Raw genomic sequence first — 144,179 nt, forward strand, 5'->3', positions numbered from 1 at the left:
TATGACACAGTGCCCTATGCACCATTGGGGGCGGATAAGGGTTTAATAATATATATAATATATATAAATAAACAATTTATATGAACTAAATTAATATTATACCATCATACTCAAGTTATAATATAATATTGATAATATGCAAAAGTGAAAAATTAAAAACAATTAATACAAAAAAATATTACCAACATAAAACATACCTTCATACTGTAAATTGTTATAGTATCTATTGTGTATAATGTATATAATCTAATTAAATAAATATTTTTTCATAGTATATAATAAAGTTCTTGTGTAATATTTTGAGTATATTATTGTATGATTTTTTTTTATTTGTAATTGAAAAAATAATGATATCTAATCAATATCATAAATACTGTTTTTTTTTGGTTTGTAAGTAAGAAGTAAACCTTAAAATATCATTAACGAGTAGCAAACAACAAGATTTTATCTTTACTGAAATTTCCATATTGTTGGTTGAATAATTTCAACCTTCTCAGTCGATATTGTAAGAGTACGTACATGACAAGATAGCTTTAATATTGGAAAATTGCGCTAGATGTCGCAAGTCTCCACATTTTCTCTAGATCAACGGTAGAGATTTCACAACAATGGCAAACTGAACATAAGATTGATAGCGTGATTCTTCTATGAAAGGGTTGTAATATAATACCTTCCACCATTTTCCTGAACAATATATTCCTGTCTCAGGTTTAAACAAGGGTTTTCTAGTTCAACCGGTTGTAACTTTTTTATTACAAATGCAGATATATACTTATGTTCTAATAAAAATAATTCGAGAAATGTCATAAATATTCATAAATATTCATAAATATTCAATAAAGTGTCCAATAAATATCCGTTAAAAAACCGGGCTTGAACACACATATCGCTCACTCCTTTCAAGAACGTCATAAATCAAAAATCGTTAATTTTCAGTTGTGCATTCGGAATGCCCAGACAATGTACTATGTCCCAGCAAAAGAGGCATATTTTTTACTTAATATTTACCCGCTACAGGGCAGAAAATGTTGTTTTTGCATTTTGAAGAAAAGGTATTGTTTAATTATTTTTTTAAGTATACTTAATATTTTTCAAATGGAGAAAAACCTTCAGGTTTTACCTAAAAAGACCTGTTGCACAGTAAAAATTTCAATAAGTGGTTTGATATTTGTTTTGAATACATTGTATTATATTTTTTAACTTAAAATCAAGTTTTTTTGATTTATGACGTTCTTGAAAGGAGTGAGCGATATGACCTCCCCGGTGGGATGAATTCTGTATTTGCGTATATCCCCTTAACGCCATAATCACAGGATTATTTTAAAGTAATCTTGGTCTTTATTTTGGAGTTCATTTTGAAGGTATCCCTAGAATAGATTACTAATGTCTTACTAGGCAAAAAATCTTAAGTAAGCAATAAAGCACTGGTTAATTCTTCAAATTGGATAATTAAGGTTCTTTTGCACACTTCTAGCGAGAAGGATATTTTTTTGGTAAATAATTTGCTAAAATAAATTGCTTTAATCTTTTAAGCTAAGACATACAAAATAAGATTAGTTGAAAAAAACTCAGTTCTCAGAAAATATGCCCATCAATACTTAATTTTAATTAATGTTGAGCATTAACGAATTAACAAATATTAAGTACTTTGTCCGCCTCCATAGTGTAAAAGTTAGAGCGTTTGGCTATCATCCTGGAGGTCCCGGGTTTGATTCCCCGGGAGGTTAAGTGAATAAAAGTGTTTTTACTCTAATATTTATTTATTATTAGCGTAGATTGGCATCTAAGCGCCTATATCTGATAGCGCGGGACTAAATCATCTTGCCTTCAAGCAATTGATAATCGATGTAACACTTTCTCAATACGATGCAGTGCCCTGTGCACCATTTGGCACCAAGTGTTATAAAGATGAAAAAGAGCTGTGGTATAAAGAAATGTACTATCCAAACGTTACTTTTGATATATGAGTTATTTTAAGTAAAATATATGTTATTTTTATTACATGTTTCATTCCATCAGTCTCGATTTTTTTCTTTATTTTTCTTTAGTTTATAAAATTAAATACAGGCGTTTCCATTACAGTTGACCCGAATGTACTACTAACACAAACTTGTATTTGGATAGTAAAATTTAGGTCGTATGTGTCCCTTGATGGAGGTCAAATTGGAGATCCTTAATCATTTTGCCTTTGTCATTACATATAAAAACACCAATTTTAGTTTATTTTAGTTTTTTAACACACACACACACACACATATATATATATATATATATATATATATATATATATATATATATATATATATATATATATATATATATGTATATATATTATATATATATATATATATATATATATATATATATATATATATATATATATATATATATATATATATATATATATATAAATACTTGGAATTCAACATTTCGATGTGACTGTTTTTATATAATTTTTCTCCAATGCGTTTACCGATGTATTCGTATACTGACTATGTACGTCCTGAAATATAGTATCTGATAATTTATTAAAACTGTTAAGGAACAAGTTTCGTGCTTATATTAATATAATATTTACAAGCTTTTAGCTCAGTATTTATAAAGTCATAATTTTTAATTGAGTGTTTTAAGTCCAAAACGGTATATTTGTTTACTGTTGTCGGGTTAAGTATCTAATAAAAATAAAACGTCACAGCAGAGACATTACACGTTTCTAGACATGTCTAAATAATTCGTACGTTTGGTAAGTAAAAAACGTCGCTTTGTGTAATGAGTGCATGAACTCAAGTAAATAAAAAACGTATTTTTTTGTTATTCCACTGGGATCGCTTGATCAGAAATAATCAAACGATTAATTTTAATATTATTATTTTAATAAATGATTGTGTCATCAGAATTTCTCAATTTTGATGACTTGTTTTCATTAATTGATTCGGCTGTCACTTTATGGTAATATCTATCCATTTAAATTTAACTTTTCTTTGGTAAATATCACAAAAAAATCTTAAAATCTATTGTGACACGTGTTTCGATGCATTCCGCACCATTTTGTGTATAAATACGCTGTCTGAAAATGATAAGGAATGCATCGAAACACGTGTTACAATTGTGTTAATTAAGGTCTTGTATTCGTTAAATAGGAACTTAATTTTCTTTAAACCCAGGTAATATTTCACGTATTTTTTTGTAAACACCGTTCTTGTTTTAAAAAAAGTTTTTTTTCTATGCATTGCCGGAAACTAAACGAATTTTATTATTGCGAGTATGGCCTTAAATGTGGATCAAAATAACACTGCTTATATACGGATCAGTGCTCAAAGCACCATTGGATGCAGATAAGGGCTTCTAAAAGAAGAAGAAGAAGATTAACTAACTTAAGTTAACAATAAAAAATATTAATTTTAATATTTGACAACCCCTGGCGTTGACGTTTAAAGTATTCTTAGAAAATAAATGTGCACAATCAATATTGAATTTTGCTGTAGGTTTTTCATTGAACTTAAAGGACAATCACCTTGAGGACTGAGTGCGTTGGCCAGCTCTTAAGGACGATATTGGGATGCACCACCCACACACTCACCATACGATATTACTAGCGAAATTATCTCATCCGACGTACTATTTTCGTCTTAAGTCTTCCTAGAAATATCTAATCCCAAATGACTAATCTTCACTGATTCAGATTACCCAATAAATTATTACTGAAGTAATAATTAAATTTTGTCGTGGGATTTTGTGAATTTGCATTCCACCCACATTGCGAAATTTGCTTCAGTTTTCCCATTCTATCTGTCTCCCTGATACATTTTATTGCTTCTTTCACTGCTTTTGTGAATATAAAAGCAAAATATATAAATTCATTTTGCCTCATACATTAAATTGTTATCTTTTTTGTATGGGTAGATTTATTAGAAACTCAATCAAGGATATTACGTGCCAAAGCCAAATAGGGAGTACACAGCATAGTCCTAGTATCAACACTAATATAAGGAAGTGAAGTATGTTGGCAAAATAAGGATGAAAGTAGACTGAAATCCGATCAATCAGGCAAACGATGTATGATAGATGTTCGAATGATGAAATTAAAAAGAAAATAATCCAAGGATGAGATAAACATTATAAAAAAATAAGTGAGGAATGTTGAGAAGGTTTGTGTAAAAAGTGTCAGGTAAAATATGTCACTGTATATTTTAAGAAATGGTCGTATTTACCTACTAAAAAAATTGTCAAGAAAAGACGATTCAGGAAGCTAGAACACAACAGAAAATTTGGAGACAGTATGAGGACTCCATATAGAATAAAAATATTGATATATATTACAAAAAAGTGACTGGCGAATCAATTATTGAATGAACTTCCTTTATTCGAAAAATCTAGGTGTTCTTTTGACTAATAATTTATATATTTTAGTAACATCGAAAACCAAATTGGATGAAAAAAATATAGGCTTCATAAATTGCCTATTTTTAAGGATAAATATCATGACATGTGAAATAAAGAAGAAATTCATCATTATTAAAATGTAATAAAAACATTCAGATCCGTATATTACTGCTAAGGTCAAGTACATACTATTCAGACGCACGGTAATTCCACCTACACCAATTTATATCCGATAAAAGCTTTCGTTCGTTTACCTTTATGTTATATTTATTGATTCATTTATTATCGAGAGCTTACAATTAGCTGATTTCTATGATATAAATGTTGAAGTTACGCAGAAGACTGAGTACGATTAGATAAGATGCAATGTGCTGTGACGTAATTCGAATAAAAATAATCCCTCCCACAAGTGTAATACCATCCGCCCCCAGATTCAACTCCTTTAGTTCAGAACTTGAAATAATATTGGAATAAAAGTGATTGAATATTACACAACCACTAAAAAATGTTTTTTTTTTGTAATAGTGGGTTTTCATGGATTTCATTTATTATATTGATGATTAAAAAATGATAAAATAACACGTTAATAATCAATGGTATTTTCTGGCGTTTCTCATGTGTGTAATTGATATCCAGGATTTGGACCTCACATACTAATGTAAGAGTTTCTGCTTAGTAAAAAGCTTCTTTACATCTCACCAATAGATGTCTCTAGTGAAGTTCTAGTGATTCAAGAACAAGGTTCTAAAATAGTTAATATATATAGAACTTCCAAGAATTTGAGTAGTGTGGTTGTCAATAATGGGTAGAATTGGTGAATGTTACACGTGTGTAAAGTGATCTCTTAAACCAGCTTATGACGGTCGTCAGCCCCGTAAATGCCCAGACTTCCATATTCTTCTTCATCTTTGATGAGATGTCAAAAAAGAATACGTTAATAATCAACAATTTTTTTTATAATAACTTAAAGAAACGCAGGTGCCTTCTTATAATAAGAGTATGATTGGTTTGGTATAAACTTTTTGGAATAAAATCACCATTTAAATAAAAATATAAAACACTTGTCTAATACCACTTATTGAGTTTATCAATGTAATCATGACTAGTTTTGAGAACTACTACAGATGTAATCCTCAACAAGTGAACATACAACTTAGTTTGCATTTTTAGATGTTGATTAGAACATCATAAATTAAAGATTTATATTTTAAACTGGAAAGTGGTATTAAACAAGTGTTTTATGTATACCTTTTGGTAGTATAAAAATAACTTAAAAAGCTTAAATTTATAAGATGATATCAACACTTTTATATGGGTTATTCATAAAACATTATTACTTATTATTACATACTATTGGAAAGTAATCAATGATATTATGAAAATATATGAAAAGAAATAAGGTTATAAAATCTAAATTTATATATGTACATATCGCTCACTCCTTTCAAGATCGTCATAAATAAAAAATCGTCAATTTTCAGTTGTGCATGTTTTCGGAATGCCCAGAAAATGTACTACATCCTAGCAAAAGAGGCATATTTTAATCTTAATATTTACCCGCTACAGGGCAGAAAGCGTTGTTTTTGCATTTTGAAGAAAAGGTATTGTTTAATTATTTTTTTAAATATACTAAATATTTTTCAAATATAGAAAAAACCTTCAGGTTATTCCTAAAAAGATCTGATGCACAGTAAAAAGTTCAGTAAGTGGCTTGATATTTATTTTTAATACATTGTAAAATAATTTTAAACTTTAAAAACGTTCTCCTGAAAAATCAAGTTTTTAAATTTATGACGTTCTTGAAAGCAGTGAGCGATATGTCTTAGTAAAAAAGTATGTGTAATTATAATATCTGTTATATTTCAAATATTTATTTATCTAAAATAAGTAAATAATGAGTGGTAATGATAACGTAATGAAACATCTTTTTAATGGTTAAAATTGTTGTTGTTTAATGGTTAAAAAATAAACCTCACTGCATCCATTGAGATTTTATTCAATAATATCATTGTATATTAAAATTATTCTATTACAATATGCATTAATATTTAATTTTAAATATCACAAATACACTCAGAATAGTAAAGGTTGTCTTGTGACCTTTAAAACTGCTAGTGTGCATATCGAATGTGTCTATTGTATGAACATGTTTATCAATGTGTATAAGAAGGATCTAAAGAAAAAATGTTTCGTGTTGAACAAGACCACTGTCATTTTGATATTTACAAGATGTGAGATGATGTAGAGATTTTTCAAAACAAAGCAGCGTCAATCAATTTGTTTATTATGTACATGGTTAAAACCTCCAAAACTTTATCATCATATTGATGTAATCCATAAAGAGTAATGTTACCCTGTTATTGTCAGTTATTTCTGTCACTTTAAGCAATTTGTTCAGACAATATCGATTTACAAAGAAAACATCATTTATAATAATAATAAAACCATTATCCGCACCCCAATGGTGCATAGGGCACTGCGTCATATAAACGCAGTATTATCTTGATCGTTTACACATGAAGGAAAGGTGATCAGCCCTCCGCTTCAGGTACCAGTCCAGGGTAATATTGAATAAATATGACAGTGAAAAAAAAATCACATATATTTATTTTACCCCCCTTGGGAATCGAACCCGGGACCTCCGGAACGGTTTTTACCAAATTTATACCAATGATATGTACTTTTGTAGTATAAATAAACGTTTAATTGACGTAAAAACTGTTTCATGTTTTCAAATGTTTTCTTGTCTTATAAAACTTCTAAAGTCATCGGAAAAAGCTATTTATTCCAGTTATTGCCGATTTCAGAAACATTGAAGTGTTGATTGACATACTTAAATTGAAATATTTTGATTTAAAAAGAGATGTGATACTATGATAAACAAGCATATGATAAAGTAACCCGATTTCAGCATTGGAATTTTTTTTAAAGTGTATTAATTCGAATAGCAGAAATATTAAGAAAATACAATTTTTTGTAGAATACGTAAAAATCTTGTAAATCTTTACGGTTAAAAAATGAAAATTTTAAATCATCAATTAGTGCCTTATATTTAAAAAATAAACTCATCTGAGATCAGCAGTGCCAATAACCGGGAGGTGTCGAAAATACCCCCGTTCACCATATATCAGTATAAAATATTTTTTTAAATATAAAATAAATCATATTTACAATATTTATACTTTTTTTAAATATGAAAATAAAACAAATGTATAATACGTTTGAATTTATTAATGTTAACCCGACTAGTAAAAATACAAACTCGTTTGCATTTGCAACCGTAGTTCTCGAAACTAGTCGTGTTTACATTAATAAACTCAAAAATGGTCTTATATTGACGTGTTTCATCTTTTCATTATATATTTAAATCATTATGTTATTCCACAGAAATAATTTCAAATAAATATAAAATATACTCATATAACTAATTAGATATTAAAAGTAACCAATGCTGTATTATATTATTATGTAATATCACATTACAAGGTGGTATAAAATGCGAAAATTAAATTAAAATATTCAGAGTAAAAAAATATAATTGAGAACATTCGCTTTCATACGAGTTTCCAGTGATGGGCAATGCTCCCAAAATCAACTTTTTCAAGCCTGTGAGCTAATATTAGAAGGATACACTGTACGTAGGAATTACAAAAAGTTCGTAGAAGTCATGTTTATAATAAAATTAGTAAAATAGAGAGTTGTATTTATTTTACAAGTGCGACTCTTCATTAATATTTTTTCCAAAATCGTATTTGATTTGTTCTCAACGAAGGAATGAATAGACCATTGCTTGCTTCATACAATTTGTTGTAATAATAACAATCAAACCAGTAAAATGATTCGGAGATTATGCAAGCAATAATCGGTTGAAGGTAATGAAAAGAAAGACAATTATTTTTTCATTTTTAATTAACGTTTTACTTAGAAAATACCACTATTTCTTTTACTAAGTAAAACGTTAATTAAAAGTGACTGCCGAATCAATCAATGAAATTATTTTTTCCACTGGCTTAACTTTGAACCCATATAGGACAAGAGATTTAGTTTAAAAGTAACTGGGCTATATGCATTGCCTCCATTAAGACATTGAAAATACGTTAAAAAGAGTATATTAAAAGGAAAACAACCAAACACTGATGTAGGGAATGTGAGATGTTGAAACCCTATGCAAAACCTAAAAGAGGAATTATGTCCCTTGTTATAATAACATAAATTCAGTCGTGGTTGTTCTATAATAAGAGTTGCCATCAATAAAGGCAAATAGCATTTAATTAGTGATTAAGATCTCAAGAGAAAAATTGAATTTACCTAGGAATACTCTATACTTTAATTTAAAAATTTGTTTGAATAAAATATGATGGATTGTTTTTGTAAAATTGAAATATCGATTGGAGAATCCTGGAGATTACATTATAATATTTTTAATTGGACGAACAATACACAAAACTTGAGTTTCAACAAAATAGGTGAATTTTTCATATTATTTTTTGACATCTCATCAAAGATGAAGAAGAATGTTGAAGTCTGAGCATTTACGGGACTGACGACCGTCATAGGTGAATGTTTGAATAAAATTTGTTTGAATAAAATATGATGGATTGTTTTTGTGAAATTGAAATATCGATTGGAGAATCCTGGAGATTACATTATAATATTTTTAATTGGACGAACAATACACAAAACTTGAGTTTCAACAAAATAGGTGAATTTTTCATATTGTTTTTTGACATCTCATCAAAGATGAAGAAGAATGTTGAAGTCTGAGCATTTACGGGGCTGACGACCGTCATAGGTGAATGTTACACGTCTGTAAAGTGATCACTTAAACCAGCCTGTGACTTCCTGTGTAAATGCCTAGACTTCCATATTCTTCTTCATCTTTAATGAGATGTCAAAAAATAATAAGAAAAATCCTCCTATAATTCGAGATAATCCAGATTTGAGAACAAATGTTTGGACACACTCAGAATGTTGTAAAAAAATAGGTGAAGTGTATAAAATGCCTTTAGTACGATATTCAAATGAGCTGCTTAGTTATTAATTATTTTGCACTAAAAAATAAAATGAAAACAAATGAGGTAAATATATTTATGACTAATAGGTTACGTTATATTTCTTTCCAGCTTAGGTTCTTGATGTCAAATTGTCAAATATATTAGTAGCTAAAAATACTGATTTACGTGATTATCTTCAAATGATCATATCCAAAAACCGAATACATAACAACCCTTAAAAAAGGTTATTTAATTGTTTAAAAAATATTTATAGGCTATATCTCCATACTGTCATGTTTGTAGATTTATACACGTCAGTTATTTGAACTTTGACATCAGTTATAGCAAATAAAAACCTATCAGCGGAAGCTAAACTGGTAGTGCACAACGGAGTCCTGGTTCAAACTCTAATGTATGGACGTAAAACATGGAGTTGGCAAAAGAAGGATGAAAGCAGACTGAATGCAGTCGAAATGCGATCTCTCAGAAGAATGGGCGACAATAGTGAAATAAGGAGGGAATACAAAGCTGAGATAAGCATTATCGATAAAATTAAGAAAGGTGTGTTGAGATGGTTTGGACATGAAGAACGAATGAGTGAGGAAAGAACGGTAAAACAAATTTATGAGGTGAATGTTATTGGAAAAAGGAGCAGAGGAAGACCGAGAAAAACATGACACGATCAGGTATGCCAAATGCTTGAAAGTGGTCAGGTTAGGAGTCGTTATAATCGGCGGGTATGTATGAGGAGATGCATGAACGTGGAAGAGGCGAAGAGTGTTTGCAAAGACAGAGTGGTGTGGCGTTCTATTCTCTCTGCCTACCCCTGCGGGGAAGCGGCTTGATGGTAGGTTTAGCTTAGTTTTTTAGTTCTTTGAACTTTTCGGAAACCCTGCGCACTGTGGCTAATTATATTCCAATACTTGGAGTGGATACTTGGCCAATGGACTTATTTGGGAGGAAAGTGGGAAGACAGTCCCACGCGAGTCATGACGCCGGCTGCCAACGTATCGGGCATGCCAAGGTTTTACCGGGAAAAAAATGTAGCAATTCCAACTGGTAAACAATATTCAACTGGTTCAAGATTAGATATTGTTCATTTGCATTTGAATTCCAGAGAAATAATAATTTGCCGATGTTTGCATACTATACTTAGCTTTATGATTTGTTGACTTGTATAACTTGTATCAACTGATTATTACGCAAGATGATTTGAGATGCTCGGGCAAAAAATGACGATGCAATAAAATGTCTGATTAAAAAAAATTAAATGTAACTTTTATTACATTAAATATTTGAGAACCAAGTACCTACTTAAAAAACCTTCCTACAAATAAAAAATTATATACATTAAAATACTAAAAAATAAATTTAATACTGTAAATTATATACTTACATGTTAATCCAAGAAAAAAACACAAAAAAATAATTACAATAAAAATAAATCATATTACCAACACACATAAACAATAAATAATATGTGTAAGGTTATCCTTTCCAAGCACAAGGGCTAATAGATTTATATTATCCACTGACACTTCGTGATGGAATTGCATTTTTAATATATTATTAGATTAAAACCAATATTTTTAGCTTTTAGCATAAGGGCTAAGTCTCTTTATTGGAGAGAACTGCGTTATTAATTTTAAGATTGTAAAAGAACAAATGTCTAAAAAATTAATTAAATTTATAAAAAAAGCTTTTGTAACCATTTCAAATAATAAGGTAATATTCTTCTTCTTCTTCTGTAGCCTTTTGTCCTCCACTGTTGGATATAGGCCTCTTTCGTATACATCCGTTTTCTGCTTTGCAGCTAATTTTTATCCAGTATGTCGTTCATGTCGTCGGTCCATCTTTTTGAGGTCTTCCGACGCTTCTCTTATTTTCCCAAGGTCTTTCATCTTTTAGGGGTAAAAATTTTATGGGCAGGTGGTATAATTGACCCATATTTTTTAAAAGACTATGCTGGCCAGAATATTACGGTCAATGGAGAACGCTACAGAACCATGATTACTGACTTATTCGTACCTCTGTTGAATAGCATTGATATGACAGAGCTATGGTTTCAACAATATGACGCAACATGCTACACGGCGAGTGCCACTATAAATTTGTTGCGGGAAATTTGAATTTGTATACCTCTAAAAAACATCCATTATATGTAACACTTCATCCCGAGAAGTAAATTAATTAAGGCTTAAATGTAAACATTTTTCACTTCATTACGTCAAATTTTTCTAGAAAAATATATTCATACCATGTTATTTTTATATATGTAACTATTATCAAATTACTATACGTTATTTAATAAAGACGTGTCGGTGTTTACGCCTCGTAGATGCGATTAATTGGGACCGTAAGACGTGTGATTAGTATAATAAACCAAGGTTGCGTGAATATTACTGTAATCTTGTTGGAAGATTGTATGTAGATTTTCAACAATAGCAATACACTCCGTTAATGCACGTACTACACAAACAAATCACATAATACACATACGTAGTTTAATTTAAAGCATCCACACATGGAAAGCATAACACGCTAAGTAGTAACTGTAATATTCACCCATCACTAAACCAATAAACGTTTAATGTATAATTTAACATTTTGCTTTATTTTATTCTTTTTGTTATATCATAAATGTTTATTGGAAAAATCATCGGGTATGAGGATGTGCGTGTATATGGAAGAGACGAAGATTGTTTATAAAGACAGATTGGTGAGGTGTTCTATTTTCTCTGCCTACCCATGAGGGTAAGTGGCGTGATAGTTAGCTTTTTGTAATGCATATAATTTATTGTTTAATAAATATTTACATTTAATTTTAACATTTGATATTAATTAAAAAATATATCGAAAAAATCGTCGGGTATGTATGAGGAGTTGCATGAATATAGAAGAGATGAAGATTGTTTATAAAGAGTGATTGATGTGGCGTTCTATTCTCTTTACCAACCCCTACGGGGAATCGGCGTTATAATTAGTTATTTTTTTGTAATACAAATAATTGATTTTAAAAAAATCCTTATCCGCACCCGATGGTGCATAGGGCACTGCATCATATAAACGAGGGCTTATTACCTTTTCATCATGTGTTATCTTGATGATTAACACATGATGGAAAGGTGATAAGCCCTCCGCTTCAGGTACCAGTCCAGGGAATGTTGTAATAAATATAAAAGTAAGAAAATCACTTATATTTATTTGACCCCCCCTGGGAATCGAACCCGGGACCTCCAATATGGAAGCCGATCGTTCTGACCATTACATCACGAAGGCGGACATACATATAAATACCAATGCAAAACTAAAAACACGTGAAAAACGTTATTTTACTTGGGTTACTAAGGTTAGTGACCTGTATTAAGCAGTCGATTTTACCTCAGTCCTTATAAGGATGGATCACATGCTTACTCGCATATTTTTAACTAATTAATTATTTAATTTAAATGTCCACTAAGATTATAATGACCGCTCCGGAGTGTCAAGGTCGTTAATAAAATATTTGAAGCAGTCACAGATCTCTTGGATAAGTGGTCCCGGGTTCAATTCCCGTTAGTAGTAAGTAAGTCCTAAATGAAAAAACGACGTTTCACATTACCTCAATTATCGGTCGTCGCATCTACAAGATGATCGATCATTAGATGAGTCAGGTGTATAATAAAGATGACATCACAAGAAGGGAGTGGACGAGTCATCAAACGTAGCCGTAACGTTAAAAAAGCATAACTTATTGAATAATTGCTATGTTCGTCTAGTGATTTGAGTAACCAAAAATGTAAATAAAAAATAGGGTATTGAAAAATGAGAAATCTTCTGTAATACTTTTTTGTAAAGCATTAAAATGGGCAATATATTGAAAGTGTCCAAATCTTTGTTCACAAATCCTGAGTTTGTTTACACTTAGGAGTTTTTTTTATATTAACATCTCAACGTAGATCAAAATCGCTTGAATATATTTATTTCCAATTATATATCTTTCAATGATTAAAGAAAACACTTGTTTTTTACCACTTGAGTTTTATTATAGACTACATGTTTCAGAAGTTAAACTTCCATCATTCAGGTCTGTATAATAACTAAAATATAAAATATAAAATTGTTCTATAAATAAGGAGAGGGGAAAGTAAAGGGAAAGGGTTAGTCAAGGGGCGGAGTTTGAAAACAAAAGAAAAATGGAAAGCAACGGTGAAGAATTTTGAAACAATATATTAATGAATAAATTATTATTAGAATTTAGGTTTTTTTGGATTTCTAAATTTTCAAGATAATTCATAATTTGGCCTTTATATGGAACAAGGTGTAATCAAGTGGTAAAAAACAAGTATTTTCTTTAATCATTGTAACATGTCTTACCACAAAGTAAATGCCGAAACAATAAATAAAATATTTCTTTCATGTTAATCTTAAATGTCTACCCAATGTTGTCAACATATATAACTTTTTAGCTGTATAACTTTTTCCAAGAATTAAAAAAAGCCTCAAAATTGCAAACTCGAATTAACTTTTGATTATAAGGATCATTTGTACTGATTAGCTGTTGAACTAAGCTGGAAGCCCCAATATACGATAAATTGCAACTTAATTGTGATATATAACGTAATTGAAATTTTTAGTCAAAACCCGTTTTTGTATCAAATAAAATGAGTTTTTTCTAAAAACAGTTTTTGAAAGGTAAGAAGTTAATTATAATTATCAATATATTCTAGAAAAAAAAATATTCGAAGACGAGCCGTTGACAATACGGTGTATACATTGCTGTATGGAACGCAAATTTATCGGAGAGACGAAGAGGAAAGAAGAAAGTTGAGGCGAATATTGTATCGGATCTTTTGGACAAGTTTTTGACGTGAAACTTCTTAGGATAAGTCTCCTTTCGCTTTAAGACGTTTTTTACTTTGAGCAAGAAAAAGCTCATTATTCAAGAAGAAGTTAAAACTAGACCGAATTTTAGGAATGGTATAATTTTGGAATTTGTCGTTTATCGGTTTACAAATAATACGTGAATGTCTGTATTTGAATATGAGGCGGCAAAGTGTGGATAACCCCTTTGAACTCTGGATGTGTAATATGTTTAGGTAGGTAAACCTCTGACACTTGATCGATGAAATATGATAACGATCCCGGAAAAAAAAACGTAATTGGAATCATTAAAAGAGCGTTTCGTGTTAGGCACGGATTTATCTTAGGGCATGACCGTTATTATAAGGACTCGGAGCAGTGGCGGCGGCGACTTTAATTCGAAAGAACAAAAGTAAATTTGGCGTTTCTGTAATTTGGCGATGGATAAGCAGTAATATTTTCTAATTTAAAAAAAAAATAGAAAAATACCTTTGCATAATTTGAATTGTATAATAATAACAATAATAATATTAATAATTACTCTTTATTCCAGCTTGACTAAGTGGTGGGTGCAATACTTAGTCAGCCATATATGTTTTACCACATTTTTTTATACAATGAAATTAAATAAATAAGAAAGTGAGAAAAAAATACAAATAAAAAAATTAAAATAATAATTATAAATTTAAAAATAAAGTATAAATAAAGTGGTTCAAAAATTGTTAATTATACAAATAAAGGTGGATCGCTTTATCACTATTTATAATAAAATAGCAGATTTATGTTTATTTTCGTTAGTTTTATACAATTGTATGAACTTTTGATAAAAATGAGCATTTCACTATTTTTTGTTGCTTACGTCACATTTCTACTTTATGTTTTATTTGGTATAAAAATAATAAAACGTCGTAATATAAAGTATTCATGTCATATTTTATGTCTAAATCCTATGTATTTTTTTTTCAGTTTATTTTCTTTGATATATTATTGAATTTTGAAATTGTCTAACAATTGTATGAAATATTGTATGAGTTATTGAATTATGTGTTGTCATCTATAATATTATCATGTTTGTATATTGTCATATGTTTTTGTATTTAAATGCAATGTATACATAAAGAAAATAAAAAATACAATTGATTTAAAACAATTAATCTCACAACTTTAAATAAAAAAGAAATGAATGATATCAGACACATTTAAACTGATGCCACTAAACGTAACCAATATATGATCATATTTTTTTTAATGGATAGTTCATCAACTAATGTAAAACTAACTAACTAACCATCTCCTCACACATACCCGACGATTATTACAACTCCGGAATGTTAAATCATGTAATAAATAAAAACTTATTTCGTATAAGTTTAAAGCCTTAATCCCAATATTTAATTATTTCACATAAATTAATATTTTCATGTTGAAAAGCGATAGTTTATTTGCCCGCCACTGGATGAGTATAGTTCCGTAGCTGAAGAATGGTGCGTTTTCTGGATTTATGGGAATATGTAACAGGGGCGTGGCAGAAAGCATTAAAAATCCTCAATGAAATAACTAGGCGGGAAGAAAAAGAGTCTTACCTACCTCGTTATTTAGTCTACGTGGTGCTGCTCCCTACTGGAGTCCTTAAAACAATTATTTAGGAGGGCAGTCCACGTACAAACGCATTTTAGGGATAGGGATAGTTGCGTGATTTCTTAAATGTATACATATCTACATGCACTAGTGCCTTGTCGCATTTTTAAAAAGGAATGTTACAGTTATGATACTCACTGACGTAAAGATGATTTTGGATTTTGAGATTGTGATTTTTAAATCTTTATCTACAATTTTATACTTTAAATTACATAATTCTTCGTAGACTTTAAATGGGTTTGGGATTTTATGCATTGAGATTTTGTAGAAAAAAAAGATGCATTAAAACAATTCTTACAAACCAAAGATATTTCTTCGTAAGTTCAGACAAAATAGCTAGTGGTGCACACAACTCAGGATTTATATAAAAAAATGACCTAAACTCAATTCACTTCAATTCTTCTGGTTTACTTTGATATATCATTTAAATTTTCGAGCTGCTGCCAATATGTTTCTGTGGTTGATTCTGTTAAATTGATTTGACCTAATATAACCATGAAACAACTACGGGTTGTAAAAGTTGTGAAAAGCTCCAAGTCAAAAGCTAGTATTATTTATTGATCTAGAAAGTTATAGACAACTACGTCACGATGATTTATAACATTTTAGATACTACAACTACATATGCAAGTACAAATTCTACTTATTAAATTTATTTTGTAAAAGCTGTTTTGCCTTATGATGGGATTATCAAATTATGTCGACAAAACCTAACGTAATATTTGAATATAATCTGGCAATAAAGCTACAAAGCATGTGTAGTTACCACCAAACATAAATACATTCAGAAGAATCATAAACTGTGTTCTGATTTAAATTCATAATATGCAATAGATTACAAAATTTTACTATGTGAACTGCTGTTTTATGCTGTTATAATCAATGAAAATATAGAGATAATAATTTAGCCCTGATTTTAAAAGTAATACTCACCCCTTAACACCACATATATCATCCACTCCCAGGGAATCCTGTAACATGTTCCAACATAAATTGAGGCGATCAGTCTTCTCGTTAAATGTAACAACTTAAAATCATTTTCAAGAATGTTTTTCTACAAAACGATCTAAGGACTTTAAGTAATATCTTTTTTGACATAATAGCTCGTAAATGTATGAGTTAAAACGTACATATTACATTTTATACAATGTATTATGCAATTCTGTATGACCGTTTAATGAAAAGTACAAAAGAAGAGATTAATCGGATCTTTAACCACGGTATTCATCCTGTACTCATCCTTGTAAAATCTTCATTTTCTCGAGTAAATCACCGGCGCTCTAGACCCATTGCCAAAAAGCCGAAAGCGAGTTTTACCCCATTCGTTTTGTTTAGCGACATTTAAGTTAAATAATAAAACATTTGAATATGGTTAGATATTTACGTACTTTATATGTAGGTTCCTCAATAATTATATAATAACTGTTTATTTGCCAAAAATCAAGATTAAAAGATGGATATACTCGTATAGTATTATATAATCATACATTCTTTACTCTTTGCCTCTTTGCCTACCTTTTTCGATTTTTGATCAAAATTATTTGGAAAAATGATACGATACAAGTGACTTTTAATATGGCTTGGAGTTTTACGGATACGTTTGCTGGAACCCCTAGTTTTTCCATAAGTTGAAATAAATCTTTAAATTCGTCGAAAAAATCCAATTTTACAAATGACTTAAAAAATTAGACTGTAAGAAAATTATGATTATTAAACGATAATATTGTACAGCCAGTTTGTATTTTCACCTGTTGATGAGAACATCTGTAGTTCAAGAAACTAACACAAATAGTCGTGTTTACATTAATAAACTCAAATGTGGCACTATACATTTTAATTATCATGTTAATGTACAAAGTTATTGCCAAATCAATAAATATAAAATTTATTTTGTGTAATAAAAGCATTAATAAATTTATGATAAAGTATTATGGTAATAAAACACTGTCTTTATCATTCATTCTTTGTGCAATACCACTTTTATAATCAAGTAACGAGAAATAATTATTTAACGTTACCTTTCCGACCGACCGACGTAACGTGTGGGATGGGGTGGTTGATTCACCCTGTGTACATATTATTCGCATAGTGAATAAAACTAAAAGTTAACTTATTTATGTAAACAATACATGAATTGTAACATAAACAGTATCTCATTTCATATAAGAGCTTGATTAAACAAATGACCTCCGTATATCATAAATTATGTTTAATACACCCTTCACGTATTTCAAGGATGATGAATCTTCCCAATTAATAAAATAATGAAATTAATTTTAAGTGCTAAGTAGAAGCCGGGATAAGTGCAGCCATAAATTTATAGGTGATTGCGGGTATGGGTTTGCTTAGTGAACCATTAGTTGTTGGTTCTCGTCCAACTGGTCATGTCTGGTTAACTTTGTACTTTAGTACCTTAATTTGGGGTCCTTCAAGGATCAAGAAATTGGCTTCGTTCCGGTATTTAAAGGGTATCCAGTAACTGAGTAATGAATCCTGGTAATTATTTATATTTATAGATGAAAGAAATCAAGAGTTTTGTTTCAGAAAAATGTTATATCTCACTTATTTTAAAAGAGTGTTTAAAATGTTATAAATGTGAAATAATAATAATAATAATAAAAGCCTTATCCGCACCCCAATGGTGCATAGGGCACTGCGTCATATAAACGCAGTGTTATCTTGATCGTTTACACGTGAAGGAAAGGTGATCAGCCCTCCGCTTCAGGTACCAGTCCAGGGTAATATTGAATAAATATGACAGTGAAAAAATCAGTTATATTTATTTTACCCCCCTTGGGAATCGAACCCGGGACCTCCAGAACGGTAGCCGAGCGTGCTGACCATTACACTACGGAGGCGGACATGTGAATGTGAAATACAATGTGAAATATGGATTGTTAAATTGCCTAAATTAAAGCTATTGATCCATTATTGAATGAAAATATGAAATTCATGTTTTCAGGCGTCTCTCAGTATGTAAAATTATTCAGGAAGGGTCTTGCATACATTTAAAAATAAACGGGTTTTTGCTACATACATGAACTTACTCAAATCACTCATATGTCATATACAGCCGGGAGCTAACACATGAAGCGACGCGTGAATTATATGAGATATTTGAGACCTTAAAATTTTTGAGTAGTGTAAATAAATCTTGCATAAATCTAGATAAAGGGTCACTGCTAAATAAAAGCTTTCTCAAACTAGCCATAGATGGCTCCAGTGAACTCACAAATAAAGCGTCACGAGATTTACATATTTTTTTATGTAGGAGTTCAAAAAAATTGAGTAGTGTGGTTGTCAATCATGGGTATGCCAAAATCTAAAATAACTAAAACAGAATGAAAATAACAAAGTAGCATATTTAATGAGTTATCTTAATAATTATCAGAACAGTATTTCTCACGACATTAATTTTCCTAGTATATCATGTTTCCAATTAGGTATTTGAAGTGGGAATTATGTGGTAAAACAGTGAATCTGTGTCAAACCACACGTCGGTGAACGAGCGAATATCAAAAAAAAAATTTTTCATTTTTATTTTATTTATTCGATGTATAATTGTTTTTAAATAATGTAATTAATTTTATAGAGATTTCTACTTTACAATCTTAAAATTAATAACTCTGTTCCATCCAATAAAGAGACTAAGCTCTTGTGCTTGGAGAGGGACACACTTATCTTTATTGTTTATTTGTGAGTGATATATTTTATTTTTTTTTAAATTTTATTTTGTGTGTGTTTTTTTTGTTGCGATTAACATGTATACATATAAATCATTCAATTAATTTTTTAAGCATTTTAATGTCTTCAATTTTTTTTATATCTGTAGGAAGGTTATTAAAGTATTTGGCTTTTGAAGTATTTAATTTTCTGTTGGAATTATTTGGTAGTATATTTTGCTATTGTAAAGTCATTTTGGTATCTCGAAGATGAAGTTTTATTTTAAAAAAAACATACTTAATCTAAATTAAGTATTTTTTTATTAAATTATATTTATAGTAACAAACGTATTAATTTAATACGTTTGTTACTTAAAAGATGAAGTGATCACAACCACAAAACAAGAATCGCACCTAATTTTACATATCTAAGTCAAAAGTGGTCTTACACAGGTGTTTTATGGACACCTTAAGGTAATATAAAAATAATATAATTGCGGACTCTTAGCTTCTCGGTTCAAACCCACTCTACCACAATTTGATACCTATTTCTAATAATGAGCCTCTTAGGATCACAGAAATAGTATGAAATTGAAATATTACTTTTTGACATCTCATCAAAGATGAAGAAGAATATGGAAGTCTGGGCATTTACGGGGCTGACAACCGTCATAGGCTGGTTTAAGTGATCACTTTACACACGTGTAACATTCACCAATTCTACCCATTATTGACAACCACACTACTCAAATTCTTGGAAATTCTATATATATGAACCAATTTAGAAACCTTGTTCTTGAATCACTAGAACTTCACTAGAGACATCTATTGGTGAGATGTAAAGAAGCTTTTTTACTAAGCAGAAACTCTTATATTAGTATGTGAGATCCGAATCCTGGATTATATTCACACACATGAGAAACGCCAGAAAATACCATTTTCATTTTTATTATTAAGCTTTTAATTTGACCAGATAATTTATTTAGATGTCAAAAAATAATATGAAAATAACTCCTGTAATTGAAGATAATCCAGATTTTGTGAACAAGTATTTGGACACACTCAAAATGTTGTAAATGAAATTGAAATATTTTTGAAAATAATAAGAACACTAATATTTCTCTTTTTTCGACATATTTTTTTTATATGTATGTTACTTAGAAGATGAACTTATCACAACCACAAAACAAGAATCTCACCTAATGTTACTTGTGCTTAGCGCATCAATTATTGGATATGTGGGTAAATTTGTAAGCGCACGCAAAAAGATAAGAATATGAGATTTATTAAGACTTGTTAGTACCTAGTAAGTTTCTGCAGTGTAAACATGAGATCATATCATAAAAGTCTAAAGATATATTCAAACGTAGGTACAAATGTTTTTTTTTTAACTTATACATTTTTAATGACTAATCAAAATATTATGAAAGGAGAAAAACAAACAAAAAATGTTATTAATTACTATTATATTTTAAAATATTTCACCTTTGAAGTGTAATGGTCAGCACGCTTGGCTTCCGTACTGGAAGTCCCGGCCTCGATTCCCGGGGGGGTCAAATAAATATGATTAAAGAGTTTTTTCACTCCAATACTTATTCAATATTACCCTGGACCTGGTACCTAAAACGAAGGTCTGATCACCTTACCTTCATGCGTTAACGATCAAGATAACACTTCGTTTATATTAGGCAGTGCCCTATGCACCATCGGATGGAGTAAATCCAGATTTGTGAACAAGTATTTGGACACACTTAAAATGTTGTTTATTAACTTATTTCAGGTATGATTTTTTTTAGATGAATATTTAATTTATTATTTACCTTGCTCATTATGTACAAGGTTTATGGATAATTTAGCTTATGGATTTTTGTTTCTTCTAGCTAATTCAATATGTTTTTATTTGAATCTGTGTTATGAACAGGAGGGATAATCTAGTGTGGGCCGATCGGAAACTTCTCAGCATTTGCTCATTGCTGTGAGCAAACCACGTAAAACTCTTCAGCAGAAGGCGGACTGTTGACTGTCATCAACAGACCTTCCGTTCCACTAGATGAGGGTTCGGGATTATGTGTACTAGTTTGCTTGGAAGGATTGGATTAGGTCAATTTACTTCTTCCGATATAAACTTACTGATAAATATATTTAAAGGACGCATCACACATGAGATGTTTGAGGTCAAGCCCTGCACATGATTGCGCATAGCGCGCATGCATCCCCCGCGGCCAGCGTCGGTAGTGACAAAGTGCATCAGCAACTGTTTACCTTGATATTCCTCCACCGTGTACAGTGTAGAGTGCAATCATGCCACGAATCTGCAGTCACGAGCTGAACACTGCCACTGGTTGTGCAAGCGACAACTCAATGTCATGGAGGTTACTCTTCTGTGCATGTATGGAGATTCATTCATTCATAATCATCTTCTATCATCACATCAAAATATCTAGTCATATCGCCCCCTCCTTTCAACAACGTCATATATCAAAAATCGTCAATTTTCAGTTGTGTATATTTTCGTAATGCCCAGAAAATGTATTATATCTCAGCAAAAGCTGCATATTTTTAACTTAATATTTACCCTCTACATGGCAGAAAATATTGTTTTTGCATTTTGAATGAAAGGTATTGTTTTATTATTTTTTTAAAGTTACTAAATATTTTTCAAATGGAGAAAAAACCTTAAGGTTTTACTAAAAAAAGATCTCTTGCACAGTTAAAAGTTCAATAAGTGGTTTGATATTTATTTTTAATACATTTTATTATATTTTTAAACTTTAAAAACGATCTCCTGAAAAATCAAGTTTTTTTGATATATGACGTCCTTGAAAGGAGTAAGCGATATATATGTACGTATGGCACAATAATAAAGAGCATTATTTTAAAAGAATGAATGATTGGGAAAGTTATTTGGGATAAAAATCGCAAACAATGTCATATAATTCGCAGACTTTTAAAACGACTAGAATTTAGGTTTTGGTTGATCTGGTCGAGCCAAGTTGTTTTTGGCTGTCGTTCTTCTATTCACCCGTTCACATTTGCCAAATATACTTTTTTAGACATCCACAAACAGTACTAACAAAATTACAAATAGTTAGGAATAAAAAAATCAGCATCCTCTCTTTAGAAATTAAAAATATCAAGGAAACAAATACTCTAAAAAAGAAACTCAATGAACACTTTAAACATATACAGACTTTACAATAAAAAAAACTAAGCAAGATAACTCCCTCGCACCGCATAAAAATTATGTTCCCTAGTACTATTTTTTATTTTCTTGAATTTTTTCGCAGATACTTTGTGGCACATTTTATAAACTTTATAAAATAAAACATCTTTGTTTTAACCACTTTTTATAAGTACATTTTTTCAAACTGGTTTCGACAAGAACCTCGTCATCATCAGGGTTTGTGTACTAATTCTAAAACATTGAAATACTCGTAGTTAGGTTATAGTTAATAACCCTTGCCTTACGATGCCAAAAACTTCCACGCACTCCGTACACCATATGAAATTATGATTTAAAAAATGTGATTTAAAAAATGGGAAAAAACTCCCTAATGTTATCGAGCATTGTGCATTATATTTTTTTAAATGTGTAAAACATGTCACCAAAAAAAAAAGAAAAAATCCCTCTTCAAGCACAAGTCTCTTTTTGGAGAGCCTCAACGCAACTAAAAATATAAGATTGTATTAAGTAGAAAAATATAGGAAATGTAAAAAAATGTAACTTTATCAAATAATAAATAAATTTAAAAACTCACGATTTAAATGTGTGACAAAACCTTCTGATAATTAGTGTTAATCTACTGAACTAAACTATGGTTTACAAATTGAGCACGAACTCGATTAGTTTGACAGAAATGATCACCTAAATGTGAGCAATCAACCGGTGTAAGTTGGTCAAGAGCTGAGGACATACACGATAAACGTGTCATATCATTCAGTCATTTATGCTGTTGGCTGTTATCAAGTCAGTTCATATGAGCGATGTAAAATCAAGAAAACACGACTGACCCCAAGCATCATCGTGCATCGTAATTCACTTTAATGTCACTCTGTTGATGGGTTCTCGTAGTTTGAAATGTTGTTTGATGAATAGATTCAAAATATACCTGCAGGGCTATAACTTTCATAGATAACGTTTAGATTTCGCTTTTGTTTTTCCAATAACCGAAGATCAACTTTCAACTTTTGCCTCTAGTTTATCGAATCAGAGCTTTGGAGATATGGTGCTTATTAAGCTCATTTACATCTCAGTTTTAAAACCTTAATACACTCAATAATATGCATTGGATATAAGCATCGATTTCAAAAGGATTAACGTTAAAAAACACACACATAATGATAATAATCATAATAAATAATAAAAATATATTAAAATAAAACTAATTTTATATAATAAGCTATTGAGAAAACAAGATGAACAAGAATGCTAGTACTTTAAGTTTAATGCTGTATGATTCAAAACGGCCTTTAATTTTACCAATAAAAGCTTTATTTGCAAGTAAATATTGTACTTACTGATGTCTCTACTCTCTTATCAAAGAACTCGTGATTTTGAAAATAAATAAATGAGTATTAAAACAAATAAAATAAAAATTAAACACTGAAAAAATAAACAAGTGAGTGACTAAGAAAGTATATTTGGTAAATGTGAACGGGGGAACAGAACGAAGACGGCTAAAAAAGACTTGGCACGACCAGATCAATTAGAACCTAAAATCTGACGGTGTCAAAAGTCTACGTAATCGGAGAGCATTGTGTGTCAAGACCGAAAAATGTGGCATTCTATCATTCTGCCTACTCCTGCAGAGAAACGACGTGATGGTAGTAGTAATAAACAATAATTTAATTTTGTTCGTTACTGTGTGAAAAACAAAAACAAGTATCAGGCAATCATAATACTTGCCATCGAGTCATACAAAAGAAGAATTCCATACATATTTACTGGACGAAAGATGTAAGAAAAAAATACACGGATTCCTTTCGGTCATCATTTCCTGGTAAAGAGAACAACTTTATTAGCTTATAGTAAAAAACGAAAATTAAGGTATTTAAAAAAAATATTTCCATAATTTATTTACTGACACTTTTATCGTCGAGATTCTACGACTATTATCCGCAATGCATTTTATTACGTTAGCTATACAGACATTTATATACACAGACTTCCCTTAGCATTCTTCATGCGGACATCGCCAATATGTCACGACAGTGAGCCAGAATATTCCCTATTCCTTCTACCAGGATGAAATAAGGATTAGTAAAATATATCTCCGTCGGAGTATCATGATACCTATTATAAATACCGCATCCTTCTGTGAATATCGGCACGACTTTATCTTATTGTACATCATTTGCCGACATCATTATACAATCATTTCAATTCATTAATTTTTCTTTTTTTACAACATTTTGAGTGTGTCCAAATACTTGTTCACAAAATCTGGATTATCTCCAATTACAGGAGTTATTTTCATATTATTTTTTGACATCTCATCAAAGATGAAGAAGAATATGGAAGTCTGGGCATTTACGGGGCTTACGACCGTCATAGGCTGGTTTAAGTCATCACTTTACACACGTGTAACATTCACCAATTCTACCCATTATTGACAACCACACTACTCAAATTCTTGGAAGTTCTATATATATGAACCAATTTAGAATTAGAAACCTTGTTCATGAATCACTAGAACTTCACTAGAGACATCTATTGGTGAGATGTAAAGAAGCTTTTTATTAAGCAGAAACTCTTATATTAGTATGTGAGATCTGAATCCTGGATTATAATTTTTCTTTTCTTTTTTCTGTTGATTAATTAGCCGTTATATTTTCTTCTACTTTCTTGAGAAAATCAGAAATGATTGTTTACGAAATACTAGTTGTTTTTGTGTATTTTTCTACTACGATTTATTAAATAAAGTATTGGTGTAACATTTGAAAAACTATTAACTTTATGGTATGATTATTTCAACGGGTGATGTCTATAAAAAGTTATTTTTTGAAAACAATAAAACAAAATCGTAAAAACTATATTATGTCTCAGACATGAACATAAATCATAGAGAAGAATATATTTTATTTATTGCTTAAAAAAAACCATAAACAAAGTATTCCAGATTTCCCATTTGTGGAGATATAAAAAACTTGCAAATCCACGCGAACAATGGAACTCAAAATGATCACCATTCTGTTGTTCTCCAACATGCTATCTATCATTCATTTTGTGCAGAGACGAACATAGATCTGGGCAAAAATAATATGTATGTTATAATTTTGTAATTACACTTGATATTCCTGATTATCCTCAATGATAATTATATTTTTAGTTATTTTACTCCCGGAAAGAAGAAGGATGAAAGCAGACTGAATGCAGTCGAAATGCGATCCCTCAGACGAATGTGTGGCAAAACGATGTTTGATAGATGTTCGAATGATGAAATAAGGAAAGTATGTAAGGCTGAGATAAGCATTATCGATAAAATTAAGAAAGGTGTGTTGAGATGGTTTGGACATGTGGAGCGTATGAGTGAAGAAAGAACGGTTAAACAAATTTATGAGGCGAATGTAGTTGGAAAAAGAAGCAGAGGACGACCGAGGAAAACTTGGCACAATCAGGTATGTCAAATACTTGAAAGCGGCCGGGTCAGGAGTCGTTATAATCGTCGGGTGTGTATGAGGAGATGCATGAATGTAGAAGAGGCAAAGAATGTTTGCAAAGACAGAGTGGTGTGGCGTTCGATTCTCTCTGCCTACCCCTGCGGGGAAGCGGCGTGATGGTTAGTTAGTTAGTTAGTTTTTATTCCCGGAATTCGAAGTGTATTTTTGAAAATCGCTTTTGGTCCTATGGTGAGCCTATGAGTTAGATAATATAGGTTGAAGATCACTCTCCCACGACTTGATTCCTACTTTTAACAATGGACCGCTTATATCTACGGAACCGATTTTTTAAAAAATAAAATAAAGCACAAATATTTACCTTATAAAAGAGATGTCTTTATATTGCTATTCAGTCAAAAAACCAAACGTGATAAAATATTTTTAATAAAAATACCGGATTACAATTTTTCGTCGTTCGTCGACCCTCATCAGGGCTAGAATGCCATACGAAAGTTAACGTTCTAATTTTGTTATGTATGGTATTTAATTTAAACCTTAATTCTATCCGGTAAAAAACAAATATTCATTAACAAATCTGTAATATTCCGTCATTAGAAATAAAAAGGTAGAAACAATGTTAAAATTATCTACAATAAATTCTTAAATCGGTAAATTCTGCATGGAATCTCTATCCAGACTTAAGAGTAATTAAATTACTTTTTTAATATAAAATGAAGCAATTTATTATTTTTATTTTCAAAAATAAGATGCTAATTTAAATTAAGTCATTTTTGTCACATTAAATTTGATATTTTTTTAACAATTGAAATGATTGGGTGTTCCGGTCTAGTTTTTAATATTTATTAATTGATTCGGCAGTCACTTTGTGGTAAAATCTATCCATTTTTAATTAATGTTCTACTTAGTAAATATCACTATTTCTTAAAATCTACTGTGACACGTGTTTCGATGCATTCCGCATCATTTTTATTTAAAAATGTTAATGAATACGGTGTTTGAAAATGATGCGGAATGCATCGAAACACGTGTCACAGTAGATTTTAAGAAATAGTGGTATCTACTAAGTAAAACATTAATTAAAAATTTTAATATTTAGTTAAATTAAAGTTTTTAAAAGTTCCGTGGTTCTAGATATTGCATATAAGTTACAAAAGTTAGGTTTTCTTTAATCGACGAAGAGTTTATTTAAGAAACAAAAAAACGAACTAATAAGATTTTTTCCATTAATTTTAGTATTTTTGGAGTAAAACCTCAATGCGGCCCATTGTTTGTTGTGTATGCATGGAGCTGTCTGGGTTTCTTTCCGATCGTATCTTTCCCGGGTTCGAGTCTCGGCTCTCCATCAATTACCCGTACCTCCAGTAATGTTCAGTAATTTCCACATCTCTGCACTAAGCTTCTTGTGCGCCTTTTCCGCAACATCCTCCCCGGCGGCCTACAACGCCGGCCACGATGACCAAACTCGTAGCCATTTTGTCGAAATCGTCGGAAATTGCCAAACGAGATCCTAGATCCAGATTAAAATGTAATTTGTTGTATCATTGCAATTATTTCGAATGCTTTAGATACCTTTGGCTGATAATTCTCCAGTCGGTGAATCGATAGAATTTCGAAAAGTTAGACCAAGGGACCTTTGCTGGTCTAGTTATTCGTATTCAAGGCAAACGCCAATATTGTATATGAAGAAAAATAATCAGGAAATTTTGATCGATTTGCGAATTTACTCTTTTCAAGATGATCAAATAACATAATTAAAGAAGTGGATGAAAAAAACTAATACCTTTTTCACCAAATAAATATAAATATGTATATGTAGTCAGATAATACCTTGGCAATATAAAATTGCTCTAATAAGAAATAAATTAATATGAATTCTGTAAAACCATAAATCGTGAATCGATTTACCATACATAATAACAATAGATTACGCTTTTTAATTTGTATTATTATTATAATATTAATTGACTCGGGTACGGTTGTTTTTAAACTCCATAATGTTAAATAAATTAGGAAGGAATAAAAAAACGAACATATATATTAGTTAAAATAGTATTGATTTAGTAAAAATTCACTTTCACTTAATAAATGATATACTCGTAGGTATATTTACCGTCTTAATAAACCTTTTTTAAAGTAAAAGCTGTAACGTATTCATTTTAAGTGTGTAATATTTTTTTGTTTGTCGTGATATTAAAATTTAATAACCAGATCAACATATTATTTTCATCCTTCCAGATATGTGTATTTTCCTATTATCTCATCTTATCAAATGCTTAGTGAGTCTTAGTACTGCTTCCTCGACAGTCTATTTATTCAATACGCAATAAAATATGAACGTATTCAGTAGGTATTCTAAAAAAGAATATCCATAAATGGCAATAATTTATTACAGAGAATGATAAATTATTATTCATTCACTGCAAAGGTTAAACGTCATATCATTATTTTTTCTAGAAAAGGCATTGTTTTATTATTCACCACGAACAAACGTATGATTTGTATTTGTAAAATTTCTAAATGTTGGCAATGATAAAAAGGATGCTATTTTTTACAAATTTTATCGATATTTTGAATATGTTCAAATCTTTGTCTGCAAATAATGGATTTATACCATAATTTGTGTAAAAGGATTTTATAAAAAAATAATATTCATGCAATACCAAAAATGAAAATATCATAAATTAATATATTTAAAAAAAAAATAAAGGCTTTTGTAAACAGGCGAAGATGTTTTGAGATGGAAACATGTAAATTTAGGCATTCACAGGGCGATTGTATGGTTTAACGTAATGTTTTATACGGTATATTATAATTACCCATGATTGAATAAGCTTAATTACCATTTATTTAAGCTCCTTACATCTTCATATAAAGGACCATCTGCATGTGAGATCCTGTCGTCATCGGTTGCGAAATAAAAGATCTGAATCCTTAATCAAAAATGTATGTGAGTTTTTTACGAATTATTTTAATCAACACTTGAAATACGTTTCGTATCTGTAATAATGTACAATACTTTAAAATAATTTAAAATAATTTCGCTATTAAAAAATATACGTACCAGTGCTTTCCTCATCTTTGTGATTACCACTTAAAAACTCTACTTTAAGACTACCGGTTTCTGAATAACCATTCCTTCTTCGGGTCGACCCAGTATTTATTAACAAAATTTTAGCCTTTTTTTAAATATAAAAACGACTGCTAAAAATTAGTACAAAAGGGTTTGACTGATATGTTTTCTTGTCACAAACCTTTGAAATAATACCTTTATTCTATATTAGCTCGAAATCATTCCGATCAGGTCATTTAACAGTTAATTAATAGTTCGGTAAATTGGAAGACGAATGTACATACATAATTTAACACACTAATACAATATTTTTCCGTTGGATGCAAATATACAGACAAACTTCCGCAATGTTTTTTTCCGATATTTATGGAAGATGTACAAGTATATTAGAACACATACATATTTTACAGAGATAATGAAATCTTTTAATAATATGTAATTAAATTAAATAAACAAAACCAAAAAAAGTGCTCAAATCGAACGGTAGATAAATACGAAATATATATTTATGTAACGAAATAAACGCTTCTAATATACATATAAACCAATAATTACTTTCATATTATTATTATTTTTTTATTTTTTATTTTTATTTTTTTAAAGTAATTCCTGTAATTGGAGATAATCCAGATTTTATGAACAAGTATTTGGACACACTCAAAATGTTGTCATTAATTACTTATTGGTTAGTTTGTGATCTAAAAAAAATAATGATCAATATTACTTATATTATGGCAATTAACTTAGTACATTTGAAAAAAAAACAAGGAAATAGTAAAAATCTAAGTATGTATGTAGATAACATGCAAGCACATATTTAAAAAAAAAAAACAGAATACTCAGTGAATCCATTTATAATAAAAACGCAATTATTTTAATAAAACAATATTGATAAAACGATTATTGATGAAACCTTGCTCGAATAGGTAGGAATATAGTCTGTGGTAGGAACAGATGAGCACGTACTATGTACCTACATCAGATCAAATTAATGAAATGAAAAAAAATGTAGCATAACATGTTTTTACAAACAGACGTGTTATGTAAGATGGGAGTATTTAACGCTTGATCAGAGGATTAACTGGGAGAAAAAAAAACGTAATGAAGATGGATGAACAAAAAAAGGTTTAACGTGTTAAGTTTATCTTAATATCTGTTAATATCAGAACTTTTTTCAGTCTGCTAGACAAAGGTTAAAGTAAAATACGTAAATTTCTAATGATGTTTCTTTTTCATATTATTTTTTGACATCTCATCAAACATGAAGAAGAATATGGAAGTCTGGGCATTTACGGGGCTGACGACCGTCATCGGCTGGTTTAAGTGATCACTTTACACACGTGTAACATTCACCAATTCTACCCATTATTAACAACATTAGAAGTTTATAATATTTTTGACGTCTATCAAAGTTAATTAAGTTTTTTTTTCTTAGATATATCACTACGTTACCTTTATTACTTTCTCTTTTTTCACGGATTTTTGCATCGAAAACATGTTTTACAAAAACAAAATAAACGACAGCCCAGAGGCTAGAGTAATATTAAATGAATATAAGAGTGAAAAATCAATACTATTTGTTTAACCATCCATATTTGTTTCTTTTTTACTTAAAACTGAAGTTACGATTGAATGAAGGGTGGATTTTTTTAAAATAAACGAGAAAAAATAATGTGACAATTGAATAAAATCTTTCCTTTTGATGATTGTTGGATTATTGTATTAACTGGTTAGCGTAGTGATTTGCGTGTTAGGCTACCGTGCTAAAGGTTCAGGGTCCGATTCGCTGGATGGTTAAACAAATAGTATTGATTTTTCATTCTTATATTCATTTAATATTACTCCCCCCTCTGGGCTGTCGTTTATTTTGTTTTTGTAAAACATGTTTTCGATGCAAAAATCCGTGAAAAAAGATAAAGAAATAAAGGTAACGTAGTGATTTATCTAAGAAGAAAAAAAAACTTAATTAACTTTGATAGACGTCAAAAATATTATAAACTTCTAATGTTTTATGTATTGTCGTAGATTTTTGGGGTTTTGGAAATACAGAATAATAATAAAAAACAACTTTTTCAACGACATTTAAAAAAATATCAATATTACCTATATTATGGCAATTAACTTAGTGTATTTGAAAAAAAAACTAGGAAATAGTAAAAATCTAAATATGTAGATAACATGCAAGCACATATTAGAAAAATAAACAGAATACTTAATTACGTAATTTTTTGTAAGGTCTTATTAGAAAATAACTAGATGTATTTTACCCTATTAAACAATTTATAAATATTTCTTATATACATATGAAGTTAACTAAGATTCTTAATAGAGATGCAAACATGATACCAAATTACCTGATTTATGACGGGTCATTATATGTTTTTTTCACTTTATCAGAGTAAATCACAAATAACACGCTAAGCTCGGTTCGTGACGGTTTGTGATATGTAAAATGTGACGCCATACGTCCTCGGGAGATGAAGATCATTAAAAAAAGTAAGCTTTGATCATTAAATATAAGCTTATCGATATTAACACGCAGTCGTTAATCTTTGGCTTAATCACTCTAAAATCCGAACTCCGAAATATTGCGTTCTCACGTAAACCTTGAAGGTGATCACAATGTCATATTAAACTCCAAAAAAATGTTAGCTCGATAAAAAATGATATCGGAAGATAGTTTGAAGGCTTTGCAAGGAATACAAAAATGTTTTACATCATCGTGAAATTGTTACCATCTTTGTGATAAATATTTAAGTCTTATTATAGTGCTTACTACGACTGACCCTTATTGGCATTAAATGGTGCATAAGACACTGCATCAAATAAATTAACTTTTTTAGCTATTTGTAATTTTTTTGTTATCATGGTTTGTGATCGTATGAGTGAATATGATTTTTGTAGGTAATTTAAAAATATACCTTGAAATTGAAATACGAAAATCCAATTCAATAATAAAATTTTATAAAATCCTATTTTAAACCCTAACCATAACAATTACGTAATAATTATTATTACACTTCTTAAACTCGTTCATTTTGGATTCATTTTGTTGGAAAAATTATGAGAAAATTATGGTTTTAAATCCCTGTCTTTGTATGTTTAACATATAATTCCGTCTAGATTTCTACTAGTCTCATGATGTCAGAAACGACAAAACTCAGTTACTGGTCAAATAAAATTCAAGTGAAAAATACTAAAAAGTTATTATTTTATTTGTATTATTAATTATTATTTTTATGTGGCCACCACAGACTACATATCGTGGGTGTACGGGCAAAAAACGATGACTCCAAAATATTAAATTTTGACTTAATGATGCATATTATAAAGTTTTCAACGTTTTATAAACTACACTAAGTAGTTTGAAATGTCATATACGAGTATATGTGGTGTTAAAAGTTAATTCAACTTCAAGTTTAATATCGGGTATTTTTTCAGACTAAAAGCTTTTAATATCAGGGATTATTCAAACAGGGATTTTAGATTATTTATTGTAACTGCAGACAGTTGGTAGAATTCCATTTTGAATTGTTGGGTAATATATCCAAAATTTAACAAGGTTTATTTGGTTGAATTCTACATTTATTTATATACCATATATGTTAATACGTGACGCGTTTCGTCTTCTTAGGACATTATTAAACACTGACTAAAAATATTTACAAAATGTCCTTATATACTAACAATAATTGCTATTATTAGGTCTAGGAGTTTAGAGTTCACGTTTTTTGCCAGTATACCCACAATATGTATCTAGGTGTCTTGTAGGTATCAGGAATAGCAGTCTAGATACAAGCCGTATCATTAAACCAAGCGAAATAAATTAGACATGCGTTCGTATTTATTTTTATTATTCTTTCATAGTGGGCGACTGAGATGGCATAACAATGAATATTTCTGGCTGACCTTAGGATTAACCTCTTAACAGCGGAGAGGCGTTACATGAACCATAAACCGACGAAAACCGAACCTGCAATTTGCCGATAGGATTTAACCTAATGACATCACACGCGAATCCAATTTACTACCGATCTATAAAAGTAATTAATTCAAGGCGGGAGTTTTTTTATTGATCGTGATTCAAAGAATTCCGAATCATATTTACGATTAAGTACGTGCAGAAAAATACAGCCATACTCTAATGTTGAGTTATACGCCTATCAAAAAATGTCTTCATAAGGGTATTTTGAATTAATATTGCTTTTATAGGGGTGATGTTTCAACAAATTAATATGGGTATATGCAGGGCTTTTTTCCATGAAAAGCGGTGAAACTGCGTTCCGGCATCTTTTTCACCGATATATATCTAAATGTTTGTAAACATATTTATATATATTTAATATATATATATATATATATATATATATATATATATATATATATATATATATATATATATATATATATATATATATATATATATACATATATATTTATATATATATATATATATATATATATATATATATAAATACATATATATATATATATATATATATATATATATATATATATATATATATATATATATATATATATATATATATATATATATATATATATATATATTTATAGTTTTACATTTCTAAATCAATAAAATGAAACAATTTTTGTATTACAATTTGTGCTTATATAATTCGTCCAAATAATAAAATATGCTATGGTAATGAATATTTATATATTTTTTTAGTAAAAAGTTTGACATGAGCTTGACGTGAGTTCTGGGACCTTTTTTTAAAAAGTATATGTATATAATTTCCACTTTTTGGATAAAACGTCTAAACAAAAAAATAATATTTGCTATATCAATGATAATTTTAATTTCTTTTAAACATCATTACCATATAAAAAGAACAAAGTAACTCAAATATATCTTTGATTTCTAACAATTTATGTTTTGATACTAGTAATCATGGTCTTAATAGTGTAGTGGTTAGAGCGTTAGGCTACCGTGCTGGAGGTCACGGGTTTGATTTCCAGGAGGGTCAAAATATATTATTGACTTTTTACTTTTTCACTTATTAAATATTACCTTCGACTGGTACCTAAAACATGAGGCTAATCATCGTGTATTTAACAATCAGGATAACACTGCTTCTATAAGATGCTTCGCCCTATGCACCATTGTTTTGAAGACAAAAGCTAGGAGGAGAAGAAGAACATAAATGATAAGTATAATTTTTTAAAGAAATTAAAAAAATTGATTAATAATATATTATTTAAAAAATAAAAGACAAAACTTTAAATTATATTAAAAATATATAATGTCAGTTTGTTAAAAAAATAAATTACTAAATGACATTAAATGGAAACTTGTTTGATATGAAGAAAAAAATAGCCCTGCATTTTTTAAACTATGTTATATAAATCAAATCAACCATTATTTTTTAACCACCGTATATATATTTTGTTTACAATATTCTACTTCAATTAAATTCAAAAGGATGTGATAGACCTTTTTATAGTCCTATATTTTGAACAAATTCTCACGTCCTTGTCGATAGTGGATTCTAAACTGATTGATGTTCAAAAATATTATCGCAACATCAATCGTTAATGTATTTCGTCTGAATATGGTGCTAGCACTTTGGCGCAATTATAAATGTTTGTACATACATATATAGATATACATACATATTTGCACATTTACCATAAAATCACCAAGATCAATTAGCTAAGCATCCACTTTATTAATTTTCAGAGCCGACTCAAAATTTCAGGATATGCGAGCTTTCAAAATTTTCAGGTTTGTTCATAGTACTATCGGATTTGTAATAAAAAACATATTTGATAGCAATATTCATGTAATTTACTATATCGGACTCTGAATTATTCACTCTTCGGAAATTTTGAAAAAAATGGAAATTTTAGCATACCAGCGTTTACTCGATCAATGTAAATCTTTCAGTTCTTTCATGCAATTATCCATGTAAAGGTAAACAGCAACGACGACATTACTCATACCTGTTTAACACCAAAGAGCTGCTGAACCAGGATGAAAATAAACCACTTACTAAGGCTGCGATGCCTTGGATGAAAATATATTTTTTTTCAAAATTACATACAAATATCCACATATGTCATTGCTATACAAGCTACATCAAATTAACTGACAGACGGACTTCGACGTTCATTGACGTCGATACTCCTTTGAGGAAAATTCGCACCGACGCGACGTTCATTTACGTCCATAGTCCCGGAAACGTTAAACCAGCCAAATTCTAGGCCGTAACCGCTAGGATGCTCAGACTTCCATCTTCTTTCATAAAAAAGGGAAGAACGATATATTTATTACATCAAGCGAGGAAATTTAAATGGATATATTTGTTTTCTAAAACTACCAAATTATCTCCTAATTTTCAAATATAACACCTTTTCTCAAAATAAATTTAAATGAATGAGATTTTTTTATGTCTAGTCACGATTAACACGCTGTTGACATGTTTTTTTTCTTTAATAAGGAGGGTCCTGCTAATACGTGTAGCTTATTACCGAGTAGGTACTGCAAAAATACTTTACTGTTAATTTTATTTTTCGGATCTAAATTTTGTTACACTCATTGCATCAATTTTCTACCAATATATTATATTTTGCATTCAAACTTCCTGTGTAAATATTCAGGATAGACAAAATACAAAGGTATACACATTCACGAATGACAAAAAACAATATTTGGATACACTCAAAATGCGGTAAACAAATTAACCGGTAAAATTATAAGTTAAAATAATAAAAAGTGAAAATGATGTTTTCCTGCGTATTTCATGCATGTGATAAAAATCCAGGATTCGGAACTCACATACTAATAAAAGAGTTTCTGCTCAATAAAAAGCTTCTTTTCATCTCACCAAAAGATGTCTTTAGTGAAGTTCTAGTGATTCAAGAACAATGATTTAAAATTGGTTCATATATATATAGAACTCCCAAGAATTTCAGTAGTGTGGTTGTCAATAATGGGTAGAATTGGTGACTGTTACACATGTGTAAAATGATCACTTAGATCCGCCTATGACGGTCGCCAGCCCCGTAAATGCCCAGACTTCCATATTGTTCTTCATCTTTGATGAGATGTCAAAAAATAATTTGTTTTTTGAACAAGTATTTGGACACTTAAAATGATGTAAATAAAAATATTCGCAATCATAATAATAGTGATTTTTATTAGTATGGTTAATTAATTTACAACATTTTGAGTGTGTCCAAATACTTGTTCACAAATCTGGATTATTTTCAATTATAGGAGTATATTTCATATTATTTTTTGACATTTCACCAGCCCCGTAAATGCCCAGACTTCCATATTGTTCTTCATCTTTGATGAGATGTCAAAAAAATAATATGGAAAATACAAAGGATTTGCATTTTTGTGATTTAAAACAAAGTAATTTCATACGTTTGTAATAATGAGAGAGATCTATGAATAAGCAAGTAGACCGGTCAACACATCACCGACGACCTCGTTTGAGTTAATGTGATGAAACTGGTGAAAATTTTAAGTCTTTACGCTATTAATACACGTAATACTGGCCGAACATTATCTTTTGTTTGAAAACACTTCGCAATCTGCATACAAACTTACAAGTATAATTGAGACTATACAAAAGAATTACGTACTGTATTTTTAATTTTAAATAAATCGGCAAAATGAAGGAAAGAGTAAATGATCAAAAGTTAATTCTGTGATATTTGTAAAATATTTATTTATGTATTGTGTATGTTATGTTAAAATACATAAAATTATTTAAAAAAAAAAAACCTATGTAAAAAGAATTCCACCGACAAGACATAAGGTTGCTTACAATAATTAAAGAAAACACTTTGTTTTTTACCACTTGAGATTATACAGACTATTACTTTGTTATTATTACTTTGTTATTATACAGACCTGAATGATGGAAGTTTAACTTCTGAAACATGTAGTCTATAATAAAACTCAAGTGGTAAAAAACAAAGTGTTTTCTTTAATTATTGTAACATGTCTTACCACAAAGTTAATGCCGAAACAATAAATAAAATAAGGTGGCTTGGTGGGTCACTGCAAAAAAAACATGTTTATTATATTACAATGATTAAAAAAAACACTTCGTTTTTTACCATTTGAGTTTTATTATAGACTACATGTTTCAGAAGTTAAACTTCCATCATTCAGGTCTGTATAATAACAAATAAATAAAAAATAAAATATGTTTATTATATTTGTGTATTTTTTTAATAATTGAAAATACTTTTACGATAAATATGGAAAAATATAAAATAATATTTCAGAAATGAAGAACATATATAAACATATACATTTTAGCAAAAAGAATATGTAAATACAATATTAAAATTAAAATGAAAACATTAATTTGTTAATTAATAATAATAATAACAAGTTATTTTTTGACATCCCATCAAAGATGAAGAAGAATATGAAAGTCTGGGCATATACGGGGCTGACGACCGTCATAGGCTGGTTTAAGTGATCACTTTACACACGTGTAACATAAACAATTTTACCCATTATTGACAACCAGACTACTCAAATTCTTGGAAGTTCTATATATATGAATTTTTTTTTAAACATTGTTCTTGAATCAATAGAACTTCACTAGAGACATCTAAAGGTGAGATGAAAAGTATATGGACACACTCAAAATGTTGTAAATAAGAAGTTGTTAACAAACCTCTCTCACCCTTCTAGATTTCCGAATTGAGGTTATTTTCGTATTGATGGGATAAACATTAGATTAAAACGTTGATCTAAACATTGATATGTTTTTTACTCCTTGTGTTACGTCATGAATTTCATATTTTCAGATACTTCAGCAGCTCCGAAAATATATTAACATATATGTGCCTATACTACATCCTACTTAGTGATATAACGTAACTTCTAAAATACTATTTACAAATTTACTAAATAAAATCACTAAATAAAAGTGCATTAAAAGTCGGTGCATTTCAGAAGTCGATGACACTCACAGGAAACATTCAAAGATCAAGATAACGCGACTGTTACTTGCACATTACGCAAATAATGGATTGAACGTCATTTCCAAGTTGCATTTTTGCACATTGACAAAATGAATAATTAGAATGTCTCCCGGTCGTGAGTTGAATATCCCTCGGGTTGTCGGTAGTAAGTAATCAGTAGTCGAATGTCCATTAACGATTATCGAAAAATAAATCATGTATCTTGACTTTTTAGTTGATAATCGTATGAAGGCGGCTCGACCGCATATCCTTTACAAATGTCACCCATCAAAAAGAGAAAGATTGTGATATGGGATTTATAAAGATACAAGGTTTATCAATACATAGGGCCTCAGAATTTTTGTATTTCAAAGACCTTTCACATACACATCGATCACCCAATTCAAAAGAACCTTATCTGATTTTTTTTGGTTGTTTAAATCAAGATTAATGAAATTTTCTGCTAATAAAAATCTTACTAATTTTGACCACACATATCGCCCTAGAATTACCACATAAAATAGATCTTTTTGATGGGAACAAAAATAAAGCTTCAAAAATTAGAGTAATGTGGTTGTCAATCAAAAGAAGAATGGTGAATTTTACAATGAATAAAGAGATCAAATAAACTAGTCTATGATAAGTTGCAAGCCCTGTAAATACCCAGACGTCCATATTCTTCTTCATCTTTGTTGAAATGTCATACATAATTATTTAAAATATTTAATATGCTGGCTTACTGCAAGAAGATATTGATTCTAAGCAATAAATCACAAATACATATATCGCCCACTCCTTTCAAGAACGTCATAAATCAAAATACTTGATTTTTCAGGAGATCGTTTTTAAAGTTTAAAAAAATAATAAAACATATTAAAAATAAATACCAAGTCACTTAGTAATTTTTTTACTTTGCAACAGATCGTTTTAGGTAAAACCTGAAGGTTTTTTCTCAATTTGAAAAATATTTAGTACATTCAAAAAAAAATTTAAACATTACCTTTTGATTTATGACGTTCTTGCTCAAAATTTCAGTAATTGCGCTTGAAGTATGTCAAAATATGTCATTATTATCACTAAAACAAATAGAATTTGGAAGTCTGAAATTGAAGTATCAAAACTTGCAAATAGTAGACTGTTTTACTGGCAATAATGACACATTCCTAAATAAACTGCACATTTTTCTTATAGTGGACGAATTTTTCTTTGGAAAAGTGTCATAAAACAAATTAGTTCAAATCCGCTTTGTAAAAGGAAGAAAGTTTTATTGACAATAGTGTCATAAGTTAAAATAGTACTGTCGATGTTACGCTTTTACTGTGCAAGAACGTCATAAATCAATATAAACCAGACAGGACGCTATTTGTTTTCTTTGCAATACTGACACAAAACAAAATAATACATTCTTGATACAAAACTATTAATTAAAAATGGTCTTACCTTTTGCGCAACACTGTTTTATGCCGAAATAATACACTATTGCACTAATCGACAAGAGCGTTCCTGCTCGATGGGTCAGTCACAACTAACTTATGACGGTCTTGAAAAGAACAATGAATAATTTCTTCAAAATGCAAAAACACACTTTCTGCCCTGTAGCGAGTAAATATTAAGTTAAAAATATGCCGCTTTTGCTGGGATATAGTACATTTTCTAGGCATTCCGAAAATATGCATAACTCAAAATTGACGAATTTTGATTTATGACGTTCTTGAAAGGAGTGATCGATATGTATATTCATATATGTATATTCTACACAAGAAGTTTGATAAATAAAAAAATGAAAAATATCCGTATTATAGTGGAATACTTTGATAAAATATTGTGTTCTGAAATTAATAAATTGGGCAGAAATTAAAGTGTTAAACAAAAAATGTTAATTAAAATTTGGTACCTATTCAAGACTTCTTAGAGTATATTTATTTCGTCTTCATCATTCATGTAATATTATCATACAAAAACTGGACACCATTTTAAAAATGAACACACCCAATTATCCAATTACATGTATTCTTTATTACTAAAGAACTGTAGTATAAAGAGTTTTGATCCTCGAGTAATTATTTTAAATAAATTCTTATGACTTTTTTTTTTATTAATATCCACGTTATTTGTGGTACCGTGTATTTGAATGAGGTAAGCATTATTTATATTTTTGATATTACAATACTTATTTTTGGGTGTTGGTATTATTACATAAGTGCAGTTGCATTAAAATGACGTATTAAATAATGGCTTATTTTACATGTGGGTGACAGGATCTTTTTTTTGATCTCCCACGTCTGGTTTTGAATTAAAGTAAGTCACGAATATATATATTGGACAAAAAGTTTTCTCTAATTTTAAATTTATTAAAAATTTTAAATTTTTTTTTGGTGAGGTTGGATATTTTAAAACCTCGATTAATGAACATTAAAAAAAAATATCGCTGAATTTCCTAATAATTACATTTGCTAATAGGTTGGCACTGACAATAGCAGTGAAAAATAATGTAAAAAGTTACTGTTTAAATAAGCGATATCAGAAAGAATGGATGAATCTCATTAAAATAAAATTTAAAACAATTTTTAATACCATATAAGCAGTTTTTTATTATTCTTTCAAATAAGCCATATCCCACCATGCGTTTCTGTGGCTCAGTCTATTGAAATATAAATAATAAAACACAACCTTTACAAACCGTCTTCATACTTTAAATACAATAAGTAGTTATATTTAATGATTAAAAATAATGTAAGGAATGGATACATATTTTCACAAAATAAACGCCGAATTCAGTAACTCAAATATTATTTGAAATAAACAATTAAAAATTTTAAAATAAAAAAAACTTTTTGTTGTTCGATCTTCTTCAATCTTAGGTCCATTGCCATTTTGATGAAGAAACATCTCTTGTCCTAGTGCTGTGCATCATTCGGCGTGAAATCTTGGCGCAATAGCTTAGCACAGGAGTAAGATTTTCATTTAAAATAAACACATAAATTACCAAGTTTTGTTTTCAGGCGGCTGGATGGCGGTTCGTGAGTCATTGTTATCTTGGCCAACTTTGTGGATGTGGCCGTATACAGAAGGAAGATTTATGGGTCGCTCCACTCCGGGGTTGGCGGTGGCAATAGCACCATAGAGAAGTGATGCATATTATTGCACATAACCGACTAATAGCTATATATGATCTTAAAAAGTGTTTAGTTTTCGATAATTATATCGCTCAATTTTCGTAGAGTTATATGTATGTTGTGAATTATTTTTATAATTGTTTCTTTTGCAATTGAAGCAAGAGGTAGATTTAATTGTAGATTCAATCCCATTTTGGTTTATTCGTATTGTAAAATATGAAATATGTATGTATCAAATATCTCATTTTTTTTTATTATTATTTGATAACTCTTAATAAGGAGAAAGCGAGACAATTAGACTACTTCGCTTTCCTTTAATATGATTTCCGGCTTCTCGCTTATCAGATGTTTGCATTCAGTCGGCGCTTGTTAACGCGTTGGAACGGACGTGGTACATATGACTCAGCTGGCGTCGAGTTGGTACCTGCCGCGAGCTGCGTACTACGATTTCCATACAAATTTAAACTAAGGTATTTTGGTATCCCCCTTCAGACCACATGTAATTTGATGATCAGCACGAGAAATGTTAAAATGGAGACATTTATTAAAACTTAAACCCAACTAATTGAGCGTATATTCTATGTCTTGATAATTAAAGTGTCCCGCAGGGATCTTCCCCATGTACATTTCCAACGGATGTATTCTTTGGTGCAACGGTTTATTTTGCTAAGGTCGCTGACGCAACAGACAAGAGTCCCCTGCAAATTATAGTTTATGGGACTGTTGTCATGATGTGACAGTCGGAATACTCCTGGCACATGCGCACAGAGCTATAATGAGGAAGAAGAAGCAGGAGTGAAATAGCCAGCAGCACGCAACTGATGCGCCGGTGATAAGAACCCATTGAACGGATGCAATGTCACGTACCAAGTCTCTATTACGCTGGAATACATTAAGGCAGGGATAACGAAAACATGGCAAGCGTGCGAGAAATGGCATGCAAGAGATATCAGCACAGCTGAGGTATGTTTGATTCCAATAAAATAAACATAGGTACGTATGTTTTATAACTATCATACATAAAATCAGGAATGAACAAAACTACTTTTTTTTTAAAAGTTAGATTTTCTACATTAATATTCACTGCTTTCAGTTTATTAAGCAAAATGTAATATGCAAATATTTAAATATATTTCTTTGTACTTACGAAGGTTTCTCTTTATAACCTTTTCTCACATAATAAATAAATAAAATATGTAAAAACATAAGTATACATATTACGGCAAATACAATATCATTCATGTTCTATTCTCAAAAACAACTTAACATCAAAATTTATTGATATTTACAACCTCAACAACATTAAAAGCGTTTTTTTAATGTAAAATATTGTTTATGTTACTGATTATTTTTTTAAATAATTTCGGATCAATTATTTTTTTTAATTTTTGTTAGAAAATAAAAAAAATATTAAAAAAAATACGAAAAAAATAGTAAATAAGAATACTGTCCTTAAATAAATATTGAAAAAATTATTCCCCACTAAACCATTTTTTTATTTGATTTATTTGAGTTTTTTTTTCAATGTTTGTAAGTTCAATTAGAAACGTGAAACCTTATTTAAAAAAATATTCGTGAGGTCACGTCAACATTAACAACAAATAGTAAGACGTAATATTATATATTTACATATTGAAATAGGTACTCAGTAACTTTTAAAATATGGTAAGCCCTAAAATTGGATTGTTACAAAAAATAGTATTTTTGTAAATTAATATACTAAACAACCATATTAATTTTCCAATCCCTGCACCTTATCTCTGCATACAAAGCAGTATTTAAATTATTAGTATGAGTCGTTAGGTTTTTTATAATAAAAGAAAAGAAACATGATTTATCTATTCATTTTACCTTTATAATTTACCAAGAATTCATTGTAAAATAATGAAAGAATGGATTTCCGTTAAGACAATTTATATGGTGTTAAGAATATCAAATGAATATGTGATGTTTTTTTGACATTTTAATGCAACGTAGTAAATTTATTTCCTTATTTAAACGTAAGAAAAAGAGGGATAAGAATAATTTTGGATATTTTATTTGTTTTTAAACACTGTCAGAATTTACAACTTTGAAATTTTGAATGTGTCCAAATACTTGTTTTAAGTTTTTTTTTTCATTCTTTTTGACATCTCAACTTAGATGAAGAATAATATGGAAGTCTGAGCATTTACAGGGCATACGTAAATACTATGAACACCCAGACATCCATAATCTTCTTCATCTATGTTGAGGTGTGAAAAACAATGTAAAAAATTGCTCCTAAATGGAGGAAGTCCATAGATTTGGACACAGTCAAAATGTTGTAAATAAATTAAATGGTCAAATTATAGGATAGAATAAAAATTTAAAATGTCGTTTTCAAGCGTTTCTCAAGTATGTGAATATAATCCAAGATTCGGACCTCACATGTAAATGAAAGAGTCTCTGCTTAGTAAAATCTTTCCTCATCCCACCATAGATGTCTCTAGTAAACTCTCGCATACTGTGTTTTAAGTTTGATCAGTATATTTACAAGAATTTGAGTAGAGTGAATGTCAATCTTGTTCAGAATCGGGGAATGTTACACGAATGTAAAATGATCACTTAAACCAGCCTATGACAATCGTAAGCCCTGTAAATGCCCAGATTTACATATTCTTTCTCATCTATGTTGAGAAGAATGAATTGAATCCCTCAATGGCTCATAAGCCTAAATATTATATATATATGTACATATTTTAAAGTGTAAGTCTAACATGTATGTCCGCCTCCGTAGTGTAATGGTCAGCACTCTCGGCTGCCGTTCTGGAGGTCCCGGGTTCGATTCCCAAGGGGGGTTAAATAAATATAAGTGATTTTTTCACTGTAATATTTATTCAATATTACCCTGGACTGGTACCTGAAGCGGAGGGCTGATCACCTTTCCTTCATATGTAAACGATCAAGATAACACTGCGTTGATATGACGCAGTGCCCTATGCACCATTGGGTGCGGATAAGGGTTTTATTTATTTATTAAGTCTAACATGAAATGACATTTTACATACACAAATGTAAGCAGCTGTTGTAAGATTGCATCTGATGTACAAAATAGACATTGTGATTGCGTGCGTTGATTTTCACAGCCTTCTTGATTAATTCGTTGCATAATAATAGTAATATAATATGCACACTGCACACGTTTCATTACATACATACGCGTAAGCACATTTCTTACCAGTAACAGATATATTGATAATAATTTCGTTCTAACGAGTTTTCTCTCAAACTTGACTGCAAATAATCGTTAGGTCACTCACTACAAACGAATAAAGGAATGACAGACAGAACTTCGTTTACATTGTAGTACATAAAAAGTTTTTTTTTTTCAAATGTCTGATCCCACGAGATTGATGCGCCATCGCTCGGCATTTTGATGAACCATCAAAATTATGTTCGCTTGGAAACAATTGGGAGTAATTATTAATTAAGCACAAATTTCAGACGGTAAATAAAATTTACCCATGACGGATTTCGTTAATGGTAAATCATTTTTGGCCTCATTATTTACAATACAATCCGCTGTCGAGTGCTCTTATTGCAAACAGTGATATCATTATTAATACTGGACTGTTTGAAGGCTATCTTTTTTTATTATTAAATAAAACTACACGTGATCTAGAATATTTTTTGACATATCATCAAAGATGAAGAAGAATATGGAAGTCTGGGCATTTACGGGGCTTACGACCGTCATAGGCATAGTCATATCTTTTTGAGGTGTTCCGACGCCTCTTTTATTCTCGCAAGGTCCATCTTAAAATATTAGTGGTCCATCCTGTGGGGTTATAAATAGCATATAATACTCGTTTGTATATATTCTTCACCCGAAGTAATACAGCATTACCTTGACTTGGTTCCATTATTTTTTGACATCTCATCAAAGATGAAGAAGAATATGGAAGTCTGGGCATTTACGGGGCTGACGACCGTCATAGGCTGGTTTAAGTGATCACTTTACACACGTGTAACATTCACCAATTCTACCCATTATTGACAACCACACTACTCAAATTCTTGGAAGTTCTATATATATGAACCAATTTAGAAACCTTGTTCATGAATCACTAGAACTTCACTAGAGACATCTATTGGTGAGATGTAAAGAAGCTTTTTATTAAGCAGAAACTCTTATATTAGTATGTGAGATCCGAATCCTGGATTATAATCACACACATGAGAAACGCCAGAAAATACCATTTTCATTTTTATTATTAAGCATATAATTTGACCAGATAATTTATTTACAACATTTTGAGTGTGTCCAAATACTTGTTCACAAAATCTGGATTATCTCCAATTACAGGAGTTATTTTCATATTATTTTAATAATATGAAAATAACTCCTGTAATTGGAGATAATCCAGATTTTGTGAACAAGTATTTGGACACACTCAAAATGTTGTAATCTAGAATATAACGTAGGTATACGAAATCCTTCAAAATCCAAATGAAGATGTGGTTTTCTTGACAACGCCAGCGGCATTCATACCGAATTTAACTGCTATTATTTTTTTAATGCGTTCAAATCATTGAACACAAATTCTGGATACAAATACACCTTGCGAAAACAGATTATCAAGTGTCATTAATAATTTTATAAATATGAAAAGTGATCACTTAAACCAGATAATGTCAGATCCTAAGCTCTATACATGGACATGCATCCATAATAACATAATATAATTTATGGATCCGGAAAATTATTTTGTAAGTACAAACATGATTTAAATATAAAAATAAAACGCTTGTTTAAGACAACTTTAGAGTTTATAAATGTATACACGACTAGTTTCGAGAACTACAGATGTTCTCATCAGCGGGTGAAAATACAAACTGGATAACTTGTATAATGGGCCTGTTGATGAGAAAATCTCGCTCACTCCTTTCAAGAACGTCATAAATCAAAAAACTTGATTTTTCAGGAGAGCGTTTTTAAAGTTTAAAAATATAGCACAATGTATTAAAAATAAATGTCAAGCCACATATTGAACTTTTTACTGTGCAACACATCTTTTTAGGTAAAACCTGAGGATTTTTTCTCCATTTGAAAAATATTTAATATATTTAAAAAAATAATGAAACAATACCTTTTCTTCAAAATGCAAAAACAACACTTTCTGCCCTGTAGCGGGTAAATATTAAGTTAAAAATATGCTTCTTTTGCTGGGATATAGTACATTTTCTGGGCATTCTGAAAACATCCACAACTGAAAATTGTCGATTTTTGTCGTCAGGCACCATTGAATTGTTTGCCTGAAAAATCGTTTTTGTATTGAAAAAATTGTTTTTCTTCGAAATAAATAAATGGTTTTGAAAAGAAGAAAGTTGTGAAAAGCAAGAAGTCGAAAAATCATAAAAATATTTTTTAATATTATTGTATTCTTTAAACAAAAAATCAAATTTTAATACATGTATATAGAAAAAAAAATGTGCGGAGACGACACGTCTGGATTCTCGCGCAGCCGGTTGCCATCTGTAATGCCTAAAATAATTTTACTGAGGTAATATTCAACCATATTTGGTAACGCGAAAGTTTAACGATATTCAAACCCGGAGGTCCGAGATAATACTTGCTGCTTTTTATCACTACTTGATTCCTATTCAAGGGGGACTTATTATACGTGCAAAACTCGGATTTTACGTCGTGGGTGGTTCTAAAGCTGGAAACTTGAGTCCAAATGGCATAAGTCACTGCAAAGTACCCTGGAGCAACGTCAAGAATGAGCATCATGTTTGAAAGGTGGCTTCAACCTGGAATATAACATAATAGAAGCCCACCTACGGAACTAACATGGAGAGACATTGGGATAAAAAATTAGTTGATTCCTCCCAGTTCTAAGAATTATTATTAAAAATGGCCATAGCGTTGTTATGTTTTTCATAAATTGAGGACACGCCTCTATATCCTGAGAGTGGTATACCCGAATTGCAACGAAAGTAACTTTAAGTAGAAAATAACTATAAAGCAAAATTATTAGAAATTTTATAAACCTTAAAGGGAAATTCTATTCCTAGTCCTCTCCTTTCCTTCTTTTCCTATCACTGTTATTTCCTTTTCTCTTTATCCCATCCTTATCTCATATCTCTTCTTATATATAGACTTTTCCTATGCATAAATGTGAAAAACTGTAATTGGCATTCATGATTTTTTTTGTATCTGATTTATCATATTGTATATTGAAACTGTTGTTTTTCCTTCTAATAAAAAAAAGGAGAACAAAAAAGAATTATTAGATCTTGTTTCATAAATAGAACCAAGTCTACAACATTTTGAGTGTGTCCAAATACTTGTTGACAAAATCTGGATTATCTCCAATTACAGGAGTTATTTTCATATTATTTTTTGTCAAAAAATAATATGAAAATAACTCCTGTCAAAAACTCATGTCAAAAAATAATAACTCCTGTAATTGGAGATAATCCAGATTTTGTGAACAAGTATTTGGACACACTCAAAATGTTGTAAATAAATTATCTGGTCAAATTATAAGCTTAATAATAAAAATGAAAATGGTATTTTCTGGCGTTTCTCATGTGTGTGATTTTAATCTAGGATTCGAATCTCACATACTAATATAAGAGTTTCTGCTTAGTAAAAAACTTCTTTACATCTCACCAATAGATGTCTCTAGTGAAGTTCTAGTGATTCAAGAACAAGGTCTCTAAATTGGTTCATATATATAGAACTTCCAAGAATTTGAGTAGTGTGGTTGTCAATAATGGGTAGAATTGGTGAATGTTACACGTGTGTAAAGTGATCACTTAAACCAGCCTATGACGGTCGTCAGCCCCGTAAATGCCCAGACTTCCATATTCTTCTTCATCTTTGATGAGATGTCAAAAAATAATGGAACCAAGTCAAGGTAATGCTGTATTACTTCGGGTGAAGAATATATACAAACGAGTATTATATGCTATTTATAACCCCACAGGATGGACCACTAATATTTTAAGATGGACCTTGCGAGAATAAAAGAGGCGTCGGAACACCTCAAAAAGATCCGACGTTATAGCAGATGTGGAGGGTAAAAATTGGCTGCAAGCAGCAACCTACCGAAAAAATGAAAGGATACGGATGAAGCGTATATCGAGCAGTAGAGGACAAAGGGCTAAAGAAGAAGAATAAAAATATTTATAACACTAAATAATAAAATTAAAATGAAAATCATTTTTTTTGCGAGTTTGATACCCAAGTATGAAATGGTGTGTTATCTTCATTATTTATTAGTAACAAATTGTGTAATGCAACTGATTTAGAGGTGTGTCCTAATACTTGTTCACAAATCTGGGTTTTCTCCAAATGGAAGTTATTTTTTGACATCTCATCAAAGATTAAGAAGAACATGGAAATCTAAGTATTTACAGGATTTAGACCTGTCATATGCTAAGTGATCACTTTACTTATATTCACCATTCTACTCATAATTTACAACCACACCACTCAATTTTGATTTTGGAACTTCTACATACATATATCGTTAATCTCATGATGCTGTACATATGAGTTTACAAGAGCGATCTATGTTAGATTGAAAAAAGCTTTAATTTAGCAGATACCTTTTTTAGATGTATGAAAGATTTGAATCTCAACTCAACTATTTTTAAATACTGGGAAAAGGATGAAAACATGATTTTCAATTTTATGCAGCTTATAATATCACAATTTGATTTAGATCCCATTCCGATTAATTAAATAAATAAATGTTTTGTGTTTTGTTTTATTTCATAATACATTTTAAAAAATACAAACCGTAGAATCTTAAAGAACGTTATTTTATTATTATTTTTCAGTAAATCTTTTACAATCTGCGCTTTTAATGTTCCACCCACATTCTTCAGAGTAATAAATTATATTTTCTCTGAATGTTCGTTTCCTTGTTTTATATTCCTATTTAATATTCAGCAAGAGGATCTTCCTAGTAAATATGCCCACCGCAGTCCTGCTGTTCCCAAATAGGACGTGAATGAATTTCAACATATAATTGAGTGGTTATGCTCTCACTCAATTGACCTTCTGTGAAATTGCGAACCTTTAAGAGGAGACAATTCGGTTTCTACATTATTATTTTTTCGTGTCTCTCTAATTATTGGAGATTGGTCCATATTCTTTTTTTTAATCCCTCCCTAGGATAATGGAGAATGCGAGCTAAGGAATACATCTAAACTGTTTATTTTCTGTTTGCGTTTATTAATGCAAAAATCACTAGTTTCGAAAACTATTTGAACATCTGTAGTTCTCGAAACAAGTCATGTTTGCATTTATAAACTCAAAAAGTGGTGAATATTTTCTCTCATAAATACGTGTTTATTTGCTAGATCTACACTAAATATTTTTATGTTTCTGTGGTTAACTATAATTGGCTTTTTTAATGTAAATATTTTAATGTGTTGTTTTACAAATGTTGCTGTTGTTAACCCAAATAAAAAATAAAATAAAACAAATAAAATTTAGCATATTTGACTTTTATAGTACAATATTAAACATGAGTTTATTAAGACACTAAACAGCTTACGAAGTTTTCCTTATTTGTATATAAGGTTTGAAGACTCTCCTCTTAACGTGTCATCCTAAGGCTTAACTAACTCGTGCTAACATCTCTTTACAATTCAGTATGGAAGATTGTCCCTGAATCCAATACTTTGTAGTTTGCCTTTGGAAATAGTGAGTAATTTTTCACAATACTGACTTATACGTAAATACCAGTCAACGGAGTAAAGGACATCCAAGGCTACCTAATTCTTATAATGTATAGATTTAACCCCCCACGTATACTCCGAAAGTGTAGCACTACAGTTTTTAAGAAATCGAAAGTGATAATATTATATTTGACCTTCATTTATAAGATAATGTATACTTTGATTAAAGAATAAATTTAACTGACTATTTTTATCACACTTTTTATAGTGGAAATGGCAAATTACTGCGGTATAATCTATAGAGATTATCTAAATAATTATAAATAATCTAAACGAAATATATATAATATTTAATTGTAAAGATCTCGCAATTCTATGAGAAACGAATTGATTTATTTAATTATAATTTAATGTTAAATGCGGATCGTGTGAAACGAAAGAGTGAAAAATAACAGCAAAACACATTTATGAGGCCAATAGGAGTAGAGGAAAACCGAGAAAAATTTGGCATGATGAATGTATTTCAAATACTTTAAAGTAGTCAGATCAGCAGCTGGAATAATCGGCGGGTATGTATGAGAAGATGCATGAATGTGAAAGAGGCGAAGATTTTTTGCAAAGATAGATTGGTGTAGAGTTTTATGCTGTCTGCCCATCTTTGCGGCGTCATCGTTAGTACGGCTGTCCAAACTCAAAACACAGTAATGGACATTTTTTTGTAGTACGTTTTTTTTGCATTTTTGGACTAAGTAGAATCTACTTAGTCCAAAAATGCAAAAAAAAGTACTAAAAAAAATGTCCCTTACTGTGTTTTAAGTTTGGACAGCCGAGTAGTTACTAGTTTTATATTTCTCTATAATTAATTTTGACTTGAAAGAAAAACTACCAAATGAACAATAATTTAAAAAAAATTATATGACGATATTCGGTATTTATCGATGCTCAGGGAGGCGTCCTGCCCAAATCTTTGCATCATGGTTTAGCCTAAAAAGACCTAAAAGAAGACGCAATAATACGGAGGTTCCACATCCTTCACTTTTTTTAATGCAAATATTTATTGTAACTGCAGACAGTTGGTACAATTCCATATTGAATTGTTGGGTAATATATCCACAATAAAACAAGGTTTGTTGGATTGAATTCTACATTTAAAAATAGAATTCAATCCAACAAACCTTGTTTTATTTTGGATATATTACCCAACAATTTATTGCAAATATATTTTTTTATATATCATTATCATTTTCACATGAAAATCTACGTCTGTGGAAGTGAGGTAGTTTTTTTACGACAATGGCGCTATATAAATTATCAAAAATTATCATCACCATTATATTTTCTTCTCAATTAAAGGTAGTATGTTAAATGTGTGACTAAAATAAACAATTAACTTATGAGATCACAGACTATATATTGTTATAAAATGGTTACATCATGTTTTATAAAGAATGAAGATACAATGGGTGATCAAGTAATAAGTTATAAGGACCGCAACTTCGTAAGAGGTGAGAGTTTCTTAGTGTATCTAGGGTCTCAGTTAACAGACCAGTCAATAAACTATATTAATCTTAATTAAACTTAGTTTATGAATTAAACAAAGGTTCAAACTATCATTGCAATGGTTCTTCCTCTAAAGACATCTAGAGGAAGCCTAAAAATTTCATGGATGCTACAGGCATGGCCTAGGTGACGTGGTCCATGATAGAAGGACCTACAACCTGAGGATGAGGAGAGCTGATCCCAACAGTCTACAAAGATGATAAATTGGGATGAAGCCAGGAAGGAGAATGAAATTAACCTTTCAACAATTCATGTAATATCAAGCATTTTAACACTACTTTGCATTTGATTAAGCGCATGTTTATTGAATTTTCATATTTCATATATATATTACTGTATGTATATATATATATATATATATATATATATATATATATATATATATATATATATATATATATATATATATATATATATATATATATGTATATATATATATATATATATATATATATATATATATATATATATATATATATATATATATATATATATATATATATATATATATATATATATATATATATATATATATATATATATATATATATATATAAACATATATAAATATATACATATATATATATATATTATTTTTTTTTTTTTTTTTTGACACCTATTAAATATGATATACTAGTAAGTAGACTTGTTTAATTAAAAATAAGTACAATAACGATAACACTCTTTTTGACAATATGTAAATTCAATGAGTGATGTATGAATAGTAAAACAAATTTATGGGGAGAATATGGTTGGTAAGAGAGGGCAGAGGAAGACCGAAGAAAACTTGGCAACATCAAATACTTGAAAGTATTTGATCATGCCTTGGTCAGGTCAGGAGTTGAAATTATCGGCGGATTTGTATAAGGATATGCACGAATGTGGAAGAGGTGAAGATTGTTTGCAAAGACAGATTGGTGTGGCGTTCTATTCTCTCTGCCTATTCTTGCGGTGAAGCGGCATAGTGGTAAGTAGTTAGTAGTTTTAAATATCTCTGTAATCTTTAACTTGAAAGAAAAACTGCCATAAGAAAAATAATTGAATTTTTTTTTTACTATATTCGACATTTATCATCGCTCAGGGAGGCATCCTGCCCAACATCTTGGCCTTCTTGGGCTGGAGCCCATGCTAGAAGAAGACGCAGTCCTTGGCAGCTCCACTAGGAAGGGTGTGATGTTAAGTTAAATTCTTTTTGACACATAACTCAATAGTTTTAGAGCTGGACTCACTTCTTAAAATGTCTGTTTCTTGAAGTTAATTCTCGTACTATTTACCACGCACAAGGATACCTATAGGTATTCAATATTCAAGTTAACGTAGGTACACAATACGAATATAAAGTTTGCACATTAATATAATCTTGTGAACAATACCGGGTATTGAAGGATTGCCTTATTTCTACACTAGTGACATCATGATACATGTTTCACTTACAACACTGTCAATATTGTACGTAGGTACTATCCGCACTATCGTGGGACTTCCATTTGTAACACTTTTATAGTACGTTCTTTGACTTTTAATGCTGTAGATTTTTTTTTTACAGACGGTTTTTATGACTTACCGCTTTTTGCTGAATAAAAATGAGTTATGTATTGATGTATGACAATCATAAGGGTTGATGTTAAAAATAGGTTAAGTATGCAATTATTTTTATTTGATAATTAAAACGTAACTTTGTTTTAAAATCACTATAAATATTTTATTATAACAAAATTTTAATGTCTACAGGTTTCGAAGATAACCGCTTCGATATAAATTATATTACATTATTACAGACAATTTCTAATTACAAACTTTAAAATAAATTACTTACTTCAATAAGTAATGAATAAACAGCACTTTTAATGGATTTTAATAAGTTCCCTTCCTTTGTCTAGTTCGCGATAAACATTATAAAATTTACGACGTCTATTAAAAGCTAAATGAGCTTTAATAGCTTTCATATAATAAAGCTCCTAAGAACGCACTAAATAAACCTGGAGAGATATATTTTGACAGCTTTAAGGCACCAACTAATCATTTAAATAATTTAGATTATGAATGATTTACGTTTTTAAACCAGCAATTTTATACCATCTTTTTTGTGTTGTAAGCATTCCTTTAGTTTTCATTTATTCAAGAATTAAAATAAATATTTAAGATTTAGAAACATACCCTTAATCATATAAAGTATTATTTATAATGTTTTGAATATTGAAAGCATTAACTTTGTGGATCATATTGATATATTATTTCGAGAAATAAAAATACTTTGTGTTTTGATCCACTCACATTTTTATTAACCAACTAGTTTCGGCAACAACCTGTTGCCCTCTTCAGGGTTTAATTTATGACTAAAATCCTTAAAGTCCTAACTAATCCTAAATTCCTAATTAATCCTAGACCTAAAGTCCTAAAAGTCCTAAAAGTCCTAAAGTCCTAATTTATCCTAGACATAAAGTCCTAAAAGTCCTAAAGTCCTAATTAATTTAGTCATAAATTAAACCCTGAAGAGGGCAACAGGTTGTTGCTGAAACTAGTTGGTTAATAAAAATGTGAGTGGATCAAAACACAAAGCATTTTTATTTCTCGAAATAATATATCATTTAAAAACCCCATCCTCATCAAATGGTGCAAATAGTACTTCATAGCACTGACGCAGTGTTATATTGATCGTTAATTACAACAAGACAAGGTGATCAGTCGTGAGCATTAAATGGTGATATTAATTAAATAAACATCAAAGTAAAAACTCTTTTATATTCATTTTAACCCCATTGGAAATCGAACCATTGACCTTACAGGACTATAGCCAATATACATATAGTTATTTTATACACCTTTGTAGTGCAGTAGTAAGCACGTTTGGCTACCGCGCTGGAGGTCCCGATTTCGATTCCAAGGGGAGTTAAAATATATGTTTTATATTATTTTAGGCAGTTAAACTGTATGATTTTTCACTCTAATATTTATTTAATATTACCTTGGTCCGATACCTGAAACGCAGGGTTGATCACCATTCCTTCGTGTCACGATCAAGATAATACTGCTCATATATAATGCAGTCCCCTATACACAAATGGGTGCGGAAAAGGATTGATAGAATAATCAATTTTTTACTATCTACGACTAATAATGGTTTTACTGAAATAAGTATACTTTATGCAATCAAAAATTTTAAGGGATGCAGAGTATTTAAAACAAAATAGTTGCCTTAGAAATAAAATTCTCCTTGTTAAAATTCTCCTTGCCTATTATAAACAAAGATTCATAGCATATTTAGTTTATATGTCTTACAAATGATAGTGGATGTGTAAGTTACAAATAAATTAATAAGGTTGATCCCTTAAAACAATACAATATATACAACAATACAATAAACACAATGGATTCAATATTTTATATTTATCATGATTTGCCTCGTCATATTTTCTAAATAAGACACCACTAAAATCATCCACAACATTTTGAGTGTGTCTAAATACTTGTTCACAAAATCTGGATTATCTCCAATTACAGGAGTTATTTCATCTCACCAATACATCTCTCTAGTGAATTTCTAGTGATTCAAGAATAATGTTTTAAAAATTGGTTCATATAAATAGAACTTCCGAGAATTTGAGTAGTGTGGTTGTCAAAAATGGGTAGGATTGGTGAAGGTTACACGTGTGTAAAGTGATCACTTAAATCAGCCTATGACGGTCGTCAGCCCCGTAAATGCCCAGACTTCCATATTCTTCTTCATCTTTGATGAGATGTTAAAAAATAAAAATAAAATCATTCACATTATTTACATATTGTAGTAACTCATGTAGATAGGTACCTACTCCCTTTATGTTAAGGATCTAGGATGAGAATAATACCCTGAGGATAATATACAAACCTCACTCAGGACTTGTGTTCCTAAGCGAGTGCCATAAAAATACAAATGTAAAAAAATCTTCAAACATGGTATTGCTATTAGGAGAATTGAAATTTACGATACGAAATAAAGTACATATTGTGGGTAATTCCCATGTATTGCCTTATAACGTATTGGCACAATCGCAGGAAGCGAGTCGAGACAGAAGGTCAGGTGATGTCATCGGGCTCCTGGTCATAAAGTGTCCTTGAACTGACGACAAGAAATCATCGTTGTGCAGGCGCAGACTGATTTATAAGAGCGGGTCATTAATTGACAGATTAATTTGACATGGGAGACATAAAAATGGGAGGAAAAAAATATCTGACTGATTGCCCTAATGTCACGTTAAGATGATCAAGCTAATACAACGTCGGTGGTATGCAGTGCCCTATGCACCACTGGGTGCGTATTTTTTTTTGATTTTCACGATTTCGAACTTATCTATGCGAACTTCTTAGGTGGAAAATCGATAATCGGGTGAAATTTCAAGGACGCGTCACGTTTATAAGGCACATTTCGTTACACGAGAGAGAAGAAATTATACTTGGACTACCTGGAAAGTTTAGTTGTGGAGATGAAAAACTACAATGAAGGAGGATAAACGTCGGAGTGGTCGTCGCCGCTTCACTCCACTCAATGCAGTGGAGTGAAGCGGCTGAACGCTGCTCTAACCTCTTTTTTCTCTCCCAAATAATGCATACCCAAAAGCACTAAAGCAAAAGTGCAAGAATCCCGTACCCGTAACATGACCTTGCATATATAAGCAGGGTGCAAAAAAAATGTGAGAGGGGAAAAAAAAAAAAAAACATTCGCGGCGAGCATCCGACTTCGGATGGAGTACTCGGAACGAGCGGCGAGCGGCTTGACTCACTGTACTAACTATACGAATGCTCGCATCGTAACGTGTTATGTTACGACGAAATGACTCCGGTCAGTCCCCACCTGTAGATGTATACGTCAGACGCTGTATATGAACAACTGAGGCACCACACGTTATGTAAGTAATATTTATCATCGTGTTTTAACAAACCCAACGAATCAATAGTAAAATCCAGAACTACAGGTGTAATTTTTTTTCTCGTTATCATGAAAATATAGATTTACGGACATGCTCGTACATCTTATGCTAGTTATCACAAACCATTGATATCAGCATAATTAATTGAAGCACCAACCAATGGCAGTATAAATATAGACTTAGCAGAAAATTTTTATGCAATTTTTTTTATTTCTTTTGAGAAGCTCTCTCTCTTTGTCTCTCGCAATAAATCTCCCAAAAACTTTATATTTTAAGAAGTTTACTTCTATCACGTGTACGGTGTTCTATCGTTTGTTAAATTTTTAAAACCCTTTTCGAGGAAATTGCTTTAAAAAATATTCATATTTCTTCTAATAATTGGTGACATCACTAATCCTCGTAATAAACAGCATAATATGACGCAGGTAATAAAACGTTCATATTAAATCATTACACAAGGAAGAGATGATTTAACAAAAATTGATATGTGTGACTAATTACTTTGACTAAAGGAAAGAAGGCCACTAAATTGTTACGCTCCGAAAGTTTAATTTTCTCAAACAATAATTATTCAGGCTGACTTGGAGACTAGCTGTACCACGCAAGGACATCCAAATCGAATCGCCATGTTGACTCCTACATGCCAATGAAGCGCAGAGCCGGCAGAAAGGATTAGGAGTATATAATATTTTGAATATTTAAAGCACTAACTTTGTGGATCATTGTAATATATTATTTGGAGATATAAATTAACTTTGTTAAATGATCCACTCACTTTTATTATTATAAACCAAATATATTTTTTTGACATCTCAATAACGATACAGAAATATGTATGGGGAATATAATTTATATTTGAAGCACTAACTTAATGATTTTCCGTTTTATAATTAAAATTTAACTTTGTTTTAAATCAATATATATTTATAAAGGTAGAATTTTAATTATAAAGATGTGGTAGTTTGGGCATTACGGAGCTTACTCATTACGGGGAAGTGATTCTTGAATCGCTAGAACTTTACTAGAGACATCTATTGGTGATATGGAAAGAAGCTTTTTATTGAGCAGAAACTCTTTTATTAGTATGTGAGGTCCGAATCCTGGATAATAATCACGCACATGAGAAACGCCAGAAAATATCATTTTAATTTTTATCATTTAAGCTTATAATTTGACCAGATAATTTATTTACAACATTTTGAGTGTGTCCAAATTCTTGTTCAGCCCGTAAATGCCCAGATTTTCACATTCTTCATGATCTTTGATGAGATGTCAAAAAATAATATTAAAATAACTCCTGTCATTAAAGATAGTCCAGATTTTGTGAACAAGAATTTGGACATACTCAAAATGTTGTAAATCCACTACATCATAGAAACGGAAGAAGAAAGAGTGGCTCTAAAGACATGATAAAATATATATCATATTAGGGTTAATGTGAGTTTGAACGTTTCCTATATGAGCATACCAAACGCCCGAAGCTGTTCATTTGCTTGCATTCCTAATGGTGCGTGATCTGAAGCACTATTGAAATAGCGATGGACCGAAATAAATTATATGCTTCGAACTGGAGATCTGCCTGACCTCTGCTAATGTACCTTTAAACGATAGATTATAACATTATGTTTCCTCGTGTAACTGGTCCTACATCTTATTCCTTTCATAATAGTATCCTTCCTCGTATTCCTGATAATAATACGTTTTAAAAATACCCTGGGCATGGCACCATCCATAGTCCGTCTTCCTTGTATAAATTGAAATGGTGAATATTCATATTTCAAAAGTATTTATGTACCATAAATATAACGATGAGGAAAAATCACTGGGCTATTATTAATCATTCTTATTCGATATGATCTAAAAATAAATTACATAGATACTAGAAATTGAATTTTAAAATGAAAAAAAAAACTTACATTCATATAAGTGAAATAGTCTACGTACAAGATTTATTGATTATTGTTATTGATTTTCGTACAAAAACCAAAATAATAAAATTTTATTTTATTTTTTCTCTGTTGATGTATTGCAACAAGGTTGTCTCATTAGGGATATAAAACTCCGAGTGCCCTATCCTTCTTGCTACTCTCCTTTTTCTAATTACTATTCTTTTATTTTACCATACAGCAATGATGTCATCTGTAACCATTATAATATACCCTTCGTCTATATCCAGACATGTTACGAAACGCATTGATGATAAAAAATAAAGTAAAATCATTATATTAAAAAAATGTATTTAACTTTTACCTAATATTATTTATTTCCATTGGCACTGCACCAGAAAACACACTGCTGGGCCGAGTCTGGTTAAATGAAAAAGGAAAAGAAAGAATAAAATGTTTAATTTTACAATACGTTTGATGCATTAAAAATATTGAAAATCTATGATTCAAGATGCAATCGACAACATTTAGAATGGCAACACCAGCTATCAAGTAGCATGCTGTCCGTCATGAGAAATGTTGATTTTTGCATGTGTTGCTATAATGTTCAATAGATCGCGTTGTCATTACGGTCAGTTGATTTTTTTAAATGTGTTTTCCTGTTACAGGTACAAACATCTGTCACAGATTTATATGAAAAATCTGTAAATTACTCTAGGTCTAGGAGATTGAGATTTTTAAGAAACGACCATTTAATTTTTTATTTAAATATTCGATAAAAAACCTGATTTTACAACAATTATGAATAATTTTATGTAATATCTTAATTTTCATTGTGTCTGTTTGAAAAGGATCGTCGAAATGTGCCGATTTTCCGATTCTGCTCTGTGTGGCGGTAAAACGTGTAGGAAGGATTAGGATATTAATCGCTTATATCACATCATGGACAATTTGATTTTTTGAAAGTCTAAACGTGGGTGAATTTGTCCTCCTTCTTCTAGAAGAATCTCTGTAACGAGTCGGCAGAGTGATGTTTTCAATACACAAATTGCGTGTCATTTGCGAGGTATTGGAGTGCGAGTGTACGGGACAGCGGTAATCACAATAATCATAAAAGTGTCTGGAGGATTTCGACTTAATCGCGGTCATTTAGCCAAATTGGCGAGAGATTGCAAAACGGCGAAATTAAAACAATTGCTTTGTCCGTGGGTCAAGGGGTGTGGGACTGCTAGCCGAAAGCGGAAACTATTGTACACGCTTGTAGATTAGCATTATAAATTAGTTGATGCATACATATACGAGTACATATACATATCTGTACAATACAACCATTGGTAATATCACAAGCATTCGCTAAGAGCTTTTAGTAATAAATCCATCCTGTAGGTTTGATAAGATTAATCACGAGTGTTTTTGCCTAAAATTTTCACTCGTGAAATACATAAAATATAATTAATTTTACAACATTTTGAGTATGTCCAAATACTTTACAAATCTGAGTTTCTCCACATACAGTACCAAACAGATTAATTGAAACAATTTTTTTTTCGTTTTTCAACTTTACTGACTTGGTTAGAAAAAATATTTGTGAATTGGATGAAAGAAGATTGGAAGAGAGTCCTGTTTTCCTTTGAGAGCAAATTTATCGTACCAAGCTAGCAATTCGGCTTTATTCGTAGAGGAAACGAACTTTTCTCACATTATTCAAAACACCAAACTTCTTCTTCTTCTTCATCTTCTTGCTCAATGCTGAGCGTCGTGGTCTTCTGGAATGTCAGGCACTTGGTGCACAAGTCCTCTCCATTCTTCCCGGTCCTGGGCCAACTTGATGGCAGCGTTTAGCGAGGATCCGGTTAATTCCTTTATTTGGTCTGTCCATCTTGTTGGAGACCGTCCTCTTGCCCGCTTGCCTTCAACTGTACCTGTTACTACCAGTTTTTCAAGACTCTTCTCGTTCTTTCTGGCGATATGCCCAAAGTAGGACAGAATCCTTTTCCTGCAAGTCGTGGAGAGTCTTTCTGTCACTGACAGTTCGCGGAGAATGGAGACGTTTGTGCGTCTTGCAGTCCAAGGAATGCGCAGCATCCTCCTCCAGCACCACATTTCAAACACATCCAGCATATGTCTTTCCTTTTTCCTCAGTGTCCATGTTTCCACTCCATACAGCGCAATGGAGAATACAAGAGATTTCACTAGACGGGTTTTCGTTTTCCTCAGTATGGACCGATTTTTCCATATCTTCGCCAGACTAGACATTGCTGATTTTGCCATTCCAATTCTTCTCCGGATTTCTGCTTCACAGCCTCCATCTTTAGAAATGAGTGCACCTAAGTAGATAAAGTCGTCGACTTCTTCATAATCCCTTAAAGAATTGTTCCTTATCAGGGTGCCGAATCGGTCGATGACAAGAACCTTGGTTTTACTTTTGTTTATTTGCAGTCCTAAATGCTGGCTTTCTATTTCGACTCTATGGAGGAGTTCAGCCATTTCGTCCTCATTGTTGGCTATTAGCGTTGTGTCGTCTGCAAATCTTATATTGGAGATCTTTTTGCCCCCTACTGATACGCCACCTTCCCACCCGTCTAGTACTTTCCTCATTATATATTCTCCATATATATTAAAGAGATCAGGAGACAGTATACACCCTTGTCTCACGCCTTTTTGTACTTGAAATGACTCTGAGAGGAAATTATCAACTCTTACCGATGCCAAATTTTGTACGTATAAGTTGTGAATAAGAACTATCAACTGTCTCGGTACACCCATTGCTTCCAAAACCTTCCACAGGCAATTCCAATTCACGCAGTCAAAAGCCTTTGTATAATCAATAAAACAAAGTACGACCGGAACCTTGAACTCCCGACTTTTCTCGATTATTTGTATTATGTTTAAGATTTGCTCACGTGTACCCTTGCCTTTGACGAATCCAGCTTGCTCAATTGAAATTTGCCAGTCGAGGTAGTGTTTTAGCCTTGCTTTTAATATGTGTAGCAATATTTTGCTGGCATGAGAGATGAGTGAGACAGTTCGATAGTTTTCACACTTTAGCGTAGAACCCTTCTTGTGTATTGGAATAAACACCAAACACCCTATCGAAAAAATGTTTTAGGACAGTTCCTCGTATTATAGACTAGGCCGCTTATTTTAGTGACTGAGATGATGAATAGTGAGGAGTATCAGCTAATTCTACTGGAAAAGACGCTACCAGAGATCCAAAAACGAAAGTCAAATGGTAATGGAATATTTCAGCAGTGGCATTTCAGCCCCCTGCCACAAATCCAAAAAATTATGAAATTCTTAACAGAAAATCAATTTACTGTATTGTACTGGCCAAGAAAATTACCAGATACAAACGCAATTGAAAATCTATGGGCAATCTGTAAGAATCGGATCTTCAAAATTGATTGCACTACGGTGGAAAAGCTCATTTTGTCCATATTTCAGGTATGGTTTCAAGACAAAAAAATGGCATCCACGTGCCAAAACCTTATAAAATCGATGCCAAGAAGAGTAAAATCTTTGATTGAGGCCAAATGAGATCATATTTAATATTAATTTGTCATATAATTAACAAACAAAACTATTTACGAAAATATAACAACAAAAATTATGTTTCAATTAATCTGTTCAATACTGTAGGAGTTATATTTACACTTTGACATCTCAACATATGTACAATAGATGAAGCAACGTAATCAAAGTTCTTTTGACCAAAAGAGGTTTTGTTTGATGTGTTTCGGATCTTGTACGTTTCTATTAAGTGTGTTAATTGTGATTTGCCTTGCTGGGAGGTGCTTTCTTGTGATATGTGAGAATAATAAATGCATATGTAAGGATTGTTTTACCATATAGTTGTTTCACTTTCATAAGTTGTCATGTATGATGAACGCTTGACTTTATTTGTTTCGATCCATATAGAAATTGAGCAAAAACAATGTTTAAGCAATTATCGCATAATGAATAGAATGCCCTTAATTTTCAATAAAAGATATCTTAATTTATAAGTGTAATTTCATGCACAAAGTTATTTTATTTATTGTTTCGGCATTAACTTTGTGGTAAGACATCTCACAATAATTAAAGAAAACTTTTCGTTTTTTACCACTTGAGTTTTATTATAGACTACATGTTTCAGAAGTTAAACTTCCATCATTCAGGTCTGTATAATAACTAAAATATAAAATATAAAATTGTTCTATAAATAAGGAAAATTAAAGATTTGCGAGTAATTTAAAGATTAGAATTAAAGAACATCATAGCGGTCTTGTTAGTAATTATTTTTCGGAATTTGCAAATCACATAATAGATACTAATCACTCATTTCACTCTCATAAATTAAAATTATTACAACTTGTTCCATATAAAGGCCAAATTATGAATTATCTTATTAGAAATTAATAATTAATTATTAATTTAGAAATCCAAAAAAACCTGAATTCTAATAATAATTTATTAAATAATATATTGTTTCAAAATTCTTTACCATTGCTTTCCATTTTTCCCTTGTTTTCAAACTCCGTCCCTTGACTAACCCCTTCCCCTTACTTTCCCCTCTCCTTATTTATAGAACAATTTTATATTTTATATTTTAGTTATTATACAGACCTGAATGATGGAAGTTTAACTTCTGAAACATGTAGTCTATAATAAAACTCAAGTGGTAATAAACGAAGTGTTTTCTTTAATCATTGCACAAAGTTACATCATCAACAAGATAATATTTCACGATCACTTAAAAGAACAATGCTACTTGAGTTATTGTATTAGTTATAACAATTTATAAACAAATACATTAAATTCTGAATATAATAAAGTAATAGTGTGACGGCTAAGGCGTCGAATGCTAAAACAGATTTATTATACTTGAACTAAAATGTTCACATCTTGCGTTGATTAAAATCATTTATTGCATAATGAACTTTATATATTTGGTTGTTTGTCTAACAACAATTTATCATATTTTTTAGTTATCTGTATAAAAAAGTAAATAAAGAAACACTTAAAAAAAATACAAATAAATTTGCACTGTTTTATGAAATCTTCAAAATTGAAAAATAATTCCATTTGAGTATTTTTAATCCAAATGCTAAATTATTTACAAAATAATTACAATATTTTTTTCATTTATTCGCACAAGGAAGTGTATAAAATATAACGTGTTTAATTATTTATGTTATCAGACACTAGATAATTCACCCTATGAAACGCCCTATATATTCATTTTTTTTAATTTTATTTATTTAATATAGTTACAATTTTAAGTACAACATAATACAATTTCTAAACATTTATACATGTGGCAAACTTATAGTTTTAGATTCGCTGTGCCTCTACAAAAAAGAGACAGAGCTCTTGTGCTTGGAGAGGGAGTACATATTATACAATACATATACAATACAATATATATTCACCCATGATTAACCCTACTTATCAATTTTATATGACACTAAGCTTTTATCGTTTTTATACGAAAGAAGATGGAAGTAGGCCCAAAAATGCTCAGTTTTCCATCTTCTTTCATCATCGAAAACGAGAGATCCTTCATCTTAAGTTGAGACACCTATAATGTTTAAGATTTAAAAAACTTTAACTACGCAGTTTACTTTTAGCTAGGCAGTGCAGATAACATATATCTATTATCCTTCTAATTGATAAAATCAAATAAAAATAAAACAAACAAAATACTTACCATCACGCCGCTTCTCCGCAGGGGTAGGCAGAGAGAATAAAACGCCATACCAATTTGTATTTGCAAACAATCATCGCCTCTTCCTCATTTCATGCATTTCCTCATACATTGATCATTCCGATTCCTGACCTAAAAATAAAACAAAAATTAAAATTAGACCAGATATTAATTAAAAAGATATTCAACACAATATGGATGGACAACCGGTTTTAAAATGCCAAAGCTGTCGGAAATTAAAGTCCAGAAGTAACATACTATATTGATAACGCGTTATTTTCCCTTGGGAATAGGCCTCCTAATAGGAAATACCAGACGAAAAGGAATTGTAGATATTAAAAGATTAAAAGATCAACTCAAAAATGTAATTCAGAGAGATTTGTATCGAATTTTATCGATTGTCCATGATAAAATAACCGGTTGACAGAATTGATAGTTGCAGTTATTAGAAGAATTAAACCTTATAATTATAAACTATTTAAAATGAAACAACTTTTTATTGGTACACCTTTTTTCCAACCAGTTTCAACAAGAACCTTTTCATCATCAGGGTTTATGTACTAATTCTAAAACATTGAAATACTTATAGTTAGGTTATAGATAATTACTCTTCCCTTACGACACCAAAATCTTCCACGCACTCCGTACACCGTATGAAAATGAGATTTAAAATCTTTTTGATTTAAAAAACGGGAAAAAACTCCTGAATGTTGCTTTTATTGAGCACTGCGCAGCGAATACGTCTACTCCGGACGACAAAATTGTGAGCTACAAATGGAATCATAGTACCTATCTGCGAAAAACATTCAAGAAACTTATAATCATAATCCGAATCGTCACACTGATAATCTGTTTTTTTCATATGTGGCATTATTAAAAACAAAATATTACAAGAATTATAAATCCGCGTTAGGTTGAACTCAGGTAATAGCAGCTAGAGAAGCGTTGCAGGAGCCTGGATGAGGACCTATCCGACATCGGATGCGTGTATATTCATAAGGAACTTTCACTAGAGGTGGTATCATACACAATGAAAATAATGAAGGAGATTGGCACCATAAACCAACCTGGAACACAATATACGGAGCCCTCTTCTAGTGGAACGGAAAGTCTGTGTACGACAGTTAACAGTCCACCTTCTCCTAAAGAGTTTTACGTGGTTTCCTCCCAGCAATGAGCAAATGCTGAGAAGTTCCTGACTGACCCAAATTAGATTATCCTTCCTATTCCCAACACAGATTAAAATACATCAGTTTTTTTTAGCTAGAAGAAACAAAAATTCACTTGATGAAATATAATCCTTGTGCATAATAAGCAAGGTAAAAAATAAATGCAACTCCTATCTTTAAAAAACAGGTTAATTCAAACTGATTAGAGATTCCGCATTTAGTTATGGTTGGTATAAATACCGGATGAATTTATACACGGTAAAGCTTAGTTTATTTATTATTATCATAATTTAAAACTAGATTCTATTCATCCTCAAGGATCGTACACTACCCGGGGTGCATGAACCTGGGAAGGTCGAGAGGTCGAGCGCTAATCCCTGGTTCTGCGTTCAATTTACCGAGATAATACCGCCAGATTCACAAATCATCGCTGCTTCGACTCCGTCCATATTATCATGATCTACGGTCACTTACTTAGCCTGCCCTTTTTATCAGACGTTTAACTATTGACTATCAGCGATCGAACGCAACTCCAAGAGCGCGAATCTGTCGGTTTGGTAACAAAAGATTCAAGGTGGTATGCAATTTGAGTATTGTGATAATGGACTAGTCATTTTGTGAACAGATTGAATTTCTTGTTAAGATTAAATATTGATAATTTTAGGGTAGGATGGTACAATTTGCAAAACAAGACGACGTTCACAAAGGATTATCGACGATTATGTAATATTTATTAATTCTTAGAGCTTGTAATATAGTAGAGATTATTATAATTATCGTATCTTTCAACAAACTCATTTTACTATATAATCGTATTTATCAGTTTGATGTAAAAGTTTACTGGTAAAATTTATTATTTTGGATTTTTATATACCTAAAATATGCATATCAATGCTACGTTTAAGGCCGAGATCTCGAGCGTTGCAATTATAACGCGTTTGACCGTGCTGAGGGCTAGACGTCTCTTCCTACTCATTTTATTTTTAATATAAATTGGAATTAGGCTACTTTTAGAATATAAATTGAAAATATATTTTTAAATATATTTTTGACACCTTTCAATAACTCTTTTTTTTTCAAAATCACACATTTTTATCACATGTTAATTTTTTCAATACAGAAAGAGTGTTTTTAGGAAAAATTCAAATACGTTACCTGGGTTTAGAAAAAAATTAAGTTACGGTTTATCGTATAAAACAAAACTCTTTTCGCCCTACATATGAGGTACCACAAAAAAGTAAATAACATAATATTACCTACAACATGTAGACTTTTACTATGTTTCTATCCTACACGCTTACTAAAACTTATAAGATAAAACAATGTACACTATATTCGTTCAATCACCTTCTTGTTAGATCGTGGAAAAAAATCGAGCTCTACAAGTCGTGTCGATGTGTCGGGCCTTCCATAATGTGATTTACTTTTTTTCTCTTCCTGACAAGAAGTCAACAAGCCAAAAGACATACATCGCTCACTCCTTTCAAGAACGTCATAAATCAAAAATCGTCGATTTTTAAGTTGTGCATATTTTTGGAATCCCTAGAAAATGTACTATATCCCAGCAAAAGCGGCATATTTTAAACTTAATATTTACCCGCTACAGGGCAGAAAGTGTTGTTTTTGCATTGTGAAGAAAAGGTATAGTTTGATTATTTAAAAAAAATATACTTAATATTTTTCAAATGGAAAAAAAACCTTCAGATTTTACCTAAAAAGATCTATTGTACAGTAAAAAGTTCAATAAGTGGCTTGATATTTATTTTTAATACATTGAATTATATTTTTAAACTATAAAAACGTTCTCCTGAAAAATCAAGTTTTTTGATTTATGACGTTCTTGAAAGGAGTGAGCGACATGTGCATTATATGAGAGTATGTCTATGTCTACTCTTCTGTTGGTTGTCTGTGTCCAGAGTTTGCCTGTCTGCTCCGAGTTGGACAGAACCTAACGAATAATTGATGCACAGAGGATCAATGCATGATGTACAAATATGGCGTAAATATAGACGGCTCTTGTCGTTTCAATAGGCAGAGATAGACAGCGTTTATTACCATATTAGTCATATAATATATTCACACTCTCAGTTTCTGTTCTGGTAACTTTGTGCGATGGAATTTCGTGACATAATATGGGAATTGTTAGTCAATATTTTTATTTATTGAATAAAAATAAATTAAGTGTTTTACCCTCCCTAGGGTTCAATGTCGCACGGGGTTGTTATTTTAATTGGGATTTTATTATTTTGCTACTGGTGGGTAATTGACTAGATTATTATTGGACTAGAATCTTCCTCAGTAGTCAAAAATTGACATAAGTAATATTTTGATTATTCATTATTGTTTTCCTTTAAAAAAAATGTATTTTATACAGTGATGTATATATTATTTATTAATTCAAATTTAGATTTTTTCAAATTATTATCTTCTTTTTGTGAGGAATATTCAAGGTTCTATATCAGGCATTTTAGATATGTTATTGTTTTTCATAAAATTTAACTGAAAAATTTCCATGTTTCAAATTACTTATTTAAAGCGACCTAACTCTAAAATATTCCACTGAAATGATTTTCTTGTGTCGTGGTGCTTGGTATAAAATGTCAAAGGCTATTTTAGTCGATGACCAGAGAAGGTAGTCAGACTTAAGTACTTGGATTAGGTACTGAACTATTGTACCTCATAAAGACGGAGGACATGGCTATTAGTTACTGCACAAAATAGCCATATTCCTAGTCATTGCTGACTTCACGTCTTTATACTGATACCTTATTGAGCATTTATTGCGAGATTCTTATTGTTCATTATTGCAATAAAAGAATTATGCTAATATATGCATTTAACAATGATAAAGGTTGCTGTTTATTTTTAGTAGAAAACGATATTTTCTTAAAAGCTTTATTAATCTTTAGCTTTGGACAGTTTTGAAACAATTATGGAAATGTATACATTTCGACAGTAAATAACACTTCATGTTCATACATATTTTTAATATACATATATGTACTCGAAGTTTTATACTTGGATAAAATGACATGTATAGTATAAATATCACATATCGCTAACTCCTTTCAGGAACGTCATAAATGAAAAATCGTCAATTTTCAGTTGTGCATGTTTTCAGAATGCCCAGAATATGTACTATATCCCAGCAAAAGCGGCATATGTTTAACTTAATATTTACCCGCTACAGGGCAGAAAGTGTTGTTTTTGTATTTTGAAGAAAAGGTATTGTTTAATTATTTTTTACAAATACTACATATTTTTCGAATGGAGAAAAAACCTTCAGGTTTTACTTAAAAAGATCTGTCTGTGCACAGTAAAAAGTTCAGTAAGTGGCTTGATGTTAATTTTTAATACATTGTATTATAGTTTAAATCTTAAAAACGTTCTCCTGAAAAATTAAGTTTTTTGATTTATGACATTCTTGAAAGGAGTGAGCGATATGTCTATGGTGTTATAATGTATATTTTTTTATTTATCCATTTCATCATATACATAATCACAAATTACAATAATGTTTATGCCTTCACTGAGTTCTCCTGTGCAGAGGGCATATGATATCTAAGTTTTCTTTTAGTAAACGTACGTTTAACTTTATAAATATTGAAATAACTTTTAATATTTGTGCAATTAACCAGGAGTGTGAAGTGTATTTGAAGCACTTAAAATTACAGTAATAAGAACCGGATACGTATGTTGTGATTTGCTTAGGTATTGGACCACGTATCCAACAGCATTATATATATATATACAAGTTTTAAAAGTCATTGCAATATGAATATTCAATAAAGAGTAGAATGGTGAACGTTACAAGTTTAGTGTATTGATCACTTAAGCCTGCCAAATGTCAGGTCGTAAGGGCTGAAAGAAAGAAGATAATGAAGATCGCTATTTATGATAGGATTTTTCAAGTACGATAAAATAAATTTCCCAAGTTTACTGTTAAAAAATTCTACAAAATTTCATAAATGCTTATATGTCTTTAAAAAAAAAGAATTTAAAATCACCGAAAAGCAATTAACTTCATTAAGTATATGATTTTTTAAAGTGAATGATATCGATAGGATTTGTTTTGAAATATATTTTTAAAAAATACCGACATACATCTGATATGACACACACTTTTATATTATCAAGAACAGGTATCTCCAAATACCTAGTGAGGATAGACAGTGTCCAATAAAAATAAAAATAAATAAATAAAAATATTTATATATATATACATATATATATATATATATATATATATATATATATATATATATATATATATATATATATATATATATATATATATATATATATATATATATATCTATATATATATATATATATATATATATAGATATATATATATATATATATATATATAAATATATATATATATATTTATATATATATATATATATATATATATATATATATATATATATATATATATATATATATATATATATATATATATATATATATATATATATATATATATATATATATATATATATATATATATATATATATATATATATATATATATATATATATATATATATATATGTATAACTTAAGTACAAAATTATATTAAATAATAAACGCTGTTCAGCAGCACTGAACCTGACCTGAAACCTGATGAAGTTTTTGTGCAAAACATTTATTTAAAAAATATAATATTATTAAAATTAAACACTTGAATATACCACTTTAATGAGTTTTATTTTTATTTACGACTAGCTTCGAAAACGACAGATGTTTTCATCTTCTGGTACAAATTAAATTAATGAGTTTTAATTTGTACCAGAAGATGAAAACATCTGTCGTTTTCGAAACTAGTCGTAAATGAAAATAAAATTCATTAAAGTTGTATATTCAAGTGTTTAATTTTTAATAAAATAATCATGTCATTCCACAAAGTTAAAGCCGAATCAATAAATAATAAAAAATATGAAGTACAATTTATATTTTTAACAGGATGTTCAAATATTCAAATAAATAAATCATTTGATGGCACTCGGTAGTTCAGGCTTCTCACTGAGTCATGCCTTTTGTAAATAAAATGAGAAAAAATCGGAAAAGGATGAGATCAATATTTTTTGTCGTGACCGGGGATTTGTATGAAGTCGTTTCCATTTGCTAACAATAGAATCATGCGTAAAGATCCAAGAAAGGATTATTTATATACGAAGGTACAACATTATGAGTTCATTATAATATTCTTTACGTTCCTGTATTTAGCCATTTAAAGATCGAAGCGAGCTTTGTCATCTCTGGCTCCTTGAGGCAGTAATTATGTGTTGAATTCGTATGAAAATAGTAATTTTTTTTTCATTATACGAGTACATAATCTAAAATTGGTAGAAGGATGAAAATATTTGATCGGGTTTATAAGGTCTCTGCTAGATGGAAGCTTTCTAAATCCAATCGAAGATGGCTGTTGTGAACTAAATCACGGAACGTAATGAGATGGATCATATATCAATGACTGCCAAAATTTGAGTAGTGTGATTATTGGATTCTTCAATTTTTTTTAGGCATTATAAACATACATATATAACGTCCGCCTCCATAGTGTAGTGGTAAGCGTGTTAGGTTACCATGCTGAAGGTTCAGGGTTCGATTCACAGGGGGGTTAAACAAATATTATTGACCACATTTTGAGTGTGTCCAAATACTTGTTCACAAATCTGAATTATCTTCAATTATATGAGTCATTTATCATATTATTTTTTGACATCTCAGCATATATTCATTATGATTAATATCGTTTAATTTATTGTGATGCACAAAAACATTGCTATTGGCCCTGGTATTTTCAATGAGCTTATTCTAGGAATAGGAGACATAAAGCACAGAGAAAGGATGAGAAACTTGCAAATAAGGATCTAAGTTCGAACACATTAATTAGCGGTTAGATGGGATTTGCCATGTGATTACCGAGAAGATACAGCGTTCCTGTCAAGAAGGACCATGCATAATGCATAATGAAGCACAAAAGACGCGATCTTGGAGTTTCCTTGAATTTAATTATCGAGGTATTTTATTTGTATTTTATGTATTTATTTCTCACCAAGTTTTCATCCACCCAGTCCAGCGAAAAAAATCAAAAATTAAAGTTTTTATCTATAAGGCTAATGGTAATATGATTCGATTCCTGGATTTATGCTTAGAATCGTAAAATCGATTTGAATAATAAATGATAAAATACTCGTTACAATCAAATTATATCTTTATATGATTATTTTTTATGGGTTACAAATAAATATATTATATGTAAATGTGATACATTAAATTCTATAATGATGATATGGACACCGGAAAGCATGGTTCATCAGAAATTTTAATGTAAATACATATATATATATATGTATATATATATAAATATATATATATATATATATATATATATATATATATATATATATATATATATATATATATATATATATATATATATATATATATATATATATATATATATATATATATATATATATATATATATATATATATATAAATATATATATATATATATATATATATATATATATATATATATATATATATATATATATATATATATATTTATATATATATATATATATATATATATATATGTATATATATATATATATATATATATATATATATATATATATATATACATATATATATATATATATATATATATATATATATATATATATATATATATATATATATATATATATATATATATATATATATATATATATATATATATATATATATAATTATGTATTTCATATAAAATATCTGATGAACTATGCTAAAACTAGGCGAAACAATCGTCACAATATTAATTTTTATGTGTTTTTTAATACAATACAATTTAGTAGACTCAAAAAATCTGTGTTAAAAAAATAATACATAAATTAAAATGGAGTTCTACAAATTAAACGCCAAATCAATAAATATTATATTGCTGTACCTAAATCGCTTTTATTTACATAAGGAAAAAAATTGTATAAAAAAAAACTCTTGAGAAGGATCGAGTCATCACTGACTTGCCTTGTATTTGAAGTCAGTAACTGACTCAATGTAAACCTGCATTTACTTTGCTAAAATGTTTGTGGGGTCATTGTCGGACAGTTTAACGTAGGTTTTGACTGGTTTCGTTATTTGCACGCCTTATGTTACCCTTCCACACGCTAAGAGCGGTCCCTTTATGCTTTATGTAAAGAAGACAGCATGAACAATTGAACATTTTCCTTAATTATACACATTAAAAAGTAGAAGAAAAAAGGTTTGAATGTGACATGAACGCAAAGGCGACGCAATGCTTAAATATAATACTGAAAACATAAAGATACATTGAGTGCTCCAACAAAAAAGGTAAGACCTTTAATATAACCAATTAAAAAAAATCAATTTCGATGTATTCGTAAGACAATTTATAATTCAATTTTGGGTGATATAAAAATTTAAAAAATCGCTCAATTTATTGTAAAATTGATAAGCATAACATCTACATATAATGCAGGTTTCGTGCGTACCTATAAGATAATTTGAAATGATTTTTTTTGTTGTGTTTTATTTCGATATATAAAATAATAAAGAGTATTCTTTTATTTAATTTTGTATTAAGTGCATATTCGTGTATTTAATTACTATTATTTAAAAAAATATACATATATTTTTTATTATTGATTTGGCGACTCTGTAGTTAACTTAGTCAATTTAGTGGACTCAAAAAATCTGTGTTTGATTTCAAATTAATACATAAACTATTTTTTCACATTATATGATACTTTGTCGTCTGAAGAGATACAATGTACCGTTTAATACAAAAGGAATATAAATGTTTGAGCAAGCATGACCTGTCATCGGTTGGCTTATGTGATCGTTTTATATACTAGAGTAATTTTTACTGATCTCTCTTTTAAGGAAGATTTATATTACATGGAAGTTGTATTTCTTATTTATTCATTAAGTTTTGTTCTTATCTATGAGTTTGTAACTATATATGGAAAGATTTTACTCTTCCTTCAAATGGGAAAAGTGCTCCCACATTAAAAGAAAACATTTCATTGTTTTTATGTTTAATCACACTAATGGGTTATAATTTTTTTTTTTTTAAATATTATTATTATTATTAACCTAGTGTTAAAACTGATCCTGGTTGTGGTATTCAATAATAGTAAATAATATAATAATAAAACCCTCATCCGCACTACAATGGTGCATAGGGCACTGCATCATATAAACGCGGTGTTATCTTGATCGTTAACACATGAAGGAAAGGTACCAGTCCAGGGTACCAGTCCAGGGTAGTATTGAATAAATATTGCAGTGAAAAAATCACATAAATTCATTTGACCCTCCTGGGAATCGAACCCGGGACCTCCAGAACGGTAGCCGTGCGTGCTGGCCGTTACACTACGGAGGCGGACAAAATAATAGGGTCAAACAATAAATGAACTAGCAGCCAAATATAACATTAATTACATCATACAGTCCAATACATCACTGGGTACGAATAACGAAAATGTGAAAGAGGGAATGTCAAAAGCAACGCATTATTTTATCTCAAATTCAGAAGCCGTGTAGGGTAGACTGGGTACGGTTGAAACAATTTTGCTTATATTGTCCATAGAATTGTTCTTAACAAGTCAAGCGATGATGAAGATGCATTAAATACAAGAGTGTGTTTCTGTCTACTAATGGGAAGTATTATTTCAGTACTCGGTGTGTTATTTTTAGTGGCAGATCAAATTAAAAAAATATATCCGATTTGTTTCAACCGTCCCCATACCAGGGGCAGTTGAAACAGTGATTAGGGTCAGTTGAAACACACGCAAATAAACCAATATTTAATATTGTAAGACGTTTTATTCATTATTTATGTTTGTTTTATAAATAATTATGGCACCGCATGACAATATTAATCAGTCTACAGATATGTAATGAACAAAAACAACTAAAAACAATGGCATTTAAAAAAAAAAACAAATCGAACGAAAATAATCTGTGAATAAACTAAAAGGAAACACTTCTCTCATTTTTATTAGTCATAAATCAAACGAAAATCTAGCTTTGGGATCATTCCGAGTCGCAATTGTGGCAAACATTGCTAAGACCACCTTTTGTGCAGTCTTCTTGAGTCCACAGTTTACAAGTGGTGCACTGTATCCACTTTTCACCGGATTTGCTCTCTGAATACAGTGACAGACAAACAAGACAATAGCACTCGTCCTCTTCTGATGATGATTCCTGTTGCGTATTATGATTATTTTTCCTTTAACGATCCTTCTACTTTTTCCTCCATCCAATCTTTTCTTGAATTACTTAGTTTTCATCCGTTTCAACCTTATTTCATGTTCCTTTCTTATTCTCTTCTTTCTCTGTTTTTTTTAGTAGCAAGTATTTTGCAAGCTCCTGCTCCTGCTCTTTATTAAAAACTTCATTATGGGGTTCATATCCCATTTTCTTCTTCACCAGATGCATCTCGCTTTCGTATATATATAATGAGCGAACAGTGGTTTAATCCATGCTTCTCCGCCGCTTTTCGCAGTGAATCTCCTGCTTTAACCTCCTCATAAGCGTATGTATACCTCGACAAGTCGACCTCCCCTCTCGAAGTCTTTCTTGCGCGTACTCTCGGCATCAAGAAAACAGGAAAACTGAAAAAATATGTTGTTTCAACCGTACCCACAAAAAATGTTTCAACCGTCCCCAACCCCTCCTTTAGGTGAAAAACAGAAAATAGTAATGTTAACAATAATGGCACATTAAAACTTATCACTATATCGTGTTCTACAAGCTTCATTTCAAACATGAAATCATACTCAATAATATCGTTTCAATAGAAACCGTAATAAAAGGAAAATTCTCGGAACAAAAAAACTTACTTTTGGTTATCAAAATACAATAAGACCTCCTACAAGCAACTGCACCGTGCGGCGAGCGATGCAACACTGATATTCGTGTTTGAACTTGTTGTCCGCTTTGTTCGTCCCTTGGACCCTTCACCCTACCGCATACGGTTTGCAAGATATTTGCTCTGTTTCAACCGTCCTTTGTTTCAACCGTACCCAGTCTACCCTAACCCTAAACTGTATTTATGAAAATGATATCTTACGGCATGCGGAAATCTCTCGTAATATTCACATCATCAAATTGCAGAAGATGCTAAATGCAAACATTACTGCGTCCTGTTTCCTGGTACAGCGTAATGATGAAAATCATAATCGCAATAAGTGTGTTATTAAATATTTTTTTCTCCCCGATGCCCGAAGACATGGACCTCTTGCAGTAGAATTTTCATCCTGTTTCGACCTCACCGCCAACGCGTTAGTGGCCATTTAAGCTTTGCCCACCTCATTTTTATTTCGGTAAAGCTTTCTTAATAGTAGTGTTCTTCAGTGCTATTTTTATTTTATCTCAATTTAAGTGCACACGCGAAGGTCGCTAATGGTTCGAGCATAAACTTTGTAATAAATAGTAATTATTGTTTACCGGTCAATTTAAAACATCAAAAATTTGTACATTTTGATATTTCATCAAAGATGAAGAAGAATGTGGAAGTCTAGGTATTTACAGAGCTGTTATACGCTGGTTAAGTGATCACTTTACACGCGTGATATATTCGCCACTCTACCCATGATTGACAACCCGGCTGTCCAAATTTAAAACACAGTAAGGGACATTTTTTTGTAGTACGTTTTTTTGCATTTATGGACTAAGTAGACTCTACTTAGTCCAAAAATGCAAAAAAAAACGTACTACAATAAAAATGTCCCTTACTGTGTTTTAAATTTGGACAGCCGAACCATACTACTCAAATTTTCTGAAATCCTAGATTTATTGATCAATTTCATGAGAGAGTACATATGAGTTCACAACAGTTATCTATGTTGGATTGAGAAAAGATTTTATTTAGCAGAGACCCTTTAGCAAGATCAGAACCCCGGATTATTTTTACGTACTGGAAAATGACCGAAAACATGATTTAATTTTTACACCTTGAATGTTGCACGTGTACCTACAAATTTTGATTTTTTTTGTCATCTGTAGGATGGTGAATGATGGTAAATGACACAGTATATACGGCTGTCCAAACTCAAAACACAGTAAGGGACATTTTTTGTAGGACATTTTTTTTGCATTTTTGGATTAAGTAGATTCTACTTAGTTCAAAAATGCAAAAAAAAACCTAGGTACTTCAAAAAAATGTCCATTACTGTGTTTTAAGTTTGGACAGCCGTATACTGCCACTACAAAACAATAACAGGTCATATTTAGTGTAAAACAGGTCAAATTCCTTGTAAATACTTAAACTTTCTCATTTCAATGACTTCTTTATTTTTGTTGGTTTTTAAATAAAAAAAATAAAAAAAAGTTATTGTGTTTCTTTCGCTGTCTGATATTATTTATTTGGTCTTATGCACTTTTACCTAAAAATAAGAGCCAGAAGATGACCTCGAAGTTTCTAATGAATTCTGATTAATTGAATAGGTAATACTAACTTGTAAATAAATTAAAAAGTAAATTAAATTAAATTGTAGTAATGATTAAAGAAAACACTTGTTTTTTACCACTTGAGTTTTATTATAGACTACATGTTTCAGAAGTTAAACTTCCATCATTCAGGTCTGTATAATAAGTTATTATACAGACCTGAATGATGGAAGTTTAACTTCTGAAACATGTAGTCTATAACAAAACTCAAGTGGTAAAAAACAAGTGTTTTCTTTAATCATTGTAACATGTCTTACCTCAAAGTTAATGCCGAAACAATAAATAAAATTGTAGTAAATTGAAAAGACATACCAGGTTTTTTTCACCTTTTTTCCATTCAAATCTTACTTGGCGACAGACTTTGAAAAAATCCTTATTGCATTTAAGGAACAACAATGGGGAGGACATCGCTCCGGTGCCCGATTCGGTAAACCAACAGCTTTTCGCTCCAAGTTTGCATACTATCACGCCCGGAATTAAAATAAATATTACGAGAAAATATGGCTCTGCAAGAATTTCTACGTGCGCATGTATTGTAGTGATGCAATTAGCTGACAAACGGTATTGTTAGAATATTCGTAACCGGTCTTGGAAATAACCGATTGATTTAGTTAGTTAGTTTGACTTTTTTATGGTATACATATTTACACAAGCAAGCACCGTGGCGTAGTTGGGTAGAAGCTTAAATGCGAAATTGGCGTCGAGGGTTCGATTTCCGCCAATTCTAAAATGAATGCCAGAAAGATTTATTTTCATTTGGTCTGGGTTTTTGTGATGCATTTTACACATTTAACTTCCCTATCCGTACTATCCTACCTGCAGACATATGTACCTCTAAAAGTAGAGGCTTTAAGGGCCATTCATCTAAAATACATATATAATAATGCGTCCTTACGGGATTTTTCCGTGTAATTCTTTATCTAATTATTTCGTTGGCTATTTATTTGTCTATCACGAGTCATAAAATCAAGGATGAACATTTTCTAATCTTTTAAATCCCAGCTTCAACGGGAGGGTAATAAAATAATGGAATTATGAATGACTTTTAAATATTTAGGATATTTATAGAATTACAAGGTTTCATAGTATTTATTATAATTAAAAATAAAAGGAACAAAAGGATTGTGATTTTGTTCAGTTTAAGTGCCACGGAAGGGATACATTATATTTTATATATGTACATTGTATAAAACATGGAACAATGACAATATTTATAAATATGAACTCCTACGTTAAGTTACTTTCATTTCACATACAACTATTGAGCTCCAATAATATGAAACTACTTTTTTTGCGGTACGCCTACGCAGTGTTATGTCAGCACGCTCGGCTACCGTTCTGGAGGTCCCGAGTTCGATTCCCAGGGCGGGTCAAATAAATATAAGTGATTTTTTCACTCCAATATTTATTTAATATAACCCTGGACTGGTACCTCAAGCAGAAGGCTGATCACCTTTTCTTCATGTGTAAACGATCGAGATAACACTGCGTTTATATGACTCAGTGCCCTATGCACCATTGGGGTGCGAATAAGGGTTCTATTTTTTTTTTTAAATAGAGCACTAAAAGTATGTTTTTCGTATATAATCCTTATTATTTGTGAGACATTCTAAACAATATATTATTCGGTTATAATAACCGGTTATTCGTATCGCATATATTATACGCCAAGCTATTGTGTATAATCTACGAGTGCTGCTGATGTATGTGTGCTGAGTGCATTCTGACAAAGTCTAAAAATAGCTCTTACATCGCCGCAGGACTAACAATACGCTCGCCCTAAGGGCAAATAACCCCGAGAGCAAATAATGGAAAATGGAGGCTTCCTCTCGGTCATCTTAAGTCGTATTTCAAACATAATCTTGGGGATATTTTCCAAACATAACTCGCGACGGTGAACAAATTGAATTCATATTAAATTTGCATTTGTTTATTGTGTTCTTAGACAGAATACGCAGCGACTGCAGGCGGTATTTGCATTTCCAAGCTTAGTTTTGTAAACTAAGCTAAGCGAACGTGAGTCCCATTAGAGGTAGGTACTAGATACAAAAGTTTGCTTCTTCGCTCTTTAAGAGGAGGACTTTTATGGTTTAGGAGTTTTAGAAATTATAAATACGCGTTGTACTTACTTTCAAGTCTTAATTGGAAATAGACAAAAATGACCGCCAAATGCAGTTTTACTAGAAAAATAATTTTTTATCGATATTTCATTAATTTTGTGGAATGACATTTTATTTTATTTTGTTTGTTCGGGAATTGTACATCTTTACATTAAAAAAGTATATCGTAAAAAATAGTTACATTAACAATAATAAACGTTACATTATATAAACAAAAATGTTACATTAATAAAAATAAAGCCAATTAAACAATTCCACATTTATGTTAAAATAACTATTAAAACATTAAGAGATAAAAAATCATGTTGATTATCTGAAAAATTAAACACTTAAACTTTTAAACTCTTAAAACTACAGTTGTTTTCATTGACAGGTGATGATTCCGATACTGAAAGTAACAGTATTGTCGTTTATGGAAATAAATTACAAACTGGTCTCAATTGTAAAAGTAGGTAATTAAAACAAATACAAAAAAGTTACATTTTTCATATTACTATTACCTAAAAATCAAATATCCGTTACTATTAAACGTCCAACGGACTCTTATGTGTAGCTACATTTGATTTGTATTTTAAATATTGAAGTTCATAATTCATATTTTAAATATTAAAATCAAACACTGATTTTTAGGGTTTACTACGTTGTATATATTTTTTTAAAACACAAAAAATATTTAAAAAATCGTGACCATTGATTCTTCGTGTAAAGGCATTATCAACCTACTGTTATTACAACTATAATAGTTTATAATGCCTTATGGAGGCGAAACAATTGTCACGAATTTTAAATTTTATTGAAAAAAAAAATATACATACAACTTAGTAGAACGTAAATATCTGTGTTTGATTTTTATATTTAAAATATAACATTTTCAGTGTGTCCAAATACTTGTTCACAAATCTGGATTATCTCCAGTTATAGGAGTATTTTTCATATTATTTTTTGACATCTCACCAATAGATGTCTCTAGTGAAGTTCTAATAATTCAAGAACAATGTTTTAAAATTGGTTAATTTATATAGAACTTCCAAGAATAGTGTTGTTGTCAATAATGAGTACTATGACAATCGTCAGCCCCATAAATGCCCAGACTTCCATATTCTTCTTCATCTTTGATGAGATGTCAAAGAATAATATTGAAAATATAACATTTAACATACGTGTACGCTATCGTATTAGGCGAATTAATGAAATAAGTACATTACTGAAATAAACCGCAAACTGTTAATGTAATTCTATGGGGTCACATTAAGAGAGTAATCAGTGAATATTATTATTTCATTGCTTGCACGAATAAATTCTGTCGTAAAAAATGTCACATATGCATCTCTAATTTAACTTTAAAAAACCTGTTCTTGAATGTCAAAAAGAAACTCACAGACCCCGGCAACAGAAAGTATTTGATGTCTTCATCGCGTGGGACGTTTTATGCATAAACCCATAAGGATACGTATAAGTAATGTATGTATATAACACATACTGTATATACTATATGCCATACGAGTAGTTTAACCACTTTCCGTTACTTGCGTCCATTTATGAATATGCAAAATTTAATTCGCAAAAATGATAACAATCACGTCATGTAACCCTTTGACTCCTAATATTATTTTTAATGATTTGAAAAATATCTCTTTTGCTAAACACCACCTATTTTGATTTATACTTCCATAGAATTTAAAATTAAAGATTATATATAAAATCTATTATTAATTAAATATTTAACACAAAAAATATATATGTAAGAATTTTTCATAACTTTAATATGGTATATTGTTCATTTTTTATTTTGTTTATTTTTTATATATTTTAAAAAATTGTTATTGAAATAAAAGTGATTATCTTTTATTTCAATTCATAATTCATAAATTATACATATCGTAGTCGTACATGAGAAAGTGACCAACCAACAAAACGTAAAATATCCAGGAGGGCCATTTAAGTCACTTTTGCAACAAAACAACAAACAAAAATGAACACCAATGCAGTTAGTCGTTTTCAACAAGTCAATATATTATACTTCCAAGTTAAAAATCCTTTCGGACTTTTTCAGGGCAATATTAAGCTAGTAAGATATCAAGTAGTCGATGATCACGTTTTTGTAAAAAAGTGCACTTGGTCACTTTCTCCCGTATGAATACGATATGTATATTTTAATAAAGGTAGCCACTAGTTACTAGTATCGGTCAAAAATGTTTCCATTTGCTTCAAAATTGAATTAATTAGGTACATTTAATAAATAAAATCAAAACTTAATTTCATTAAATTTAGAAAAAATACATTTAAAACTGAAATGTAAATGAAACTAACTACTCTTAAAATACAAACAAATATTATAAATTATACAGACGAAAATAAAAATAAATTTTTAATATTGTTAAATGCGAGGAACAAAAACCCCTAAAATACAGTACACTTCAAGGGTAGTATTACAAAGGCCGTGCGAAAGTATTTTTTTCCTGTTTATATTTTTAAAATAAAACCTGGTTATATTAACATCCTGAATATACGGATCATATACCAAATTCAAAGGACCGCAGACGTTAGAAATCGCGAAGAATTAAATATTTGTACATTTATCGACACTAGAGGCATCTTTGTAGATAGCGCCTTTGGCCCCCAAGGATGAAAATAGGTACTTCGCCTGAAGGCGGAGTTTCAAAAACATGGATAAAAATAATTGGTGTTTTAAAACAAGGAAAACTTTTAGGTACTCTAAATTTAAATATCAGCAGAAAATATCCGGGATAATAAAATATGCCATGAAACCAATTATGATCGGAAATTTCTTAAGAAAAATTATAATGAGCAAGTCCCTCGATTCCCAAAAAAGCTTAAAAATACCGTAATACCATAATATTTTTATCTCGTAAAAGGGTATGTGATTTCTTTTCATTTCCGTTAAAATATCTCTTCAGTATTTGTTTTTTTTAGTAGTAATTCAATCCTTGGTATTTTGATACAGATAATTTCAATAGGGAGGGCTGTATTCTTGTCTAATTGTATCTTATGGACCTTATCGATTCCATATCGGTAAAAACGTTAATTAAAGAGAAATGCTTTTTATGATTTCAGCGTTCTTCTTCTTTTTTTTTCTTTTATTAGATCTGATAATCTGTTTTTTTTTCTAAGAAAGTGACTCCTCCTGTAAAGTTGGCGCCCAGCTATCCTTACATCTCTTTGGTAGTCTTCCAGAAAGGCGGTGACATGAAATCCTTGATTCATCTATCCTGTTGACATTGTTTCTCCAAAATCTTCTTCTGTCTCTACTCCATCGTACGATATCTTCGGTCTTACAGTCTGCCTAATATCTTTGTTTGGTATTCTGTCTCTGAGGGTCCACCGTGTGATATTAGACTTTCATTTTCAATGTTCTGAGTACATTTTTGGTTTTGGTTGTATCGGTTCTTTTCTCTACGTCATGATTTAATTTAATTGCATGTTTTCAAAGATGATTTCAACGTGATAAATAAGATTAATGTGATTTCAAAGTTTATGTGAAAGAAAAAAATTATACACGAGGACTTATAACCTGAGGACGAAGAGATCTTAAGCTAGGATGTAGCCAGAAAGAAGAAGAAAAATTGTACAAGATTTTTAATAAACAGAGATAATAGTAAAGAAATAATATCGTGGTATAAAAATAAACACTCAATTTCATAACCCAAAAAGTTCGCATGTTTAAACATCCATCATATTATAAATATTTTTAAAAATATTATGACAACCTTCAAGCAATTTAATAGCTATCGAAAAATCCCAAAATTACCATACACAAAACCAATTTTATTTTAATGGCCAGTTAAGTTCATACGAACAATGCTTTTATTACGTTTTTAGTTCTCATTCCTAGAACCTTTAAATCGTTTTATTTTTATTTTTAAAGGAAGGATAAGCCATTAAATAGCTCCAGTCAGACGCAACCCGTGCGGTTATCCCTTAAGAGACTAAACATAATATACTAAATTGACCACATGTGACGTCATGGGTAGGTCGCTGATGTCATCGCTCGTTTTGTGCATGGAAGCAATGCCTTCTATATCGAACGCCGGCAGTGGTTCAGCAACGTCGCAATAGCTGTTACAGTAAACCTGTTTCGAAGTTTTGTATCCATACGCTGGCACATCAAAATATATTGATATTTGACCAAAACCATTTTCAAGGTTTCACAAAAATGACTCTTTATAAAATATCCGAAATAAAAATAATTATTATAACCTTGTTCTTTTCGAGAGTGTTAAAAGAGTTGTGTTTTAGTTAATATATATTTTCTTAAAAAATAATATATTTAACTTTTTATTTGGGTTTTCCTTCAACGAAAAGAACGATAAAAATATAGTAACTATTTTAGACTTTTAGGAACCTACATTAGTATTTTACAGTAGTGCATATATACATACATCTTTAAAAAATTAATGCAATATGGATGTTCATAATTGGCAGGATAGTAAACGCTAAACAAGCGCATAAAATAAAATGTATAAAGCCAGCCAAATGCCATGTTGTTAGCCCTGAAATGCTCATTCTGCCATCTTCTTTTGTATAAAAAACCATAGATACTAAATGTCAGTTGAGACCCATTTAATATATGATTATATATCACCTTAGAATAAAAGAAACCTGTGTATGAAAGAATGTGTAAAACAATAAAATAAAATAAATCGATAGTAACAATCTCGTCAAAAATTTAATGGAGGTAAACATATCAAATCGCCATATTGTCGATATAATTAAAATAACCATAGTTGGGAAACCACACAAATTTTGATTTAAGTTATCCAGTGATCTAGGAGGCGCTGACATATGATACCATAACATATATTTTAAAAATTAAAAATAAATGAGAACAAGATGCTATGTTACAATGTTGAAATTTCGAATTATGTTTGTGTGAAAAAAAAAGTGAGAAAACAAATAGTCGTGGTATAAAAACATTTTTTATTTTAATAATTTGTAATGTAATCGATATGAGGCGCAAATGGCATTGACAAGAACGTTGATTAAACGAGTATTCTTATTTATTAATAAATATTGATTATTTATTGATTATGATTAAGTACCTACCCACGCTTCATCTATGTTCAGTGCTTTCTATATCAAATATGTACAGACGTAACCTGACTTAAGCAACGTCAGAAGAGTTGTTATAAGCAAACCAGACAATAATTTATTGTTAGTTATTGAGAAAATGAAACAAGTTGTAGTAGATTGGGCTGGAACTCCACAGTCCATGGACCTACGAGGACCTAGGACCATAATCCGACTCATTTGGTTTAGATATTTCATTAAAAAAATCATTTGTAAAAATAATTTTCATCGGTTGCGATCATTGCTTATCCGCACTATTACACCAATTTTTACTTATTAAAAATTAATGAAATTAGGGTAAATTGATCCTGCAGTATTTTTTATTATATTTTTTTAGAAAACACAATTTCTAAAAAAAAAACTATTAAAAATGTATTTAAAAAAAAAAAATGCATGATATTCAAAAGAGCTAATAATTACACTGCCAAGGCAGAGAAAACTAAATACCTGGGAACATTCAATATATTATGATATAAATAAAAAAATAGCTTTAAAATCCCATCACTTTAAAAAGATAACGTGCATACCATATTTTCATTGGAACAGTACCCATCGAAGTTTGAGTATGCCTATAGAATAGACGAGTAACTATCTAAGTTGTTGAGCACCTATCTAATTTGAGTATATTTATAATAACCATTTAAGCTTGAGGTTCTGAGAAAATATTAAGTTAAGTTAAGTTGCTTTTTTCCAACTGAGAAGAAAAGGCTTACAACTATTTTTAGCATTGCCAATCAATGTCTTCGATAATTAAACTATCGAGTTATGATCAAGACATTACCTTCGTGGTAATCAATTCATCCTTAATCATAATGACACGATGTAACGATTTGTTTTCTCAATAAAGATACAACATTAAAATTTTATCTTAAAGATCGTGAAATCTATTAGATGCGATTTGATTTTTTTCTGGAAAATAATTTAAGTAACTAATATTTAAGGCTTATAAAGTCAAGTAAAACATTATTTATGAATAAAAATGTAGAATAAAATGATGAATTGTAAAGTTTAATGGGTCAATAATGTAATAAAATATAATTACAATAAAAATTAAGAAAAAGTTGGTAAAAACAAAAGATTTTTAACCCATCCAAAATTTCTTACGTTTATCATTACGCGGAAGTGTGTAATTATTTATGTATTTTTTACAATTATTTTGAAAGATAGGAGTCAATTAAATAAAATTATTAAGACATTATAGTATATTGTAGTACCCTTGTTCAATCATTATTCTTCATAATTATGATAAAGTGTGCATTGTTAATTAACGTGTGCATTATACGTATGCAAATTATAATAAATGTTCATTTATATGTGATATGTATGTGAAGAAACTACACATGTACTGCTATTTAAAGTTATCAATAAATGCAGCAGTCGTACATAGATCACTTACTGAGGCTTTGCAACAGGATTGAACAATTTTCTAGGACATGTTAATTATATAGTATTGGCACTCTTATCATGGAAAAGAAACACCATAATAGGGGTTTTCAAACGCATCAAATGAAGAGTTACTGACGCTAAAAAAACCGATGTAGTATGTGATAGAAAATGACGATAAGTTCAATAACTTTTTTTCTTCTAAATATTACATTATAAATACGCAATTTCATGGGTAAATGGTACACAGTATATAAAGCGATCATTAAACTAGGTCGTAAGTCCTGTAAATACTCAGACTTCCATATACCCATCTCCATAACTTCTTAACTCATGTTAAAAAATCAATAAAAGAGTTGAAGAAATAACTCTTCATGCCTATTTGAAGCTTGTCTCTAGGTAAAAGAGAATGGGCGAAGATAAGTATGAAGAATGCATTATAGACTTGAGTTCAGGCTAGCATTTATAATTTTCAATTTAAGTTTTAACACTGCGTTTATATGACGCAGTGCCCTATGCACCACTGGGGTGCGGATAAGGGTTTTATTATTATTATTAATTTAAGTTTTTCTTAGTAAATACTACTATTTCTTAAAATCTATAATGACACGCGTTTCGATGCATTCCGCATCATTTTCAAACACCGTATGTGAAGCTAAGTCGAAATATTAGAGTAAAATGCATCGAAACAGTAGATTTTAAGAAATGATTATATTTATGAATAAAAATTTGATTAAAATTCTTCATAAATGTTGAGATATTAGTATTTTAGTAATGATTTCTTTCTCTCTCGCTCTTAGACATAATCTATGAAATTTTACTGAAATACCGTTTTTTTACAAAATAGATATGGGAAGCTTTTTAACATGAATTTTTCTCCTTTTTGACTTACTGCTAATATTGGACGCACTCGAATTGTAGTAAATAAATGAAATGGTCAAATTATAAGCAAAAATTATTAAAATGATAAAGATATTTTTTGGCGTGATTTTCATGTATGTGATTATATATAATCCAGGATTCGGATCTCACATACTAATAAAAGAGTTTCTGCTCAGTAAAAAGCTTCTTTTCATCTCACCAATAGATGTCTCTAGTGAAGTTCAAGTGAATCAAAAACAAAGTTTCGAAACTGGTTCATATATATAGAAGTTCCAAGAATTTGTGTAGTGTGGTTGCAATAATGGGTAGAATTAGTGAGTGTTACACGCGTTTAAAGTGACTACTCAAACCAGCCTATAATAAATAATAATAATGTAATTTTGGATGATTTATATAGCGCCATTTTCGTAAAATACTACCTCTAGGGCGCTTATACAGAATGGACTATGATATGGAAATGATAATGGTAAAAAATATATATTAAAGAAAAACGTCCTCAATCCGCGTCTAAAGGGGGGAAAGTGGAGCTGCTGTATTATTGCGCCTTCTTCTCGGTCTTCTTCGGCTGGAGCATTTCCAAGATGTTGAGCAGGACGCCTCCCTGAGCGATGGTAGTGCCGGAGAGCAGCTCGATCAGCTCAATTTAGTGTGGATATTCAACTGCAGATGGCGAGGGGTGATGCTGGTCTTCTTGTTGTCACTGGTGGAATTGCTGGGCATCTCCAATATCTTGGCAGCCAGGTACTCCATGACGGCGGCGAGGTATAGGCCGCATATGCCTTAACTTTCTCAGCGCAGTAGATGCGAGCTGGCGTGTTTTGGTGTGCATTCCATAAAGTTTATAATTTTATGTGTTTTTAACTGCATATTTTTTCGTTAAGCTTTAATAAAAAAGCTTAAGAAGAAGTTGGAGTAAGCACATAAGCACAAAAGGTGTTTTAGTTTGTTTCCCTGCACAGATGATAAAGGTGTCTTTTTTATTAATGCTGTATTATCTCGCGGTACAATACGACACTGAGAATTTGACTATGTCTGGGAATTGAGACCCCTGCAGTTATTATTAAATAATCACAGTAAATAATAGTGTTCTTGTCCCTTGAACTTCGAGAAGAAGTCTCGCTACAACGACTGTCGGCGTACGGAATAAAATCATCGTTGCATAATATTTCCAGGGTCGACGTCATTACTATTACACAATTCTCGTCACAATAACTCGCAGTATCATTACTTTGTGTTTTGTGACATTGAGAATATCTCGCAAATTTGATGATCAATTACAGTGATTTGAACATATTCGCGGGTATTATTTTTTGTAGTCATTTAAATACACACCAAATGACATTTTTAATATTTACTTAAAATATTTATGGAATTTTAATAATATGAATGTGTTATGTGCATTTTACAAACGTGTGTGTACATATATAGATATTTATATACGACCGCAAGGTTAGACAATATTCACACGTCGTTATTGTTTAACTATGATTTCTTTAAGGCCCAGTATTCGATAAGTCGCAGCTTAATTGTCTCTAAATCGAGGTAACATTTTACATGATTGATTATTTCTTAAAACACCGTTTTTGCATTAAAAATAAGTTATTCTTTGAAATTATTATAAAGTTTTGCAAAAAAAAATAGTTATTGAAAGGTATGGAGTTAATTCATTTTTTCAATATGTATGCATATGTTTTTTTTTTCATTTAAAAAAATCAATGTACATTTAAAAAAAATCGGTCGTGAAGAGACATGTGGCCTCTCCGGTGGTCTCCGGTGGAATGAATGCGATTTAACGCATGCTGGGCCTTAAGTCTGTTTTCATACTAGAAGCGATAGCGGAAACGCCGGAATAAACAGAACTCGCAATATTTTACCATGATTTTTCTATGGACGTACGTATTCACGTGCTTTCTTACCAACATAATCAATGACTATTCTTATTTTTTCTCTTTATCCTGGAACGTGGAGGGAAACTTTTAATGCTTCTCATATGGAGCATATGGAATCCTCAACTTTCCTTCAGGCTTTTCTGTCGGCTGTCAACTATTCCAGACTCTCAGAAGACATGTGGAATATATGGTCTGAGCAACTGAATCGCTTTTTATTAGCGACAGCTGTGACCATGGGTTGCTGCGTTCATTGCCTTATTTTTACGTTCCTCGCGAAGTCACACCACACACAAGGAGCGATTTATTTTTTTGTATTTCTAACTTCTAATGAATGTCAACGTAAATATTCGATTTATGGATATATTCACATTCTGGGTGTATAAATGCTTTAAAAAAAGTAATACGTTGACTTATCACTCTTAAAAACAGGCCACAGTGCCTATACCAAGCTGAAAAAGAAGAATACGGTGGCTTAAAAACCGATGACTGAGAGTATATGTAAATTATTGATTGATTTGGCGTTTAATTTGTAGAACTCCATTTTAATTTTAAATCAAACACAGATTTTTTGAGTCTACTAAGTTTTGCTAACTTAGTAGACTCAAAAAATCTTTGTTTGATTTAAAATTAATGCATCAAGTATATGTAAATATTTGGATTAAACAACAAATTGCATTGATGACATTCAGCAACTGCTGATTGATATCAAAGTCCAGAAGGTGTTCTATCTATGCTTATGCTTAGAGGAGAGAAGTACCTACTAGCTATTGCATCTAATCACAAAAGGCAAAATGGAAGGTCGACGAGGTGTGGGCAGAAGGCTCTTGGCTCCGGAATATATGAGATTGTCGAGATAGTCAACGTCTGAGGGACCTGACATGGCATATTAAGTAGACAAAGAAGAAGAAGATTGAAGTAATATATATATATATATATATATATATATATATATATATATATATATATATATATATATATATATATATATATATATATATATATATATATATATATATATATATATATATATATATATATATATATATATATATATATATATATATATATATATATATATATATATATATATATATATTTGTGATTTTGATATATTGATGTTTTTATGCAAATGTTTTCATCCCTGTGTACGATTGCCAAACTTACTAAACACCACCTTGCAAGGCTTCAATATTTCAACGTACAACTCGCCTGCAACGAATATCTTATATTGACAAATCAAACACAAATAAAAAAAATGCATCTTTTCCCAAAATCCTAAAACTGTTTTTTTTTAAGTAATCGGTTTATATTAAATAGATTTATATTAAAAAAATGTAGTTGGAAAAAGAAGCAGAGGACGACCGAGGAAAACTTGGCACAATCAGGTATGTCAAATACTTGAAAGCGGCCGGGTCAGGAGCCGTAATAATCGTCGGGTATGTATGAGGAGATGCATGAATGTAGAAGAGGCAAAGAATTTTAGCAAAGACAGAGTGGTGCGGCGTTCGATTCTCTCTGCCTACCCCTGCGGGGAAGCGGCGTGATGGTTAGTTAGTTAGTTAGTTAGTTAGATTTATATTATCCACTGACACTTCGTGATGGAATTGCATTTTTAATATATTATTAGATTAAAACCAATATTTTTAGCTTTTCCACTTTATTTTTATTTGACCAGCGACCGGGTTTCGTCGTAACCGACATCATCAGACTGGTTTATATTTCCTTACTGTTATCAAATTTGGAGAAAAATTAATTACAAGTATTCATTGTAACACATTTTGCATATTTTTTTTAGGATTAATTATTAACTGTTTTTAGGATTGAACTTAGTTATATACAGAAAACTATAATCATCAAAATATTTTTATTTCATTTACAAATACTCTATTTTTTAAATGTCCTTAACATGAAACTGACATAAAAATCTCGGTGAGTAGTTTTATACTAATATTGCTAATATTTTGGTAAAAAAATATAAAACTAAAAATGAATAACCAAGTAAATGCTTTAAATATTAATAATATTGAAAATACTCTATTTATTTATTCAAAATTCTATTTATTTATTTGTTTTTAGCCCTTGTTTTCATTAAATTAATTTTAAAATAATAGGAGGATATTTTCAAACTTTCATAACTCATTCACATTGTATAGTATAATCAAATACATTATTGAAGTATGTATTTGGTTTAATTATGGCACACAAAAAAACAACATGTAGGTGTTTTTTATATTGGAAAGAGAACCAAAGCATACCTTTGAATAAAAGTTCATTAGAGCTGAAATTAAATATAGAAATATAATAATATGTTTCTACCAACCAGTTGTATGGCGCTGGTTAACGAACGAGATAACAAATTACCGATTGATATATCTCGTAACTAAATCTTCACGGTTCCGAATCATACATATATATTTTTTTTATAAATTCGATTGAACGTCATTGTTTTTCTGCAATTAAATAATGAAGTTATATTCTTCTCCAAAGCGGCCATAATTCATTTGGAATGGAATGAACACTCTGCCTAAAATGAAATTGGAAAAAAATCTCGCTTGGGCGAGCTAGATAGTTTATATATGTATATATATACAAACTAGTTTTGAAAATAGTAAGTTATCTCACTATAACAGCACTCAATAAAACAAAATTATACTATTATTTTTAAAGAAAAGTACATAAATCAATGAAATGGTAATAAAAATAGTTTAAAATTTAAAAATTACATATCTATAACATATAATGACATCTCAAAATATCGAGGTTCCACACTAGTTATACGAGTAAAATAATATCTAGTGATAATATCGCTCACTCCTTTTAACAACGTCATATTTCAAAAATCATCAATTTTCAGTTGTGCGTGTTTTCGAAATGCCCAGAAAATGTAGGTACTATGTACATCCCAGCAAAAGCGGCAATATTTACCCGCCACAGGGCAGAAATCGTTGTTTTTGCATTTTGAAGAAAAGGTATTGTTTAATTATTTTTTTAAATAAACTAAATATTTTTCAAATGGAGAAAAAACATTTAGGTTTTACCTAAAAAGATCTGTTGCACAGTAAAAAGTTCAATTAGTGGCTTGATATTTATTTTTCATACATTTATTTATATTCTTTAACTATAAAAACGATCTCCTAAAAATCAAGTTTTTTGATATATGACGTTGTAGAAAGAAGTGAGCGATATGTGTCTAGGACGTGTCAGGTTTAGCGTACCGATATATCATACATACGTATGTATAAAATTTTATACATATTTTTTGTTTAGCTGAAATATTACGCTACAGGCTTGGTTATCATAGCTAATGACTAGCACCAAACTTGGCTAGCCGTCTACGAAGCCGCTGCGGTATTGTTCCCGCCATTAATCAGTCATACAGTATTGCCTTATACCGCGTCCCGTCTTGGAGCAGATTTCAGCTTATTCCTTCGGCGGCCATTTTAAATAACGAATAACGAATAGATGATAATATTATTTCCCGCGCGGATTGCAGTGGCGGGGAGGAGGAACAGGGAGGGGCCATAAACTAGTGCGGGGTAATGCGGACGCTCACGAGAAAAAGGCTCGACAAGATTGTAATTTAATTAAAGTGAAGCGAGTTTATAATTAATGATATTTTTTTAAACCAACGTTTATAAAAGTACCGGTTTTGTAAAAAATACAATCATGTTATTGACTCACAACATTTTAAGTGTGTCCAAATACTTGTTCACAAACCAGCCTACGACAGTTATAAGTCCTGTTAATATATAGACTTCATCTTTGTTGAGATATCATTAAAAAACTATAATATTAACTATTTTTGGTGATATCTCAGCATAGATAAAGAAGAACTTGGAATTCTGGGTATTTACAGAGCTTTCGATCTATCACAGTCTGATTTAAGTGATCACTTTGTACACGTGTAACATTCACTATTCTAATAATTATTGACAACCATACTTCTAATTTTTTTGGATTTTTTTACCCATTAACTTTGTATTTCCATCAATATAATGATAAATTAAATGGAGGCTCTCAAAAAAAAAATGTCAACTCAAGAACAGTTGTCAACATAATTGTATCAAACATTGTAACAATTAAATGATGTAATATTCACCGTTGGTAAGCATAACCTAAATTTTAGAGTAAAATGAAAATGATGCGGAAAAATAATTTTCGCATCATTTTCAAAAAACATTTTCGTAAAATACTACCTCAAGGGCAATAAACAGATATGGATTATGATATGGAAATGATAATGATAGATAAAAATCAATATTAAAGAAAAACGTCAATTGGAGTCTAAAGGGGGAAAGTGGAGCCGCCGTATTATTGCGCCTTCTTCACGGTTTACTTAAAAATGCATAGAAACACGTGTTACAATCGATTTTGAAAAAAAAATGGTATTTACCAAGTAAAACTTAAATAAAAATTGGAAAGCATTAACGTTGTGGATCATATTGATATATTATTTTGAGAAATAAAAAGACGAGGAAACACAGCTCGTGATAGCATATACCCGTAGTCTGGAGTGTAGTGTCGAGTGTAGGAAACTGTCGAGTTGTGCCAATCAACATTTGCAGCAACTAATCAATAGTAAAGAGACTTGAAAACAATATCACTAAAGCAAATAATTACGATTTCAATATTGAAAGCATTAACTTTGTGGATCATATTGAAATATTATTTCGAGAAATAAAAATAATTTGTGTTTTGATCCACTCACATTTTTATTAACCAACTAGTTTCAGCAACAACCTGTTGCCCTCTTCAGGGTTTAATTTATGACATTCATAAATTAAACCCTGAAGTCATAAATTAACTGACGAAATTGTTTCCGAAACTAGTTGGTTAATAAAAATGTGAGTGGATCAAAACACAAAGTCTTTTTATTTCTCAAAATAATTTATAAAAATTGGATTGATCTTAACACAAACTGACTGCCGAAGCAATTGATGAAACCAAAAAAATACCTAACAAATCTATAGTTTTTTGCTGATTTGTTAGAAGTTGTCCTTCGTTGGTGGGCATCCTCGCACAATGCGCGGGGGGGGGGGCGCCCTTGCAGGGTCACGGAACGGCCTTGGTACTGACGGGCAGCGGGCGCCAATGGACGGCCCGCGAACCCGAGCGTCCAATTAGCGCAACATTCCGAATCCGAGGCAGAGCCCGCGCAATCAAATCGCTATTTTCTTTGTGCCGGAGCGCGGTGGCAGCAGAATGTTCCCGCTTTTTACAGCAAAACATTATAAAACCATCAGCTGGTTACGTGGACGTTGCTGTGATGTGTGCGACGAAAGCTCTGATGTGAAAATAAGCAGCGGTTGTATGTTAATCTGTATGTCGGTACAAATCTAGTCTCCGGGAAAACAAAATGGTCGTCCAATGTATCATAGTTATTTGAAAAAATATTAAATATCAATTTACGCACGTGTAACAGACTTCTCAGGCTTCCATATTCTTCATCATCTATGTTGAGATGTCAAAAAATAACTCATGATTGGAGATAATCCAGAATTGTGAACAAGTATATGGACAAGCTCAAAACGTTGTAGATTTTCTTAAACCAATTACAAAATTTCATTTGTGAAATTTGGTAATTGGAATGTTACAATTATCTGTTTTTTTGTTATTCATTATTGTTAATGTATTTATGTTAATGTTCTGTTAAATTTCTAAATAAATAAAATAAAATCAATAAATCACTAGTTTATACTGGTTCATAATAGTTTATATATATATATATATATATATATATATATATATATATATATATATATATATATATATATATATATATAGATCTGTTAAATCTCCTTTTTTAATGGACTTTTCGTTAAAATGTTAATCTTATAACAGGAAAACTGTATACCAATCGCCAGTGGAATATGGCGATCATATGTACATATAATTAATATTATTGTATTCAATGCATATATTATAATTATTATTTTATTTAAATTAAAAAAAAAAAATAGTAAAATTGTTTACCGCAACTTCTAATATTGATTTTAAAACTATGTTCTATTCAGAAACCTCTCATAAATTTTCAATGGTTTTTTTACCAAATGCAAATTAAATTGGCTTTATATAAGCTTGTAATAATATCTATTTAATAACGAAAAAGTTATGAGTAAACATAAATACAAGGTTGATCTTACTTCCGAATTATTTATTACCCTATTCATAAACCATGACTATGAATTCAATATATTTCAAATATTAAAAAAAAACTAAGATTTTTTTAAAAATACAGAATGCTACCTTTATATTACACTACACAAAGGACTTAGGTACTCAATATGATTCTTTTCGGCATAATTTAATAAAAAAAAGTATTTTGAAGCGCGAACTGATTTTTGATTTCTCTATTAAGTATCATGAAATGATTGATGGTTGAATGGTGTATTCTTTATGTGAATTGTGAGTTCCTTACAATTAATTCACACCAGGTAGTCATCTTTTGATGCAGTCCTGCTCAAACACAAAATATTTTGACATGTATGTTTTTTTATTAAAATAATAATAATTTTTTTGAACCGGATATTAAAAATGATTTATAAGCATTAAGCATCTTGTTATAAATGGGCATTGATATAGCGGATTCTCGGCTTTGTATTATATTTAGTAGTCATCAAATTATACTTGATTAGTATTTCACAAAAAAAGCGTAGTAATTATCACCCACTGTCATGAATATTTTAATGTTAGCCTTTTTTACGTTCATAATCTACAGAAACGAATTTGTACAAAAATGAGGATGTTAAGAGTAAAATTCGAACTATCCAGCAGAGAAGTGACTGTAATTTTCATAAAAAAAACTATTATATGGTTCGTAAGGATATAATAATAAAATAACAAAACCCTTATCTGCACCCCAATGGTGCATAGGGCACTGCGTCATATAAACGCAGTGTTTTCTTGATCGTTTACCCATGAAGGAAAGGTGATCAGCCCTCCGCTTCAGGGTAATATTGAATAAATATGACAGTGAAAAAATCACTTATATTTATTTTACCCCCCTTGGGAATCGAACCCGGGACCTCCAGAATGGTAGCCGAGCGTGCTGACAAAATCGTAAGGATAATTAAAATAATATTTTAAAGTTATTTAGAGGCAATTTTAGGCTGCATTAATTATTTAGCAACGGTAAATTTTTAACATAACATTAGCAACAAAAACTCAATTTTAATTAATAAACACCCTCAAACGCTAAATATAATTATAAGAATCAATTAATTTATTAATTGTTTTGACAGTCACGTTGTGGCAATAATAATAATATTAATCCAGTTTAATTGAAATTTTACTTGATAGATACCACCATTTCTTAAAAATTGTGGTATCTATTGTGACATGTGTTTCGATCCATTCAGCATTAGTAGCATCATAAACATACGGTGTTTGATAATGTTACTAAACACATCGAAACACGCGTCACAAGATTTGAAGAAAAAGTCATTTTTACCAAATGTTATATTCAATAATTCATGAAAAAGACTATTATGGGTGTCTTAATATAAGATGAAACATTTGGCGTTGTTTTAAATCAAGTTGAAACACCTATAATATTGTTATATCATCCGTAGGGTAAAAATAATCCAATGTCTGATTATGTATAATGTGCATCTGAGAATAAATAATATATAATGTATAGTTTATAATTAATAAATAAAAATACGTTTTATAACCTTGGTATCTATATTACTTAGACCTCATTTCTTTGAGAATGTAACCGATCACAAATGAAATTGGAATAACAGCTTTTTGGTTGTACCAAATATAATATTATAATTTGTATTGTTCGTTTTACCTTGAAATTATTCATTTAGTTTGTCACCTGCTTATGCCCGTAGCATGCGGGATACACACATGACATTGAATTTAAAACAGTGACAAAAATTAATATTTTCAAATGATCTAAATTAAAATTTATATATTACGAGTAGGTATGAAATAAAATAATACTGAGTATTTTTGAAAAAAATTATTAAAAGAGCAAGTTTAATTAGATGCAAATAAACAAATCGTACTCATACAGGAGAAAGTGACCAAGTGCATTGTTTTACCAAACGTAATCATTGACTATTTGATATCTTACTAGCTTAATATTGCCCTGAAAAAAATCCCAAATGATTTTAAACTTGGAAGTATATTTTAAAAATGACAAACTGCATTGATGTTTATTTTCTTGCTAAGCAAAAGTGACTTAAATGGCCCTCCTGAACATTTTACGTTTTGTTAGTTGGTCACTTTCTCCTGTACGACTACGAAATTTAATAAAATTACTACCAGAGAACTGGCCACTTAAGGAAGTTCTTCTTCTTCTTCTTCTTCTTCTGCTTGGTGTAGACCTTGTGGCCTGTTTTTAAGAGGGATTAGCCTCTTGCGATGTCGATTCCCAACTGCCAATCTATCTCTCTGGTGGTCTGCCCAGGAGTCGTCTACCTTGGGGTTGGCCATGCAGGGCAATGTGGGGGAGTCTGGATGTTTCCATTTTCCTCACATGTGTATACCATTGTCTCATTCTTTGCCTTCCCCACCTAACGACATCTTTGATCTCGCATATTTTCCTTATCCTGGTGTTCCTTATTCTATCTCGCGAAAAGTGAATGTTGCACGTGTGTAAAATGATCACTTAACCAGCCCATGACAGATCGCACGCCCTGTAAATATCCGTGCTTCCATATTCTTCTTCATATAATCTAGATGTAAAAAATGAAAAATGGAGTTTTCTAGATTATTGTTTGGAGACAAAACTTAAATAATAATATCAACGTGCCTCACGTAAAGTGCTCTAACTACATTTTTGTCAATTTTGAGATATTTGGTGTACGTTAGCAACTGAAAGTTATCTACAAATATAAATAAACAAATAAATATAGACTTAATGCAGTCGAAATGCGATCTCTCAGAAGAATGTGTGACAAAACGATGTATGATAGATGTGCGAATAGTGAAATAAGGAAGGAATGCAAAGCTGAGAAAAGCATTATCGATAAAATTAAGAAAGGTGTGTTGATATGGTTTGGACATGTAGAACGAATGAGTGAGGAAAGAAAGGTAAAACAAATTTATGAGGCGAATGTTAGCGGGAAAAGAAGCAGAGGAAGACCGAGAAAAACATGGCACGATCAGGTATGCCAAATACTTGAAAGTGGTCAGGTTAGGAGTCGTAACAATCGGCGGGTATGTATGAGGAGATGCATAAACGTGGAAGAGGCGTAGAATGTTTGCAAGGACACAGTGGTGTGGCGCTCTATTCTCTCTGCCTACCCCTGCGGGGAAGCGGCGTGATGGTTGGTTAGTTAGTTAGTTTATATATAAAATGAATCACGCCTAGTTTTTCAGGCGTATAAGACGCTATCTACATCGAATTATCGAAATGAACTGAACTCCTAAAACGCTAACTTCTTAATTTTGAAAAAACATAAAGTTTTAAAACGATTTAATACATTATTTTATCTATTTTTAATGTATAATACTAGTTTATAATTTCAGATAAAACCGTTGATTAATAAAAAAATACGTTGAAAAAATCTTCTAAGCTCTCTCCTGTAAAGTAACAGATTTGCAGATAGAGTACTTTATGTAGGGGCCGTCGATATATATATATTATATTTTTATAGTTATGGCATGAAGGTAGTCAGTCATTTGTAGAATATTTTAAAATTATAATTAAAATGCAGTTTTTCTTTCTGCATACCCTGATTTGTAAGCATAACGACACAGCTCTAAAATTGAATGAATATCTAACTAACTAACTAACCATCACGTCGCTTCCCCGCAGGGGTAGGCAGCGAGAATCGAACGCCACACCACTCTATCTTTGCAAACATTCTTTGCCTCTTCTACATTCATGCATCTCCTCATACATACCCGACAATTATTACGACTCCTGACCCGGCCGCTTTCAAGTATTTGACATACCTGATTGTGCCAAGTTTTCCTCGGTCATCCTCTGCTTCTTTTTCCAACTACATTCGCCTCATAAATTTGTTTAACCGTTCTTTCTTCACTCATACGCTCCACATGTCCAAACCATCTCAACACACCTTTCTTAATTTTATCGATAATGCTCATCTCAGCCTTACATTCTTTCCTTATTTCATCATTCGAACATCTATCAAACATCGTTTTGCCACACATTCGTCTGAGCGATCGCATTTCGACTGCATTCAGTCTGAATATCCATTCCTTTTAAACTAAGATCAAGCAAGATCAGGCAATTGAGATTCTTAAACACTTAGTGAATACAAAATAAAGGCAGCAATAAAAAAGGTTTAAATCGTTTCAAGTTTCTTTGCTAAATAATAAACACACAGTTGAAATAACGATTCTCCATATTTTTCTTCTGATGACATTGATGCATTGTGTAGGATACCACTAATGTTATTATTGGTTCGGAAAATCGAAAACAAATCGAAGAATATCTAAAATAAATGACCCTGAAAATATAAATTATAGTACTAGCCAATTACAACTTACGATTATAATTGGCTAGTATCTACTTGTAGGTAGAGTATATGTAGATTAGTTTTGAGTGGGAGTTCCTAAATATAAACACTAAAAAAAAACTTATTTATCATTTTATCATTATGTATCATGTTGTCAGACACTGGATTATGTACTCTACGGATGATATTTCTTCTTCTTCTTCTTCTTTATGAGCCCCTTGACCTCCAATGCTGGGAATATAGGTATCTTCCCCTTCTTTCCATTTATTTTGGTTGGTTGCTGTTTGAAGCCAGTTTATATCTATAAATATATATGTATATATATATATATATATATATATATATATATATATATATATATATATATATATATATATATATATATATATATATATAAATATATAAATATATATATATATATATACATATATATATATATATATATATATATATATATATATATATATATATATATATATATATATATATATATATATATATATATATATATATATATATATATATATATATATATTTATATATATATATATATCTTCTTATATTATAAATTGTAAAAAGTATAACCTATGGGAGATGTGCAGACTTCCATTTTCTTTCGTATATAAACGATAGATGTCGTATTCGTCCGTTGAAAATATTTTACAAGTTCCACTAACTGGAACGAAATATGTATTTTCCTGTTCAGAATCCCGATAAGGAATGTTTTCCGATCATTAATTAATTACACACTTAACTAACTAAACTAACTAACCATAATGCCGCTTTTCCGCAGGGGCAGGCAGAGAGAATAGGACGCCATACTAATATGTGTTTACAAAAAAAGTTCATCCACATTCATGCATCTTCAAACATACCCGCCGATTATTCCCACTACACACCTGACTACTTTCATGTATTTGAAAAACTTGATCATGCCAAGTTTTCCCAGGTCTTCCTCTGCTTCTATTACCAACTTCATTCGCCTCATAAATTTGTTTTGCTGTTCTTTTTTCACACATTCGATTCACATGCCCAAACCATCTTTCATAATTATTATGATACTGCTTACATATTTATATGTTATTTTGTCGATAAATTGAGTTTTGCAAACGACAATTTACTATTCTCTTTATTATTAATATTTAAAGCTTTTACTCTGTGGTCGGTCATTTTTACTCAAAATAAATAATCTGAAAAAGTACTTTATGGAAAGATATATATGTAGTGATTAGTCATATTTTCTTATTTTGTTTTTACCTTATGTTTTTCTATATTTTCTCATTTGTTATATTTTCTCATTTGTTTATTTTAAATATGCTTCTTGTACCTATTTATTAAACCTGTTTATTGTTTTTATATTTTGCCATGTATTAGTTTTGGTCATTTAAAAAAATGTTTACCTTAATTCCATGACCCAAAATGAGAAATAGAAATTGCTCATCGGGAATATTATATAAATGACTAATGTTTGTTAAATGCTTTGAAAAAAAAATTATAATAAATAAACAAAAACTTTTATTTTATTTATACAAAAATGTACGTAATCGGTAAGATTATACCCACTAATATTTTATTTTGTAACATTAATATTTAACTTACTCGTTACTAACATTATTTATTATGTAATATAACATTTTTTTTTTTTACAAAAACAAGTATTTTCATATAGACTCTCCTTTAATTCCCATATTTCTCAAGAGTGATATTATCTGATTCCGATTTTGAAAAACAAAAATCTTAAAATAAAAACGCGCGTGTGCTGACTACTTAACGAGAAAGTTTTCCCGCGCTTTTCACGTGCGGGTAGGTACTCGCAAACAAAATGAACACGAAACAGCGGTGGCGCCTACTTCACACGTGTCGACCTCTGACACTATCCTCGGAAGATGAGTTAAAGTAGCGGTTTTCCAAAATTACCGTTCCCATATAATTATTTTTCACATTAAACGTGAACTTCGGGAGCAATTCAAAAACTAGTTTTGCGAGTTCCCGGCGGCTCGGTAACAAGAAGATTCCCATTCATTAATTATTTATTTTAAAAAACAGCGTCACGAATATTCTGAGAGGATGGAATTAATTAAATAACATGGTAGGCTATTTTTTTGCCACAAAGCCGAGGCGGTTTGTAAATATTTTATTGGCATTTTGATCGTGTAAGTTGCGAGGGACGTGATGTGCTTTGTACTATTTTTAAGCAATAATATTTACGCTCTTTCATACGCAGAAAAAAGCGAGAAAATTAATACAAATTGACTTATAATACTCGTATTATATAATCAAGCATAGGTTTATTTACATGATATACACACACATACCGAAAAAGCGAAACTGAATAGCAAAAACCACAAAAATGTACCCAGATAACAATTTTGGAATCTATATTTCGTTTGCGCATCATTTGTTCAGGTATCTACAGATGCTTCTTCATCTTCTTCTTCTTCTCTAGCTTACTGTTTTCCACAGCTGGATATAGGCGTCTTTCATACCCTTCCATTTTCTTCGGTCGGTTGCTGCTTCCAGACAGTTTCTACCCTTTCTTTATACCTACCGTTACATCTTTTTTGGGGTCTTCCGACGCCTCTTTTATTATCTTAATGCTAACACTTTCATATTCTTTGTCGTCTATGTTACTTACTTACTTATAACCCTTATCCGCACCCAATGGTGCATAGGGCACTGAATCGAATTGACGTAGTGTTTTTTTGATCATTACTTACATGAAGGCAAGGTGATCACCCTTGCGCTTCAGGAACCAGTCCAGGGTAATATTAAATAAATATTACAGTGTTAAATCACTAATATTTATTTTCACTCCCCCTGGGAATCGAACCCGGGACCTCTGGCACAGTAGCTAAACACTCTGACCATTACACTACGGAGGTGGACATCTATGTTAAGATACCAATAAAAAAATCTTGATATTAAGTCTATTTAATGATCATTATAGACCATTTTTGATAAAAGCTTCGTTTGAATCGTACGATATGTATTGATATGTGTGTATGCACGGGTAGCGGATACACGCGCTATGCTCATTTTTATTCAACCAGTATTCTATCATCTCTATACCCCGGTTCGCCGTGCATTCTTCCTAAATTGCTATTGTAACCAATATAACGAACGTGAGGCCATATAAGACCATTTTTTGCCTGCCTATTTTGAAGAACTTCGCGGTCAGGCTGTATAAAATCTGACCAAAATGGTTTCCATTTCGATTATGGAAATTTTACAACCCAACACACATATCCCGGCTCGGAATTATGTTTCGCGTATCGGATATACTACCTTGAGAATTAAATTTTATTAATAGACAACCTTTATGTATCTACCACCATTTTGTAAAATATGGTGTATTATTATCCACTTTTGCAGAATAAACACTTTAATTCAATTATTTACATGCGTGTTTTTTTAAAATTATTTTTAAATCGGGTTGTGTCACTTCAAAAGTTCATGATGCCGGTATTAATGGAGAAAAAATATTTTTACTGTTAACATATTATAATCGCTGTAAAAGAATGATTCTATATTGAGTGTGTCGAAATACTTGTTCACAAATTTGGATTTCTCCACTTAAGGATTAATTTACATTTTTAACATCTGTTGACTACTCAATCATGGAATGCCAGAGGATTGATCATATATGTTTGACTTCCAAAATTTCAGTAGTGTAGTTTTAAATCATGTGTATAATGGTGAATATTACACGTATGTAAAGTGATAATTTAACCAACCTGTGACAAGTCGTAAGTCCTGTAAATGCTTTGACTTCCATATTCTTTTTCATCTATGTTGAGATATCAAAAATAAAATCTTGATATAAATCCTAAGAGGAGGAAATCCAGAATGCGATAAAAAATATGGACACATTGAAAATATTGTGAGAATTAATTTGTTTATTTTATAAATGATACAAAAATGTACTTTTTACTGTTGAGAAAAACGTCAAACTTATATCAAAAAACTTTATTTTTCAGGAGATCGTTTTTAAAGTTAAAAAATATAATGAAATGTATTAAAAATATTGAACTTTTTACTATGTAACAGAACTTTTTAGGTAAAACCTAAAGGTTTTTTTCTCCATTTGAAAAATATTAAGTATTTAAAAAAAATTATTAAACAATACCTTTTCTGCAAAATGCAAAAACAACACTTTCCGCCCTGTAGCGGGTATATATTGAGTTGAAAATATGCCGCTTTTGCTGGGATATAGTACATTTTCTGGGCATTCCGAAAACATGCACAACTGAAAATTGACGATTTTTGATATATGACGTTGTTGAAAGGAGTGAGCGATATGTATTTGCAGATTTTAACCTGAGAAGTAACACAACTATAGTAGTAAGTAAGTATATTTGAAAAAACAAACAAAGTTAAACACAACGTTCAACAAAACCAATGCTTGATACTTGTAATTTAATTAACTGTGAGATTTAATATGATGTATCCTGTTAATACTAAACATTTCTATAAATATTATGTCAGAAAATCACGGAATACTCAACACCGTTAACCTGTAGCTTACATCAGCAGGAATTTAATCACTTAAATCGTGTTCAGAGTCGGGCTTTTTATGTAAACTGCCTTATAAAGCAGGCAATAAAAGCGCCGTAATAATAGGAAGCTCACGGCTCCTTGCTTCGAGCTTAACATAATATCACATCCTCCGTATCTGTTCATTTACATACCTCCAGAGCCTTCAAAGGCACTAAAAGAAAATATCATTTAATGCCAGGGCTGCCAAGTGTCAGTATGATTTTTAACTGGACAATTGTAGATTTTTGGACTATATGACTACACGTGAAGTACGTGTAAAATAATGAAAAGTTGAGTATAATTTTTATTTTGGTTAATACCACTCTTTAAAGTTGTTTTTATTTATCCACAGTTTCTATGGCATCTGATAGTCTTATCGATGATTTGCGATTTTGGAGGTTTCAAAATTAAAAATTCTCAAAATTCATGTAAATTTTTTTTTTCTGATTTCTAAATTAAGCTTTATTTCTGAATTTTTCTTTTTAAATCTTAACTTTCCATTCTGTAAATTCCATACAAATTGAGTATTTATATTTTCAAGTGTTTCATTAATTGATTCGACTGTCAGTTTGTGGTAATATCGATGCATTTAGTAATATAAATATTACTAGGTTTTTACCACTATCTGTATTAAAATTCATTATGATAAGTGTGGTATTTCAATACCCTGGTGTTTGATAATGACGTAGAATGCATTAAAATACGTGTTATGGTGGATTTTAAAAAACAGTGATATTATTCAAGTGTAATTTTAATTTTAAAATTATATTACGAGCTTAAATACATTAGTCAACTTTGTGAATTTTTACATTGACTAGATGAAAATATGTGCACAAAAATTACGATTTATTAAATAACGAGACAATACTCCGAAGTCCCATTAATAAAAAAATTATAGATGTCTCAACTTGATAAATAAAGTGTGTGGTTATTTTTTTTATATATAAAAAAAGATGGAAGTCTGAACTGGAAGCATCCCAGGGTTTATGAACTAGCATTTGCTTATATCATCCGTAGGGTGTATTATCCAGTGTCTGATATAAGAAAAAAATATAAAAATTGTTGATAAAAAGCTTTAGAGCAAATATAAATCAAAGTAATAATATTCAATACGAATATTAGATACAATTCTGTTGCTATCACAAATCAATATACATATGTTATGACAAAAATAAACTTTTTGGCATATAATTTAATTCAACATTTAAATAGATTAAGACGAAAACAAGAAGTTGAATGCATTACGTGTTTTTTTTTATGTATTTAATTTATATCGGCGTTTAATAGACACCTGAGCAAGTAATGGAATATTTAACCGTTGATGAGATAGGACCGTAAAGTAGTTGATTAGAATAATCGATTGATGCATTTCTTTTTATGGCTAGTAATTAAATTAATATATCAGACGTGCTTAGGTTCAGGAATATAATCTTTATTACTAATATTTACCGGTTGAGGTCATGACCGTAATAATATCAACTTTTTAAATCGCTAATGCATTTGAGTGAAGTGGTTGTATAGAAAAAAGGCTTTACTCCGAATTTATACCATCCGTACAAAAATTATACATTTTAATTATAATTTTTAAAAGAATATCAATATCAAATCAGTACGGTATTGATTTTTTTAAAAGTAATATAACAAATATAATTTATTAACATTTTTTGTTTCCATAACACTTCTCATTATTCCATGATCCATGCATTAATTCCAAGATACATGCTTCTGGTGCTGTACCAGGTCCCCCAAACGTTGGCGAACATCGTTCACTTGTGGTCATACCAATTAAAAACACTACTTCATTACTACCCTTTTCGGAATAACCATTCCATCATCAGGTCAACCGTAGACTAAAGAGAAATTGCTTAAGTCTCCTACTACGATTTTATCAATTTTTTTTTTAGCTAATGGAAAACCAACAGAATATTTAACAAAAAATAACATAATATAATAAAATTTAAAAAATAACATTCCAATTAGAGGTTTTCACTTGAGTAATCAAAAATAAAAATAAACTGTCATGTACATAAAAGTATAACTATATAATAAACAAACATTACATGTTTTTATCAAATAATAGAAATTTTCTTTATCAAATAGTCAAATAGACATCAACAATGTTTTTCATAAACGTATTAAAAGAAACATTATTGATATCTATTTCATTAAGCATAACATTGCACATATCGCAAGCTCGATTTAAAAATGAATTTTGGTAGGACTTTGTGTGCATTTTAGGGATTTTAAATAAATTTACGTTTCTGGTCTGTGCTCCCGGGACTCTAAAATTGTTTATTAATGCTGAAATATCAATAATTAACACTTAAATATTAATATCACGCGTCTTTGTTTGAAATATTTATCATTGCTGCAAGTCAAGATATAAAAAAAAATATTTAAAATATTTTTAAGAATATGAAGAAAAAATGTCAGTTTGTATATTTTCTTCATTGCGCTTGTATATATTTTTTCCTATTGAAATGAAGTACGATCATTTGACAGCATTTCATATTTATACGAGTATATAACACATATGAGATTAAAGTTCTCCGATAAACAATATCAGACATTATTTCCTAATCATAATAATTATGTATTATTTGGGCGTCTTCTTTTTGTGTAACATTTTATGAGCACTCATGGGATGACTGGAGGCGACCTCAATTACATCTTCATAACATTGTACATTACTTTTACATAATAATAATCCGAAAAAATCATTTCCTTTAGTTATTATCGATTCGTTACAATCTCTTTCGATCAATCCCAACAGAGAAAAGGCTTTTGGAAGTGCAGCAACTTGGGTCCTATTAATGTTTATAGAGGCTATTAGACGTTTACAAAAGTTTTATAGTGAAAATAAATAGAGAAACCTATGTGTTCACATTAACAGATCATTACGATGTATATTCAAGACCGAAATATTAAGTTCATGCTTAATCTAATAATGTAGCCCAAATTTTAAATTTAAATGAGAACACGTTTTATGGACATGAGGAATAGTTTATATGAGTCAAATATTTATTGAATATTACAATAAAAATGAAAGTTCTTAAAAGGTTATGATAAAAATTAAATGGCAATAAAAATATAAGTAAAAACATGTGTTTAAGTGACGTAAATAAATAAGAATCGTAGTCAAAAAAGGTTTCAATATTTTTTTTTTAATGAGAATATCGTTTTAAGTTTTTTTATGAAATTTCTTGTTGGAACTGCATTTAATACAATAAAAAAACATCTATGTAATTTTTTCCATATGAATTTTATTTGACCAGCAACCGGGTTTCGTCGTAACCGACATCATCAGACTGGCAACCGATATCACCAGTCTGATGATATCATCAGACGGTTACGACAAAACCCGGTTGCTGGTCAAATAAAATTCATGTGGAAAAAATTACATAAAAGTTATTTTATTATTTGAGAATATCGTCCCTGGACATGAGTTTACGTGAGTCAAATATTTCATGAATATTATAATGAAAGATGAAAGTTCTCAAAATAATAATATTATATAATACCCTACATAAGAAAATGTAATTTTAACGACGTTAATAAACGTAACACCCATACCTCATCACTAAAGAAGGTTTCTTTAATAAGTACATAATTTATTTTTAATATCTTACCTAGTTTATAATTGAATTTACTAAATGAATGTAAAAATTTCCTACGATTTCTTGTTCATAAACCAAATATACATTTGAATTCTGTTGTAGTTCACTTGCTAGCGTAACGTTATGAAAAATACGAGAATTCACTCAACCAATATCCGATCTTTAGTTCAAGTTTACGGAAGTTTGTGAACAATTCATTGAAATTCCTTCACAGTTGAACAAAATCGAACTTAACAGTTTCATAGCCAGGCGTCAAATCACTCGCACTGAAGAGTATTGCTTTCGCCTGTAATAGATTTTTGTCACGATGTTGGTTTATTGACTAATAAATTAATATGAAAAATCACAAGACTTTCGATAACATTCTTATTGAAATCTGTAGAGAACTAAGGGAGATATTGAGGTTTAATAAACTTTAGATATTTGAATAGAACGAAGAACGTGCGTTCGCATACGTCATCAAAATTCCGTCATCGAACGTTTTATAACATCATATGGTTTACTGTCTATGGTTTATAGGACTGTAATAGTAGTAGTGTGGATTGTTTGTTTACCACTACACTACCATTTGTGTTGTACAAATATGAGGGGAGGGGTGGGGGGTAATAATTTAGCAATGTTACCACTATTTAAATAAGACCATCGTTTCTGTGACGTCTTTCATTACCAACTTATGAAAACAACGTATTTACGAAGGCGAATTAATCACAAGAAAATGATGAATGAAAATATTAATTATATCGGCTGTTATAAACACAAAACGAGTCTAATACAATCCTTTATAGGTTGGGTATATTAAATTAGATATTCCCCCCTTCTGATAATGATCCATTCCAATAAACTTTCGTTCCCCGCAATTCGCCGAGGCGTTATGCTCCCGTCGCCATTAGACCTTTAGTTGTGTGGCAATGCATCAGGCGTTTTTTTTCTGCTCCAACATGGCGCATGGGAGCAATAACGCCTTCATATTTTATGATTTTATATCGCGTACTTAAACTCACGTCTGGGGGTAGTAAAACACGGACTGTGAATTACAGACAAAGTGGCAATCTACGCGAGAAGACACGAGATTGTAAATAAAATATATTGTTTATAACATAATTGCATACCAACGGGACCGACATATATCTCAGGCGGGAAAATGGCCGTGTTTTGATTTGTGATGTAACAACGCCCTGCCTTTTGTACTAGGATTCAATTATTTTTATAACATTTTTATTAAAGAAAAAACTGTAATCAAAACCACTATATTCTACTTAGAAATTTGATACTTCAGTTGAAAAAATGCCATCATTAGCCATCAAACAAAATGAATCTACTGCAATATAAAATACAAAATGTTCTAATGATAATATCATACTTCCTTGTTATTTAAATGCAACAAAGATCTTTTGGATATGTCAATGAATTTTTTTTTCTTGTTTCTGAAGACAGTTTTATATATTATTGACCCATGTCCGCACCCAATGGTGCATAGAGCACTGCATCAAATTGATGCAATGTTAATTTGATAATTTTTTATTCATTACTCCTGCGCTTCAGTTACCAGTCTGGGATAATATTAAATAAATACACGAGTGAAAAAATACTTTTTATTTCAGTGTATAAAATATTTATTTTGCCTCTTAGGAATCGAACTGTACTAAATACCAAATGTACTAAATACTACACTATGGAGGCACACATGCATATATATAATATATTTATCTAATCTAATATATTTATATATGTATCTAATATATTTAACATACCGTGAAATTATATTCAAATAACGTTGACATTTACATTAAAATCCTTAAAAAAGAGTCTGATTTTTTAAATTCATTTTTTGGTTATCAGCATTTTGTGATATTAAACAACATGTGATATTCATTCAAAATGTTTCAATTAAATCTGTTTTTTTTTTAAATAAATTATTTTTCATGATTAAGTCGAATATTTTTCTAGTTCATTTATCCTAATTCTATTGCGACTGGTAAATTACATTTTAAATACTAGTAATTTCAAATTATTACATTTTGTGAAATTTGTTATTACGAATATACAGTCAGAGTAGTATTTACTAAAGAAACATTTTATCACTTTAATCGATTAAATAACGTTTTTCATTTTTTTTTTTAAATTTCGCATCGAACGTTTTAAACAATATATGAATTTTAAGTACAAAAAAATATTTCGAATAAAAACTGTTATTTTGATGATATTTGAAATACGATATTTCGTCATTATTTTTTTTTTTTTTGACATCTCATCAAAGATGAAGAAGAGTATGGAAGTCTGGGCATTTACGGGGCTGACGACCGTCATAAAAGTACCCAGACTTCCATATTCTTCTTCATCTTTGATGAGATGTCAAAAAATAATGTGAAAATAACTCCTGTAATTGGAGATAATCCAGATTTTGTGAACCAGCATTTGGACACACTCAAAATGTTGTACGATATTTTCTGTTTATTTTTATTTAGAGATTTAAAGGCTAAAATATTTAGTATTAGTTTCTTCCAGTCAAATTGCACGTAATGAGTTATGATTGATGATAAATACCATCTAGACTCGAGGTAAACCGGATTTCGAAAATTGTCTATTGTGTTTAGGTGTCTATTGGTTTTTTCAATTCGTTCCATAAAAAAGTCATATTTATCGATGTATAATTTCCTATTAGATTTTTAAATGCCCCGTTATAATGACCTTTCGTAACCTCAGTCCTCAGTCAGCGATATAAAAATATTGTACGCGCGTAATATTATAATCTCATATTTGTTGAGCAAGAATGGACCGCAAACAAACTATTTGCGTTTTGTATGTAAATTAAAAAATTAAAATAATTGTAGAATTTACAAAGCAGAAACTTATGTTTAATACACAATGGAATTATGGCATCCCTATCTTTTACAATCTCTGTTGTGAATGATTTAAAGTGCTTAAGGTATCTAAGAGCATATATGTTTTAAGAATAATTGTTCAAAATGAAAATAAAAAGAAACATATCGCTCACTCCTTTCAAGAACGTCATAAATCAAAAATAGTAAATTTTTAGTTTTGCATTTTTTCGGAATGCTCAGGAAATAAACTATATCCCAGCAAATGAGGCATATTTTTTAACTTAATATTTACCCGCTACAGGGCAGATAGTGTTGTTTTTGCATATTTAAGAAAAGTTATTGTTTTTTTTTAAATATACTAAATTTTATTCAAATGGAGAAAAAACGTTTTACCTTAAAAGATCTGTTCCACAGTAAAAAGTTCAATAAGTAGCTTGATATTTATTTTTAAAACATTGTATTATATAAAACATGTCCGCCTCCGTAGTGTAATGGTCAGCACGCTCGGCTACCGTTCTGGAGGTCCCGGGTTCGATTCCCAAGGAGGGTCAAATAAATATAAGTGATTTTTTCACTGTAATATTTATTCAATGTTACTCTGGACTGGTACCTGAAGCGGAGGGCTGATCACCTTTCTTTCATGTGTAAACGATCAAGATAACACTGCGTTTCTATAAAGCAGTGCCCTGTGCACCATTGGGGTGCGGATAAGGGTTTTATTATTATTATTATATTTTTAATCTTTAAAAACTTTCTCCTGAAAAATCAAGTTTTTTTTATTTATGACGTTCTTGAAAGGAGTGAGCGATATATAAGATAACGCATTAAATTTTACTGAATTACAATACTGGTAGAAAATTCAATATTAAGTTTTGATAACTATGTATTATTTTCCTCTTTTACAAGGGTGCAGACAAATAAATAAATTTGGTGTATGTATACAAAAATTTTTAGGAATTTAAATTGAAACTTTTTTTTTATTAATTCAAATATAACTTTGATTTGAAAACACTGTATATTTTAAAGTAATTTTAAAATAAAGTTATATCTTAATTATAAAATGAAAAATAACAAAGTTATTGCTTCATTTTTTTTTTAAATTGCGTTTGAATCTTAAAAAGGTAAATAAACTTGTCAGGATTTTTTATTATTATTTTGGGTTCTATTTTATAAAATAAAAAGAATTGTCATAAAACAAAAAAATAAGAATTTGCAAGATATTCACAATAATAAAATCATAAAGGACATAATATATAACATTTAATTTTAACTGTTGTTTGTAACTATGACAATTTAAACATCTTTTTTAGAAAAAGCATAATTCCATATATAACAATATATACAGCTTCAATATTAATAATAAAATGTGTTGTTCGAGTAATTTGAAGTTGTTGTTTGACTTAAAATATTATCTTTCTTAATAATAGTAATCTATGGTTTTGTAAAACATTTATTTGCTAACAAATTCTATAAGTATTAAAATAATATTAAAATAACCCTTATCCGCACCAAATGGTGCGTAGGGCACTGCTTCATATAAACGTGGTGTTATCTTGATCGTTTACACATGAAGGAAAGGTGATCAGCCCTCCGCTTCAGGTACCAGTCCAGGGTAATATTAAATAAATATTACAGTGAAAAAAATCATTTATATTTATTTTACCCCCCCTGGGAATCGAACCCAGGACCTCCAGAACGGAAGCCGCGCGTGCTGACCATTACACTACGGAGGCGGACAGTAAGTATTATAATTTTTTTTTATTGAAGTAATGCACAAAAAATATAGAATAGTGAATCAAATTTCATTAAAACACAATATCAAAAGTATTTTTATTTTCAAAGATGCTGCAATATATTTTTTTTTACATATTCTTATATATTCCAGATATATTTTTATATATTCCAGAACGGAAGCCGCGCGTGCTGACCATTACACTACAGAGGCGGACAGTAAGTATTATAATTTTTTTTTATTGAAGTAATGCACAAAAAATATAGAATAGTGAATCAAATTTCATTAAAACACAATATCAAAAGTATTTTTATTTTCAAAGATGCTGCAATATATTTTTTTTTATAAATAAAATTGATTAGTTTTTTATGGTATACTCCAAATTATATTATTTTCCGTGTCTATAGGAACTACCATATTCCCTATTGTACTATGAGTACCTAGGTAAGGTATAACAGATAAATTGAAATATCTTGTAAGGTCTTATTATGTCTAATTTCCACATACCGGTTTCCTTTGAAATCAATAAAGTTCTCTCGGTTCATCATCCTATCTTTGGGATGACTTTGATCTATGCATATACAGGGTGTCATTTATTTGTAATATTTTTTTCCTAATAAGCTTTCAAAAAATCTTTACAAATGTAGTATCGGCATGAAAATCAGTCGAAGAAGTCAGAAATCGAATCTAGGACCTCCAGTACGGTAGCTGAGCGTTTTGACCTACGGAGGCGGACCGGAACTATTACATTTCCAAAAAACATTGCACTTAATCTTAATTGGGTATTTTATGTAATGCTTTATGATATTTTTAATTTATAAAGCAAAAATAAAAATGTAGGTACCTATTTGTCTAAGTACTGGTTTTATAATATCCTTATATGACTTATGAAAAAAAAATAGTGTTAATATTTTATTTTTAATGTTTTTTTTCTTTTCTTTTGTACGTATTCTGGGATGACTTTGGAGTATAAAATGAGGTGAATTAAAAATTTCTAATTGGTGGTATTAGAAAAATATTAGTTTTTTGTTGTTGTATTATATAAATAAGTATTATTTATGTTTACATTATTTTTGACACCTTAACATAGATGAAGAAGAATATATATAACTCCTAATTGGAGATAATCCAGATTTGTGAATAAGTAATTGGCACATTCAAAATATTGTATAATATAAACTGGTCAATAGTTTTGTATAGGTACAAAAATAAGTTCGTATTACAGCATTCTGTATAGAAGCTCCGTAGGTACATTTCTAGCGGTGATCAGTCACAGCTTTGATAGAAAACACGAGACATTGAACTCTGCGTTTTTTGTTCGTGATCCAAAAACATGAACGGCCTTGTCGAATAATGGCGCTGCGGGTACTCGAACGGTTTCATTTTTGACGTTAACAAACTAAAAAAATACAGATTAACAAAAACCAAGGGACTCAGAGCTTTTAAAGTAAAAATATTTGATAATTGAAGATTTTATGTTTTAATTTTTTTATTTCACTTATTTATTTAATGAAGATTTCTCACATATCCTCTCGCTCAACTATAAGAAGCAAAATTAAAAAGTCTGATGTAATTGGTGTTTTAAATAATTTCTTAAAATTAATTTTATGTGCTGATTTAGTTCCAATACAAATGATTAAGATTATTTTTTCACTTGGTATAAAATACAATTTTTATTTAATTTTTTTGATTCTCTAGTTAATTTTAGTACTTTAAGTGGGTGTTTTTTTACATTTTCCACAAACTGAACAAAATTTTAGTGATTGTTATTTCTTAATGGAATTTTATTGGAATTCTTTTTAATTGCTAAGGGACATCTTAGGACATCAAACATACTTCATTTTTTAAATTATTTTTTGACGTCTCATCAAAGATGAAGAAGAATATGGAAGTCTGGGCATTTACGGGGCTGACGACCGTCATAGGCAGGTTTAAGTGATCACTTTACACACGTGTAACAAATCTACCCATTATTGACAACCACAATACTCAAATTCTTGGGAGTTCTATGTATATGAACCAATTTCGGATCTTTGTTCTTGAATCACTAAAACTTCACTAAAGACATCTATTGGTGAGATGAAAAGAAAGACACACTCAAAATGTTGTATTTTTGCTTAAAGTTGGGTTTTTCGTTTGATATTATATCAAATTAAATCGATCCATTGATGTGAAGAATTTTTTTCTTATTTTTTTCTGCACATAGATGCCGCATTAGACAGGCTACCTCATATTAGACAGAGCTCCTTTGAACAACTTTTCTCATTTCTTGCACTATTTCTACGGTGTGGCCCCAGTAAGGAGATATACATAAGTTCACAGATTCAATGTGCAGTGTGCGGAGGTCGATTCTGATGTATGTCAATATTCAGTATATTGAAATAAAGAAATATTTATTTGGAGCATTTATGTTACCATATCGCTCACTCCTTTTAACAACTTCATGTATCAAAAATCGTCAATTTTCAGTTGTGCATATTTGCGAAATGCCCAAAAAATGTACTATATGCCAGCAAAAGTGGCAAATTTTTAACTTAATATTTACCAGCTACATAGCATAAAGTGTTATTTTTGCATATTGAAGAAAATGTTTTGCTAAATAATTTTTTTAAATATCCAAAATATTTTTTAAATGGATAAAAAACCTTCAGGTTTTACCTAAAAAGATATGATGCAAAGTAAAAAGTTCGATAAGTGGCTTGATATTTATTTTTAATACATTTCATTATATTCTTAAACTTTAAAAACGATCTCCTGAATAATCAAGTTTTTTTTTTATATATGACGTTGTTGAAAAGAGTGAGCGATATTAACATTTGGAATTACCATCGTTTGCTGTTCACAACCGTTTAAAAATCGTGTACACATTATATTCTAAATATATTTAAAAATTCCGAGTTGTTATTTAAATGACATCGCTCAAGTTTTTCATAACTATGAAGGAGAACAAACAGTACATTTAAATTCACGTTTTCATTTTCGGGTGTCAAATTTAATGTAGATTTCCATTGAAATTTTCAATAAAGTGTGTCACGCATCTGTGTCCACATAATTAACCCATTGTTTTTAATAATTATTTTAATCATAAACAAATTTCGTGTAATTAATTCATTTCGGATATTAAGCCACTGTCGTATTTGAATACTTATGTACATGTGTTTGAAGGCAGAAAATGGTATATTTAAAAGTTAAATAAACCCGTCTAGGTTAAATTTCAGTTTCCTTTTTATTCATGTTTTATCAAACGTTTTTTTTCTGTTCGTTCTTTACAAATTATATTATGTATATAGTAAGTATGATTAAGGTATATGTACACACATATATATATATATATATATATATATATATATGTATATATATATATATATATATATATATATATATATATATATATATATATATATATATATATATATATATATATATATATATATATATATGAAGGCAGAAAATGGTATATTTAAAAGTTAAATAAACCCGTCTAGGTTAAATTTCAGTTTCCTTTTTATTCATGTTTTATCAAACGTTTTTTTTCTGTTCGTTCTTTACAAATTATATTATGTATATAGTAAGTATGATTAAGGTATATGTACACACATATATATATATATATATATATATATATATATATATGTATATATATATATATATATATATATATATATAATATATATATATATATATATATATATATATATATATATATATATATATATATATATATATATATATATATATATATATATATATATATATATATATTATATATATATATATATATATATATATATATACATATATATATATATATATATATATATATATATATACAATATACTTTATTATTTAAAATTTTCTATATATTTTTTTGTGAACTCTTAATATATAAATGAATAAATCTCCTATATGTTTAAATAGATAGGGGTGAAAAAAACTCAATAACAAATGAAAATATTTTGTTTATTATTCGTCGGCAGCTCTCGTCAGAACTTCGGGTCGCGGATCTGACTTGGGAGGATACAATGGAGCTGGCAGCTGACAGAAAAGCCTGGAGACGGATATGGTTTAATATAATATATATATAAGATTTTCGTTTTCTTCTCGTATAAAAGTAATAGAAGATCCACTCGTCCCTCGATAAATTTCCAGTCTAACTAAGCAAAACATATTTATTTTAGAAATTCGACTTTATTTATTAACATACTCTCCTTCAAGAGAGAACATTTATTGCATCGCTTTTAATTAACAAAACTTAGGTTACTAAAATCACCGTAACCAATAAACCAATTGTTGGAATGCCATGAATTTTTGACATTTATCGTTTAAAGGTTGGTACTAACCAAAAACCATGGGTCTGATAACAGTATTGCCATATATGCGTCAGATAAGAGACTAATTGAGTGATTTGTTATAGTATGTAATTTTTATATTATTTCATTTGAAAAGGCTATTAATTAAGAATAATCGTACTTTTAAATTATTTATTATAAACCCCTGAAAGCTTCACTGATAACTCACTGTCTATCCGCTATTCAATTTATTTATCAGCTTTAAGTTCAATGTATCGTACGGTGGCGCTAGCGAGTTTTAATCGAACTCATTAGAACATTTAACGACACCATTAAAATTACTCCATAAAATCAAGGTCTTCGAAGTGAGGCTGTAAAGTTTAAAATGCGTTTAAGTTCGTAAGGTTTGAGATATAAGAAAAATTATGGAGTCAAAACTCTTTTGGCTAAATATCTTGAGAGATTTAGCCACAAAAATAATAAATATTTTCACAGGAGTAGAGAAATATGATGGAACGCCATATTAACCTATCTTTGCATTCACTCACACAATATTATTCTCCTGTTCTACATTCATGCGTCTCTTCATACACACCTACCAATTATTTTCAATTGTAATCTGAAAATCAAATGATAGTACTGTATGGATATATATTTTTATTTTATTTTTATATTTTTTTATATATACGGTACTATTGTACCATTTACATAAATATGTATAAAAGAACACATCAATTGCGACACATCAATTTATCAAGTTGTTTTAAACTACTTACATAGAAAAATGTTATAAATGTTTTATAAAAAAACAAAAAAATAAAAATAAATGCCATGAAAATAAAATATTATAATCAGTCTTTATATATAATTAACGATAATTTTAGTAAATTTAAATCTTAGTGAACAAATCCTGAATTTAATATTACAAATTATCATCAAGGTACCTTAATATAGATAATGAAGGTTTTGAGATATGTATAAGAAAATTGGGGTATTGCAGGGTAATTCAATGACATTTTTCACTAGATTGTTCATCAATGTAAAGATTAAAAATAAATTATTTTATTATACAGTTTTGTAAGAATCTAGTATTGATTGTGGTGATACTTTAAATGCATATACTTAGTAATATGAGAACCTAACATCAAATCTTTATGTATTACTAACGTTGTTAATTACGATACAATGTTTTTTCGATACGAACTAATTAATAATTATGTATAATTGTATGATACATGAACACTAACAATTAAATTCATATACTAAACGTCTTGAATTTAAAAATAGGAATCAATTTGTGGCAGTATGGAGAAGTCAATCTATTGTAGGCCCTTCAATTCGGAATGTCATGAATATACCATGTAACTATATTACAACTTTATTTATTAACCTCTCCCCTGAACTCTTTCTCCCTTCGCTTTCCTTATTTTCATCAATCTATAATTTCATTATTTCAAAATGTTGTAATTTCGTATTCATTCATGATTTTTTTTCGTTTATATTTATGTACAAGCGGTATCTGCTCTCTAATATAAGTTTCAAACTTTGACCAGTGTCATTAGTCTGTTTTTATTTATTTAACTTAAACTTCATGTACAGAAAAGAAATAAGTACATTGGCGGGCTTAATGCTAAAAAGCAATATCTTTCAACCAACCAAACTTATTTTTGGTTGCCTGGAAGATATTGCTTTTTAGCAATAAATTCTATATTATACATGCGTATATTAGAAATAAATAAAATAAATAATACCATATGCTTTGAACTCAATAAATTAAATGAAAATTTTCATCTAGCGAGTGTTATTTCATAGAATTTTCACTTAAAATTTACATGAAATTATAGTAACTTGAAACATAAAGAGTAAATCCACTCACGAGTAGGCATAGGCTTATAAAGTTGAAGCCTGAGTAGGGACATGATAAGCGGTGTTGCATAAGCCGTAGCTTGATTTCAGAGTCACTTGGACGCTAGGTAATTTAAAAAATGAAATAAAATCATATTTTTTGTTAAATACAATCGTTGTACAGTAAGAAAATACGCCTTTATCAATACATACAAACAAATACAGTATATGTTTATTAAACGATAAAAGTGCAAATAAACCTGTTCCAGCCAGACTTTATATAAATATAAATACATCATAACACATATCGTTTTAAATTGGACACGATACTTCCTGCATTAAATGCTGATACAAATAAATTCATCCGAGTCATTTATTAAGAGCCGGGCAGGGCAGTGCCAAAATAGCCAGTACGAATGTTACACAAAAGTATAGCTTCCAAATACCTGTCGGCAATATCGGTTGACTCTCCATCTGAGTTCCTTGCTCCCGAAACCGGCATGAGGTCTAGTATCGAATTAGATATCGGTCCATATTACGAGATGATACATCTATGAGATGGTTCAAATCACGCCGCCCGAGGCCAAATGGAATAAGGATTTTGAAGCCTTTGCTATTGCAAGAACGCGAAAAGAACAATACAATTTCCTCATAAGTTGTTTATCTTGTTAATTGATCTGCTTTTAAACATGAATCTCCAGATCAAAATAGAGTTTATTATTTACGTTTTACTAAGTAAATTTCACTACTTCTTAAAATCTATTGTGACACGTGTTTCGATGCATTACGCATCATTTTCCAATACCGTAACGTAAAAACACATTTCGCAATAGATTTTAATAAATATTGGTGTTTAATAAGTAAATCAATAAATGAAAACAAAATAGACTGCAATTTTTTTTAGTGTGTCCAAATACTTCACAAATCTAGGTTTCTCCATTTAGAAGTTATTTTTTTTATTTTTGGTATCTCAACAAAGGTAAAAAGAATATATGACTAGGTATTTACAGGGTTTACGACCTGTTATAGGCTGGTAAAGTGATCACTTTACACACGTGCAACATTCACTATTTTACCCATGATTGACAACCACACTACTCCAATTTCTGGAAAGGGATCGTAAACCCTGTAAATACCCAGACTTCCATTTTCTTCTTCATCTTCATAAATTTTTGTTAACATGAAATATTATATGTAAAAAGGAAGAAATGATTTTTGTAATGTAATATTTCGTTGTAATATACCAACATTCGGAGCATGTGTAAGACGGAGGATATCGTGAGGTGGGGACGACAACGAAGGCGATACTGGAAGTAACATATAAACAGAATGTCAGAAGACAGACTTCCACGTATCGCCCTCCAAGGCAACCCTGAAGGACGCAGACCCCCAGGCAGAACTCCTTAAAGATGGAAAGACAGCTGGGAGTCGACATCCCAACAGATCCCAAGGATCTACATAAAGAAGAAGAAGAAGAAGAATATTTCGTTAATTTGCGATAATCCTGGTCTAATCACTTAGTTACATAAATATGACTAAGTGAGTGATGAGATTTAGGATAAAGTGACTTCCCACTTCTGAAAGACCTTCAAATTCATTAATCATTTTTGTTTTTATAGATCGTTCTCCTTTTCTAGAAGTGAGTAGGTGCTAGATGATATTTATACAATACGAACATATACTAGTATGTATGTATAATAATTTATGAATTTTGAGTGTATATGTGGGTCTACGTATGCATTTCATTGTAACCGTATATCAATTTAGTTATTCAAGGTGGAAATAATTCAATATCAAAATAAGTATATCCAAATCTTTGCTGCTTTTATCTATTTCTACTTAAATTGTTTGATATATTATCCCGTAGGGGTAGGCAAAACGGATGGAATGCCACACGTGTCTATCCTGATAAGCAATAAAAGCTTTTTATTTTATTTGATTTGTACTGACATTTCTTAGTGGAACTGCATTTTATGTAACAAAATAACAACCACAACATAACTTTTTCCACATACACATATTTTATTTGACCAGTGAATTGGGTTTGTCGTTACCGACATTATCAGACCAAAACCAGGCTTATAATATCGGTAACAATGAAACCCATTCACTGGTCGAATAAAGTATATGTGGAAAAAAAACTTTAAATGTAGTTTTTATTTTTTTTAATAAAAGCTTACCAAATTTAAACAATCATTCATAAACAACACGTATTTTTGTGTTAATATGAGTAAATATTATGAGTATGAGAAATAAATAGTACGATAAAATTACTGTTTATCCTTGAAACCCTTTTTCCTTGGTTCACTCTTTCTCTTCCCCACAACTTCTTACCTGATCCTACCCCATTGTTTACCTCATTTTCATTGATTTCTTTATAAGTAAATTATATTGCAATTATTTTATCATTCATACCGCAACTCATTAAATTTATCTTGTTATACTAATGTGCATGCACTATCTCCCTACTACTTTTCCAACAGCTGTATAATGCTGAAACCTTGACCTGTATTGCTAGTCTATTTTTGGTTGATTACAAAATATTGCTTTTTAGCAATAAGCTAGTCAATGTACAAGAAGATAAATGAATAAAAAAATTAAATAAAATAATATTTATTTACTTCTACCAACGTTTCGTCTGCTATTACAGGTATATTTTCAGGATGGTATGGTACTGAACAATTCAATCTGATTAGGTGTACTAGTAAATGACCTATTTTCTTCTTCTTCTTCGTCTTCTTCTTTTAGGACTAGGTCCTATCATTCTCGGGTCGCACCTGGGAGGTGAAGACCAGCTATCCTTCCATCGTTTAGGTGGTCTTCCTGGGGATCTGATCCCGCCTATGCTGCTGTCCGCTGTCACCCTCACCACTCGATCCGAACTCGCTCTTCTCACATGATCTCTCCAGAAACGTCTTCTTTCTCTTCCCCATCGCACAACATCTTCAACATCGCAGATTTTTCTTATTTCTGAGTTTCTAACTCTGTCGCGAAGTGTTAGGCCTGCAATAGGTCGTAGAGCCTTCATATCCGATGTCCTGAGAAGGCTTTTTGTTCTCGCGGTGTCGGCTCTTGTTTTCGTGTCGTATGTCAAGATCGGTCTTACGCAGGTTTTATAGATCCTCACCTTACTCTCTTTCAGCATGTATATGTTTCTCCATACAAAATTTCTTAAGTATCCAGCTACAGCAGAGGGCTTATTTGCTTGCTCTCTTACCTCATTGTAGAGGTTATTGCTGCTGGACACTTCGACACCCAAATACTTAAATTGGATAACTTGCTCTATGATTTCATTATTGATTGCAAGTTTGCATCGTATTGGGTGTCTCGAAGTGACCATGCTCTTTGTATTGTTAATGGAGATTTTCATGTTATATTTTTGAGATGAAAGGTGGAATCTATAAAGCAGCCTCTGGAGATCGTCTTCGGAATTGGCAATAAGAACAGCGTCATCTGCATAGCATATTATGTCAATATTTTTATCCCCTATGGTGTAGCCCAGACCTATTTTCAATATTATTTATTTATTAAAATTAAAAGCTTACTGTCCCTCTTTATTGAAAGTAATTGTAAGTTATATATTGTGACAGTGAATGGATTAATATCCTGATTCACAAATCTTCATAGAAAAGGAAACTTGATTTACCAAAGTAGGAGTGAGTGCTGTAATTTTCACATAAATATATTTTTTTAATACCTGATTGTAATATGAATGATTTATGTGTAAATAATTATTTATTATACATATCGTATAAGTAGAAATTACGTTTGTGTTTTAATCACGATCGATATTTATTTTATTTAAATATTATTGTTAGTGAGCATAAAGTCACTATGAGCAATTTACCTATCAATCAAAACCTAATCCAATAAGAAAGATGGAGTAACGTGTTATATTTTTGGAAGTTTAGAAGGTATATTCTAGAAAAGCGATTAACGATTAAATAAAAACAGTAATTAAATGTACCTGTCATTGTAATGTCACGTTTCTATAAACTGTCATAGTCTCGTCAAGTTTTACATTCGTATAACCACCATTTGAGTGCGAATAAGGTCAAATAGTGAAAAAAAATAATAGTATTTCAACCAAATAAAGTACGTATAAACTAATTATTTATTCTTAGGTATAAATGATTTATTCATGATGTCTCATAGAGACGACCCAATGTCATGAGATGGGAACGTAGATGTTTTTGACGATCTGTTATTGGAGGGATAAAATGATTACTTCGTATGCTTGTCTAACGTTTACCATTCTGCTCTTATAATTAAAATGTAACTTTATTTAAAAATCACTATAAATATTTTATTATAACTTAATTATAATGTCGACCGGTTCTTTATCAGGACTGATTAATACTTCTAGTGATTTTAAAAGAAAGTTACATTTTTATTATAAAATGGGAAATCACAAAGTCACTATTAGCAGTTTACCTATAAACCAAAACCTAATCCAATAAGAAAGATGGAGTTACGTGTTATATTTTTGAAGTTAAGAAGGTGCTCTTGTTTATTTATACAAATACCGTTTAATTTTACGGGTGTTTTACATACACAACATCCAAGCGCCTATTCATATGTTCAAAGCGATGTCTAACTAGATTCCATATTCCCTTCCCAAAAAAATACTTCGTCTCTATGAAAAATCTTTAATTAGTCTAGATAACAAACCCCTTGATGGGATGAAATCAGTTTTTTTATTGTCAAATTAAATTATTGTCACATATTTTATTTTGAAATAGGTTAACTTTTCAATATTTTTTTTTTATTGTTTATTATTTGTTTATTATTTCAGTAAAATAATACTATTTTTTATGTAAAATATTCTTACATGCACTTTGTACACTTTATGACGGTTGATAACGGATAAACATATGAAGAATTAAAAAAAAATCACATAAATAATATATATCAACATGACTTCCACATTATCAATTCGAAATCTTGACAAAGGGTTCGTGTGGTATATTTATGTATTTGTATTCGGTAGGATGTGTTCCGAGATAACACTACATTATTTATGGAAAAGGACTGGCCGTTGAAAGGGTGTTATTAATTGATCACACTGTACATTATTATATATTTAAATGTAGAAAGAAAATGATTGCTCACTCACTGAAATGTACTGCTTCTTGTCTCTAGACATATGATGCAAGGACTCATGCATCTACCCCATCACGACACTACACGACAACGATAATAAATATTTTTTATACATATTTGAAACTAATATATGCGCCGGAAATAAACCCGTAAGATGAAAATAGTAAGAAGTAGATATATGTGGATAATTATGTTGTTTTTTTTTACATGAATTACTATGAATACGATAAATTTTAATTTTAATTTAAACAAACAGCAATTAGTATACAAGTTAATTATTTAATAAGAAACGTATCTACTCTTTTGATAACGATATAAACGTCAATTTGGGGGGCATCAAGTCCCTGCTTTTGGTGTTTTTCTCTGTTAATAAAAGTATATACATCATAATTATTCTTCTAACCCTTATGCAAAATTAATGGTGCATAGGGCACTCTGCATCAGTGTTATATTGAGGGTTAATTGCAGAGAGGCAGGGTTATCAGTCCATTGCTTCTTGTACCAGTGTGATATCAAATTAATATGAGAGTGACATTCACCTTTATACATTATAACCCTCCTGGGAATTGTACACGGTAGATGTGCTTCAAACAATTGGTAAATTAAGCAAGAAACTCCTATCTTCTTGGTCTATAGTGCAATTTTTATTCAAACCGGATCGGGAAAAGGTGTAAGATAATTTCCCACTTTTTGTTACTTCCATTTAATGTATTTATCGCATTATAATAATATTTAACAGTCTTTTTATTTTGCTTCCATATATCGGTAGTGTAATGGCAAAGGGGTATATCTGTCAAATTTGTCATTTTAATAGTTTGTTCCACAAAATATCTAAAATAGTGTATTCGATAATCTGGCAAAAGGATATAGATGTAGTTGCAATACTTTTATAATTGTTGCAATAGTTTTATTGAGACATGTACATAAAGAAATACAAAAAACAAATGGTTATTTAATTTCACGAGCTTGTTTTTGCTCTCCGTAAACTTTGGTCTGAGACAGATATACCCCTGTGCCTTTACACTACCGATATGTGGAATGGAAAATGAAGACAGTATTGCGAAATCTAATTGCCTCCTTGGAAGGGGGCGTGAGTGGAGTTAGGTTTGCGTGCGCCTAATTGCAGGTTCCTAATGTCGTTTACATCTGAGTGCAGAAAACGAACAAAACGCTTTAAGGGGGGAGCTCGCGCAATCAAATTAATGTAAATTGATCATACTATAATTTCGCTAACTGGGGTAATCGTTTTAAGGCTTCACCGCTCTGTAGAGCAGAAACAATTCCAAAAAATCAACTTTCAAACCTTTAAAAAATCATCTTGTAATATACTAAATGCACACTAATATAATGCCACACCAATCTGTCTTTGCGAACATTATTCGACTAATTTTCAATTTAAGTTTTACTGGGTAAGTATCACTATTTCTTAAAATATATCGTGTCACGTGTATTTGCAGCACTAGCAACCTTTATAAGACTCTAAGATAGATCAATTAAGTGCCTGTAATATATGGGTACCTAAGAGAAACAATCTGGAAGAAAAAAACAAGAATATTGAAAGCTATTAGTAAAAAATATACAAGACAGGTGTAAGACCGATTGCCATATATCGGATAGTGACCAGAGCAGACACAACAAATCAAATTTCTTCTAAGAACTTCAGAAATGAGTCATAACCGAAAACGCGCTAAGAGACCGAATAAGGATTACGGAAATTCGCAAAATATGATGTACGGAGGACATATAGTCAGATGGGGAAGATAGCAAAGATTCTGGAATGCCCATGTCAATAGATTGCAATAAAATAAACTAGCCAAGAGAACTCAGACGGAAGAAGACTACCTGGAAGTCTTCCAAAGTGATGGCGTGACAGCTGGCAGTCCACGTCACAAGAGACGGATAACGGAATAGACAGATACTCGGATCTATGAGAAGGAAGAAAAGATATTTTAAGACGCATGAGAAAATATAAAGAAATTGTACCTTGATATTATTTTTGACATCTCATCAAAGATGAAAAAGAATATGGAAGTCTGGGCATTTACGGGGCTGACGACTATCATAGGCTGGTTTAGGTGATCACTTTACACACATGTAACATTCACCAATTCTACTTATTATTGACAACCACAATACTCAAGTTCTTGGAAGTTCTATATATATTGATATGAACCAATTTTGAAACATTATTCTTGATTCATTTATTTGAGACGTCTATTGGTGAGATGAAAAGAAGCTTTTTATTGAGCCGAAACTCTTTTATTAGTATGTGAGGTCCGAATCTTGGATTATAATCACACACATGTGAAACGCCAGAGAATATTATTTTCATTTTTATTATTTAAGGTTATAATTTGACCAGATAATTTATTTATAACATTTTGAGTGTGTCCAAATACTTGTTTACAAATCTGGATTTTCTCCAATTATATGAGTTATTTTTGACATCTCAAGCATAATATGAAAAATAACTCCTGTAATTGGAGATAATCCAGATTTGTGAACAAGTATTTGGACACACTCAAAATGTTGTAAAGTACTTTGATCATTTTATGGGGGTTGTTTATGATAGTAGGACCTACAACCTGAGGACAAGAAGATCTGACCCAAACAGTCTACAAAGACGATAAGTGTGGAAGGAGCAAGGAAAAAGATAACACCATTTTCAAAGAGAAACTTAATAATTTAAATCGAGATTTCTTCTCTGACGGTTGTTTTTTCTTTTGTGGGTATTTTAAAACAGCGTTTTCATTAATTTCCGTTTAGGCTTAATGTTTTTGATAGCACCCCTCTTAACAGCGGTTACGAACCCAAAATGATAGTTGTTAAGGCAAGCGAATCCTCTCAGGGCGTTGAATGTCCCGCCCAGAGAGCAGAGCAAAGTGTTACCACAATAATTCTTGAACGTATAAAAAGAAAAACAGAATATAAGTATAACGTTTTAATGGCTTTGTGGTCGAAGTGCTAAATTGTTCCGACGCAAGGATCTCGGATTCCATAGCGAATCAGAATTTTAACGCTGATATTTTTAGAAAAATAAACGTGCAGATAAAAGCTTTGCGCCGCATCTTTGTAGCTCTATACATATTTTGTACGTAGCTACATAAAAATTCAAATTATGAATTTGCTTTTTTTCATTATTTCATGCCCGTGAAAATCCAAAAGGAATTTTCTTCCTGTACCTAATTGTAAAAGAATATTTTTTAACACTTTAAATTTTATTTTAATCAGAAACTTAAGTACCTTTATCAAAATAAATTTAATAAATAATATACATGTTAATTCAAGAAGAAGGAAAAAAACACAAAAATGTAAATACTAACAAATTATATTGTAATACCAACAAATGTGAAGAATAAATAATAAGTGTAAGTCCCTCTCCAAGCGCAAGAAGTCTCTTTATTGGAGAGAACTGCGTTTTTAATTTTAAGATTTTAAAAGTAGAAATGTATGGAAAATGTATCAAAATTATAAAAAAAAAACTTTTGGAACTAAGAAAGATGTGTTGACTCAACACTGTTGAGGTGGTTTAACGAATCTATTAGGAAAGAGCTCTAAAACAAATTTATGATGCGAATGTAAATGAAAATAGGAGCAAAAGAAAACATTCTCTTATCGTTTATTCTTTGTTTATATGGGATGTACGAGGAGATGCATGCATGTTGAAGAGATGAAGAATGTTTTGTAAAGACATACTGGTGTAGCGCTATATTTACACTGCTTACCCCCACGGAAGCTGCGTGATGGTTAGTTAGTTAGTTTTGTCCAGAAAGTAAATGATATTAATTATAACACTTTCCTTATCATTCATCGTTCACTTTGTGTAATACCACTTTAATACAAACTAAATTGTGACTACCGGTCTCGATATCATCATTCTACCATCAGGTCATTAAAATAAAATTATTACGGTCTGACATTTGTACAAAAAATAAAATTTTGAAAGAAGATAAATTAATCACAATGGGAATATTTTTAAAAGTGCACTTGAAGTTAAATTTAATCGGTTATTCTAATTTTTCTTAAAATTAGACTATATATCTAAACAGACCAGTTTTATTTACATGTAAAATTTGTATACCCGTTGATTTATTAATGTTATTGTCTTCAGATATAAGGTGATTAGCATATTATGTTATATTAAAATACCACAAAGTAAACAATGCTTTTAAATACAAAAAAGATATTAATTATCGTTAATGATAGAAAAAATAGCTCAGCGCTATAGAGACGGATGTATACATAACAGAAATCCAAGCAAATATTTTGAAACCAATAATTCCGATAGTGATATATTTAAAAAATAAAATGTTTTCACGTTTAGCGTATTGTGCTCCCAATACATGAAGTGGCTATTCATACATAATCTGTTGCTATTGTGACAGGTGTTTCTGACTTTAATATAGGTTAGCTAAATAAAATGTTTGCTTTGTTGTCTTTCATTAGAAAATCAATATTGAAAACGAAATCTGTGTAAATAATGTTACCATTAAAATATTATAGATCCTCCTTATTGCCTTTTTATTGCGACACAAGTCTTATAATAGCTACTTACTAGCTTTACTTAAAATATGCGTCCATAATTAAATGTTTATCTATGATTAATACCTTGTAATCTTTTTATAAATGATTTTTAAGAGGCACTCGAAATGAGCAGCAATTAGCCATTGGACACGTTAACGATTAAAAAATTTAAATATATACCTACACAACTCTTTCCGAAAGAAAATTTTCAAAAATGTATGTTACGACGGTTTATCGGAAGAGCGATGACATAGGATAGTATGAAATATTTCGACAAGAACCTTGTCTTCATCAGGATTATTAAAACCGGTTGGAAAAGTGTACCAATAAAAGTGGTTAAATAATAAAAAAGTGTACCAATAAGGTAAAAAAACAAAGTTGTTTTATTTTATAAAGTTTATAAAATGTGCTACAAAGTATCTGCGAAAATCATTCAAGAAAATATAAATTTGTTTACTATTCTTTCTTTACTCATTTGTTTCACACGCCCAAACCATCTCAACACACCTTTCTTAATTTCATCGATAACGCTAACCTCAACCCTGTATTTTTGTTTGTTTGTACCTTTTTGTTGATATTTTAATTCAGTTGAATGGTTTTTGTTATTATAATGTATGGAGTTTTTATAAATCGTGCTCGAAGAAATAGGAAAAACACGATCGTTACTTGTTATTAATTACATATTATTAGAACAAATAACTTCATCGCAGAGTAGTAATTCATAAAGTTTGTTAACTTTATAAATAACTGAAATGACTTTTAATTTCCGATTCGTATACTATATAATTGTATATTGTATATTGATTTATGTTAAGGATGATTGAAAACTAACGCATTCAATCATAATTATTTATCTATCAATTGACTCCGCCACAATCGTGATATTGTCATTTGCAGAATGCTGAAGACGATTCACTAAATTACCTAGTAATTGTTTTCTACTTAAATAAATTGCTATCTTTATATTCGCACGTAGTAACATTTCGTTACGAGGTAGTTGTTTGTTTTATTAAATAGCATGCTTCTTTTCGATTCCAAGGATTGTTTATGGCGTTTAAAAGGGTATTTTACTCCGAAATAATTAAGCACGATTGCAGTCAATTTTATAACGTGATATTTCAGATTTATTCTTAAATGAAAATTATTAAAAAAATGTAAAAAAATAAATAACGATTTGAATGTATCGATGTTTAATTTGCGAGTGTAAACTCAACTATAGTCCCATCGATGACATATCCTTTCAAGAACGTCATAAATACAAAATCGTCAATTTTCAACTGTGCATAATTTCGGAATGCACTTTAATGAAAATGTACTTTATCCCAGCAAATGAGGGATATTTTTAACTTTATATTTACCCGCTACAGAGCAGAAAATGTTTTTGCATTTTGAGGAAAAGGTATTGTGTAATAATTTTTTTCAAATAAACTAAATATTTTTCAAATGGAGAAAAAACCTTCAGGTTTTACCTAAAAAGATCTGTTGCAAAGTAAAAAGTTCAGCAAGTGGCTTCATATTTATTTTTAATACATTGTATTATATTTTTCAACTTTAAAAACGTTCTCCTGAAAAATCAAGTTTTTTGATTTATGACGTTCTTGAGAGGAGTGAGCGATATGTTTACACTCAGTTGTCTCAATGCGAGTATAAACGTGAGTACTTATAAATACTACACACAAAGAAAATGGTGTGTATTATCAACAAAACTAAATTTCATATTTTAAATACAGTTTTAGCACTAAAATTGCTGTCTTAAAATTGTTGACATAAATTACTAGTCAAATTGGACGATAATCCGGTAATTAAATTAAAGTTTAGTGTTTGAAATTTAGGTATGTTAGTGACACATTGGTAAAAACAACATAACCGGAATCGTGTACCAACCCGTATAGTGTGACAGGGCATTCTATATTCGTCTTTTCTAGAAATCAGTCACTCACTTAGAGCTACCTGGTAATATTATTTTTTGACATCTCATCAAAGATGAAGAAGAATATGGAAGTCTGGGTATTTACGGGGCTGACAACCGTCATAGGCTGGTTTAAGTGATCATTTAATACACATATAACATTCACCAACTCTACCCATTATTGACAACCACACTACTCAAATTCTTGGAAGTTCTATGTATATGAACCCCTTTTGAAAAATTATTATTGAATCACTAGAACTTCACTGGAGACATCTATTGGTGAGATGTAAAGAAGCTTTTTACTAAGCAGAAACTCTTGTATGTATTAGTATGTGAGGTCCGAATCCTGGATTATAATCACACACATAAAACGCCAGAAAATACCATTATAATTTTTATAATTTAAGCTTATAATTCGACCAGATAATTTATTTACAACATTTTGAGTGTGTCCAAATACTTGTTCACAAAATCTGGATTATGAATAATCCAGATTTTGTAAACAAGTATTTGGACACACTCAAAATGATGTAAAAAATATTAACATTAAAATTTTTATTATTATCCAACAACTGTATTACAACACTTCCATTGTTTATATAGATGATCTTGAAATAGACTATGGAAAGAGTTAAGAAACAACTCTTTATACTCTCGTTCGTTGTAAGTCTTCGTCTCGCGATTGCGTTTCCGGCCGAATGAATTTTTGTAACGGATGTCATCCATCAAGGTATGTCCGTAAACACAACAATACGGCCTAACATTCCTCCGAACATTAAACCCGGTTAAGTTGATTCAGGCTGTGCCAAGTGAGAGCGACTTGGAGATTGGCACACACCATTTTGAACATCTTCATTAAAGTGCCCGTGTAATTTATGTTTACTTGTTCTAAAAGCTATGTGTATTTATTTCTAGTAAAACGTTCGAAGTGCCTTCGCTATATCTCTAGTATCTCATTACCCCTGTGCTAATAATCATTAAAATCCAATTTCCAATGTCTAACTAGTTACATTGTACCTATTCCATACTTTCCTGGTTTACTTACTGATGCATATATTTTTATTTCTATATTTCGTGGAATATATATATATATATATATATATATATATATATATATATATATATATATATATATATATATATATATATATATATATATATATATATATATATATATTTATATATATTTATTTATGTATATATATATATTTATATTTATATGTGGTGTAGTGTCAAAAGTCTGCGTAATCGAAGGGCATTTATGAGTAGATGTATGGATGTGACCCCTTCTTTCTGCCTACCCCTGCGGGGAAACGGTGTGATGGTAGTTGTAGTAGTAGTAGAATATTTACAAAATAAATACACAAGAATAGCCTGCGCTCACCGTACAATAAAATAAAACTAGAACCTTATTTTTGCTTTTGTGAATAAAAAAAAGTTCTCGGTTTATTTTATAAGGTTTTATAAAATGTGCAACAAAGTATGTGGAAAAATTATTCAAGAAATTACAATATACACTTTGTAATAATTTCATACCTGAAAAATTGTTCAAAACTTAAAAAAAATAAGCCTACAAATAGAATCCAAACTAAAGTAAGCCAAATTAATTTAGAGTATAGTACATATATATAAGAAATTTAGGTGTATTCGAATTTATTCATAAAATTCATTCATACACCAAACTACCCCATCGGACATTCGACCTTCTGCAGGTATAAGATTTGTATATTTTTTGGCAAATAAATCAGTGATAATTATTTAAATGACAGTGGAATCAGCATAACTTTTTATCTACAACATTTTGAGTGTGTCCAAATACTTGTTCATTAAATCTGGATTGTCTCCATTTATATGAGCTATTTTCATATTATTTTTTGACATCTCATCAATTTTAACCAGCCTGTGACGGTCGTCAGCCCCGTAAATGCCCAGACCTCCATATTCTTCTTTGATGAGATGTCAAAAGGTAATATAACTTTTTTTCATTTAGAAATAGGTTTCCACAAAAATCAACATTTAAAGCTGAAAATTATGCATTTTAGTATATACTCGTACATATATCGAATATATTACAGTCAAGTGTGTAGATTTTAAGGTTTGATAAGGGTCATGATAAAAAGGTATAAAAATAATAAAGTCTTAAAAGGACTAAAATTCAGCTTGCTAAATCATCAAAGAATGTAGCGTGATACAAAAAAAAGTATGATATTTAAATAAACCTTAAGGTGTTCCTCTACCCACGCAAAAGGGGTGAAAAAGCTTTAAAATAAAGCACACAGTGGTGTCCACAATATTTATTGGCAATGGTCAGTGGTCATATAGTGGGTGGTTGATAGGAGGTAGGTTGTAGTCAAAGGGATTTATTTATATTTGCAGTGAACCCATTTATGCATTTAAAAATGCAATGAACCCATTTATGCATTTAAAAAATAAAACACAATTTTGCAGATCTATTTGATGTGAAATAATTTTAAAGGCAAAAGCCATTGATTAAGTAAGGAAAAATTTGAGATTAAAATTTATTTGATATATTTAACAGTCAAATTTCAGGCATATTAATCTAGTATAATATTAAGTGATTTTAGGCGTTTAGTTTATAGAACTCCATGTTTATTTATGTTTATATGAAATACTAGATTTTTAGAGTCTACTTTTTTAGTAGTTTGAAAATGCCATAACAAGACGAAACTACAGTTTTGTATTTTTAATAATAAAATATAATTTAGTTGACTCTAAAAATCAGTGTTTGATTTTAATATTGAATGTTTACATAAATATAGTTTAATATTTTAACAGCTTTAAGTTTTCTATTACTTTCTTGCTCCTGTCTTTTGTGTGGATCGATCACGATCAAATTTATCTCTATTTTAAACTTTGAGGTGAAGTGTGCAAGACTGTAAGTTTTATTTGGCATAAAAATTATATAACGTGTATGGAAAATATAAGAAAAAAAATTATGTGAAATTAACGATATATGAATTCAAAATAATAAGCTAAACTTTTCTGGTGGTCTCAAATCAAAATATGGTGGTGTGAAAAGTCTGCGTAATCGGAGGGCATGTATGACTAGTGTATGTATGTGAAGGAGGCGAGGAGTGCATGTCAGGACAGAAGAGTGGCGTTCCATACTTTCTGCCTACTCCTGCGGGGAAACGGTGTGATGATAGTGGTAGTAGTAGTAGCTTAACTTTTTGTAGAAATTTAAATAGAGAACCAAATTAATACATAGTTTTGTAAATGCAATATGAAATATACAATAAATATGAGTAAAGTGTATTTTCAATAAAAAAAATAAATTAAAAATATCCAAAGGGTGTTTATTTTTATAGACATCAGACAGACAGGCAGACGATAAATTTTAATATTATATTCGAACAGTCCTTGAACTCAAATACCGGGTGCTAAGAAAGAAAGGTACCTCACCAACAATACCAATAAACCTACACAAATGTGGTACTTATCTCTTTGTACCTAAATACGCGCATACATAAATACGTCAAAAATGTTTTATTGTACTTCTTGGCAGTCTTCAAGAGTGGGTGGAAAATTGCCTCCAGGCCAAAAGTTCTTGTGTTCAAAACCCAAGATCGAACCGGTATTTTGTAAGATCTAACAAATGTTTCTATTTGAGCAGCAATTACAAGGCTACGTTTCGACAAATATTTATTGTGTTCATGTATTTTAAAATCATAGAAAACACCATATCTGGAAAATGATAACTGTGGCTTAGTTGCAGTCATGTCGTATGGCGATACTAACATTTTTTATATTTTTTTATTTCTTTAATTAGCTTATATTTACACTTATATATATATATATATATATATATATATATATATATATATATATATATATATATATATATATATATATATATATATATATATATATAAATAAATATATATATATATTTATATATATATATATATATATATATATATATATATATATTTATATATATATATATATATATGTATATATATATATATATATATATATATATATATATATATATATATATATATTTATATATATATATATACATATATATATATATATATATATATATATATATATATATATATATATATTTATATATATAAATAAATATATATATATATATATATATATATATATATATATATATATATATATATATATATATATATATATTTATATAAATATATATATATATATATATATATATATATATATATATATATATATATATATATATATATATATATATATAAATATATATATATAAATATATATATATATATATATATATATATATATATATATATATATATATATATATATATATATATATATATATATATATATATATATATATATATATATATATATATATATATATATATATATATATATATATATATATATATATATATATATATATATATATATATATATATATATATATATATTTATATATATATATATATACATTCTCAAACCCTTATACATCAAACAATTTCGTGACTCGGTCTTTTTCAACAATGGCAGCATTGTTTAACTCAATAATCTGGACTCATACCAACTCGCGTAATATTTTTTACTTCTACTCTAAATATGTCATTCATGAAAAAGTACAAAAATTACGGAGAATATGGTCTGGATATAAGTTTAGGCATTTACGGGGCTTAAGAATAGTCATAGGCTGCTTCAAGTGATCACCGTAACATTACGTAACGATACACGTGTAACATTGAACATTGAGAACCACACTGCTTTTACACTATTTTTAGAATTCATATTTGTGTATATAACATACGAGTATAATTCACACGTCGCGAATAACTCCTAAGTTCCAAACCCAGATTTGTGAACGGGAATTTGAACACACCCTTAATATTGTGACCAAGTTAACGTTGGATACCATGAAGTGAGTTATTAGTTGATGCTATAAATAATTTTATACTTAAAACATCATAGCGAATGAATTCGTTTGTGATCATCGCTAGGGAGTTGTGAATTTAAAGTGAATACTTTTAAATTACAAAATTGCCAAATCACGCAGTCAACCAAAGCGAATTAATCATCCAAGATATTATGGAATTTCAGGTATTTTGCGCATAGCTAAGAATATCTAACAGGAATAGTATATAGCAGGTTGGATGCTGGAAATACCGGCATGACCGACGTCGGCAATTTGTGAAAATGACAAACACTTCTAGGAACCTCTTAAAGTGTGAAGTTAGCGCTGATCGTGTGCCAAAGCAGACAATTATTGTCATTTCTATCATGTCGGATAATGTTATGTATTTATTTAATACATGACTATCTCGAAATAAGTAAGTTTGAAACTTTCTCACGGCGGTAACCGCGAACCTATTTAAATATATGGTAAAAAGTTTTAAACATCTTCCCAGCAGAAAATAATAACTATCGAGTTCGAAGCAGAGTATAGTGCATAATACTCCGGTACATAAAATTGTTACGAGCTTTTTTCTCTGTATGTTGGTGGTCTTAGTTTTTTTATTATTTAGTTGTGCATATGGATTTTTTTTAGATCAGAGCAACTTTATCTTGATAATTTCAAATATGGTATGATGTTTAAAAAAATAACAAAAAATAATTAAAATATTTTAACTCTCTCTAATCATGCCGTTTCTCCGAAGGGTTAGGCAGAGAGAATAGATCGCTATACCGATCGTTTCGTTATACAAATCATCTCATAAATTCGCGTAACTATTCTTCCTTTACTCATTCGATTCATTGCCCAAACTATCTCAACACACCTTTTTTTTTAAATTTGAACGATAATGCTTTTCTCAGCCTTGATTTTTTTTCTTATATTACCATTTACACATCTATCATACATCGTCTGGACGCACATTCGTCTAAGAGATCTACTGCATTCCAGTCTACTTACATCCTTCTTTTGTCAACTCCATGCTCCACTTTCACACTATAGGGCTTGAATCACAACTCCATTGTTCACTGTCAGTTCTCAGTTCCTGTCTCCCAAAAATTACTATATATAAATATATAATAATAATATATGAAATTATTAAATATAAATATATAATTCAAAGTACCTACCTTATAATTGACTGCAAAAAAAACTACAGACAAAAGATCTTTTGAATTACATAAAGTTACACATTTTTGATATTATATAAAAATGGATCCATATTTTATTTCGGATATAAATTATAAGATTACACCTTCCTTGGATATAAAAAATGCTCATAAAAAGCAGTCAAACATGCCGTCATCGTAAATCGTGTTTTATTTTCTGTATCAAAACTTAATTATATGTAGTTCAATTCGATAAATGTTACCTGAGACTGTACCTAAGCTTGAAATACGACTGTGTATCTCTTTCATCAATACCTTCTTGCATTGAGAATAAATTACGTAAATTCGACAAGCGTCATTTTACCGTCGGAGAAGTACTCGACTGCATTATTTTAACAGCTGTTTCAGATCGAAACAATTATTTTTACTTTCGGTTCACTTATTAAATCCACACTTCACGTATTGTTCATGCGTTATTATGTAAAGCCGAACAAGCGAAAGTTGGCCCACTTTGTGAAAGAACTTTCATCCATGTATCAATGCGGTTCTCGCTTCTCAGAATGCATCTCTGCAACGGACGCGCTGCGCTTGATAAATGAAAACAGACTCATCAAAGCATGCATCTATTCTATTCCGATTTGTTCTGGAAGAAGATAAGGTTTACTTTTGCTTGTACGTAGAATAATAAATGTAATAATATATGTAATGTACCTTACATTCTCGTTACACATATATTTTTTACATTGATTGACATGTCGCTCACTCCTTTCAAGAACGTCATAAATTCAGTTGTGCATGTTTACGTAATGTACAGAAAATGTACTATATCCCAGCAAAAGCGCCATATTTTTAACTTAATATTTACCCGCTACAGGGCAGAAAGTGTTATTTTTGCATTTTGATGAAAAGGTATTGTTTAATTATTTTTTTTAAATATTTTTCAAATGGAGAAAAAATATTCAGGTTTTACCTTAAAACATCTATTGCACAGTAAAAAGTTAAATAAGTGGCTTGATATTTATTTTTAAAACATTGTATTTTATGTTTGAACTTTAAAAACGTTCTCCTGAAAAATCTAGTTTTTTTATTTATGACGTTCTTGAAAGGAGTGAGCGATGTGTATTTTCAAAAAGAAGTTATTGTAACATTGGCTAAGATTAAAATATTTATTGATACCCGACAGTATCCACGATTAAATTTTCATAGATAAAAAAAATGTTGTTGACTTTAGTCAGTTAACATTATTTTCATTAATTGAATCTGTGGTAATTTTTGTAAGAGTATATTTTTTATTTTTAACTTAAATTTCACTTGGTAAATACCACTATTTCTTAAAATCACACGTATTTTGATGCATTCCGACTATACATATAACAACAAATAAAACAACAACTTTTATTATAAAAATACTAAAAAATACTGTTTTAAAAGTCTAAACTGTAATATTTTGAAGAACAATAGAAATTTGTAAAAATACAAATTATTTTAAACCCATAATTATAAATATGAGGACTAAATCCCCAAATATATGTTCCAATCGATAATTATTAATTGTTGAAAGTCGGTATAAGAGAAAACCAGAAGGAAATTAATTTTGTAACAATATTATAGTCGATAAGAAACGTATAAGAGATTGAAAGTTTGTTTTGTTTTTTTTTTTATTTTTCTATTATTTATTTTTATTTTTTTAGCTTATATGTAATTTTTTTCCGTTACAATTTCATTTTAATCTACATTTTTCATTTGTATACATTTATTTAAATCACAGTTTTTACAAACATATTTAAAACATTTTTTTTGTTGCAGAAACCCCCCAAGCCACCCTGTGTGTCTTGTCGGTGGAGTTCTTTTTTAAAACATTTTTTATTGTTTTTAACGATTTTAACCTAATATACACACAAAAATAAAAGTAAAAGATTATTTGTCGTGTATTATAACAGTACATTTTTAAACCCTCGGCGCACAGTATCTCTGGAGGGCGTTAGTGCAAAAATGTGCAGCATCCGCGGGCCCATCCCGGCGAGTTATGTCAGAGGCCGTGTGGGACCTGCGCCCACCGGGGGCGGGGGCGGCGGGGAGGGGCAGCTCCAGTCGCCAGTCTGAGTGAAGACATTGTGCGAGCAACTAGTCCCCGCGAGTGAAAAGTGGATAGCCGGGGACAATAACAACAGCTGTGGCGTCTATCGGCCATGGCGACGGGTAAGTGACTCCGCGACCAGCCTGTAGCTAACGACCTAACCTCCTAGCGCACCTGTTCCCCCGATACATACCACGCGATCTCGACCATTCCCGTTTTACGATATCCGCCCTCTAAGGGATGAACCCTAATACCGACCACTCTTTTACTTACATATGTCACATATTACATACATAAGTCACATATATAATATTCTCGTTAATTAATTTCCATTACATTTTGGCACGTGAGATTTTTATTTTATTTTAAATTCTATTGAATTTCACAATACATTTAAATTACAAGTACCAAAAAAATACTAACACAAAAAAGGCATGACCTGTGTGTGTATTTTAGATTATAATATAAGAAGAAAACAAAAGATATTATCAGAAATAAAATAAGATTAAGGTTAAGAAAGAAAACACAGGGTAAAATATAAAGCAATAAAAGATACAGTAAAGAGGCATATAAAAAAGGCATGTATAAAAGGAAACAAATGAGAAATTATAACTAATATTAACACAAATATCTTCTCGTAAAGTATTTTTTCAGTTCATTAATTTTGGATCTCTGACTGGATTCTATTTTATATTTCAATTATGTTTGCAATCTTTAAAACCGTTTACTTTCACGATGTGATGCAATATCATATGTGACGTAGAATCGAAATAGATTAGAGATTGACAGGAGCAAAGAGATAAGAGATACGTCGTGAGAGTTATAAACAATAAGAAATGTGATACAAAAACTTTGATAGTGCGCTGTGAAACTCGGTGGCGTTCAAAACAGAACTGATTTACCCGCGATAACGGACTTCTCCGTTCACCGAGCAAAAGTGACAGTGTTAGTGACGTGATCGTAGTGGTGGTAAGTGGCATGAACTGTTGTACCTGCATACAACGTAAAGTAAAGGCTGACAACCTAGATTTCTAGATACCAAAAATACTGCACTAATTTTATCAAGCCCACGTTTGAAGACGACCATTGCTGACGAGAGACTAAATTGTCTATCGCCCCCACCTCTCGCTTTGTTGATGCTTTTTGCCATTTTGCCAAGAATCTCGTGAGAGCGACCTCCAGTCATTTGTCTCTTTGCGACTTTTTGCTTCTACGACCGCCGAAATTGATACTAGATAATATCTGTTGCCATGTGATGCTAGAAGAAATGGCTAGAGAATTTTAGGAGGTATAGATGAGCCATAGAACATATGAAAACACACATTTTCGATAAATGTACTCGTAAAAGACCCCAAAATAATAAAGATATTTAAGTATATTTCATATTAATTGTGAAATATGTTTTTAATTATAATTAGAGATATATTTCACATTACTTGTGAAATATTCTTTGATTAAAATTAAATTAAATATATAATTACATATTTATTCATAATACTTATTTATTAATGTGTAATTTTAAACATACATTTCACATTAGTTGTGAAATATTCTTTGATTAAAATAAAAATTAAATATATTTTTATAAATTTATTCATAATAGTTATTTATTAATGTGTAATTTTAAACACACATTTCACATTAGTTGTGAAATGTTCATTGATTAAAATAAAAATTTATTATTTTTTTATATATTTATTCATAACACTTATATATTAATGTGAAATTTTAAACATACATTTCACATTAATTTTGAAATATTCATTGATTAAAAAAATAAAAAATAAAAATTATTATTAGTTGTGAAGTATGTCTTTGATATTTTACCATAAAAAAAACAAAAGTATTTTTTAGACACGGCAGCTATCTATATAATAATATATTTATTAATGTGAAATATAAAAATACAAAATTTACGTTTGTTGTAAAAAAAAACTTTGATATTTTACCCTTTAAAAATATTACAAAGTTTTTTTTAACACGGCAATAGCATTCTTCATAAGGAAAAGCCAACACTTTTATTTGTATGCAAAACTTTGTTCATTTTGTATAAATATCGTCATGTTAGCTAAAATGGTGTGGGTTTTATCCGAAGGACTTCATCTAGGAACATTATCCCGCCCACGGAACCAACCTACAGCTGAGGTCGACCTCTGTCATATGGCTCCTTCATTCCATATCATAATTATATTACTAAATTATAAATATAACGGATTTTATGACTCGCCGAACGAGTTATCGTGCCCCAACATAGTCGCGAAATAAAGCGGTTACTAAGAACCGCAAGTCAGAACGAATGCTGTTTTGCATAAATCAAAGAGAATAATAGAACCGCTAATTAGAGTTCACGTTATTTAGCTAAAACAAAATAAAGAAGAGTTTAAGAAATACACAGTTATGAAAAGATTTACAAGAGTCTAAGAAACAACTATACGTTTGAAACATATAATTAATTAATCGATTACATATTGTAGTATGTAAATAGAAACATTTGAGATCAAGGAATATCGATATTATATGTAAATTCTGGTCATTACCAATGCCAGTACATACTGTAAATATAAGTATATGATAATAATAATTAGATATATAAAGTATCGGTTCGAAAAAAGATAAGCAAGTTAACCCATATTTTAAGATCGTCCCTATGTGTATGATAACTTATATTTTATGAATGATAAAAAATTATAATAAATATATATGCTTAATTTCTTTTAATGTTTTTTGCAGATACTTTGTGGCACATTTTATAAACTCTATAAAAGAAAACAACTTTGTTTTAACCACTTTTTATTGGTACACTTTATCTCGACAAGAACCTTGTCATCATCAGGGTTTATGTGCTAAATTCTAAAACATTGAAATACTCATTGAAATAGTGAACTCATCAGGTGTCATATAAATAGTTCTATACTTTACATAGTGTGGATAATGTTTTTACGTGACCATTGTAACCCCCAGGCTTACGTACATTCCGTTATTATTTTCATCATATTCCTGAATGATTTCTCTCTGAATGTGAAAACTCTTATTTAAATAATTAATATATTTGTTCTACAAGTTGATTTTTATAAGGTACCTACTGAAATAATCGATTGAAATGTCTATAATACGCTGTGCTCGTCCTATAATAAATTAATCGAAATATCGACAAGAAAGTCCAAAATACACTGCACCTAGATAAGATCAGAATCATAACGGCCGTGAAAATCTTAAATGTTTAAAAAACATGTATTGCAACCAAATCTAAACTAGTCGTATGAAGATCAATACCAGTTTTTTTATAGGTCTAAAGCGTTTTATTACATAATATTCCGAGAGAAATCTCTATTCGGTAATACACGTATGACGATACATGGTATTCGGAGAATTTTATTAAGGACGGCCGAATAATAATAATAAAAATAATACCATTTTTTTAATTCAAAGCTCTTGTAAGCCCTTCGTTGCGTGCGAGAAAGATTGATATCATAATAATTTATCTCATTACACTCTGTATCTCTCAGCGAACATCGAAAAACGCATGTTAGGAACCTGATTTTGAAAATGAGATGCTGTAAAAGCAAGCCGAAGTGGGTAATAGAAGAAATTATAAACACATAATTATACAGACGGTGCAGTAAAGCCACATTTTATATTACGTGATACCTTTAGAGTACAAGCTGCTAATATATCATAAAAAGAGGAATCTGATTACTTCCTATCATATGGCACAGAATAAAATCTAAACTGACAAACTAACTAACCATCACGCTGCTTTCCCGCAGGTGAAAGAATAGAAAATAAAACACCACTCCTATCTGTATTTACATTAAATATTCGCCTCTTTCGCATTCATGCATCTCCTAATACACACCCGCCGATTATTCCAACTCCCAACCTGACCAATTTTTTTACCCTCTTTGAAATGCCAAGTTTTCTTTGGTCTTTCTTTGCTCCATAAATTCGCCTCATAAATTTATTTCACTGTTCATTCTTCACTCATTCGATTCACATGCCCAGTCCTTCACAACACACTTTTTTTTTTAATTTTACCAATATTGTTTATCTCAGTCTTGCATTATTTTCTGATATTACCATTCAAACATCTATCACACACTTTTTCCACACGTTTGTCTGAGAGATGACATTCTGAGTACATTTAGTTTACTTTGATCCTTAATACGAACACGCTTAAAATATTAATGATAAACAAGCAATTCGTCCGATTGATTGAAATTTTATTCTATTTTAAGAATTCAATAAAATTATATTAGTTTTTATTTTATTTATTCTTAATTTAGCCTCCACTCGTTTACTAGTGATTTTTATTAAGTTTAAAAAAAAATTGACGTCCTAAAATTGTTATGCTGCTATTTAAAATATATAATTACATTAAATTGTATTTCCGAGGTAAAAATACCGATGTATACGACATCGCGTTATTATCTGCATTATGGCGTTACAGGTTTTTACTGGTTTATTTAATATAATGCATGTTGATAAAATAAACAAACAATTATCTGCATATAAAATATGCTTGCTTACGAAATAAATAACAAAGTTGATGAGTAAATTATGGCTGCTTTAAAATCTATTTGTTTTTCACTAAGTAAATCAATATGACCTCATTTTCAAATGCAAATTTATACTAAGTACATTGAATATCGATTTATTTGGTTGTTTTTGCAGAAAATGAGTAATAAGGCAATATTTTAAAACGTATATTAGAGGTATTTATACTTAACGGTTTAGAAATATTTCCATACCTTGAAATGATAGGAATAATTGTGAATATTTTACGACGATTGTTGATTTTTTACATACTTACCGATTGTTCCTAAGCTAATCACTTTCAAGTATTTTAAAAACTTGGTTATGTCAAGTTTTCCTCAGTTTTTCTCTGCTTCTATTACTTCTACTACAAACCACATTCGCCTGATATTTTTTTTATTCTGTTCTTTCTTTACCCATTCAATTCACATGGCCAAACCATCTCAACATACTTTTATAAATTAAATAGATAATGCTCATCTCAATTTGCATTCTTTAATAATCTATTATACATTATTTTGCCGAACATTGATCTGAGATATTGCGTTCCGATTGCGTTTACTTAACTTTCATCCTTCTTTTGCTAACTCTATGCTTTACTTCGATACATCAGGTATGGAAACAGGACTTCGTTGTGTACATTTTTTATAATTACTAATAATCATGCATGAATGAAAAAAAAATAACGCATGTACTCGTAAATACGTAATATAACCAAGATAATTCAAACGAGGTTGACTTTTTGCACCAGATGTTATACATATCGCTCACTCCTTTCAAGAACGTCATAAATCAAAAATTGTCAATTTTCAGTTGTGCATGTTTTCGGAATGCCCAAAGAATGTACTATATCCCAGCAAAAGAGGCATATTTTTAACATAATATTTACCCGCTACAGGGCAAAAAGTGTTGTTTTTGCATTTCGAAGAAAAGGTATTGTTTAAGTATTTTTTAAAATATACTAAATATTTTTCAAATGGAGAAAAAACCTTCAGTTTTTACCTAAAAAGATCTGTTGCACAGTAAAAAGTTCAATAAGTGTCTTGATATTTATTTTCAATACATTGTATTATATTTTAAAGCTTTAAAAACGTTCTCCTGAAAAATCAAGTTTTTTTATTTATGACGTTCTCGAAAGGAGTGAGCGATATGTATGTTATAAAGTTTATTTTCAAACCCGTTGATGGAAGCATTTGTAGCTTCCGAAACTGGTCGATAAAAATAAAAATAGATTGGTAAAGTGGTAATGTGGTAACTCAAGTGGTAAAAAATAACACATGTTTTTATTTACAATTTTATCAAATGCGTACAGTAGCATACAATTGTATTTTTATCAAGCTGCCATTTAGAGATTCCTTTTTGTTGTTTCAAAAGTACTAATTTTTTAGACTACTCGTTGAAGATAAAAATAAATATAATACTCAAATGGTAAAAAATAACTAATGTTTTTTTTACAATGTTATCAAATGTCAACAGTAGCATACAATTGTATTTTTATCAAGCGTCCATTTAGAGATTCCTTCTTATTATTGCAAAAGCAGTAATTTGTTAAACACGCCAATAAAACAATGAAGATAAACACAGGGAATTAAATTATAACGGATGGCCGTTGACAGACGAAATCTCGGCTGCTGAAGCATCAACGCGCGGTAAGGTAAAAAACCCAGACCAAACCTGTTACGGCGCAGTATAAGCCGGCCGCGCTCTCTAAATTTCTTACCATTTTGCTCCACTATCGAATATAAATGTGAATTCGAAACAGCTCCTTCATTTGGCTTGAACTTCAAATGACATTTGAAATGACCGCGGTCTTTAAGGGGATATTCGCATAGACAGAACTCGTTCGCCGCCCAACCGCCGAAGCGGTAACATGTCTTTCCACGCCCGAAGAATGTATATTGGATATTTTTATGTTTTTTGGAATATGTGGATGGAAAAGTAATTTTATAAATATATATATATATATATATATATATATATATATATATATATATATATATATATATATATATATATATATATATATATATATATATATATATATATATATATATTTAACTCCTTACCTTTCAATAACATCTCTTTTCTTTTCAAAACCAAGTATTTATTCCGAAGAAAAACTAATTTTTTCGAAAAAAACGGTGTTTTAAGAAAAAAATTAATAACACGAAATGTTACCTGGATTTAAAAAAAAAAGTTGCAACTTAACGAATGGTGGGCTTTGAGGTCCAATTTACGTCAAATTGCAACTTGATTTTCTCTAAAATCAGGAAACATTTGATATAATTGTTTTTTTTTAATAACAGCTTTTTAGTTATTGAATAAAATAGTTTTTCCTGGAAATAAATCTATGGTTTTAAAAAGAAAATAGTCATTAAATGGTGAAGAGTTAAAAAATATATAAAAATATTTTTTCAATATATTTTCTAGGAAAAGTTAAATTCCAATATACTCGTATATTCTTTAAAAATTTGAACGTGAACACACGCCTAGCCTTCAGCGTAGCCGAGAGCGTTGTGATTTGAACTCTTAAGATCTAGGCCTTAATGAATCATTTGAAAATATAAAACATTTATTTTAAAAATAACTCAGAACGTTGAGAAATTCTTGAAGCATTGCGTGTTATATTTTCGTACTCTACAAAGTATCAAATTCCGGGGTTGTTTGAACATCTGTTTCAACATTCAGCGATGACTG

The sequence above is a fragment of the Brachycentrus maculatus genome, unplaced genomic scaffold, assembly GCF_059751285.1.
Source record: "Brachycentrus maculatus isolate JH-2025_06_01 unplaced genomic scaffold, ASM5975128v1 h1tg000348l, whole genome shotgun sequence".
NCBI lineage: Eukaryota > Metazoa > Arthropoda > Insecta > Trichoptera > Brachycentridae > Brachycentrus > Brachycentrus maculatus.